General features: G+C 43.4%; 3 protein-coding genes and 1 long non-coding RNA gene across 5 annotated transcripts in view; 2 read left to right on the forward strand and 2 right to left on the reverse strand.

Moving 5' to 3' along the window:
* Window positions 1-4,470: 4,470 nt before the first annotated feature.
* On the reverse strand, window positions 4,471-62,276 carry FBLN1 (fibulin 1). Of its 2 annotated transcripts, XM_075855940.1 has the most exons (17): window positions 62,173-62,276; window positions 40,196-40,304; window positions 36,328-36,466; window positions 30,279-30,432; window positions 30,120-30,185; window positions 29,731-29,832; window positions 26,648-26,785; window positions 26,117-26,254; window positions 25,167-25,310; window positions 24,798-24,926; window positions 24,176-24,301; window positions 21,940-22,059; window positions 20,652-20,783; window positions 20,380-20,503; window positions 13,071-13,207; window positions 11,267-11,401; window positions 4,471-4,854 (listed from the first exon to the last, which is right to left on the reverse strand). In XM_075855940.1, the coding sequence occupies exons 1-17, from the start codon at window positions 62,228-62,230 to the stop codon at window positions 4,715-4,717; spliced, it is 2,091 nt and encodes a 696-aa protein (XP_075712055.1). In that variant the 5' UTR covers window positions 62,231-62,276; the 3' UTR covers window positions 4,471-4,714. The 2 variants fall into 2 exon arrangements, with proteins under 2 accessions (XP_075712055.1, XP_075712056.1); XM_075855941.1 differs by lacking the exons at window positions 4,471-4,854; window positions 11,267-11,401; window positions 13,071-13,207 and adding an exon at window positions 17,153-17,580.
* Window positions 62,277-68,364: 6,088 nt separating this feature from the next.
* Window positions 68,365-68,985, forward strand: LOC142750842 (uncharacterized). Its single transcript, XR_012882611.1, has 2 exons — window positions 68,365-68,451; window positions 68,723-68,985. It is a non-coding gene; the product is annotated as an uncharacterized LOC142750842 (long non-coding RNA).
* Window positions 68,986-90,954: 21,969 nt separating this feature from the next.
* Window positions 90,955-110,290, reverse strand: RIBC2 (RIB43A domain with coiled-coils 2). The gene is made up of 7 exons (XM_075855949.1): window positions 110,096-110,290; window positions 107,986-108,067; window positions 107,005-107,349; window positions 105,714-105,832; window positions 97,148-97,375; window positions 96,910-97,076; window positions 90,955-91,517 (listed from the first exon to the last, which is right to left on the reverse strand). Exons 1-7 carry the CDS (start codon window positions 110,243-110,245, stop codon window positions 91,436-91,438), a joined length of 1,173 nt encoding a protein of 390 aa, XP_075712064.1. The 5' UTR covers window positions 110,246-110,290; the 3' UTR covers window positions 90,955-91,435.
* A 32-nt stretch (window positions 110,291-110,322) lies between these two features.
* SMC1B (structural maintenance of chromosomes 1B) overlaps window positions 110,323-144,179 on the forward strand; it is a 44,092-nt gene continuing 10,235 nt past the window's right edge. The window contains exons 1-19 of the mRNA XM_075855942.1: window positions 110,323-110,530; window positions 122,319-122,507; window positions 123,658-123,770; window positions 127,797-128,000; window positions 128,937-129,175; window positions 131,213-131,471; window positions 131,924-132,064; window positions 132,152-132,234; window positions 132,482-132,689; window positions 133,921-134,106; window positions 134,191-134,370; window positions 136,660-136,806; window positions 136,889-137,026; window positions 137,777-137,893; window positions 139,472-139,578; window positions 139,818-139,959; window positions 140,849-140,994; window positions 141,177-141,330; window positions 142,765-142,863. Of these exons, the coding sequence (XP_075712057.1) occupies window positions 110,422-110,530; window positions 122,319-122,507; window positions 123,658-123,770; window positions 127,797-128,000; window positions 128,937-129,175; window positions 131,213-131,471; window positions 131,924-132,064; window positions 132,152-132,234; window positions 132,482-132,689; window positions 133,921-134,106; window positions 134,191-134,370; window positions 136,660-136,806; window positions 136,889-137,026; window positions 137,777-137,893; window positions 139,472-139,578; window positions 139,818-139,959; window positions 140,849-140,994; window positions 141,177-141,330; window positions 142,765-142,863 (2,961 nt within the window). The 5' untranslated portion in view covers window positions 110,323-110,421. The remainder of the gene's footprint in view (window positions 110,531-122,318; window positions 122,508-123,657; window positions 123,771-127,796; window positions 128,001-128,936; window positions 129,176-131,212; window positions 131,472-131,923; window positions 132,065-132,151; window positions 132,235-132,481; window positions 132,690-133,920; window positions 134,107-134,190; window positions 134,371-136,659; window positions 136,807-136,888; window positions 137,027-137,776; window positions 137,894-139,471; window positions 139,579-139,817; window positions 139,960-140,848; window positions 140,995-141,176; window positions 141,331-142,764; window positions 142,864-144,179) is intronic.

Below are 144,179 nucleotides of genomic sequence, written 5' to 3' on the forward strand. Positions count from 1 at the left end.
GGCACCTCAACCGCAGGAGGGTCACTTTAAAGGGAATGTTTAGCTTTTAACACCATGTATCGTTGTAGTTGTCAGAGCTCGGTTTTTATGATACAGAGTTCCGAATCCCCTAGATAAATATATAGTTAATGGGTAACTAAACTTTTAAAAAACTTTTGACATGTCATGGTGAAGTGTCAGAAGTTTTGATCAGTGGGGTCCGAGCACTGAGACCCCCAACGATCGCTAAAACAAAGCAGCAGAAGCGCTCGGGTGAGCGCTGTGCCGCTTCGTTTCTGATCGTCTTTCATCGGAAAGCAAAGCGAGTGGTATGCAGACTCATAGACTTTCTATTGAGCCTCTATACCATTCGGAGGAAAGCCGAAAAAATCGATTATCTGCCACTTCGTTTTAGCGTTTGGTAGTGGTCTCAGTGCTCGGACCCCCACCGATCAAAACTTTTTTCAAAGTTTAGTTACCTTTTAAAGGAAAATTCTAAGCCGCCACTAGGGGGAGGTTATGAGCTCACTGCATACTGTTTTATTACTAAGTTCAATGTATACACAGTATGCAGTAATCTTCTGTGCTCCCCCTAGTGGTGGTTGCAGGCAGGCAGAATTGTATCCTTTAACTCTAGCAATTTAGGGTGGACATTTCCTTTAAGCATTCCTAGCAACCTTTCTTATATAACATAACATGGTTTTCTGTATATTCTGTAAGCAAGGTATAAAAACACAAAGTCTACATTAATACAGCTATTTATTATACCATTAACACAAACCACAACATCAGATTCACAATAATATCATACAACCCTCAAATGAATTGCTATTGAGCTGAACCAGAATATGACCATATATTTGTACATGTCCGTGGTTAAGAACTGGGTATATGTAAAGCAGATGAATCCAGTATTTAGTGCCAAGCGGCAAGCATTTCATGTAGTAATATCTGCAGCTAAGAGTACGACTCCCGACTAAATCTATTTACATTATTAATTCGAAAAAATAAAATTAGAATTTCCAAAATAATGAGACTTAAAGGGGTCGCCCAATTCTATGTCAATAAAGCTTAAAGGGGTATTCCAGCCAAAAGCATGTATAAATTTTAGATGGGGGGGTCTGACTACCCCTCTGTTTCCTTCAGTGCCATAAACTTGCAATGGAGCATCAGGGAGCATGCTTGGCCACTGCTTCATTCAAATTCCTACTAGCCATGGATGTGCGACTGTGGTGAATGGGGGACTGAGGTCCCCTCTACTAGCGATCAGTGGGACCCCAAGTATTTAACATTTATTACCTATCCAGTGGATAGATGATAAATGCTTTTGGCTGTAAGAATTATGCAACTTTCTAATATATTGTGTGATTCATTGCCAGCATTTCAATTCACTGGCAGCAAGCAGAGATTTGAAAAAATGGTAAGGAACTGAAACGCCAATTTTATTGCATATTTTTTTATTTATTGACATAAAACTAGACAACCGCTTTAATATACTGACACCTACAGTGGCAGGGGGCATTTTATCGGGAAGTATAGAAATGAAGCACATTTATATATCGTTTTCTTCTCTTAGGGCCCCTGAATTATATTTTCTGAGAATAGTCTATCTGCCGTTAGATACAAGCATATTCTTTACTCTCCAGACACAGCGCCACTCTTGTCCATGGGCTGTGTCTGGTATTGCATCTGATCCCTATTTATTTTAATAAGACAGAGCTGCAATTCCAGACACAAACACAAGAGTGGCGCTGTTCCTGGAAGAAAACTGCAGACCCTTTTTCTAATCTTAGATAACCTCTTTAACATTATGTATCCAGCCTTTTTAGGGATGCCCTATTAAAGAGCATACAGAAAGGGCAATTATGTGAGGCCTCTCACAAATTCAGATTGGAACTTAATACCCTCATTTACACTTCTGGGCATGTAATAGTGAAAGAGTCTATGGAGTGAGACGGAACCATCACTTTAATCCCCTAAGGACTTCAGATTGACTGAGAGGAAACAGGAAGCCCAATTTACATAGAGTGCTTCTTCATTTACATAAGGGGTGTATACATTTTCAGTCCCCCTGTCTGGAGGATCAAGGGGCATTTTAGCGAGTGCAGATCCACCCACTAACATCTCTTCCATAGGGCATGTTATAGATGACCTAAAATTAAGAGGTGCTCTCTAATAATAGTGGCCATTAACTGTCTAAGTGGGTAAGGTACCATGCACACCGTAGATTATGTACATAATTGCGGACCTTATTACAGTCTGCAATTACGGGCCCATTCATTTCTATTGACCACGGACACCTTTCCGTATATTTGCGGGAAGGTGTCCGGGCCGTAGAAAGCCTCCGTAAAAGATAGGACATGTCCTATCTATTGCTTTTTATGGCCCGGACTCCCACACTTTATATGGGAGCATGGGCCGAAAATGCGGATGGCTGTCGTGGACTGTGATTACGGGCACAGCTGTGTGCATGAGGCCTAAGAGCGCTTTCCCTAGAGTGCCATTTTCTTAAAATAATGCACAGGACAAGATACATTACACAAGTGTAATGATGTTTACCCAAAAAATCGAAAGTTACCTGGTTAGGAGAAACTTGGGTTGTTCTCTTGGCTGCAACTTTTTAAGATTCTACTTGTACTCAGCCATTTCTTAAAGGGGTGGTCCCATGAAGATAACCCCTGTCCTTACGCCCTATTGGACCTTATAGAAGTGGGTTCCATGTTCGGGACCCCTGTCTATAGGCCAAAAATTTTGGAGGACATGAACCATCCATGTATTACATGGACATCCATTCATCTTTGAAAATAATGGCCGCGGCCATGTGCATGGCCCGCGGGCGGCTTGCGGCTGACAGTCCACTGCCGGCCGACCCGAAAATCACGGGCGTGCACATGACTACGGTCGTGTGCATGAGGCCTAAGGGTATGTTCACACGCACTGTTTTCAGACGTAATTCGGGCATTTTACGCCTTAAATACGGCACCATTACGCCTACAAACATCTGCCCATTGCTTTCAATGGGTTTTACGATGTACTGTTCCCACGAGGTGTAATTTTACGTGTCGCTGTCAAAAGACGGCGCGTAAAAAGACGCCCGCGTCAAAGAAGTGCATGTCACTTCTTGGGACGTTTTTGGAGCCGTTTTTCATTGACTCCATTGAAAAACAGCTCCAATAACGTCCGTAAAATACGCCGCGATTTGTTAAAAAACATCTGAAAATCAGGAGCTGTTTTCAGGTGAAAACAGCTCCGTAATTTCAGACGTATTTTGCTACTGCGTGTGAACATACCCTAAGGCTGGATTCACACGAGCACATTACATCCGTAATGGACGGAACGTATTTCGGCCGCAAGTCACGGGCTGAACACACTGCAGGGAGCCGGGCTCCTAGCATCATAGTTATGTACGACGCTAGGAGTCCCTGCCTCGCTGCGGGACAACTGTCCCGTACTGAAAACATGATTACAGTAAGGGACAGTTGTCCGGCAGCGAGGCAGGGACTCCTAGCCGGGACTATGGTGCTAGGAGCCCGGCTCCCTGCACTGTGTTCAGTCCGGGACTTCCGGCCGAAATACGTTCCGTCCATTACGGACGTAACATGGTCGTGTGAACCCAGCCTTACTGTGATCAGCTGATCACCACAACGGTTTCAGTATGGAAGTGGTTGTCTCTGATGAGACTGCTGTTTTAATTTTCAAGGTCCACCATAGTGCTCTCCATTATATGTCTCTCCATTTGGTGTGAAACTGCGACTCCCACCATGCTAGGAGTTGTAGTTTTGCAACAGTTGGAGAGCCACAAGTTGGAGACCACTTTTCTAACACATGGTAGATTTCCAAAAACCTTTTCGGTATCTTCATATATTGGTGAAAGCAGAATTTTACTTCACGTCATTTTTGGGCCAGTGGGGAAGGATTATGTGAGCTAATTTCCCAAAAATTCATATTCAAATAATTATGCTATTTTTCAAAAATTCTCCCAAAATTTTTGTTTTCTTCATTTTTGTAAAATACTTAGTTTATCAAATAACAAAGTTCCATCAGTAGGGGAGATTTATAGAAGATAGTGCAAATGGTAATGTCCCCACGGCAGCCAATCAGATTTCAGCTCTCGTTCTTCTAAGGCGCGCTCGTTTTTATTAATATCCTCCAAGGGTTTGAGCCAAAAGGTGTTTAATTTCATATACTGTATGTACCTTCTGCTATACTAATCCAAATTAACACCTGTTTAGAAGCTACGGGCTGCTTGGTCTGCCCCAATATAATTTCTAATAAACCCATTAAGCCCATGATTTGTCAATATTTCTGATGTCCAATATTTCAGTGCCAAAGGAAAAAAAAATGGAGAAACTGGTCTTTGTAGAGGCATTGTCCAGGATTCGAAAAATATAGCTCATTTCTTCCAGAAACAGTGCCACACTTGTTCACAGGTTGTGTGCGGTATTGCAGCTCAGCTACATTCACTTCAATGGAGCAGAGCTGCAATACCAAACACAACCCCTGAACAGATGTGGCGCTGTTTCTGGAAGAGAGCAGCCATGTTTTTCTAATTCTAAACAACCACTTTAAGGAGTTACTCTGAGTTTGGGTGGAGAGGTCAAAAACCCTTTTATGGCCATATCCGGCCCCTGGGTTTACAGGCCAGAAGGTGAACTTATTTAACATTACACTGTTAGGCGTTTATTTGACAGATCAAGATATGATTACTGATGGAAATAGAAGACTGTGATATCACTTAGAACCAGAATTCTGATACAAATATGTGGACATTGACGATGTTCTTGTGGGATACAACTCCACCAATGACGTAGCTCATCTCCAGCTTCAGGATGGCATGGAATGGACCCACGATGGGCTTTACTTGACGCACAACACCTGAGTAAAGAGAGAGAAGAGCTACTAATTAAAGAAGTTTTGGTATTAAAAAAATTTCCCCATTAAATTCAATTGGGATGCAAAACCCACAACAGAAAGCCAAGTGTTGCGACTTTTTCAGTGTATTCGCAGCGTTTATGCTGCAAAAATCTGAACTACGGAAAAAAAAAAAAAAAAACATACTTACCCAGAACACCCTCTTTCTTCCTGCAGTCTGGCCTCCTGGGATGACGTTACATCCCATGTGACTGCTGCAGCCAATCACAGCCTGGATGACGTCAGAGGGCCGACCTCCTGGGATGACATTAGATCTCATGTGACCGCTAAAGCCTGGGATTGGCTGCAGCGGTCACATGGGTTGCAGCGTCATCCAGGGAGGCCGGACTGCGCAGGAGGGGCGCGTCGCCATAACAACGGCATACATATTCAGACTGAATGTACTGCGGGTTCCAGGTCAGATACACTGTGTGGTTTCTACGCAGCGTATCCGTCCCATGGGAACCCCGGCCAAAGAGGCTACTCGGCCGACCAGAAGTCACCACACTCTGATGCTTATCGTCTTAAGGCGCTATTTGACCAGGCCATCGGGGTCAGTGGTACTTCTCTAAATAAGAACCAGTGAAGCGCCTTGTGCAACTGCACCGGTTGTACACCCCTACGTCTGGCCGTTCTGCCCACCCTATGCACTACCCCTTTGACTATGATTAATAAGTAGATTTTGTGGTCTGGGTTTCTAGGAAACCTCTCCTTCCGTTCCATAAATGTCCACACATCCCTTCTGAAAAAAAAGTAAATGGCGACATTGAGATGGCATATGCATGAATGATCCCTCAACCAGGTGACCCCCAAGGACACACACTGGAGCCTAATCTACCCATTCAGCATAACCTACAAGGGGTGTAATATAATTGGTGGAAAATGTGACGTGAATAAGGCGATTCCTAGTTTAGATTAAGAAATTAAGGGGCTAGGAAACAGAAAGTGATGGGATCGGGAATGGGAGGTATTGCACACTGATATAAAAATTGATGCTCCAAAGATTTAAAGGAAAACTCCACTTCTGTACAACAATTCACATTTTTGGCTAATAAGGCGGAATAATTGGATAATAAAATAAATGCTGTGCCATTCTGCGTTAATCCAGCTCAAATGTATTACAATTAAAGTGGTTGTTAGGGGGCTCATAATCCTTATCACTCAGAGGCCTTGACCTCTCCGTCCAACGATGCAAACATAGTGGCAACCCTGTTAAAGTGAATGTCCACCTTTTAAAACATGCCATTTTTAGAGCCAACATTATGCTAATTTATTTCAAGATATATCTCTACGTGAGTCAACGTTCTGTTTTATTCTGATACAGAGCTCCGAATCCTTTGCTTAGACACATATGTAAAAGATTAAATTCTGACTACCTTAAGTCACCACCAGGGGGAGCTTATGATCTCAGTGCATACTGTTTTATTATTGAGATCAATGTATAAACAGTATGCAGTAAGCTCCTACACTCCGCCTAGTGGTGACTACAGGTAGACACAATTTTATCTTTTAACTGTTTGACTATGCAGGGGTATTTGGAGCTCTGTATCAGAAAAACGGAGCTCAGACCGCTATAAAGATATATTAAGAAATTAGTCAGCACATAATTTGGACCTACTTAAATTAAAAAAACAAGGGTGGAGAATGGTGGATGCCATGAGGAATAGAATTCCAGAGAAGAGATGAGACATCAGTGAGAGTCAATTAATTCATGCATATTTACATGCTGCTTTACGGTTGGGTATTTTTCTTGTATACATGACACAATTTATAGAAGACCTCAGCTAATTTCAAGCTGGAGGCCAAAAACCATACAGACATCGTTAAGTTCATCGGCAACACATTGTAGATACAGAAGTTAGGTTAAAAAAAAGGCGAAATGGGAGTGAGGTTTGGGCCCGTTACAAGCATCATGATCACAATGAGGAGTAGTACTAACCTCAGAGGCGTACACGTATCTTTGGGGTTTGGCGTGTGTAAAATGGCTTCGGAATTTGTCTGCTTTTGGCCCCCGGGCAAACCCAAAGTTCTTTAAACTGACAAAAACGCAGCGATCTGGAATCACTCAAACTTAAATAGGTTTAACAACGTCTGGCATTAATGCTTCTGGGATCAAACATCTGGCTCGGCTTCCATCGGAGGCTCAGCTCTGTGGCCAGAGACTCCTCTGCAGCTTTCCAGGGACTGCGCGATAAATGTGTAAGCGGCTATTGACTTTACAGGTCGCTAGTAAGTCTAAATTAAACGGGGAGCTCTATAAAAAAAATCGGAATATTTCAAATGATCATAATTAATCGTCGTCAAAAACTTTCCTATGTTTTTTTCTGACAATATCGAGCGGCCCATAGATGTGAACCGCGTCCAAAGTCCCTTGAAGTTTGGTTCTTCCTGTTTCTCACTAGACTGCAGGATAGATTGTCATGTGACCTCTTTTGGATCTTCTGAATGGCTGAGAGGGGTCATTGAGGGGCGTGGCATATACCTTTCATTATAGACATGAGAGGGGAGCCCCTCACTCAGGACTCCCTCTACTACAGGAACCAGAGCAGAGAAAGTATCAGTGGCTCCCGCTATGGTAGACCCAGTCTGTCATTTGAATACCATACAATGGGCGCTAAATGTGTGGATGGCCGAAACGACTAACTGGCAGGAGTTTCAGAAGCCGGAACCGCAGTGATCAGATGATCGCCGGGATGGTGTCACCTCAAAAAGGGGTTGTCATGATATACAACCCCTTTAACCCCTTCCCAACATTTGATGTATATGACGTATACTCTGCTCTAACGGTCGCCATCAGAGATAACGACCGCGGCACCTAAGCAGTTAGATAGAGGTGAGACACCCTCTGTTACCACATCACCCACCTGCAATGGGTTGTCATGACAGCCAGGGGCCTGATGAAAGCCCCCAGGTCTGCCATCTTAGTACTCCTATTAGGAGACAGGGCTTAATAGGCGAACGCTAAAGGAACGATCAAAACGATCGCATGTTTATGTCCCCTTGTGGGACAAAAAATGTTTTTTAAAAGATGTTTAATAAATGATATAAGAATTTATAGAAAAACAAACATTAAAAGTAAAAAAAGCCTTTTTACATTTTTTATTTACAATAATGTAAACAATTCAAAAAATAAACATAATTGGTATCGCCATGTCGGTTACGATCCAAACTATTAGGGCATGACCACACATGGCGGAATTCCTCCGCAACTGTCCGCATCAATGCCGCACAGAATCTGCGTTGCAGATTCTGCAGCGGATCTGCACAAAATGTGCAGAAAATTGATGCGGACTGGCCGCTGCGGACTGCAGGAAAAGTGCTTCTCTTCTCCCTATTCAGTGCAGGATAGAGAGAAGGGACAGCACTTTCCCTAGTGAAAGTCAAAGAAATTCATACTTACCGCCCGTTGTCTTGGTGACGCGTCCCTCTTTCGGCATCCGGCCCGACCTCCCTGGATGACGCTCCAGTCCATGTGACCGCTGCAGCCTGTGCTTGGCCTGTGATTGGCTGCAGCCGTCACTTACACTGAAACGTCATCCTGGGAGGCCGGACTGTAGACAGACGCAGGGAGTTCTCGGTAAGTATGAACTTATATTTTTTTTTACAGATACATGTATATTGAGATCGGTAGTCACTGTCCCGGGTGCAGAAACAGTTACTGCCGATCGCGTAACTCTTTCAGCACCCTGGACAGTGACTATTTACAGACGTCTCCTAGCAACGCTCCCGTCATTACGGGAGCCCCATTGACTTCCTCAGTCTGGCTGTAGACCTAGAAATACATAGGTCCAGCCAGAATGAAGAAATGTCATGGTAGTAAAAACAATACGCTCCGCAGCACACATAAGATCTGCGGACTTCATTGCGGAATTTTGACTCTCCATTGAAGTCAATGGAGAAATTCCGCCATGAGTCCGCAACCAGTCCGCCACTGCTCCGCAACAGACAGAGCATGCTGCGGACACCAAATTCCGCTCCGCAGCCTATGCTCCGCAGCGGAATTGTACGCATCGTGTAAACGAACACTGCTAAATTAAAGTGAAAGTCAATGGAGAAACGGCTCCGCTGCGGATTAACGCTGCGGAGTGTCCGCAGCGGAATTTAAGTGAAATTCCGCTATGTGTGAACCCGCCCTTAAAATAAAACATTATTTATCGTGCACGGCGAACACTGTAAAAAAAAAAATTAAAATATAATAAAAAATGATAGATTTGCTGTTTTTAGTGACTGGCCCCCCCCTCCAGAAAAAATGGAATAAAGGGTCATCAAAAAGTCATATGCACCCCGAAATTGTACCAATCAAAACTACAGCTTGTTCTTATTTAATAAAAGTAGTAAAACATAAGAAACAGATGCATTTGGTGTCACCGTTATCGAACTGACCGGCGGAATAAAGTTAATACGACATTTTAACCGCACAGTGAACGCCGTAAAATCAAATCCCCAAAAACAATCGCTGTTTTTTTTTTTCATTTCACGGCACAATTTTTTTTGCACATTTTTCAATACATTACAAGTGATACGTTAAATGTTGCCATTAAAAAATACAACTCGTCCCGCAAAAACCAAGGCCAAAAACGATGTCAACGGGAAAATAAAAAAAGTTATGTTCCCGGTAGGCGGGGATGAAAGAACAAATATAAAAAACAAAAACTGCCAGTGGCAGGAAGTGGTCAAAATTAGGATTCCACGGGGACTATTGGTTGCGCAATGGTCGTGGTAAAATTGTGTGGCTTTTGAAAGAATTTCGACATGATTGGAAATCTGGCGATCGTAGCAGGTATGATAATTACTAGCTTAGTCACATGACTGGTTATAGTTAATCTGCAGCAGAGGATTCTGGGTGAATTATAGTCTAATGAATTCTTACAGAAATCTTGATTCCTCCATTACCTTTGAGCTCCGGCGATCATAAGGATCTAAGACGTCTGTCAGCGCTTGCTCTACTTAAAAGGCAGAGACGTTACTTCTGCTGAGAGGAAAGGACATTTCTCCGTCCTCTAGGAAGCCAAAACATGAACGTTACCCCGGAGGTCATTTGGTATTTATGAAAGTTCCCAGTGAAAACAGATGCTTCCCCCAGTTTGGGGTGCCCCCAGTTTAATGACAGTTAGGCCTTGTTTACACAGCGTGTAATAGATGAATTTTTAAAGCTTTTTACGCGCCAAAAAACACGTCAAAAACGCATGCTTTAAGCTTCTCGTTAACATCAATGGGAAATTGCATTGTAGTGCATATGACGCATTTTTTTTACGCACGTAAAACGCGCTGAAAACGCTCTTAATTCCCATAGTTAATGGAAGTCCTAATTACGCACACAAAACGCGTAAAAAAACGCTCCACAAACGGTTAAAAAACGCCTGTATTTTAAAAAGCGCTTGTTACACATCGGGTTTTTTTGAGCGCCATGTGAACAAGGCCTTATAATGGAAGAGTCACTTTGGGCAAATGTTAAGATGTTGTCATAACATATGAGATAATGTAGTGCCTACTTTAAATTATAAGGATATTACAAGACACTGACAAGTCCTAGAACTACAGTAAATTAAGTTACGGTATGTGTTACTGCCCATCACTGTCGCACTGCCCCTAGCTCTTTGCCATGTCAACTGGCATTAGCAATCACTGCCAGTTTCTCTGCCATTTGCCATGATAACCGATAAGCCCCGGGGGCTGTTTGTGGTGGTTAGTGGGCAAAAGGGGAAATTACTCTCGGCCTCCCTGGACACTACAGAGCTCTTCTATTTTAGCATTGTTATGCGTTCACCGTATGGCACTATTTGGCAGCGTTATGTGAGCACTTTATGTTGCTGCTATTTGGCACAGTGTGGTAGTATTTATGCACTTCTTCCATTATAAATAATGTGCCGAGACTCAACTTCTGCCACCTCAATAATAAATACTAATATCGATGTTTCATATCTAGAGCCATTGGTGCACCCAGCATGGGCACAGAATACGTCTACCATAAGGCCCAGCAATTGGGAAGCTAGAAGCATATCTCACAGGCAAATCTACCTAGTTAAGCTGCAGTATGGAAATGGGGAATGTATCACTGCATAACTATGCGGAGATGCCATTGTGGCTCTTTCTAGGAACGCTGGGTGACAGCCTATACTGCAGCATTACATATGCCGCTTTCCTAGAGTCCTGAAAAGCAAAGAGTTTGGGAAAGTCAAGAGTCAACATCTGTGAGAGCCTAATGGATGCAATATTGGTTGTCACCCAGCTAAAATAGACATAACTAGGAAACGGCTGAATGGAATTTTTAACAGCTTGACAGGAAGAAACAACTTCTACGGTAACTGAGAATTTTAGATTTTTTTGGGGGGAAAATACCCTCTAACTGAGATGGTGAAAGGTAAAAACGACTTACCGACTATGGTTCCATCAATATAACGCTTCTGGATGTCGAAGGAGTCTCTTATATTTCCCTCAGTGATATGAAATATAATGTCTGGCTGAGGGCCGGGTGAATATCCAGGAGTGATGGCACGGAGGAAGATAATATCTGCGGAGAGACAATAAGGTGATGTGAAAGAGAACTCCACACAGGGCCGGTTTAGGTTGGTTGGTGCCCTGTGCAGTACCTTCTGTTGAAACCCCTTTTATGTTGTAACATACAGTGCCCAAATAATACAATCATACAGTGCCCAAATAATACAATCATACAGTGTCCAAATAATACAATCATACAGTGTCCAAATAATACAATCATACAGTGTCCAAATAATACAATCATACGGTGCCCAAATAATACAATCATACAGTGCCCAAATAATACAATCATACAGTGCCCAAATAATATAATCATACAGTGCCTAAATAATACCACCATACAGTGCTCAAATAATACAATCATACAGTAATCAATAAATCATACAGTGCCCAAATAATACAATCATACAGTGCCTAAATAATACAATCACACTGTCCCCAAATAATACAATCATACGGTGCCCAAATAATACAATCATACAGTGCCCAAATAATACAATCATACAGAGCCTAAATAATACCACCATGCAGTGCCCAAATAATACAATCATACGGTGCCCAAATAATACAATCATACAGTGCCCAAATAATACAATCATACAGTGTCCAAATAATACAATCATACAGTGCCCAAATAATACAATCATACAGAGCCTAAATAATACCACCATGCAGTGCCCAAATAATACAATCATACGGTGCCCAAATAATACAATCATACAGTGCCCAAATAATACAATCATACAGAGCCTAAATAATACCACCATGCAGTGCCCAAATAATACAATCATACAGTGCCTAAATAATACCACTATGCAGTGCCCAAATAATCCAATCATACAGTGCCCAAATAATACAATCATACAGTGCCTAAATAATACGATCATACAGTGATCAATAAATCATACAGTGCCCAAATAATACAATCATACAGTGCCTAAATAATACGATCATACATTGCTGAAATAATACCAACATACAGTGCTCAAGTAATACAATCACAAAGTGCTGAAATAATACAATCATACCGTGCACAAATAATACCACCATACAGTGCCCAAATAATACAATGATACAGTGCTCAAATAATACAATGATACATTACTGAAATAATACCACCATACAGTGCTCAAAAAGTACAATCATACAGTGCTCAATTATTATAATCATGCAGTGCCCAAGTAACACTGACAAATCAATATTGGAAGTTCCTGGTGCCCAGTGGTGCCCCCTTTAATAGTGACAGATGGTACACCCTGTAGGATGGCTCAGGTGGCAGCACACGCCTAAGGCCAGCAGTCTTGACTCCACCCATGGTGAATAATCAGCTGGAATCTGATTGGCTGCTATCGGCAAAACCTCCAAATTTTGTCTGCTGTAGTTTCCATTAATCATGGGGATTGTATCTATCAGGTGACTTTTGTGTTTTAGGAGTTTATCTAAAGTCACAGTCCGATGAACCTATTGATATTTTTGAACATCACCATCCACATCAATACCCACATGGTATTTGACTTGATTAGTGTCAGTTAATGTGTTTATATGTGTTGACATTAATGTGTATGGTTATTTTGATCCACACAAAAAAAGAAAACTGACCAAAGCACAAGCAAGAAGTGTTGTCATGGGGACACAGGAGCAGAGTGGCTTCCTTCTTCTGGGCAGTAAATTTAAGTGCTCACCTTCTGGATGATTAAATTCCCGGGAAGTTGGCAGAGAGAGGACAGTGTTGGATATGGAGTGGACAGGATCTGTCATGCAGCTGAAGTCGTTCGGTCGGCAGGATTTAATACAGCGACTATTGTCTGTTCTTTCATATCTAAAATGTGGAGAAGAAGGGAATGTCAAACATGACTTATAATAATATATACTTGACAAGTCTTATCTTGCTGAACAAACAAGAATATGTCACTTCTAAAGGATACTATATGTACTTCCATAACATTGTGGCCCATAATCAGTGTCCCATAATATTAATATTGTCAACCATAGTCAGTGCCCCATAACATTGTCCACCAGTCAGTGCCCCATAACATTGTCCACCAGTCAGTGCCCCATAACATTGTCAACCATATTCAGTGCTCCCATAATATTGTCAGCCAAAATTACTGCCCCATAACATTTCCAGCCAGTCAGTGCCCCATAACATTGCCAGCCAGCCAGTGCCCCTATTTGTAGTAACAGCCACTGTCCCTGTAAAATGACTAGCCACACTCAGTGGCCCCATACCATGTTCAGCTACAGTCCGTGCCCCCATAACATTGCCAGCCAGTCAGTGCCCCCATTTCTAGTAAGAGCCACTGTCCCTTTAAAATGGCTAGCCACCCTCAGTGGCCCTATACTATATTTAGCCACAGTCCGTGCCCCCATAACAGTGATAGCCACCACAGTCAGTGCCCCGTAACCTTATCGGCCATAGTCTGTACCATTATTGCATTGCTAGCCATAGTCAGTTCCTCCATAAAATTTTCAGCCGTAGTCCGTGCCCCATTAACATTTTCAGCCACAGTAAGTGCCCTCATAACATTGCTTGTCTCAGTCAGTGCCCCATAACATTATCAGCCATAGTCGCTACCATCTTAAAATTGTCAGCCATAGTCAGTGCCCCCCACATTCATGAGATACTAAGTTAAAGCTCATATGTTGCCATAAGCACAGCGCCATTAATCAATGGGGAGGGGGCAGGAGGAGCGGATCACTAAACCATTTACCACCCTAAGCAAAAATATGTATTGTGGTTCATGTTGGTAACGTCAGCATAATAGGTAGGGGGCATTTTGTGGTCTCTATCATTTGTGGGGTGGGAAATTGGCCGAAGGGCCATGGAAAGGGCCACCAAACTCTAGGCCCTTCTGTGCTGGGTGACAAAACCTGGCCCCATAATGGTGATCTTTGCCGTAGGGCCCCCTCGCTTCTATGTACGCCACTGCTGGCTGCACTCCGAGAACTGAATATACAAGGTTTATATTGTGTCACACTGACGGGAATCCATGAACTTGTCGGTGGCGTTCTTATTGTTAGGGAGATTGCCAGAGATTATCGAAACTAGTGCGAGGTAAAAGTAAAGCAGTTGCCCATAGCAACCAATCAGATTCCAGCTCTCATTTTTCAGAGGCGCTTTGGAAAATGAAAGCAGCAATTTGATTGGTTGCTATTAGCAACTGCTCCACATTTCCCCTGTACTTGTCTCCTCTATTATATATTAATGCATGTAAAATATATGAGAGAACAACTCAAAAACAATGATTTATGGCTTAATTACACAGATTTCTCATTTCTCTTCAATCTTGTTTATTCAATGAATCTTCAAATAAGGCGGCCATGCTAGAAAAATCTCACATGTCCTCCACATTCGCGTGACATGTAATAATTATTACAGACATATTCATAGGGACCGCTGGTTACCTTACAGCAATGCTCGTAAAAATGTATAGTAATAATATAGTTACAGGATATGTTGGATAAGTGGGGGTTCCACCTACGAGAAACCAAACCTATTGAGAGAACGGGGGACCCCTGACCTTCTTGGCTGCTTTTATAATTCCAATAGACCCATAGATCTCTATTCTCCCGATAGGTGGCGGTCCCAGAGTTGGTTTCCCCTACTTATCAGACATATTTGGCATATCCTGTCTGACGGGAGAAACCCCCTTTAATGCGTATTTCCACCCTGATTATTAGTCCTGGAATAGTCCCTTTCTAGTTATTCGAATTGTTAAAAAATTCCCTTTAGTCATCCCTGTTTCTGAGAAAGTTGCGTCAAAATGGCCGCCTTTTCATTCAAATATACAGACTCCTGAAGGGCAAATCTTCCAAGATATGAAGTAATACGTTCAATACTCCCGAAAAACTGCACAACTCTCTTGATCTGCTGTATAAGGATAAAGGAAAGGGGGTGACAACACTGTGGGCCTAAAAGCTGATACTGTAAAATTCTTTAGGCCTTATTCACACGGCAGGGATAATCGTCCGTGCGACGACCGTTTTTTTAATGGCCGTCACGTAGCTGCATTAAAATCAATGCACATCTATGGGGCTATTCGCACGACATGTCCTATTTTTGCCGGTTTTCCTGGATCCTTCAATGGACTCAAGTCTATGAGGGATCCATGAAAACAGGTCCCACACGAATGCAAATCGGTTGTGAAAAACGGAAAATTTTTTCACTCCAAAGTTGACACCTGTTAGTGTGAATATGGCCTTAATCCATTATTCAATACTTCAGAAAGTCTGATAATCCAGAATTGCAGGGCAGTGTAGTGCATAACTGGTATATAATGAGAAATGTCACATGACCAAAAGCAGAAAACTGATCATAAAGAACCAATTATCAAATACTCCGATTAAAAATAAAATGTTATTAACAGATTTTGTGTTATGATTTATTTGGCGGATTTCTCCCTGGCGGTTCTGCAATTTTCCAAGTGAATCTTACATACATTTGTATGACCGTTTGATAATCCAGAATATTTTGATAGTCCAGCACCTATCAGGTCCCATTGATGCCGAATTGAAGGAATTTTACTGTGTAACTAATACATTTTCAAAATCAAATTTGTGACAAAGGATTGTTCAAGAACTTTTATTTAAATGGGTACATGGACGTCATAGAGCGGGGTCCCCTGCTTGTACCCCTGTCTGTGTGTCAGAGCTCTCTTTGCTCCTGTTCTGTGGGCTCGAGCTGCCCATGGATGTATTACATGGACGAATAGTCATCTGAATGGCCTCCATGTAATACTACATTTCCCCTGCAGTGGTCACTGCAGGGGAAATGCCTAGCTCTGGACCTGTGGCGATCAGCTCATCGCCATGGCGGATCCAAACTGAAAAAAGTTGTCTACGATGAGACGGGCCGATTAAGGGTGATTTACTTTTCTATTTTAGGTAGAAATGTTTTTTAAAGGGTTGCCCTAGGACTTATATTATTGGATTATGGCACAGATGTTTGATCAGTAGGGGTCAGACCGCTGGGAGCCCACCAACTGATAAAGCAAAGGGCGTGTAGCCATCTTCTAAGAGCTGGGCCCCTTTTGGATTCCATTAGTCGGTTCAGCTTTACTTGGGCGACACCACGTTGGTCCACAGATTATAATAGCCGAAGGGCCACAGAGATCCTAAAGTAGCAGCTGCTTGTTTGTTTTAGCACTTCGTGAGGGTCTTAGCGGTTGGACCCCTACGGGTCATACATTTATGGTACATCCTATCAATATGCCTTGAATGGTGGGAAGCCCACTTTAATACCACGGTAAATGTTTTTCATCCCTATTATCACAGTAATTAAAGAGTATCAGTCACCTCTCCTTGTAAATGCTTGTATTCTCCATGAAAAAACGATTCTAGAGCATCTTTTCATAGAACTCTGCATTGTGTAGTTCCTCTGTTATCCCCCCTGGAAATATATGAATAAATTAACAACTGGGCGTTACCATTCCCTTGTCAATAGGGTGTGTCCCTACACAGTCTCACACTGTCAGCTCTGATTGGATGGTGTCATAGTGAGCAGGGACACACCTGATTGACAAGAGGAATGGTAACACCCGGTTGCTAATGTTTTCATACATTTCCAGGAAGAATAGCAGAGGAACGGCATGATGCAGCATTTGAAGAAAAAATACTGTAGAATTGTTATTTCATAAGAAAACAGACATCTCAGGAGAGGTGAAGGGTCCTATTTAAACCCAAGGTATTATGACATTAAAAGCTGCTTTTCGTATTCCCAAACCACACCAACAACAGCATGCAACAAAGTCAACTTTATTGAATCTAAGAAAAAGCAAAATAAAAAAATGTCAAAAATAAAAGAAACAGTAATGAGGATGAGCCCCAGAGTGCTCATTGCTTCAAAGCTCGGAAGTGACAAAGACATGTAATTTGGCTATAAACGTGTTCAAGGTCCCATGTCGAATGAGATTCATCTGGATAGTTAAGAGGAAGTCCTGGGGCTCTGTGATTGGTTGCTGGACGGCCACAAGGCCGCTGTGGGAGTTCACATTTTTGGTGACGAAATAACCCTTCTCGTTCCCGCTGGTAATGGACAGTTGAATGTTATCGCCAGGGAGAGCATGGGATGGGCCCATACGGAAAATGTCGGTGGGGACTGGGATGTTGGTGGGGAATGATAGGTGGTGATAGGTAATTCTCAGGGGCTGGCTCTGGCACTCATTGTCAAAACAAGGCAAGCGCTCGCAGCGGCTGCAAGAAAAGTGAGAGACAAGACAAGAGAAGAATTAGTGCGCGTGAAGCGAGTGCGTCAGCAGAGCAGAAGAGACTACAGATCAAGGGCGCAGTGCACCCGTTTTTTTTATGGGTCTGTAACCGTCCGTTATAGGGAAGCTCAAGCCATTGGAATACTTTTTAAACTCAAGCTCCATTTTGATGAGTGTCAATTTAATCCTTTGTAACTTTTAAAATACCTTGCTTTACATATCTTGTACAAATTCTCCAGTCGCAACCAGAGCTGCAGTCACAATTCTACTGTACTTGGAGACCACGAGTATTGTGCTAACGGACACAGACACCACAGAAGAGCATGCTCTAGACAAACAATGAGCCAGCAGGGGGCAGCAGTGAAATTTTTGAGGTCAACTGGAAGTCAGCGAAATTCTGGCGAAGCTTTTGATGTGAATGGAGTAGAAGTTGTTATATAACTCAAATTCAATAGTTCACTGCAGTACCTCCCACATCAATGTCCAAACTCATGTGGCTGTGTCTGGTATTGCAGCTCAGCCCCATACACCAGACACAGACAGGCACATATGGACGTCCCCTTTCCCTTTGTTCGGCTGATATGTGGGTACACAGGGTTGGACCCCCAGCGATCACATATTGATCGTGTATCCTAAAGGATAGACCTTTGATTTAAAATCCTGGCAAACTCCTTTAAGACCTGAGTAATCTGAGACAGACTGGTTGCTATGGAGACTCTCTCTCACAACCCCATATAAAAAACTTTAGTAGTTAGGCAGTTTGTTCTTAGCAACCATTTTGTCCAAAATGACTCAGTTCACACATACGTAACGTGCAGACATAGAATAGGGGGGAAACAACTTGGCACCCGTCATGCCACGACATTCCCATCTCAGCTGGCTTTATCAATAAGATTTTTCTAAAAAAATAATGACCATGGGATAATTCTGAGAGCCAGTGGACTTGGGTGTTAAAAAATATTCCAGAAAGATGGCTTGGCATGTCAGCTGGCCTTGAAACCTGAAAGTAAAGCATCTATAGAATATATACGCAGGTGCAGCCCCATCAACACAAAAACAGCAAACCACATAAAACCTAATAAAACCTTGGACATGAAGTCTAAAGTTTAAGCCATCTATACAACCTTACAGCCACTTACAGGACATGGACATTAGTTTTATGATGACCTACCAAATATCTATTGTCTATAGACACCATGAAATCCATGTCAGACATTCGCGAGTGGGGGAGGGAGAGGCCATGTGCCTGGGCCTTTGTATAGCAACAATTCAAGAATGCTATAAGTGACAATGAAAAATCTGCCCCTGTGTATTCTGGCTATTGTCACTGAATCCCTTCTGTTGATGATGTAAGGCTGTTGCCAACCAATTATCTCTGCCCCTCCCTGCAATGGGCTGGAGTTTGCACATTGCCTGTGACATGCATGCTGCTGCACATACGTCTGTATCCTCTCGTGTGCCTTAGACCTGTGACTCTCCAGCATACTGCTCACAATTTGGAATGATCTATATAACTTTAGCTTCTGCTAGATGTGATCTGGCCTCACTTCCCTATGTAATGCCTGGGAAAGTCCTCATGGGACATGTAGTTACCAGAGCTCCTGCCTGCGGACAGCGATTTCTACTATTAAGATGGTTGACAGAAGCTGGATTCTTCTCTACTAAAAAGCAAGCTAGAGATAGCATGGGGGAAATAGAAGAACGCTATATGTGAGCAAGATTAGGCGGTGGTGGAACAATGTCATATTAGCACTCAAAAAGGTTTGAGCAGTTGCCTAGTAACGGGTATCACTGACATTGGGTGACAACTCCAGATATCCATTCTGCTATAGATATCTAGCAGTGTCAATCAGTATAGAACAGGTAGGCTGGGGGTTTGCGTTGACATGTGCCATTATAATTTCTATGGTGGCCTATCCTCACTAACATAACCGCATGAGTGGACCTGCCATAACATCAGACTGCTCCTCCTCTAAAATACTCTGTGCTGCTGTGTATCCTCCTCTAGCTCTCGGTCTGCGACCTCCTATGACACTGCCCCATCACATACAGCCCTGCCCTGATTAGCATAAGGACAGAGGTGGACAGGTCACTTCCCACCTCAAGATCAGCACACTCCTCTCCTGCAGTCATCATTCTCATGATTTCATTGGATACCGGATTTTCTTGCTCCACCCTCTCCAGAGTAGAAGTATACTCATACAAACCCTAAATGCCCTATAACTCTCAGTAATTGGCCAGGAAACCCATTAAGTGCATGGGCATGGAGCTATTGCCTGTCAACCTGCTGTTGCCTCAGTTTTTTTTAAACCTTTCCTAATTTTCAAACTTTATTTTTTCATTTTTTTAAATTTTCTATAATTTTATGCCGAGATGAGCGGCATCAGATTCTGGTAGACGCTTATCATCTGACGTGACTGTATTCAGTGTCGGACCTTTGCACTTAAAGGGGCTGTGTGAGATTAGAAAAAAAATTCTGGAAACAGCACCCCTCCAGTCCATGGGCTCAGTCTGGTATTGCAGCTCAGCCCCAATTAAGTAAATAGGCCTGAGCTGCAATACCAGATACGGCCCATGTCCAAGTGTGGCACTGTTTCTGGAAAAAGCAGGCCCCCGACCCCTTTAACTTAAGTTGCACCCAAGACAATGCCCCCTGTGCCCAACACTTGGCACTTCCCTGCCATCTCTCAGTGCAAACGATCATTGCCTTTCCTGTAAGTTTCCAAATCAGTAAGAAACATCTTTAACCACGTCAATTAATTTTGACACAATGGACTTTACTTACGTCTCAATAGCTTTGCGGTAATTGTTGGGACATTCGAATAAAAGACACTTGAATCCTCCTTGGACATTGAAGCAAGTCTCGGAACCAGTACAGTTATGTGTTCCCGTCACACATTCATCCACATCTGAGAAAGATATTATATCATATAAATGTATGTAGACTCCCGCTCCACAACAGTATACAGTATATACAGTACGTGTAAGTGTTACTGCTTTCAGTGGTTTCTTGGCTTTTAGTGAATTCTTGCTTGACTATAGAAATGTCGTACATACCTTGACAGTTTCGGCCATTAGGAGCCAGTGTATATCCGGTGGAGGGACAGGAGCACCGGAAGCTGCCGGGGACATTGTTGCAACGGTAGGAACAAATATGTCCACCGGTTGGTAGAGCGCATTCATCAATATCTATAGTTATAAACAAAATAATAATAATTACTTTATGATAGATGATAGATAGATAGATAGATAGATAGATAGATAGATAGATAGATAGATAGATAGATAGATAGATAGATAGATAGATAGATAGATAGATAGATGGATAGATATGAGATAGATAGATAGATATGAGATAGATAGATAGATAGATAGATAGATAGATAGATAGATAGATAGATAGATAGATAGATAGATAGATAGATAGATAGATAGACAGACAGATAGATGATAGATAGATAGATAGATAGATTAGATGATAGATAGATAGATAGATAGATAGATAGATAGATAGATAGATAGATATGAGATAGATAGATAGATATGAGATAGATAGATAGATAGATAGATAGATAGATAGATAGATAGATAGATAGATAGATAGATAGATAGATAGATAGATAGATGATAGATAGATAGATAGATAGATGATAGATAGATGATAGATAGATAGATAGATAGATAGATAGATAGATAGATAGATAGATAGATAGATAGATAGATAGATAGATAGATAGATAGATAGATATGAGATAGATAGATAGATAGATAGATAGATGATAGATAGATGATAGATAGATAGATAGATAGATAGATAGATAGATAGATAGATAGATAGATAGATATGAGATAGATAGATAGATAGATAGATGATAGATAGATGATAGATAGATAGATAGATAGATAGATAGATAGATAGATAGATAGATAGATAGATAGATAGATATGAGATAGATAGATAGATAGATAGATAGATAGATAGATAGATAGAGATGAGATTATTATATATAATAATAATTATTATTATAATAATAATATAAATGACAAGTAATTGTAAGCTCTGATGGCACGACTCTCACTCAAAGTCTAAATCCAGTGCAGTAACCACAAGACATACTGTAGGTGAATTAGTACGACATTGCTCTGTAAAATGTATGATTATTAGTCCTCCTTAGAGTATTCTGCTGGTTACGTAAATTTCTGTCTGGGTGACCACCATTTGTGTACAGGTACAAGCTAAGTGATAAAAATAAGTTTTTTCTGCTATACAGTAGACTGCCCCTCCATGTTGCATGGGCTTGTTTTAGGTTTCTCCAGTCACACAACATGGGAACATAGTTTTTACCTTCACATGTGATTCCATCCACATCACTTAGCTGGTACCCTCGGCGACAGTAACACTGGTACGAGCCGTAGACGTTGGCACACTCCTGGCTGCAGGGATTGCTACTACATTCATCCACATCTGAACAATGAAGAGGCAAAAAGAGGCTGTAATCCCAACAACGGCGACTATATATCAGCAATGGACGGACCCAAAGGAGCTATTAAAAACTTATCGCAATATGCTGTAATACCATTACCCTCCTGTAGAGGGCGTCTTTTACGGTGCACTCTAATTATGTGTAAATAGGCAGTAACCATATTACATTGCCAGGCCACTATTCCTACTATTTGCTCATACCAACTGTAGGATGACTGGACCAGTTAAAGGGCTTGTACAGGAAAAGAAAACCATGGCTGCTTTCGTCCAAGAACAGTGCCACGCCTGTCCACAGTTTGTGTGTGGTATTGCAGCTCAGTCACATTCACTTCAATGGAGCTAAGCTGCAATGCCAGACACTACCCATGGACAGGTGTGGCGCTGTTATACAACCCATATAATTGTGATTACGGGGCCCAGTTAACCTGAAGTCAAGGGTGTACATACCATAGAGGCAGCCCATGTGGCTGTTATGGGGCCCTGGAGTAAAGAGGCCGTTTCCAGGTTTAGTCCGCATTTTATTGGGTGGTGAGAACCTGCACAGGGTTGTGGTCTCCACATGCAATGTTATCACACAGTGAAGTAGAAAGTCTACTTGAGTAAGAAAAATGGGATGAGGGACCACGACCTCGTGTCATAGATGATTCGGAGTGTGCTGGTGTGAAGTAGCACCTAAAATGGGTCTAAATTTTATCTTTACAATTGGGTGCCCCGTCCTCTATGTACATTACAGCCCAGAGTCTATAAGTGGGACCCTTATATGTATGGAAATTCTCATATATTTCTGGCAATTTTTTAGCCAGATTATACCTGTTTTGGATACCAAAAATTGAAATCAAGTAATAAAAATCAGAACTTGTGAGAAATATATAAAGGAGTCTCCTATATGTGTTACAGGAGATCAACAATCCCCCCTCTCCATCTAACACACCTTCGAACAGACTTGTCTCCAGCTGTAAGGCAACTGGCTGCAGCAAGAGCTCTGTCTGTTATAGGAAACCAGGCATACTATGTCCTATGCCGTAGTTAAATCCCACCCCTTGACCTTCTGCCAGCTGAAAGTGAGAGGGATCAGGAGGAAATTAATACAAAATTCTATATGGCTTTGGGCAAGTTTTCCTCTGGTCTGAGTATTTCAATTTTTTTTGTTCCGACATTAAAGACGTTAAACAAAAACTTCACAAAAATGTGAAAATTAAATAACTGGCAATTCCCCCAATTGTCAAACTATCTTCCTCAACAAGAAGGAGCAATCTTACAAAAAATGTAAAAAAAAAAATTTTTAAAAACAATAAAATTTCAAATTCCTCTCCATTGCGCAAAAGGACCCATTGGCAAAATACAGAGGCCGACTTATGCAATGTCCTAATCTAGGCTTTATAGTAGTATCAAAGATTGAATTACTACACTTATCTACAATTATGTTAGCATTCCCTACGGAATTGTGTTTTTGTATATGTCCCCTTGTTTTTATCGGTTCTGTTTGTGCATCAGGAACGTTCTGTTCCAGTTTAGGATTTAGGGACTCGCAAGTCTGGGGATCCTTGTCGTGGATTGCGAGCTTGCGTCCTTTTGGCCAAAATGATTACCAATACCTCAGGTATTTTTCATTATTATGTATATTCGCTTCTCTTGGACACAGCCGGGTCTTTGATGCTGGGAGAGCATGGTGTGTTGTTGTTTGGCATAGCAAGCAGGGTAGCCCGCTCTATGAATTATCAAGGCGTCACAAATAGGCTTCTACCTGGCTATACATGTTGTGCCTCATGACGTACACACTATCCCTCCATGTTTCACACACTTGCACCCCATTATCCATTTATTTCTATTGAGGCACTTCACTCATTACTGCCCCCTATATTTCACTTATAGTATTACACTTGCACACACACTATTCATTTATTATTTCTTACTACACATCCCATGCACCACACACCACTCCGCTCAAGACTAGTGGGAGTGGCTATTATTATTTAAAGCACCTGCTCGCCCTTTCATCAGCGTTTCTGACCTGGCTGTGTCCATTTGTAAGTATGGCCTTTTTCTGTGTTTTTGGGAACTGTTGTATGTAGGTTCTCTAAGAAAGCGGCCACATTACCTTCACATGTCCGCCCATCCAATGCCAACTTGAATCCGGTGGAACAACTGCAGTAGAAGGAGCCGGCAGTGTTTTCACACTTGTGGGCACAGATACGACCTGAGTATCCTCTGCACTCATTAACATCTAGAATAGAAAGGTTAAGGCCCATTGATCGATAGAACAATAATGATTGTGAGAAAATCCTTAGGGGTCATCACCCAAATTTTCCAGAGTGCTGAATGGAAAAATGTTGTGTGTAATCTCCAAATTTTGGTTCTTTCTCTTCCCTCTACTGAATTCTATAATATAGGAAGATGATCTGTGAGCTCTTAGATGTCTCCCCCTGCTGCTCCCTCTCCCCTCTCACAGCATGAGTCTCACACACACAGAATGAGGCAGAAAGACTGCAGCTGCATCCCCCTCCTCCTTCCTTTTCACTGTCTTCTACTTACTGCATTACACTAGATTGATGTTTTTGGTGACAGAGATTATGCAGGCCGGGACAGAGGAACTACAGACTGCTGGAAGATGAGGGAGATGCCACTTTCCCCCTAATAAGTTATAACGATAGGTAAATATAATAGTATGATAATCTTATATGTTTTATAGTCCTCGTGGACTATGTGACTTTAATACTCACCAGCACATGATTTGCTGAGGGAGTCAAACTGATATCCAGCTCGGCAGTCGCATCGATAGGACCCGGCCACGTTTAGACAAGTGTGTCCCTCCCCACATGGGTTCTGGATGCTTAAGCACTCGTTTACATCTAAAATGAAAAGCTTTTTTAAAATACATAAAATACATAAAAACAGAAAACACCATGAAGGCAGTCCTGTACGAAGATGGAGATGTCCCTTCTCTGCACCCACAGACTTTAGATGGCCTTGATAAAAGGGTAGCTGTTGTGTGTGCCAGTGACATACCAGTGACTACTACTTCATAGTAATCAACAGAAGCTAAAAAATTAGATAATGGACATAAATGGCACAACGGGCACGCGGCCTACCTTCGCATTTTGTTCCGTCAGCATTTAGGTGATATCCACGTCCGCAGTTGACCACGTGCTGCAGACAAGTGTAGGAACCTTGATTGTTGAGACAGGTCTGACCCTGAGGACACGGCGCATTGAGGCTGAGACATTCATTGATATCTGGATTAAAAGAAAAAACAAAAATTAACACAAGGCTGCAGAGGATTAAAGGGGAATTCCCACCATAAAGTCTTATCAATAGGACAACTTTTAAAACATTGGCCAGTGGAGGCCCAACCTCTGGGACTGGTAGGGTCTAACCTTTGGGAAGCACACCACTCCTGAGATTACGTTTTAGCCCTTTAGACTGGGGGAGAGTAGTCCACACGTGTGCGGTTTCTTGCCATCAAAATGATTAGGAATTATGGAAATTTATGAGTATCTGGTCAGAGGATGACAACGCCGTTCTATCCGGCCAGGAATGGGCAAGGAGGGGCAATCCCGCACCAGGCCTTTAGGGAGCTGGTGTGGAGCCATGACATAGGACCAGGAGGGGGCATCATAATAGTCCTAGTATAAGGGAATGTAAACGCGTTGTCCAGTTTACAAAATCCATTTTCATCCCCTGTTGAGGATCCTCATTTCTTGGCCAGAGTGGAGAGCGATTACGAAGAGCGTCTCTCGCTCTGGAGGACCTGTCCTGTCCTGCATTACACAGACAACTGTAGATATGAATAGACAATGTGTAATACTTAATTTCCCCTGTGGTGGCACTGCAGGGAAATTGAACACTTACTGCCAGGTTTCGACACAGATTACAGGGTGTCCCATCCGGGGATCAGTTTATTGTCAAGGGACCCTTCTTACAAGTAGGAATTGTATGAAGCGGAGAACTTATGCAGGACTGCCCTTATAATGTGGTCCCAACAAAGAGAACCATAGTAGTAGTTGGCAGCCAGCCAACGTGAAAACCCCATTAATCTTACCAATACATTTGCCCAGGGCATCCTGAATATACCCAGTGCCGCACTGCCTCTTAGGGACACATCGGAAAGATCCTATAATGTTCTGGCAGTTGAAGCTTGGGAGACAATTGTGAGTCATTGTGGCGCACTCATCAATATCTGCAAATCACAAAATAATACAAAAGTAAGGTTCTTAGTTCTCAGAGTCAGTTCTGACTTTCAGCCACTAGGGGCATCAATGTGTAGTAGAATAGAGATCATTACAATTATGACTCTGAAAACAACATGAATCTCGCCACCAGGGGGCAGTATCCTAAAGGCTTTACTACAGTACATATCAAATATTGTCATCAGAGGCTCCAGCACAAATAAAGTTAATATGATTTCTAGCAAAAACATAAAAATGGTCATATAATAGTAAGTCATCATACTAAGGAGGGGGATTGCCCACAGGTAAAGATCAGGTCAAGGTCTGCGCGATGCCATGGGGGTATACCAGAGTCTGAAGCGTCATAGTGACCCCTGTGAGACAGGTGTATACAGCGTCCATACCTTTACAGCTGTTGTCCTCCATGAGTTCATAGCCAGTGCCGCAGTTGATCTCCCTCTGACAACGAAAGGAACCGATCTGATTGATGCAGATCTGCCCCACCTTACAATTGTGCGTTCCCACAATACATTCATTTATATCTGCACAAACAGGAAGAAATGTTGTTGTATCGAAGAGATTAATGGAGCGGACACCGCCAACGTATATGGAGAGCTTTATACAAGTTCATGGGGGAAATGGTTGAGCGAGCGTATTCTCATGCACTAAGACCCCCGCCGATGCTATCCTATAGAATAGCAATAAAGGAACGGAGGTAAGAGGATCGAGGATCAATGATCCCCCCTTGCCAAAGCTTAGGGAGACCCAACAACACTCCAAGGCTTCTACCTGGGCTGCCACCCCAGTGTCCACCTTGGTTTCTGCATCTGGTTGCACCTTCCGAAGAAGAAGGGAGGCTGGGTTGCAGGGGCAAAACAGAACTAGATGGCCACACATTTTCCCCCTAGACCTCAGGAGGGTCCCAAAAGGGCACCGCATCCCAAAATCCTTGTGACAAACACACAGTGAAAAAACAAAATGAAATAAGTGGATGTGCGCTGTGATACAGCCTGGACATCCGCCAGGTATAAAAATTCCTCATCTCCCAGCTAGAAGCCCGGGAGAATAAAGGTGTGTGCTCAGAAGTGTGAAAGACAAGTGCGTGCAAATGTGCCTTTACTCAGTGGGATCCCACCCCCAGTGAGTTAGGGCACCCCAGGGTCACCAGCCCTGGGGCACATAGCAACTCGGGCTTCCAAACTACCTGACCTCCTGACCTCGATCCGGCGGTCGCCTGGTCACCTACAAATGGTACCTTTGAACCAAGTGTGTAGACCAGAGCGATGACCGTTGTGGTTCCCTGCCCTCACCTCAGCGTTCTGTCATCCCCCTACGATGGCCGCTGTACCACCGGCGGGAATGATTACTAACCTCAGCTTGGGCAGGTACTACACTTAAAGGGAAGGTGTCACGAAAAAACATTTTTTTATATGTTATTGCTTTTAGTATGTTGTTAAAATAAATGTTATTTATTTGTGTTTCTGTGTTTAACTTTTTTCTTTCTTTTACTTCTCTATGGGGGCTGCCATTTTTTTTTCATCTCTGTATGTGTCGATTAACGACACATACAGAGATGGAATACGGCACATACATCCCCATAGTGAATGCGAACGGGAGCCGTTCCATTCACTTTAGCGTACGCAGTCTGTGTGGGAACGGTGCATGCACCATTTTCATGTGGACGGGAAGCCGCGGCAAGACAGTAAGATGACGACTTCCGGTCGCGGCTTCCGTCCATATGTTCAGAAGCGGCGGCAGGAGCAGGTAAGTTATGTTTGTGTATGTGATGTGTGTATTATGTTCGTGTTATACTGTCTGATTACCACTGTATCTAATCATCCTACACTGTGCATTCGCTCAGAAAATGGCGGCACACAGTGTAGGAGGTTTCAAGATTCAACCGCCTCCTTCTCCTGGCACTAGCCAGGATAAGGGAGGGGGGATTGTGTGAGGACACTAGAGCGAGTGTGTCTACCCCAAATTTGCAGCATAAAGCAATGAGGTATCTTTACCACATTGCAATGCTGCAATTTTGGGAATTGCTCCCTCTAGAGACCAGCACATGGAAATGTTATAAATTAGGATCTAATTTATAATATTTCCTGGCTTGTGAAAAAAATTAAAAAAATTAAAACAATGTGTAATCACTTATATACTAACTGTTTAACTGAAAAAAAAAAATTATTCTAGCGACACATTCCCTTTAAAGCAATCCTGTCTCTCTAGTGACACCTACAGGGGACTACCCTGTGAGTCAATGTCCGGCCCTTTACAGAGCCTTGAAAAAAGTCACCTATAGGTGGCACTAGCGAGACAGTTTTCTCCATTCTGGAGAAGAGTTAGTTTGGATGCCAGGGAGGCACTAACAATCCTCTTGCATAGAATTTAAAAGCTTTTACTGTAAAGAATCCTTTCCTATATTTATGATGGAACCGCCCGTCCTCCACAATACATGATGTAATGATGACTCTGCCTTGGCTCGGGTACCGGACAAGGACAGAATAACATACGGAAAACATTTGTCCCTTGCCTCACCACAAAGGGGTTGTCCCATACAACCCCTTTTTTTACTTTTATGACCTATAAATCAGATGAGTTTGGAGGGGGTTCGACTTCTGTGACCCCACAGTTGGTGATTCTGATGCTCCTAATCATGGGGATTTGGGGCCGGCAATGGTAGGGATCACAGAGGTAAGACCCCCACCTAATTTACTTTTAAGACTTATCTGATTGGCAGGTCATGAAGGTGAAGATTGGCTATTGTGGGACAACCCCAATAAGTTTTGGGTGGGGGGGGGGTGGGTTTCATTGAACTGAATCTTTGCCCCAAGGCGAAGGAATACCAATATTAGACATACATATTACATCCCAGCAAACCTGTAAGATATTGGCTTCAGCCATAGCCATAGATACTGAATCAGAACCTACCTATGGACAGTAGCCACCATCTGATGTCTATGTGCCCACCAGCTCGGCAGTATTACTAGTGATTCACAAAGCTCAAGAAAGGAAAAGGTTAATCTGCTAAGACCACACATGCAAGCAAACTAAAAAGCAGATGTAAAAAATATTTAAATAGCGCCTCCGGGAAATGAATCAGAAGATACCTGGACCCCGTCCAAAATGTATTCAGCACCCCCCACCCCCTTCTATGACCCCAGGTTAAAAGCCTGAGCTGCCAATTGGAATCAAACCATTCAGCCGGGAGGTTTTATACTACGGGGGCATGAAATTAGAAGTGACGCTCACTCTATAGACATACATGGCACTATTTCATTTTCCAGACTGTTGGACGCTCCCATGGAATTCCAATAGTCTGGAAAAATAAGGCGAGATCTTGGATAATAAAAAATTCCTGGATTGGATGAGATGATCCAATCACCTTAAAACAATGAACTATTGGGTGCTGGATGATAGGAGTTGTAATACATCCCTGCTGGGTGCTTTGGATTATACTGTAGCACATTAATATTCATAAAACTGATACCATCACAGGTGACGCCGTCAGGTTGGAGCTGGTAACCGGCATAACAGGAACAGACCACGCTGCTTCCGGTATCGCTGCACTGCTGGGTACACGGTCCGCCGCCTGCAGATAGAAGAACCTGTTATGTCTGGTGTTCTGCTGCATTGTATTGTGGGAGATGTAGTGTTTTTCTACATAACACTTGTTTTCCATTATCCACTACAGAAGAAAATGTTTTATATAGAGACTGAACTGGGAGATGTTAGACAATGTCGTCTGAAAGTCAACAGAAAAGATGCTAAATTCTGGATGCAGCTTTGGATGTGAATGGAGTATAAGATATAATCTAACTGAATATCAATGCAAGATATTGATAAGTCCATGTTCCGATCGCAAGGTAGCGTTCTCACCTCTACATCTGTCAGTTAGGTAGGCGTCTTCCTTATCGGATTTGGAGACCCCTAAAAAGCGGTTGGCTTTGGGAACAAAAATAAAGGGTTACGTGACTCTATTATGACACATCGCTGTCCGCATGTTATATGGTATTTCATTGATGATATATATTGCACCTTCATCCTGGTTGGGGGTATATTTCTCCTCCTGGCCTTTCATACAGCAGGCCCTGAACACGAGGCTGCACTGGTAGCCCAGGAACATGCTCTCCACACAGGTCTCCTCCCGGGCCTGGGCCTCCTTACCCAGCAAGCAGCAGTTGCAGCATCTCTGTAATAGAAAGATCCTTAGAGGCCTCTAATACTCGTATAATATACACATACAGTAAGGTCCAGAGTTATTTGGACAGTGACACAATCTTCGTGATTCGGGCTCCGCTGCCACCACATTGGATTTGAAATGAAACAACTGAGATACAATTGACGTTTAGACTTTCAGGTTTAATTCAAGGGGTTGCACAAAAATATCCTGTGAGACGTTTAGGAATTGCCGCTATTTTTCTACACAGCCGCCTCATTCCAGGGGCTCAGAAGTAATTGGACAAATTCACATTACCATAAATATATATATATATTTTTTAATAATTTGTAGAGAATCCTTTGCAGCAATGACGGCCTGAAGTCTGGAACTCATGGACATCACCACACGCTGGGTTTCCTCCTTTGTGACGCTTTGCCCGGCCTTTACTGCAGCGTCTTCACTTGTTGCTTGTTTGTGGGTCTTTCTGCCTTAAATGCAGCTCGATCGGGTTGAGATCTGGTGATGACTCGGCCATAGCTGAATATTCCACTTCTTTGCCATATAAACTCCTGGGTTGCTTTCGCAGTATGTTTTGGGTCATTGTCCATCTGTACTGTGAAGCGACGTCCAATCAACCTTGCTGCATTTAGTTGAATCTGAGCAGAAAGTAAATCCCTGAACACTTCAGAATTCATCCGGCTGCTTCTGTCTTCAGTCACATCATCAATAAACACTAGTGACCCAGTGCCTTTGGTAGCCATGCATGCCCATGCCATCACACTGCCCCCTCCATGCCATCACACTGCCCCCCACCATGCCATCACACTACCTCCACCATGCCATCCCACTGCCCCCACCATGCCACCACACTGCCCCCATCATGCCATCACACTGCCTCCACCATGCCATCACACTGCCCCCATCATGCCATCACACTGCCCCCACTATGCCATCACACTGCCCCCACCATGCCACCACACTGCCCCCACCATGCCATCACACTGCCTCCACCATGCCATCCCACTGCCCCCACCATGCCATCACACTGCCTCCACCATGCCATCACACTGCCCCCACCATGCCACCACACTGCCCCCATCATGCCATCACACTGCCTCCACCATGCCATCACACTGCCCCCATCATGCCATCACACTGCCCCCACTATGCCATCACACTGCCCCCACCATGCCACCACACTGCCCCCACCATGCCATCACACTGCCTCCACCATGCCATCACACTGCCCCCATCATGCCATCACACTGCCCCCACCATGCCACCACACTGCCTCCACATGCCATCACACTGCCCCCAGCATGCCATCACACTGCCTCCACAATGCCATCACACTGCCTCCACCATGCCATCACACTGCCCCCACCATGCCATCACACTGCCCCCTCCATGCCATCACACTGCCTCCACCATGTCATCACACTGCCTCCACAATGCCATCACACTTCCTCCACCATGCCATCACACTGCCCCCACCATGCCATCACACTGCCCCCTCCATGCCATCACACTGCCTCCACCATGTCATCACACTGCCTCCACCATGCCATCACACTTCCTCCACCATGCCATCACACTGCCTCCATCATGCCATCACACTGCCTCCATGCCATAACACTGCCTCCACCATGCCATCACACTGCCTCCACCATGCCATCGCACTGCCTCCACCATGCCATCACACTGCCTCCACCATGCCATCACACTGCCTCCACCATGCCATCACACTGTCTCCACCATGCCATCACACTGCCCCCACCATGCCACCACACTGCCCCCAGCATGCCATCACACTGCCTCCACCATGCCATCACACTGCCTCCACCATGCCATCACACTGCCCCCACCATGCCATCACACTGCCCCCTCCATGCCATCACACTGCCTCCTCCATGTCATCACACTGCCTCCACCATGCCATCACACTGTCTCCACCATGCCATCACACTGCCCCCACCATGCCACCACACTGCCCCCAGCATGCTATCACACTGCCTCCACCATGCCATCACACTGCCTCCACCATGCCATCACACTGCCCCCACCATGCCATCACACTGCCCCCTCCATGCCATCACACTGCCTCCACCATGTCATCACACTGCCTCCACCATGCCATCACACTTCCTCCACCATGCCATCACACTGCCCCCACCATGCCATCACACTGCCCCCTCCATGCCATCACACTGCCTCCACCATGTCATCACACTGCCTCCACCATGCCATCACACTTCTTCCACCATGCCATCACACTGCCTCCATCATGCCATCACACTGCCTCCATGCCATAACACTGCCTCCACCATGCCATCACACTGCCTCCACCATGCCATCACACTGCCCCCACCATGCCATCACACTGCCCCCTCCATGCCATCACACTGCCCCCACCATGCCATCACACTGCCCCCACCATGCCATCACACTGCCTCCACCATGCCATCACACTGCCCCATCATGCCATCACACTGCCCCCACCATGCCATCACACTGCCCCCTCCATGCCATCACACTGCCCCCACCATGCCATCGCACTGCCCCACCATGCCATCACACTGCCTCCACCATGCCATCACACTGCCCCCTCCATGCCATCACACTGCCCCCACCATGCCATCACACTGCCCCACCATGCCATCACACTGCCTCCACCATGCCATCACACTGCCCCACCATGCCATCACACTGCCCCCACCATGCCATCACACTGCCCCCTCCATGCCATCACACTGCCCCCACCATGCCATCGCACTGCCCCACCATGCCATCACACTGCCTCCACCATGCCATCACACTGCCTCCACCATGCCATCACACTGCCTCCACCATGCCATCACACTGCCTCCACCATGCCATCACACTGTCTCCACCATGCCATCACACTGCCCCCACCATGCCATCACACTGCCTCCTCCATGCCATCACACTGCCCCCACCATGCCATCACACTGCCTCCACCATGCCATCACACTGCCCCCACCATGCCATCACACTGCCCCCACCATGCCACCACACTGCCTCCGCCATGTGTTACAGAGGATGTGGTGTGCTTTGGATCATGAGTCGTTCCGAGCCTTCTCCATACTTTTTCCTCCCATCATTCTGGTACAGGTTGATCTTAGTTTCATGCTGTTCCAGAACTGGGCGGCTTCTTTACATGTAGTTTGGCAAAGTCTAATCTGGCCTTTCTATTTTTGAGGCTGATTAATGGTTTGCACCTTGTGATGACCCCTCTGTATTTGCTCTCATGAAGTCTTCTCTTTATTGTAGACTTAGATACTGATACACCTACTTCCAGGAGAGTGTTCTTCACTTGGGTAGATGTTGTGAAGGGGTTTTTCTTCACAATGGAAGGGATTCTGCCATCATCCACCACTGTTGTCTTCCGTGGACGTCCAGGCCTTTTGGAGTTCACGAGATCACCAGTGCGCTGTTTTTTTTCCAAGAATGCACAAAACTGTTGATTTGGCCACTCCTAACATTTGTGCTCTCTCTCTCTCTGATTTCTTCATTTTTTTCAGCCTAACGATGGTCTGTTTCACTTGCATTGAGAGCTCCTTTGACCTCACGTTGTGGGTTCACAGCAACAGCTTCCAAATGCAAATGCACACCTGGAGTCAACTCCAGACCTTTTACCTGGTTAATTGATGATGAATTAACGAGGGAATAGCTCATGCAGCCCATTAAATAGCTTTTGAGATTATAGAAGAGGCTGGACGCAGCCTGCAGGGCTTAAGGGGAAGCCTCCATGACCTCCCTGGTAGGGAAAGGGTTAATAGTTAAGGGAGTTGGAGGGAGAGTTAGGAGGAGGTGGAGGAGGGACAAGGAGGAGTCAGGGGGCCGTTGCTGAGCTTCCCGCTGTTTTCGGCATTGAGCCGGAAGCAGCGGGAGAAGTAACACAGGGAGAGACAAGCTCCCACCCTCCCGCCCTTGGTTTGTTACCCCTGTGGGTCTTTATGTACGTCTGTATATGAGTGTTGTGTTTGATTTGTGTGCTTATTTAACACGTTTTTTCCTTTTTTCCGGAGTAGGTTCTGTTGTCATGGCAGCTGGCGGGGGGAGTCCTTGAGGCCAGTCAGTACAAAATGGTGGGGGGGTCGCATCGGGGGTATGCGTCCCCCAAAAAAGGTACATGGTTGAAGACTTCATCGGGTGTTATCCCTTTGAAGTGGTCTTCTGGTAGAAGGTATATCACTTGAAGGCTTCATCGGGTGTTATCCCTTTGAAGTGGACTTCTAGTGGTCGGTATATCACTTGAGGGCTTCATCGGGTGTTATCCCTTTGAAGTGGACTTCTAGTGGTTGGAGCCATCTGCAGAGGTGAACGGTGCTTCCGAGCTGGTTGACGGCTGGAGGTAATTGGTGGTTTGCAGATGGCTAACTCGGTGTGTTCTTAAAAAAGGAATATCTGAGAGGGCTTCAAGGACTTCCTCTGCTCGGGTTAATGTTAACGTTAAAATTGTTATTTACGATTCTGACCCATGTTGGGTCATGTGAATTATTAGGAGGAATTCTCTGGTGGATTCCTAACTAGTTATCCGAATGTTTCGGATTTAAATTGTTTTTATAAAACTGTGAAATTAATAAACGGCTGCTGTGGCCATTTCACATCCAACCTCGGTGTCACGTGTCTTTTCTAAAGGTAGGGGTGGAGGGATAGGATGGGTAAGGGAAGGTTCGTTAACACACGACTCTACTTAGGCAGGTCTTCTCCAATTACCTTTGGTCCCTTGAAAAAGAGGCAGCTACATATTAAAGAGCTGTAATTCCTAAACCCTTCCTCAAATTAGGATGTGAATACCCTAAAATTAAAGCTGAGACTCTGCACCTTAAGCCCATATTGATTATATAACTGTATATTCAACATGTTTTGGTAAACAGCTAAAATGCCAAAACTTGTGTCACTGTCCAAATAATTCTGGACCTAACGGTAATCATTTAAAAAAAACAAAAAAAAACAATTTTGATTTTTTTTTATTGAATGCCTGAGTCGTGCTTTTTATCACTCAAAGAGCAAAAATAGTGCAGAGGCGCTACGCAAAAAAGTGCACAAAATATGCGGTCTATCGCAGCCCTACTCCTAAAGTGGAGGAGCCACATCATAACAATTCCCCGACCCCAAGTCCCTATGGATCGAGGATCAATGGTCCCCCCTCGACGAAGCTCATGGGGACCCTGGGCTGCCACCCAAGTGTCCACCTAGGAGCCTGTATCTGGTTTGCACCACCCCTCCTCAGAAGAAGGGAGGCCGGGGTTGCAGGGAAAGTCGGAACCTATATGGCCACACGTCTTCCCCCTAGACCTCGGGAGGGTGCCAAAAGGGCACCACATCCTAGAAATCCATAGTGACAAACGTGACTAACCCCACAGTGAAAAACAATATTAAATAAGTGAATGTGCGCTGTGATACCACCTGGACATTCGCCAGATATAATAATTCCTCATCCCCAGCCAGAAGGCCGGGAGAATAAAGGTGTGTGCTCAAATAGCCTGAAAGACAAGTGCGGGCAAATGTGCCATCACCCAGTGGGAACCCACCCCCAGTGAGTTTGGGCACCCTAGGGTCACCACTCTTGGGGCACTTAGCAATTCGGGATTTCAAATTACCCGACCCATGGCATCGATCCGGTGGCTGCCTGGTAACCTACAAATAATACCTTTAAACCAAATGCGTACACCAGAGCAGTGACCGTGTGGTTCTCTGTCCCTCTCATCGGCGTTCTGTCATCCCCCAACGATGGCGGCTCTACCACCGGCAGGGATGATTATTAACTGCTAAAATTCAAGCGCCGCTAAATCCACTAGGGGGCACTATTAATCTAGCAATGATACTGCACTCTGTCATTGGATTATAATGCTTGTAGGACTATCCTATGTGTAGTAGGATCAGTAAATCTCTGCTCACCTTCACAAACCTGGCTTCACAGCTGGATGATTTTTCCTGGTCACTCGTATCACAAGAATTCTTCTCGTTGGCGATGGTGATGCCCGTTGTGCAATGAAATTCCTCCAGCTGGTTAGTGCAACATTGTTCTTGGATCTCTCTATGAAAGAAGTCAAGTAATTCCAGTGTTATCTTCTCTTAGTCGTGGATTATTACATATACAATCCCAACATTACTCATCCTAAAGACAGTTGTTGGGTAACTCCCAGTCCGGTGCCATTTTCAGGCAGGTTGCCCAACATGATGAGACCAGATGTGGGGGACTCAATGCCGTTACAAGTTCTACCATGCCAACTATAGCAATAGAACAAGTTCTGTGTACAGAAAGAAATAATCGGGGGGGGGGGGGGGGGGAGGGGGTCCAGCCATTTTTTGTTTTATTTTTGTTTCGCTGTACAGTATAAATAACGATTTAACTTTATTTGATGGGTCGTTACGGTTACGTCATTACCCTATATGTACAGTTTTTTTTTTATATCTTTCCAAAAGCCACAATTTTTTTTTATTTTCCTGTTGACGTGGATTCAGGGCATGTTTTTGTTTTTTTTTTGCAGGACAAGTTACATTATTCAATAGTATCATTTTTGGTGTACCTATTACTTATTGTTTAACTTTTGTAAATTCCTTGAGGGGGTTAATAGGTAAACACAGCTTTTCCGCCCCCCTGCCTCTGTCTAACGACTTAGATGTTGGGGGTCGATATCGACGTCTAAGGGGTTAAACGGCCAGGATCGGAGTTAGCCGCCGTTGCAGCAGGATATTAGGTGTATGTTACCATCCCTGTGTCTTACATTTGTGGCGCTGGGCATTATGTCCCTTCCGTAAATGTACAGCACAGGGTGGAAAGAGGTAAAGGTCCTCTTACACGGCCCGACATAGGCCAAGTAAACGAGCGTCGATCAATGAGACAGCTCGTTGATCGGCGCTCGTTTGCTCCTCTCACAAGGAGCTATGTATGGGTGACGGTAGTGGGGGTTGCTCTGCTCGCTCATCCTCATACGTTTCTATCATGACGGCAGCGCGTCTCCATGTTTACCCACCAAGATGTGCTGCCGACAGCGATAATATTTTCGGCTGCAAAAACGGTACAATCAGCCGATGAACGAGCGTTTGCCCCATAATTGGCCCGTGTAAAAGAGCCTTTATTCTGTCTTCTGACAAGGCATTGAGAGATGTGATATGGTAGGATCAGAGGGGTACCATGAGCTGAGACCCCCTCCGATAACTAGAACAAAGGGATGGTAGGACGTTACCCACCACTCTATCCCAGAGTCGTGGCTATAGGGGCACCCGGGCCTCATTGTCTAAGCGGGCTAAAAGCCCCTTTGCCATATACTAAGGGAGAAGAAAAAGAGATACACGGCGCCACATAGTGCAATAAAGCAAGGGAGTACAAGGAGCAATCTAAGAAAATTGCTCACCTTTGTTAGTGGATACCGTTAAGTATCTCAAAAGCCTTAGGTATTGGCCTGATGAAGACGCCGGTTCGGCGTCGAAACGCGTAGCCTCTTTCATTAAAACATTAATCATCATCTCTTGCCTCGACAACGTCTATAGCAGCGCCGGTGGTCCCCTTTTTTTCCACTACTATTGATCCTTTGCCATATAAGAAGACACCAGCATTATAATGGCACATGGTAGGTGGGGGTCCCGTTACAGATTTTGCATTGGGGCCCAGGGGCTTCAAGTTACGCCTCTGCTTCAATGGAAACGTAATGTGTAGAGAGGAATAGACTGGATGTATCTGGATATCAGATTCTCGCCCGCTCCAGCTACTGAATAGCGTTTATTTTTTATTCCTCTTCCAGATTCCTTTCAAGTCTCTGACGTCGTCTCCCAGGAGTGAACTTTCAAAGAATAGAGGATTTCCTCCTTGCGGAGAAGTCTCCCCACCTCCTTGTGTCTACAATAAAAACTTGTTGTTTAGCTAAAGGCTTAGAAAGATTCCTTTTATTAAGCGCCAGGGGGCCCTGAGCCAACTCTGATATCTCCGACTAATAGAATTTAGAGAATTGCGTTATAACCCTTCATCCGCACCCCCGAAACCATAGGAGACTCTCATCACAAGGATTTATGAGGATCAGGAAGGGAAGGAGATGCCTGTGAGCAGATACATTCATCATTCAAGCCGCAAAGCAGATATTCCACCCTGTCATTATAATCCCAACACATTACGCTATCATTTTGCCTTTGGCATTGCAGTACAAGTTTCCTACAAAATTATTATGTTTATTAAAACATTTTTTTTTCAGAAACAGCGCCTCTGTTGTCCATAGGTTGTGTCTAGTATTGCAGCACATCCCAATTCAAGTAAATAAGCGGCAATACCAAACACAGCCACCGGATAAGAGTGGCGCTGTTTCTGGGGGAAAGAAAGAAGACCATATTTTTTTTATAATCCAAGCTCTTTAAGGGGTTGTCCAGTAAAGATAATACCTTCTACTTTGCCTTATTAGAGTATGCTAAGTTTATAGATGGGGTATTCCTCTATGGACTCCCATTCTTCAGAATGGAGAGCTATAAAAATCAGTGAACCCCATTAACGTCAATGTTACGTTATTCATACAAGTTCCTTGGCAGTTACGCAGAAATGTCAGGTGGTCCCATGAGTGTTGGCGGTATCTCCGGGAGGTTTGCTCACTATCTTTAAAGGCACCTGACAACCCCTTTAAAAAAATCTATTTCTGAACTGGTGGGGTGCAGCCAACTTACATACATGTGAAAAAATAAGTGCCAGGCATCCCTTTGACGAACACTACAGTCAGCCTCTCCCCAGTCTAAAATACCTGATAACAGAGGACAATAGATTACATTCAACTGCATAGACTTTTGAGAATTACTAGGTTTGTAAACACAATAATTGTACCTCCCGGAGAATAAAAAAAAAAATCACCTCTGCATATTCTCTGTGTCTGAACACTGAGGGAAGCAACTCTCTCTACTTCTCTCAGAGAAGGAAATCCCAGCATACAGGGGTGCAGCTAAAGCCTGTACTGCCTGTTCAGCTGCACAGGGGCCCAGAGGAGGACATGGAGTTAACCCATTCACTACACTACCCTAGCCCACCAGGGATGTTACCATTTAACCCCTTCATTGCTCTAGACCACCAGGGATGTTACCATTTAACCCCTTCATTGCCCTAGGCCACCAGGGATGTAACCATTAACCCCTTCATTGCCCTAGACGACCAGGGATGTTACCGTTAACCCCTTCATTGCCCTAGGCCACTAGGAAAGTTATCATTAACCCCTTCATTGTCCGAAACCAGGGATGTTATCATTAACCCCCTCATTGTCTGAGACCAACAGGGATGTTACCATTCACCCCTTCGCTGCCCTTGATCACCAGGAATGTTACCATTAACCCATTCACTGCCCTAGACACCCGGGGATGATACCCATTACTGCAGGTGAAATTAAGACAATCTAGCTGTTTTCCGGAGAAAAAAAATATTCTATTACATCCTTGTTCATTTTAAATATGAGAAGATGTAAGTTGTGGGTCGGCTGGTGGAAGGGGCTCACGCGCTGTTTTTGCACAGAGACCCTCAGTTGTCTGTGTCCGCCCCTGCCAACATAACAACCTTGTCTCTCTGTTAGAGATGAGCCAATGTTTTCTCCCAATTCGAGTTTTGCAAATTTGCACATCAGTCTGTAAATTTGCCAGTTCTGGGAACCACTTTTGGCAAATTTAAAGGGCACAAACACTTAATATAATTTTGCTGGATGGGAAAAAAGACGGTTTTATGCAGCTGCAGTTTGTTATTAGTTTGTTGTGTAATACCCCTTTAAAGGTTGTAGGTCGACGATTCCATTTTGACTTTACTCACCTGCACTGTTTGGAATCCGAGATATTTGGAAGATTGGCACAGTCCTGGTTCTGTGATGCCCACTCATACCCACTGCTACAGCAGGCATCTACATTCACCTCCGCAGCAGCTGCAACACAAAACACAATATTCACCTTTACATATTTGCAGCAATTAGAAAAAGTATAACTAAAATGATATGAATATATAATATGTATACAAGAGAAAGTCATTGTGGCTGAAGGATAACAGTCAAAAGGGGGCACATAGATCAGAGGGAACAAATAACCACGGATAAGCCCCCCTCTCCCCTCCCCCTTTTGATTGTGCAACAAATCTCCGAGATTGGACTTGGGTTTTATAACCTTAATGTTGTCTGCGCTCCAATGACTGATTCGGACACTGGGAATCATTGCCCCGTGTAAAAGGGCTTTTACATTGGATGAGGCGTTACCTCCTGTTCAGGCAATAGAGGTGTATAGTGAAGGTATATCCAGCACTCAGAATAAAAGTTATAAGGTTTATTAGGTCATGTTTAAAACAAAAAGGTTAAAACAAAAAATCCCGGGACCACGCTTACGCGTTTCAGACCAGTGAGGTCCTTAATCATAGCTTACCTCCTGTTGGTGCCGCCCTATAATGTGTACTGCCATACAATGTAAATATAATATAATACAAATAATCGGCCTCAGAATTCCTTCAGAAATTTTGAGGCAGATTTTGAACTGCCTGCACGTATTTTTCCATGGTTATTTTTTCTGCGTTTTTTGCCCACAGCCATTAAAACTAATGCAAGGACCGTGAGCGAAAAACGCTCAAGTGTGTTTTTCTGCCTGCCAATGATTCAACGGGAGGTCAGAGGTGGAAACCGTGGCAAGAAAGGACATTCCGCTTTTTTTTCCCGTGGGCGGATGAATGCCGCCCGGGAAAAAACGGCAGTTTTTTTTACACTGATTCCGACGCGATTTCCTTGTCAAAATCAGCGCCAAAAACTCAGTGTGAACTAACCCTAACTGTACCACATAGTGATTAATTACCAGAATCGTACAAGATGTTATACAGTTGCCTAAATAACAATGTAATATGGTGCCGCCACTACCATACGCTGCAAAAATAATATAATTTACACTGTCTAAATAGCGGTGCCACACAATGCCCAAGTAAATACCACCATACAGCGCTCAAATAGCAGCCCCGTACATCAAGTAATCTAATAACAGTGCTATACAGTGTCTACATAATACTGCTATACAATTTATATTAATAATACTGCTATACAATCTCTGTGTCAGGCCATCAGTGGCGCCCCCTTCAGCAGGGACAGTTGTAAGTCCTGAATACTGAGAACCCAATTAGTTATTATCTCAAAGCAATCACTCTGCATAAATAGAAGTCACCATCCGGGCCCCAAAGCAACGATGGGCCCTGCAAAAGGTTATGCCACAAATATATGGCCCAATGGGAAGGAGTGTTTTGTCCTGGGGTCTGGTCTGGGGGTCTGTATTTATTAAGAAAGTCTGGCGTCTGTAATTGTTTAGGGCGTCTAATCTGAGTTCTTTATTATTTTAGGGGTCTGGGATCTGTATTTGTTAAGGGGGTCTGGGGTCTCTATGTGTTTAGAGGGTCTGGTCTTGGGTCTTTATGTGTTTAGAGGGTCTGGTCTGGGGTCTGTATGTGTTTAGAGGGTCTGGTCTAAGGTCTTTATGTGTTTAGAGGGTCTGGTCTGGGGTCTGTATTTATTTAGGGGGCCTGATCTGGGGTCTGTATTATGTTAGGGGTCTGGGATCTGTATTTGTTAAGGGGGTCTGTATGTGTTTAGGGGGTCTGGTCTGGGGTCTGTATTTGTTAAAGGCTTTTTGGGTTTGTGTTTATTTGGTGTCTGGTCTGGGGACTGTATTTGTTAAGGGGGTCTGGGGTCTGTATTTATTTAGGGTGTCCTAAGGTCTGTATTTATTTAGGGGTCTGGGTTTTGTAATTGTTGAAGGAATCTGGGGTCTGTATTTAGTTAGGGCATCTAGTCTTAGGTCTGTATTTATTTAGGGGTCTGGGGTCTGTATTTATTTTGTGGCATGCACTATTTGTGATTGAAATGCTGTAGGTTGGGGGCGTGTCCTATATAAATGGGTGGGGCGTATGGAAGTGCGACTTCTAATCTGCCTGATGTTCTGTCTACAAAGCTGGCAAGTATGGGATAACCCTCTAGGACCTGTGGCTCTTCGGCTGTTGTGAAACCATATCTTCCATGCTGAGAGTTGTTGTTTTGTAACAGCTGAAGAACCATAGTTTCGAGGTCACTTACCTAGGAGAAATAGTGGCGGCCATGATTTTTTGTCACACAGGTTTTCCAGAAACATAATTTTTCATCCCTCTTTCCTTCCTTCTCTCTATCAACCAGGGTATATATATATATATATATATATATATATATATATATATATATATATATATATACGCCATAGATCCAGCTCTACAACTTCAAAAAGGGTCTGCCTAGTTGACGTTGGCTTATGCCCTTCCGATAAGTGGTGTGAACGTACAAATGCCTTCCCCTTTCCAAACAAGATGCAAAAGTCAACCTTAGGGTCACAGGTGGGATGGGTGGTAAATTGTTTTGAAAATGGGAGTAGTGATGGCTGGAACTTGTACCAAGTGAAGGCTCCATTTGTTTTGCATGGAGCTTCTTCTTCTCTTTTATTTATGTTCTTATGTTCTTGTCTTTCTTGGAAGCATTGCCTTAAAAAGGACTTACTAAAGGTCACCAGACAGTTTACAAGGGGGGCAAATGCCCTTTGGGGCACTCCTTGATTTTGCAAATGAATGCACCACGAGAGGTTGTTGGGTGCTCGTTCAGCTAAAAAGTGCCCACATCACGGTCTAATTTTACCACCCACATGGTCCTATCTATGCTTCAGTAGAGTCTGCACGCAAAACCCTACAACTGATAAAACCCTCCAGAAATAAACAAAGGGCGCTCCTCCACCCAGACAAATAAATACATATGTAGTCGTTCATGTGGCTGTTTTAACTCAAGGCATCAATCAGACACAGTGAATAACAATATTGTATAATCATGGACAGTCCCGGAGCCAAGTACACATTGACAGCCGCACAAATGTGTTACACGTATCTTGTTCGGGCCAAATTTCCACATTTTGCTAAATGAACTCATCTAAAACCAGATTTCAGATACAAATCAAGTCATCATCAGGATAAACAATGGTACGGGCGAAACCAAAGTGTCAGCCAACTGGTTAATGAAGGATAAACATGAACATTTCTACTTTATGGACTGGACGCATTACATCTGGATATCTTGATTAGATAATATATGGCACCGGAAGCGCTATTATATGTAGAGATATAGGGCCAACTGACAGGCGCCTTACAAGATTGATGTAAGATGTCCGTCTATGGTATATCATGCAGTAAAAGGTCTGAGGGTCCAATTTTCCAGGCAAGCGGGAGCTCCTCTGTTACGGCAGGTGGACCTGCATATGTTCCTGGAGGTTCATGAAACTGAAGATACATGAGATAAAGTAGTGATGATGATGATGATGGTGGGCTTTTTGTTGAGTTCTTGTCAAGCACCCCAAGAATGAACTCAACTGCACCGCAACTGGAGATGATTTAGACGTTAGATTTAGAGTTCCTTTAAGGCGGAACTCCTTAAGGGAATGTGTCGCTAGAAATTTTTTTTTTGTTAGTTAAACAATTTATTATTTGAGTGATTACACATTGTTTTCATTTTTTTTCTTTTTTCCCAAGTCAGGAAATATTATAAATTAGTTTCTAATTTATAACATTTCCATGTGCTGGGCACTAGAGGGAGCACTTCCCAAAATTGCAGCATGGTCAATGTGGTAAAGCAACCTCATTGCTTTATGCTGCAAATTTGGGGTAGACACACTCTTTAGTGTCCTCACACAATCCCCCCTCCCTTATCTTGGCTAGTGCCAAGAGAAGGAGGGGGTTTGAATTGTCAAACCTCCTACACTGTGTGCCGCCATTTTCTGAGCGACTGCACAGTGTAGGAGGATTAGATACAGGGCTCAGCAGACAGTATAACACGAACATACACGAACATAATGCACACATCACATACGCGAACATAAATTACCTGCTCCTGCCGCCTCCGCTCTTCTGCCTTGCGCCTTCGCTTCCTTGAACATATGGCCGGAAGCCGCGGCCTGAAGTCGTCATCTGACTGTCCGGCCGCGGCTTCCGGTCCACATGAAAATGGTACCGGATTTCGTTCTGCCAAAGACCTTCCTTTTGGTCTGTGTGTACGCTGCAGTGAATGGAACGGCTCCCGTTCGCATTCTCTATGGGGATCTATGTGCCCTATTCCATCTCTGTATGTGTCGTTAATCGACACATACAGAGATGAAAAAAAAATGGCAGCCCCCATAGAGAAGTAAAAGTAAGAAAAAAGTAAAGAGTACAACACAAGAACACAAATAAATAACATTTATTTTAATATCATACTAAAAGCAATATTATAAATAAAAAAAATTAATGACACCTTCCCTTTAGTTTCCCATTGTAATAATTTATGAGGACAACTTTTTGACTTCCTGATGAGAATTTTTTTCTGCACTCTTTTGGCAGTCAACGAGTGACCACACTTAAGCCCCTTTATATTATGGAGAACAGTGTAGGCATCTGCCAGTCTATAAAACCATCAGTGTGTATGAATGAAGTTCTACCAGCATTTCTGCACTGAGTATTTCTTCTGGTATGAAGTCCCTAGATCCTCAGGGCTAGAGGGAAGAGTGTGGTAAGGAGCGTCTAGAGTGGAGGTGTCTAATTTTCAATATCACATCATTTTTTTTCTAGTATTGTCAGTTGACGAGGTACTTCGCTTTGGACAATCTCTACTTTTTAGAAGGGTTCATTGACAGTATTCCTATCACATAGTGCCCCTCTGCTGGAACCCCCACGATCAGCTGTAATCAATGGGAAAATCTGCTGGTAAGTGCTCAATTTGCCTGCAGCGCCACTGCAGGAGAAATTAAGCATTACAAGGTACTCATTCAAATCAATTCGTTGTCTGTGTAATGTAGGACAGGACAGGTTCTCCAGATTGTCTTTGTAACCCGCTCTCCACTCTGGCCAAGAGATGGGGATCCTAAACAGAGGACCCCCCTATTAACTAACCCAGAATTTCCTAATAATAAGGTATAGGAAAATAAGTTTTCTCAACTGGACAACCACTTGGAATTTTGATACTACATCAGGGCATGTTCTCTGCACAGCTCACCATTGTCACTCGATCTCCTCTGGAATATGTTCCTCAACCAATGATGTCAATGTCATAACTGGCATGGTACAACATCTCTAGGAGGATCCAGCATTGAGTGACTTGGCGGATGTAGACATCATTGGCAGCTATTTGTACAGCATTTAATAATGAGCCTTCAGAGGTTGGCCAGACATAGGTTGGTCATGACGGAGTGAAGATTGGGTTGGATGACCACCAGATCTGATCTTAAATGACTAATTATTGACAGTTTCAAATTTGGCTCCAAAATCCTATGTCGCACGTCTCACAACCTCCCACTACAAAAGACGTAGCCCGGGACCTCATGACCTCATAATAAATAAAACAAGCTATAGATGGAGTGCCAACAGACTGTGGCATATCTACAATAGAGGCAGGGTACACCACCACTATACAGCTATGTTCACACGGAGTATTTTGGGGGAGGAATATCTGCCTCAAAATTCCGTTTGGAAGTTTGAGGCAGATTTTCCTCTCCCTGCACGCCGATTTTCGCGGCGATTTTCGCGCCGTTTTTCGCCCGCGGCCATTGAGCGCCGCGGGCATAAAACACCACGAAATACGCTTTCTCTGCCTCCCATTGAAGTCAATGGGAGGTCAGAGGCGTAAACGCCCGAAGATCGGGCATGTCGCTTCTTTTGACGCCGACGCCTCCCATTGAAATCAATGGGAGGCATTTTAGGGCCGTTTTTGCCGAGTTTTGCGACGCGGTTTCCGCGTCAAAAAACTCGGCAAAATACTCCGTGTGAACTTAGCCCACAACCTGAGGGAAGCTGTGGCTTGGGACCCCTTGGCACTGGGTGTTATCCCTATTCTGTGTGGGGCTGTGTAACACATAATATCCAGTAGAACTGCCAATCTCAGGCTGGGGGATGGGGAGACAAGCTGCACTGGGTTGATATATGTTATTTGAGCTGTTCATGATTGCTAAAGGATCGGTTATCATAAAAACGTATGACAAATGCGGCTATTACATGCACAGCCAGCATCAGCACCAGGCATAACTTGGCACATGTCAGGGTCCACTAAGTTTGGGGTGCCCATGGCTCCTTATAAAATTTTGAGTCACTTTTTAAAACATTATATTACTTATCTTGTACTAACAGGCTATAAATCAGGATCACTACAAGATAAGTAACTCCACCAGCAGAATAGTGAGTGCAGCTCTGGAGTATAATACAGGATGTAACTCAGGATCAGTACAGGATAACTAATGTAATGTATGTATACAGTGACCCCACCAGCAGAATAGTGAGTGCAGCTCTGGAGTATAATACAGGATGTAACGCAGAATCAGTACAGGATAAGTAATGTATGCACACAGTGACTCCACCAGCAGAATAGTGAGTGCAGCTCTGGAGTATAATACAGGATGTAACTCAGGATCAGTACAGGATAAGTCATGTAATGTACGTACACAGTGACTCCACCAGCAGAATAGTGAGTGCAGCTCTGGAGTATAATACAGGATGTAACTCAGGATCAGTAAAGGATAAGTAATGTAATGTATGAACACAGTGACTCCACCAGCAGAATAGTGAGTGCAGCTCTGGAGTATAATACAGGATGTAACTCAGGATCAGTACAGGATAAGTAATGTATATACACAGTGACTCCACCAGCAGAATAGTGAGTGCAGCTCTGGAGTATAATACAGGATGTAACTCAGGATCAGTACAGGATAAGTAATGTATATACACAGTGACTCCACCAGCAGAATAGTGAGTGCAGCTCTGGAGTATAATGCAGGCTGTAACTCAGGACCAGTATAAGATAATTAATGTCAGGCATGTACACAGTGACTCATCTTCTTATGTAGATTAATTCAATATATAAACTGTACAATTGCATATATAGATGGAGCTTTAAAGTTGTTGTCCCCTCTTTCCATATGCCCTCTTATGGGATATGGACATTATACAGTAGTTCCCTGCTGTCAACCCTCTTCTACGTAATAGTGGCTCCCACTTTGGCAGACTTGGCTGGGCCATTCATTTGAGTTGGCACCATGTAATACTACTAGAAATGTACGTACTTGCCGCCACAACTTCCAGAATCTCTGGTCTCAACTGATTGCCAGGATGGATGTTTTTAGAGAAGGGATTATCTTGATGGGACAACCCATTTAATGACAAATCGTTATAGAGATTTTGGGTTGGCATCAACGAGGACAAGATGAATTCCAGACTCCCGGATATAGTTGGCCACTTGGACAACCTTGAGTTTGCAGATACATGGACACTTGAGATTGTCATCCACATAGTTTATCTCTTACTTTTTTTTTTCCCGAATTCTTAAAGGAACAGTGTCACCAAAAATTTTTTTTTTATATCAGTTTGATGTTAGTGTTTTATTAAAAACTTTTGTATTTATTTGTGTGTTTGTGTGTTATTTTTTTTTATTTTTTTACTTTTTCTTCCCTATGGGGGCTGCCATTTTTTTTTCCATTTCTGTATGTGTCGATTAACGACACATACAGACATGGAATACGGCAGCTACAGTCCCATAGTGAATGCGAACGGGGCCCGTTCCATCCACTATGGTGTACGCCGTCTGTGTGGGAACGGCGCATGCGCCGCCCCACACAGTCCAAGTTGAACTGAGCGCCGTCCGGCGCCATTTTCCTGTAGACCGGAAGTCGCGGCTGGACAGTAAGATTACTACTTCCGGTCGCGGCTTCCGGACTTGTGCACTTGGAGCAGCGGCAGCAGACGGAGCGGACGGACCGGAGGGAGCGGCGGCGGCAGGAGCAGGTAAGTGATTTCTATGTATGTTCGTGTTTCAGTGTGTGTTTACTACTGTATGTTAACCTTCTACACTGTGTGTTAGCTCAAAAAATGGCGACACACAGTGTAGGAGGTTTGACCGTTCAATCCCCTTGTTTCTCCCGACACTAGCCAGGATAAAGGAGGGGGAGGATTCTGAGAGCTCACTAGAGCGAGGGATTTTTTTCCAATTTTGCAGCATAAAGCAATGTGGTTGCTTTACCACATGCAATGCTGCAATTTTGGGAATTGCTCCATCTAGTGACCAGTGCTGGGAAATATTATAAATTAGAATCTAATTTATAATATTTCCTGACTCGTGAAAAAAAAAAAAAAATTAGAACAATGTTTAATCACCTACACACTAATTGTTTAACTAAAAAAAAAAAATACATTTTTTGCTAGCAACACATTCCCTTTAAGGATTTTAGACAACCTTCAAACTATCATTGAAACTTCTTCTGAAGGACATGTTCCGAGTCCATAAACTTCAGTCATCACTTATGACGTCTTTGAAGATCGTCTACTCTGGGTCAGCTCTGAATTGACTTTGATAGGAGAAGGTGTTCAAAGAACTTTTGAGTGCTTGTTATTTACTTTGCTTCAAAGGAACCATGTTATTGAATCTGAAATAATGGTGGATGTTTTAGGGCAAGTGGTTGTTTTGAAATTTGTGATCAAAGAAAAAGATTTTGTTTACAAAGTGAAAGAAAACGTTTCCAATGACGAGACCTTCAAAACAAAGCTGTAAACAGATGGAATTAATACTGTAAATTTAGTAAATCTGAATTGTGGGATAGTTCTTGAAGTTGTGTCTAGTTCGCAAAACCTATTTTCAAAAACGTAGAGATTTATGAGTTAATAAAGGAAGGGCCCCCATTAGGACCATCATCTTAGACATAGCAAGGTGTGTCTTCAAAAAGTGTCTCTCTCTCTGGAGGACCCGACATGTCTATTTGAAACACAGACAACACATTGATTTCAGTAGAAATAGTGTAATGCTTCATTTTCCCTGTGGTGGCGCTGCAGGGGAATTGAACACTTGTTCCTTCACAGATTACAGCTGATTACTGGCGGTCCCAGCAATGGGGCATTCTGTGATCTTCTTATCATCAGGAGACCCTTCTAACAAAAAGAAGTTGCCCCATAAAGACAACCCCTGTCCATATTAAAGTCATGAAGGGGGTGTTCCCTGTTTGGCACCCCCTCTTTGAGTAAGAGCAGCTCCCACTTCATAATGGGCACCATACACACTAAAGGGGGTTTTACACTGGGCGATTATCAGGCAGACAAGTATTTATAGAACGCTCGTTGCCGATAATTGCCGTGTGTAAACAGGTCAACGATCAGCAGATGAACGAGCAAACACTCGATCATCTGCTGACCTTATCGTTTTCAAAAAGTGAAATATTATCGTTGTCGGCAGCACATCTTAGTGGGCAAACGGAGATGCGCCGCCGACATGATAATAACGTATGGAGACGAGTGATCGGAGTAACGACCGCTTGGCCCCATCCATTGCTCCGTGGGACAGGAGCAAACGAGCGCCAATCAGCGAGCTATCTCATTGATCGCCGCTCGCTGCACCGGCCAAAATCAGCCGGTGTAATGGGGGCTTTAGAACACTCAGAAATGAGCGGCCATATGCAGCTCCCCCCGATGATAACAACAGATTGCCTTGTTTTTGGCTTCTCTGACCCATGGCAAATAGCAAGTATTATTTGGGGAGGCTTCATTCTAAGAAGAGGTTGTCCAGTTGGGTAAACCCCTCCAAACGAGCACAAAGAGCCAATCTCCTGTGCAACATATCACTTTTTGTGACCTTCCAGTATATATAGCATGTGGTTCAAATAGTGGAAGTGGGACCTAGAAAAAACAAATCCTGCAAAGTACAGACATAATGCGGTGGGTTTGCAAGAAGGAAGACAATCTCATAGGCTACCTTCAGACGAGCCTGTACGTTTTTCCTACATTTCATGTCCATGTGCGTTGCGTATTGGTATCAGTGTGCTTTGCGTGTGGCACGCGTTTTTCAAGACCGTGCAAGCACTTCTTTTTTTATTTTTTATTTCTCTGCTTTTCTATGTAACTGATGCCTGAAACACGGACAGCACATGGATGTCGTCCGTGTGCTGTGCGTGGTTTTCACGCACTTCAATGGACGACTAGGTGCGCGAAAACGCAGCAATATAGGACGTGCAGTGAGTTTCACGCAACAGACACCCACTACGTGAAAACTCACGCATGTATGAACGGCCCCATTGAAATGAATGGGTCTGTGTGCTGTGCGTTGTTTCAACGCGCAGCACGCGGATGAGTATTACGATTGTCTGATTGAGCCCTCAGATTCAGCATACTATGTGTCTGCAGTTTATACAGTGAAATTAGACTTTAAGGCTACATTCACACGAGCGTATCAGAATCACACGCGTAAAAAACGCGCGTGAATCTGGTCCGTGTGTGTCGCATTATGCATCAGTGTGCTCTGCGAGCGGCATGCGTTATTCACGCACTCGTAAAGCACATGAAAACTCGCGCATGTGTGAACGGCCCCATTGAAATCAATGGGTCCGTGTACTGCGTGAGATTTTCATGCGCAGCACACGGACGTTGTTCACGTTCGTGTGGATGGGTCCTAAAGGCTATGTACAGCTTCGAAAGCTATGTTTTTTTTTTTTATATAAAAATGTCTATCAGTGTGTTTGGTGCAACTTTGTAATTACATTTTATTAAAAATTATTTTTACTTTTTGAAATACAGCTGCTTTGTATCCTGTGTACAGAGAAGCTGTATCTAGCACTGAGACCTGAATACGTCAGATTTGCGGCAATGACGGGTTCAGTGACAGCGGGTCCTGCGTTATGAACTTAGATGTGATCTGTAAAAGCTTGATCCTGGATGTCAAAGACACGCAGGACCCGCTTGACACTGAACCCTTCAGTTCTGCTGACACTGAACCCGTCAGTCTTGCTGCCCTGACGGATTCAGGTTTCAGTGCTAGATACAGCTGCTCTGGATACAGGATACAAAGCAGCTGTATCTCAAAAAGTAAAAATCATTTTTTATAAAATGTAATTACAGAGTTGCACCATACACACTGATAGACATTTTTATTATTAAAAAATAATTTAAAAAAAAAATACGCTTTCGAAGGTGTACATAGCCTTTAAGAAACATTTCAAAAGCATGATCAAAACTAAAAGAAGAGAAGGCAAATAATCATATTTGACTTATTCAAGGTTTTGTATTAGGCAGGGGTGTAACTAGGAAAGACTGGGCCCCATAGCAAACTATTAACAGTGCCCTCCCTCCCCTGGGTGCCACACAACCCCCCCTTGTAGATAGTGCCTCCCTGTAGATTCTGCCACACAGCGCCCCCTGTTGATAGCACCACACAGCCCCCCTGTAGATAGCGCCACACAGACCCCTCCTTGTAGATAGTGTCATGAAGCCCCCCTGTAAATAGCGGCATACAGCCCCCCGTAGATAGCGCCACACACTGCCCCCTGCAGATAGCTCCACACAGCCCCCTGTAGATAGTGCCATACAGCCCCCTTGTAGATAGCGCCATACAGCCCGTCCGTAGATAGCGCTATACAGCCCCCCTGTAGATAGCGCCATACAGCACCCCGTAGATCGCGCCACACAGACCCCTCCCTGTAGATTGTGCCATACAGCCCCCCCCGTAGATAGCGCCATACAGCCCCCTGTAGAGAGCGCCATACAGCCCCCCTGTAGATAGCTCCATACAGCCCCCCTGTAGATAGCGCCATACAGCACCCCGTAGATCGCGCCGCAGAGACCCCTCCCTGTAGATTGTGCCATACAGCCCCCCCGTAGATAGCGCCATACAGCCCCCTGTAGAGAGCGCCATACAGCCCCCCTGTAGATAGCTCCATACAGCCCCCCTGTAGATAGCGCCATACAGCCCCCCGTAGATAGCGCCATACAGCCCCCCATAGATAGCGCCACACAGACTCCTTCCTGTAGATAGCGCCATACAGCCCGCCCGTAGATAGCACCATACAGCCCCCCCTGTAGATAGAGCTATACAGCCCCCCTGTAGATATCGCCATACAGCCCCCCTGTAGATAGCGCCATACAGCCCGCCCGTAGATAGCACCATACAGCCCCCCCTGTAGATATCGCCATACAGCCCCCCCTGTAGATAGCGCCATACAGCTCGCCCGTAGATAGCACCATACAGCCCACCTGTAGATAGCGCTATACAGCCCCCTGTAGATATTGCCATACAGCCCCTCTGTAGATAGCGCCATACAGCCCCCCTGTAGATAGCGCCATACAGCCCGCCCGTAGATAGCACCATACAGCCCCCCTGTAGATAGCGCTATACAGCCCCCCCTGTAGATAGCGCCATACAGCCCCCCCTGTAGATAGCGCCATACAGCTCGCCCGTAGATAGCAACATACAGCCCCCCTGTAGATATCGCCATACAGCCCCCTGTAGATAGCGCCATACAGCCCCCCTGTAGATAGCGCCATACAGCCCCCATGTAGATTGTGCCATACAGCCCCCCTGTAGATAGCGCTATACAGCCCCCCTGTAGATAACGCCATACAGTCCCCCTGTAGATAACGTCATACAGCCCCCCTGTACATAACGCCATACAGTCCCCCTGTACATAACGCTATACAGCCCCTCCCCTGTAGATAACGCCATACAGCCCCCCTGTACATAACGCCATACAGACCCCCCTGTACATAACGCCATACAGACCCCCCTGTACATAACGCTATACAGCCCCTCCCCTGTAGATAACGCCATACAGCCCCCCTGTAGATAACGTCATACAGCCCCCCTGTACATAACGCCATTCAGCCCCCCTGTAGATAACGTCACACAGCCCCCCCTGTACATAACGCCATACAGCCCCCCTGTATATAACACCATATAGCCCCTCCCCTGTAGATAACGTCATACAGCCCCCCTGTACATAACGCCATTCAGCCCCCCTGTAGATAACGTCACACAGCCCCCCTGTACATAACGCCATACAGCCCCCCTGTATATAACACCATATAGCCCCTCCCCTGTAGATAACGTCATACAGCCCCCCTGTACATAACGCCATACAGCTCCCCTGTATATAACACCATATAGCCCCTCCCCTGTAGATAACGTCATACAGCCCCCCTGTACATAACGCCATACAGCTCCCCTGTATATAACACCATATAGCCCCTCCCCTGTAGATAGCGCCATACAGCCCCCCCTGTACATAACGCCATACAGCCCCCCCGTACATAACGCCATACAGCCCCCCTGTATATAACACCATATAGCCCCTCCCCTGTAGATAACGTCATACAGCCCCCCCTGTACATAACGCTATACAGCCCCTCCCCTGTAGATAACGTCATACAGCCCCCCTGTACATAACGCTATACAGCCCCTCCCCTGTAGATAACGTCATACAGCCCCCCCTGTAGATAACGCCATACAGCCCTCCCCCTGTATATAACACCATATAGCCCCTCCCCTGTAGATAATGCCATACAGATCCAACCCCACAAAAAAAAAAACACAGCGGGCGGCACGGCCCCCCTCATGCCGCGGGTCCTGTAGCAGCCGCTATGGCTTCTACAGCGGTAGTTACGCCACTGGTATTAGGATTCGATGAATCGGTATCGGTATAATCAGATGAATAAATGATCTTTATAGCTGCATATTCATGAACCGTGTGGATAACGCAACGTGGACTCAATCCGATCCTGAACTTTGGAAGTCACCTACATAGTGAGAGCTGATGTCAGCCATTGTACTGATATTATCTCATCATGTCGAGCTCTTGGAAGTCGTATGTGAAGATCTGGGATAACAATCTCACGTCTGGCTGAATTACAACTTGTCCCGGATCCAGAAACCCTCCTGAGCTATTTCACATGATATCCCAGTCTTCCCGTATACTAGTAGAGTAGTGGGAGGCAAATAAACTCATAGTCATTTAGTTACAGGGTCTCCTAGAAACATTGTGGGGAGGGGGTTTTGAGTGGGTGCCAATATTTTATATATAGTTTATGTAAATAAGGCTTACAAGTTAAGAAAAAAACAGATGCAACTTACTTTCAATGTCTCATCATTTTCAAGATCTCTATTGGCTGTCAGTGAATAGAACCACTCGTTTATAGCCAGAGGGTTTTCTACAACTGTATCCACTTTAGACAATCCTCTGTGATATACATAAGCAATACAAATCTGTCTTCTGATAGTTTGTTACAATGTATCAGTCTGGAGTCAAGGCCATTGAGGATTGTTAAGGGCCAGTTCACACTGAGTTTTTTTGCCGTGTTTTTTGCATTGTTTTTCAGCCACGGCTACTGAGGTAAAAAAATGCCGCAAAAAACGCCATCTCTGACTCCAATTGATGTCAATGGGAGGTCAGAGATGGAAATGCAGGAAGAAAGAGCATTTTCGCTTTTTTTGCCGCAAGCGTTTTTTTCTGAAATCAATGGAAGGCGAATTCGGACGTTTTTGGAGCGGTATCCGACGCGGTTTCCGACGTGGTTTCCGCGTCAAAAACGGCATCAGAAAACTCTGTGTGAACTAGGCCTTGGACCGGATATAAGTGTAGGAAACGATCAACTGTGAGAAGTATTAGGTCTATGCTGGTTTTCAGCCTGGATGTAAAGAAGAATGTTGCCGTTCACTGACAGCAAGCAGAGGTCTTGAAAATGATAAGGCATTAAAGCACAAAGTATATAAGAAATTTGCAAAACATTTTATTAAACAATGACTAAAATGTATTTACATAAACCTATTTTATGAAGAAGTCATTTGAAATTCCTTAAAAAGTTTTGAAAAGTTACACCCATCCTTCAGTGGACGGCAATGGAAAATACTTTCTAAAACCAAACCAGAAATATTTGAGCATGTCCATAATATTATTCCAATCGGATCCTGCAGATATTACTATTTGCTTTCTTTTTGCCACCAGAGTCCGTTCAATCATAAAGTACTTATTAAATGTGAAGTTACATTGAATTGTTTATTATGAATCCAAAATTCTAGGAATTTTACCAGTGTCCCAGTCGTCTATTTTAAAGGCACTTTAACTTAAAGGGGTGAGATGAGATAAGAAAAAGAGAATCTGCATTTTCCCCCCCAAAACAGCACCCCCCTTGCCCATGGGCTGTGTCTGGTATTGCATGTCTGCCACATTCACTTGGGGGAAGCTCAATTTGTGCTCCAGATATCTCCTACCTTCAGTTTATGGGATGCTGTCAGCTAACATTGTCAGCCACGAAGCTTTTTGTAGGTGACCTGGTAATACAGAGTGTCCTCCCTCTCTAAGTTCTCCCTGGAAGTCAATCAAAATAAGAGACCCCTCCCTTAATCCTTGGGCAGAAACATAACTAATTGAATCTAGGTCTGTAGTGTGTTTACAGTAGTGTACATATAAAAGAGGGGACCCCATAGCAATGATCAAACGTTTGGCCACCCAGGACAGAAGGGTCTGTTTTTTTGTTTGCCCCTCAGTGCCCCTTTGATAACCCTTGGGTCTATTCCCTGCCCTCTTGTTTTCTAATAGTCCCTCTAAAGTCCTGCACAAGTTCTAACCACCCAATAGAAAATCTGATGGGACCAGTCAGGACTATGGGATAGCTGGCACTCCTAGGTGGCACTCTTACTGGCCATTGTAGTGGCACCGTGGCTGTTGACCTACTGGTGCTGTTTTGGATCTCCTTGGCTTGGTGGCACTAAAGTTTGTTGATCCTACGCAACGTAACTACATCTTATCCATCAGAGCGTGGTCATTGACTGGTGATGTACCGAGGCTGGACTGGGGCCCGGGGGTTTCAGTTGCCCCTCTGTATATAGACGATATTCACCAACAGGGTGAGAATCTAACAAATTTATACTTCGAAACCTGTTGTCACCGAACTGTGGCGGCTGCTACCAACACCGAGGAACTTCTCTGTACTTAGCTTTTCCATGACTCTACTGAGACTGAATGTTTCCAAGACTCCGGTCACCGGCCCCGTGTCACCCTGCTGCAAACTTTACAACAGTGACAGAAATCATGACACTAAATCTAAAGTGTGACTCAGGCCACTTCACCCGGCAATATTTATTAATATTATATCAGTATTGTTAGCCAAAACCAGGAGTGGAAGCTACACAGAGAAGAAGTGAATAGAAAGGTGTGCACCTATTCTGTGTAGGGTCAACTCCTTGTTATCTATCTATCTATCTATCTATCTATCTATCTATCTATCTATCTATCTATCTATCTATCTATCTATCTATCTATCTATCTATCTATCTATCTATCTATCTATCTATCTATCTCATATCTATCTATCTATCTATCTATCTATCTATCTATCTATCTATCTATCTATCTATCTATCTATCTATCTATCTATCTATCTATCTATCTCATATCTATCTATCTATCTATCTATCTATCTATCTATCTATCTATCTATCTATTCTATTGTTCTCTGTTATCAGTGATTTCTGACTATAAGCATCTTCATTAATGACAGAAAATCTAGTAAAATATCTGCCCAAAAATATCCCATACTGTATGGGAGACTGATATTAGTAGCTGTTCCATAAGCCGTCGACTTTAGATTAACTACTATTCCACATACTTGCGTACTTTAGAGAGATATGCCTCTCCCCGAAAAATATAAGGGGCGCCCAAAATGCCCCAACCTAATGCTATTGAACACATAATAGTGCCAGCCACCGTGCCCCATAATAGTGCCAGACAGTGTTTCTATAATATTGATAGTCACAGTTTTCTCTTAACAGTGCCTGCCACAGTGCCCCTATAACAGTGCCTGCCACAGTGCCCCTATAACAGTGCCTGCCACAGTGCCCCTATAACAGTGCCATCCCCAGTGCCCCCAAAATACTGCCCCAAAATAGCAACATCAACAGTGCCCCCAGTGAAGTGTCAACTTCATTGCCTCCTTAATATCAGGGGTAAGAGCTCATAGGTTACAGAAGAGAATACTCATTATTAAATTAAGTCCTCTGCGGTGTAAAGAAGAAGAAATAGTTCATTGGCAATATTAGCTCTGCTGCATCTTGTATGTTTGCAGTAACAAAATCATCTTAGTATCTGTTTCATGAGATATAAAAAAAACATCCCCGGGGTCTTCCTGGATATAATCAGTGATGACAGCCGACTGCTTGAAGCCTAAGGTAGGAATGTAATAAAATGCTTTAGGAAACCAGTGTATAATCACTACCTGAAGGCCTCGGTCCTCCCTACATCTGACTTTCTTTGAAGATAAGTCAAGTTTCACTGTAACTTTTTGATGAAGTCTTTTGGTGCCAGAGGGACTTGAGAAATGTGACCCACTGAGCCGTGTCTTCCTCACTTTTTACAGGGTCTTTGAAGTGAGAACAGGATGTAAACAGACACTTAAACCTGCCTTTAATTTTCCCCTTAGATAAACACCCTATTTCGACATTGATGGCCCTACAGTAGTCAGCAGGAGACACTCATCACACGTTCCTCTGAATACCCAGTGACTAATTGTAATTAAATGGGAAGGTGGACAGAAGAATATGATCAAGGAGAAGAAAATACTCAAGATTAACCTTAATTATATCCTATCATACTTCCAGAAGTGTTGGTTTGGATGTCTACACATAGTTGACCAGATCTTAGTAGAGGCCTACAGAAATTGCATATAGGCGGCGGCAAAAAGTGGTGGACAGAATTGTTGGGAGTTCTTGGAACTTTATTGCTCAGGTTAAACAAATAATGTAGTCTTTAATTAGCTATGAGGACATGTGTTTCTTTAATTAGGCGTCTACTGTTTAGGGTTGGCATGCTGGTGGTAAAAATTGATTGTGGGGCAGGTTGTAGGTCCATCAAAGTCAACTTAGTCTTCAGATGGCAATATACATTAGACTAACGTCGGTCAAACCTGCGGATTTCGGCAGGACCAGCCGACTATCTAATGTGATTTGGATGTTTGGTCGACGTTCGTTCGGTAGGTGTCTACTGTAGCCTACTGTTTAGGGTTGTCAGGCTGGTGGCAAAAAATGGTTGTGGGGCAAGCTGTAGGTCCATCTAAGTCAACTTAGTCTTCAGATGGCCATGTACATTAGACTAACGTCGGTCAAACCTGCGGATTTCGGTGGGACCAGCCAATAATCTTATGTGAATTGGATGTTCGGTCGACATTCGTTCGGTAGGTGTCGGGAAAAAAAAGGTTCGGCATGTTGAATTTCAACATGCCTTATGCTTTGTTCTCAAGAGAGATACGTTTCCACCAGAGGGGTCTGGCAGCGGCTTATTCCCCTTTCCCCATTGGGACGGTGGACTGGGGGAGGTCGGGAGCAATAGCTGTTGGCCGAACGAGTGATCGTCCAACATCTATTGATGGTGTATGGCATCTTTTACTTCTGTTATCGGTGGGGAACCACTACGTGAATGCCTTACAGTGTGCCCAGTGAATTGCCCCAGAGCTGTGGGTTAGCTACACCTAGAAACACAATTAATTTTTATCTCAAGATGGTCGTACGGCCATACGGCCCAATTTTTCGGTCTGATACAACGATTGCGAATAATTATGCCACACATGGTGGAGACCAAGCCTGATATTGAACACAGATGATCTCTGATAGGAAGGGAAGAGCCTTCTATGGTTGACTTTAAAGACCACCCATATAGATGTATAGAATTAGGCTTGGCAAGGAACAAATGTGGAGTCCAGGATATGGGGTCGGGAGAGCATAAGCCCACCTTTGCCACCTGACCTTTTAACAGCCTTTGGCAATCCCAGCCAAAGGCCACAAGTATCTTTAGAATGATCTAAACATGGCCATAGACAAAAGGTATCTACCCTCCAAACATACAGATTATTTTTATGAAGGCCAGACACCCCTGGTACCCCCAAGGTATCAGACAATGAAAATCTAACATGGCAGATCTACTTTTCCTTCATGAACCAATGAATACAGACTATTGCCTACAGGAAGTTTTCGGTTATTGCGAGTTGTCCCCATTCCAGTCTGAACCTATGATTATCTAGAAAAAACTTGAAGACATAGATGTAAATGATTAAATTTTTGAAGCCATGGATGACCACTATATACCACTTGCCCTATCGGTGTTACTTTGACTTTTCTAGTCCTACGTACAGAGTTTACATTCACCTTTGTTTAAGATTTCAGGTTCCAAAAAGCTTCATTTGAACACAATTTCATGATTGTACAATTGAAGCTCATAGTTCTTCTGTGTTATGAGGCTGGGTGGACTATAGGCTCACAAACTGTTGAGGACCAGTTGTGATTGATACATATACCATTGGTTAGGAGTCTCACTAAAGATGGCCATACACATGAGATCATTTTTGGTCGAAGACTTTGGTGGAATCGGCCGATTATCTAATGTGTATCCCAACTCTTCTTCAAGAGCGGGTTTCGGGAAAGAAAGAAGGATCGGGCATGTTGGATTTCAAGATCCCCGATCCTTTATTCCTGCAGAATATGAGCCACTGCCAGAGAAGTCTAGCAGCAGCTTATTCCCCTCTCCCCATTGGAAACAAATGCATGCTTGGCCAAAGTCGGTGGCGGAGTCGGGTGGAATTGCTTTCAACTATACCCAACAGCTATCTTAAGTCTATGGCCACTGCCAAGGTCTACGAGGAATAGGTAGGCCTCCCCCACTTCTGACAACAATTTTTCTACAGCTAGAACAATTTTTCTTACAATTTTCAAAATTGACGAATCCCAGTTTGCATGGTATGATTTCCCAGTGGAAAAAAAAATTCCAATTCCAGTAGAGATTCCTGACGGACAAAACGGTGTACCATGGATCAAAAAGGATCAATTATTTTCTCATAGTTATTGGTTGCATGGTCTCAAGTTTAGACGTGTCCTTGAATTACAATGGTCGAATGGGGTAGGTCTGTAATCTACGACCCCAATAATGCCCCAAAAAAAGAGATCCTACTACTTGACAAAGGCATAATGTGAAGCTCCTGGTCATCCATGTAAAATCTGTAACAGGGTCATTTATGGTACTGGTCTTTTCACATGGGGCAGAGAAACTTTTTGGGCTCCCTCACGATCAAGGACCGTACCCTCTGCAACCCCTATAGCTAAACCCCTGCTATTTAATAAATGGCTGGACAACTTCAGGTATGATCTGGTTTTTCAATCTGGTCTATTTCTGTAGACGGGAACAGTTTATAACACGAACCTACTCATTTAATGCCTGGCACTCGCTCTATGGAAGCCAAAGGGTTTCCATGTTTGGTCAGTACCAAATCCACAAGTCAAAGGCGTCTGACCATTTGCCCTGTACCAGGACCCAATCATTTAGGGCAAGGGTCCCAGATCCACAACAAAAAGACACTAGGGAGGTCCTATTTAAAGGGAACGACTCTTTATCAGATTGGTTATTGCCATACTGTATGCCCATATTCCTAGGTGAATGGAGGGTGCTACCCCCTGAAAACCCCCAATGTCTAAAATCAAGAGATAATACAGATATTCAGAATCCCAAGGAGGAGTGGAAGGAGTATATAGGACATGGTTTTCTTATCATGAGCTGATACCCATTTATGCATCAGAGGACAGTACAGTTCCATAGTTTGACTTAGAGTTAGTCGTCTTAGTGTTTTCAATGTTCTGTAACACACAAAAGCAACATATACCCATACCTTGTATCTGGACTACGATATGTATATTTATCTCCACCCATTATTTTTATAGTGCCAACGTATTCTGTAGCACAGTATACAGAATGGTCTCACATCTCACTGTCTAATTTCCGTATGTCATGTATAAATATAGGGCCAATGTAGGGCCAATCTTAAAGAAACACATATAACTTTGGCATTTTTTTGGGGAAATGCATACAAACATAGAATGAACGTGCAAACTGTGGTTTTACATAGGGCTTCACAAAAACAAACTCAGCTCTGCTACATCTGTGTATATTAACATTATAATGTGGGATATATCATAGAACAGAGAGTTTCTGCACAGAAAATCTACATCCCCCCCAGATGTTTAAGCAAAGACTTATTGGAAAAAGTGACACTGGGTATAACACATGGGACAGAGTATACGCAACCGTATCCAACAGTGCAGGACAGGGACATAGGATTCCATGAATTTCCTGTATACAATAATGATGGTGACATCTCAGAGCTGCGCACTACTGTGCTCTGGGGGACATGAGTTTAGTAATTCATTACAGTTAAAAGAAGTATCATACAGATGTAGCAGTGCTGAATTTGTTTTTCCCTTAGGATTGCTCCATTTTTATGTTGTGATGGGTTTTTGTTCAGTCCTATGTAGAAAGACAGACAATGGATTGCAATAACACAATAAGTTGTGCCAAATGACCCTATCAGCTCTGCTACATCTCTAAAATTAATAGTGAGATTAGATGGAGACAAGTGGAATACCTAAGAAAGAAAAGATTACGTTTTCATAAAAGATTCAGATACCAGGGATTATTCTACTAAGGAAGCCTGCATAACCTGTTACTAGTGATACTATTTAGATTGCAAGCTCTTGGGGATAGCCGTTTCCAGAAACACCTCTCAGCATATCTCACCACTTGGCAACCAGTAGAGGATTTTGGTGAGAGTCCCAGGTCATGTAGCTGGGTTGCACGGAGTATTGTTTAGATTGTAAGCTCTTGGGGACAGCTATTTTACTACCGTTATCAGCCTCCATAAATTTCCTGAATGGATTAAACTTTCTATTGGCCGAGACAAAAATCTCATAGAAGAAAATGCTAAGAATACAAGAAAAGTTTTGAATTCCTCCGAGGAATGACATCTTAATGCAGATCGCAGCCGGACAATGAAGAAGTCACGCTGCTGTTTACTTATTAACTCGAAGGATTTCTCCCAATTCCACAATCAAAAAATTGCCCAATGAAGATGTCTCCAGGGGCAATTGCCGGATCCTCCCTGCCCCTTTTGCCCTTCTCTGGACTCACCTCTATTAAGTAGAAAGGGGAGAAGACTCAGTAGCAGCATCGTTTCTGGAAGACTCATTCTGAAATACAGGGAATGAGACCTGGAATTGGGATCAGTCTGAGCTCAGCTATGGGAGTGTAGGAGGAGCGGGAGGAAAAAGTCTACACGAGGAGGCAGGGACATTCAAAAACAGCAGGAGAGAGGGCTGCCCTCCTCTCCAAAATCCTCTTCCCTGCAAGCACATAGGAGGGGTCTGAGGAGGGGGGACAGATCCGAATGATACACAATCCAAAAATCAGTGCAAAATCAACACCTAGAACATCAATATGTGTGTCGTGTGTTCTAGAACCTTTGGCGTGCTGGTGTCACTTTCCAAAAAGTTTCTGTAGGACTAATCCTATGATCTGGTTAGGCTGGTGCACACTTTTTTGCTCTTTAACAAATCAAGTGACTGAAAACCAGATGACATCAGTTTTTGAACCCATTACCCAGGGGCACTGCCAAACTTTTACAACACCCGGAGCATCATTGTGTGGTATATAGCGCCCCATGCTGCTTGTCAAATTCTGTTTAGGTATGAACCAGGCCTTTGTCCAACCTCCAAATTATTTCCCACAATCGTAAATACATCTATAAATGGATGTTTAGTCGTTTATTATACCTTGAAATAATAACATCATACGGTGACCATATAATATCACCATTCAGTGTCCGACCAATAGCGCCATACAGTATTGAATAATACCACCATACAGTGTCCAAATCATACTGCTATACAGTATCGAAAAATAATATTACCATGCAGTGTCCAACTAATCCTAAATAATACTGCCATACATTGTTAAAATAATCCCAAATAATACAGTACTGAATAATAATGCCTCCATACAGTGACTGAACAATAGCGCAATACAGTATTGAATAATAATACCAACAAGACAGTGCCCAAATAATACTGCCATACAGTATCGAACAATAGCGCCATACAGTGATCAAATAATATTGCCCTATAGTGACAGATAAAATGGCCATCAAATTCCAACTGATAACAGACATTGTAGAAACTACAGCAACGTTGTCTAACTATATCTATCTATCTATCTATCTATCTATCTATCTCATATCTATCTATCTATCTATCTATCTATCTATCTATCTATCTATCTATCTATCTATCTATCTATCTATCTATCTATCTATCTATCTATCTATCTATCTATCTATCTATCTATCTATCTATCTATCTCATATCTATCTATCTCTCTCATATCTATCTATCTATCTATCTCATATCTATCTATCTATCTATCTATCTATCTATCTATCTATCTATCTATCTATCTATCTATCTATCTATCTATCTATCTATCTCATATCTATCTATCTATCTATCTATCTATCTATCTATCTATCTATCTATCTATCTATCTATCTATCTATGTATCTATCTATCTATCTATCTATCTATCTATCTATCTATCTATCTATCTATCTATCTATCTATCTATCTATCTATCTATCTATCTATATATCTCATATCTATCTATCTATCTCATATCTATCTATCTATCTATCTATCTATCTATCTATCTATCTATCTATCTATCTATCTATCTATCTATCTATCTCTCTCTCTCATATCTATCTATCTATCTATCTATCTATCTATCTATCTATCTATCTATCTATCTATCTATCTATCTCCTATCTATCTATCTATCTATCTATCTATCTATCTATCTATCTATCTATCTATCTATCTATCTATCTATCTATCTATCTATCTATCTATCATCTATCTATCTATCTATCTATCTATCTATCTATCTATCTATCTATCTATCTATCTATCTATCTATCTATCTATCTATCTATCTATCTATATATCTCATATCTATCTATCTCATATCTATCTATCTATCTATCTATCTATCTATCTATCTATCTATCTATCTATCTATCTATCTATCTATCTATCTATCTATCTATCTATCTATCTATCTATCTATCTATCTATCTATCTATCTATCTATATATCTCATATCTATCTATCTATCTCATATCTATCTATCTATCTATCTATCTATCTATCTATCTATCTATCTATCTATCTATCTATCTATCTATCTATCTATCTATCTATCTATCTATCTATCTATCTAAATCTGTTATATAATCTGTTGACTTTAGTTTTACTACTATTCCACGTACTTTCCTACTTCAGGCAGATGAGAACATATTCAGACGCCTGCATCACCCCATAAAATATCAGTAATGCCTAAAATGCCCCAACCTATTGCCCTTGAACACATAACAGTGCCAGACACAGTACTCCATTAACAGTGCCAGTCAGTGCCCTCATAATAGTGACAGTCAAGGTGCCATCCACAGTGATCCCATAACAGTGCCAGCCATAATGCCCCTATAATAGTGCTAGGCTCAGTGCCCTCATAATAGTGCTAGCCACAGTGCCCCATAACAGTGCAAGCCACAATATCCCCATGACAGCACCAGACACAATGCCTCCAACAGTGACATCCACAGTAACCCCATGACAGCGCCAGACAAAGTACCCCCTAACAGTAACAGCCACAGAGCCTCTAAAACAGTAACAGCCAGAGTGCCCCTTAAATCAGTGCCCCCCAACTAGTGACGTCAACAGTGCCCCCCCCCCTACACTAGCCTTGGTAGAAATATCCTTTCTCACAAAGCCAAGTTATTCCTCATACAGCGGCCTCTTCTTCTTGATCTACAGTATGGCCCAATGAGGGGTTTACAAAAAGTTCAGACATCATGGACCAATCATGAGAAGTTTTGCAGAAGATCAGAATACTATTGGCTGGCAGCTTACTAGAGATATACCAATCAGTTCTTTCGTTTTTCAGATAATCGTCTTCCTTTGGGAATTGTTCTTCAGATTCGCATTTGGGGGGTAAAGGTGATAACATGGACTGCAAATATGGCTGTGAGAATTACGACCCCAATGGAAATATTCATAGAACAGGAGCCCCTCCATGAATGACTATAGTCTACTTTTTCTACTTTTCCAAACAAAACCGTATGTACCATAGGGGCATCCCATGCGGCTGCTATGTGGCCCCCGAAGAGAGGGGGCCCAGCCCAGGTTGTCGGCCACCCTTATTTAAATGGGTGGTGAGAACCTGTACAAGGACCCCACTCAACAGGGTGTTGTCGAAGGAGGTCGGGGCAAACAGGCACCAAGTCCTCCTGTGTCATGTGGTTAAGGGCGTGGGAATGCTACCCATCTCCAGAAGGGGGCCCTATTGTAATCTTTACTATGGGGACCCTTACTTCTTTGTATAGCCCGGCTCTCAAGTGACAAAGAAAAGAAATCGACTTGTGATTCCAAATCCCCCATAAGACTCAGATCCGCTGTTTGTGTCTCCATAGGCGGCAGCTACCTCTTTATACTCGGTGAACCTGAAAGAAAGAACACGCACGGCTTCTGTATTAGGACTGAATGTGCAAATAGTCTCCTGGCTCACGAGCAACATTTAATTCACTCAAGCTGTTTCCGTGTGGTGTGTGTGACTTCAGCTTTGCCCTCAGTTGAAAGGCAGCCTGGAATTTACTACCCATTGCCCTGAACTGAATCATATGTATGAGCTGGAGATCTTTTTTCCCCTCATTTTTTAGTGCTAATACTGAAGCGCGCCATAGACGTAACAATAACGATAATCGGACTATTTATTCAGCCAATTACGTCCCAATATGGAAACCCATTAAAACTTTAGATCTATTGGGGGAAAACTTCCCTTCCCTATGGCAAGCATAAAATCAATGGATACCCATATTCTAACCTCTTGATTGCCCCCTGATGGCAGATGGGTTAGAAGTTTATGGAACTGGCTTGACTTACTCTCTACCAATTGAAATAATCATGCACATGAAGGGGTGTAGCTATAGCAGATGGGCCCTGGAGCCTAAGGGGGCCCAAATGTCCCTCGGCCACATAAGAAGACACCAGTATTATAAATGGCACATGGTAGGTGGGGTCCTTGTTACAGATTTTGCCTTGGGGCCCAAGTTACACCTCTGGTGAACGCACATGTTTATGGGGAGGTTGGAGGAAATGACCTATAGACCAGCTATTTTAGGCTCTGTTCACACTGTTTATAATGGAAGACATGATGTTGTGTCAGATCCGTTGTACGATGGATCCAAAAGTGTCTCTGTTGACTCATAATGGGGTGTTGTGGTCCAGTTTATGTTTCTATTGTGTTTAGGCCAAGAATACATGGTGCGCTTTTCTTGCAGTCAAAAGTGATGAAACTCCCCAATGGAAAAAGCCCCAATGCAAGTGTGAACATAGCCTTAAGTGTATGGTCAGCCTTATTTTTGAACGTTACAAGATCAGGGTCTTTATTTCCTACTAGATGCTATAGTACCTCCATGTTATTCTATCATAACCTATAATTATTGTTCTGATTGGCCCATGTCCATGCCCAAGCTACAGTGCCCACTGGTAAATCGCGTTCTTCCCCTTGCCTGACTTCAGCGATGAGTCCCAGGGGTGTCCACGGCTGTGTCTGGTTGTGAGGCAATTTTACGCCTCCTCCACTGGGGTGCAGGGGAAACCACTTCCACTGATGGCGTCATGCGACCTATTTAAAGGGGAATAAGCCTACCACGTCTTGCCTACAGATGAACATACCGTGGTTTCCCATTGTCCCTATTGCTATTTTGACTCCTGAACCAGATCTCGGCCTTGGTTCTGGATTACGCTCCTGTCTTGCTCTTTGGATTTGTTGCCTGATTCTTATGATTCTCCTGGTCTGACTTCTGACTACGATTCCGTCTCATCTTCCGGCTTGTTGCATCCTTACTGCTTATCTGTTGACGACCCCTGGCTAGGTTCCTGACTTCACTACAAGTTCTACACTACAACGCACCTGCCACCAATTGGTGACAACTCAGGGGACCTGGTAATCCGACCAGGAAAGTCTTTAGACTCTGCACAGATTCCTTAGACTCTTCACCCTAGTCTTGCCAGTGCCAAACCGATTGCGGCTTAGTGGATCCACTTCTTCAGTGAGAAATGTAACAGAACGTCTTTGACTACTCTTGCCATGCTCTTCTAACAATTTGGTGACCCACATTGGTAGGATATTCATCAAGATAGTGTAGACAGATGGCAAGGTTCACCCACCAGTTGGCCCAGTAGCTCGGGCCGATACATGGAGCAATCACAGCAAGAATAATGGGTCTAACAATTTGGTGACACACATTGGTAGGATCTTCAGCAAGATAGTGTAAGACAGATGGCAAGGTCCACCCACTAGTTTGCCCAGTAGCTTGGGCCGATACATGGAGCAATCACAGCAAGAATCATGGGTCTAACAATTTGGTGACACAATACATGTAGGATGTTCAGCAAGATAGTGTAGACAGATGGCAAGGTCCACCCACCAGTTGGCCCAGTAGCTCGGGCCGAGACATGGACCAATCACAACAAGAATCATGGGTCCCGATAAATTGCTCATTCCCTCTGAAGCTCTAACCCTTTTTGCTTTCCCCATTCACAGAATACAGAAATTTGGGGATTCTCCAATAATCCGGCACCACAGTGTTTCCAAGCATGCCCGACCAAGGGAATGTAATTCTATATTGTATGGGTTGCAGTATGTTGCCCCACATGTCGCTGCTCAGACAAAGCCCGGCTGGAGGGAGTTTTTGGCTCAGTCCCAGAATGAATGAACAGAGCTCATAGGTACGAGGGGAGATGGAGTCATCTGCAAGGGATTAACCAACAGAGCCACTCAGACTAATGCAGAAACAATGTTAACTCTTTGCAAACTCTGTAGTACTGACATTACATACCGTGACATGGTAAATCCAGACAGTGAAAATTGAAAAGGTTCATTTATTTATAATGTACTTTTTACCAATCTCTTTATTTCTTATCACACCCATTCTCATTAAAGGGGTTCTCCACAAGTATAAAATATACAAAAAGGTTGATACATGATACCATAATAAAAAAAAGTACGACTGTGCCTTTGAAGTAAAAAAAATCAAAAAAAAATCTGCCCCTAATGTTTACAATGCTGAGCAGCTCACTGTGGGCGGGACCACAGTGTGATTGACAGCTATCAGTATTCTATCTCCTTTGCATAGCAGGCCATGTCATTGTGAGGAGTTCTGGAACACAATGTACACTAGTAATGTTTCTGATGGTCACTGTCAATGTTAGTCACGTATAGAAATTCTCCTTCCCGTTCGCATCCATATTCCTGTCTTCATGGCTATAGGGGGCAGTATTATAGCAGTTGGTACTGGTAATGATATTCAACAACTTGTAATATAGTACAGTAATAATAGCTGCTATATATGTGCAATAGGAGGAGACATCTCCTCGAATGGTACATACCCGATCCTTAGGTATTAGTGTTCCTAAGCTGGCACGGAGGCATCATATGGCGGCACATAGAGTGCCCACGGTAATATTGACTCTTAAAGGCTCCGTGTCGTGGCGTATAGGGCCGCGACCCTTAGAATATTTCACCTTTCTCCTCATTTTGACTTTTACTTGTATGACCTTCTTCACAGACGTGAGACCTCGAGCCTCCGCATGAAGTCTCGTAAGGCCTTGTGGCCGAAAAAGTCACACTTCTATTTAACATTTCTGTGAAACGTGACACTGCCTGTAAAATATGAAGAAAACGCTTGGCTGGTGCAGTAAACATTGCTGTCGGACCCTCTCTGTTCATTTTATGACCCTTCAAATTCCCTTGGAGGTGTACAATGGAAGACGCCAAGGTCTGGTCAACACCTTCTGACCCATAAGATGAATAAATTCTCCTTGCTACTCCTCTAATTGTTCAGACCCATATTCTTGTCCACATTCCGAGAGTTAACATTGATGGGACCCTCACCCATCACGAGAACAAAGGGGGTCGGTATGTGGTTTTACCAGATACAGCGCCACTCTCATCCATAGGCCTTGTTTGGTATTGCATCTCAGCCCCATTCAAGTGAACGGGGCTGAGCTACAATATTAGATAAGACTGATGGGGCTCCTTCGTTCTTCTGATTGGTCGTGGTTGGACCCCCACCGTTTACATAGTGAGGACATAATATTCTAGAAATACGCCATTAATGATAAATCTCAAAAACAGATATTCTACTTGGTTTGTGAATCCAATGGCCGAATTGTCTTGAAAAGTGACAACCACGTTTGTAAATCAGAAATTTTTTCACGGCAGTTGTCACTTCCCTTCCCCCACTTGTCTTAGCAGTCCAGACAAAGAGCATTACCCAGCAGGGGGCAACCAGGAGCAAATGAGAAAAGACCAATTTTATTATTACCATAATGAGAGAAACATCATAGGGGGTGCAGAGGCAGCAATTGTACATGGGCCCTGGTGCCTGAGGTGGCCCAAAGGCCCCTCTACCCTATAAGAAGACACAAGTATTATAAATGCCACATGTTAGGTGGGGGTCCCTGTTACAGATTTTGCATTGGGGCCCCGGAGCTTTAAAGTGTAGCTAAACGTTTGACAAACTTCTGACATGTCATAGTGACATGTCAGAAGTTTGGATTGGTTGGGGTCTGAGCACTGAGACCCCCACCAATCGCTAGAACGAAGCAGCTGAAGTGCTCGTGTGAGCGCTCAGCCGCTTCGTGTCTGTTCTGCTTTTTCCGGAAAGCCGATGTATCGGAGTACGGGCTCAAAAACTTTCTTTTGAGCCCGTCCTCCGATACATTTATTTCCGGAAAAAGCCGAACAGGCACAAAGCGGCTGAGCGCTCACACGAGCACTTCAGCTGCTTCGTTCTAGCGATTGGTGGGGGTCTCAGTGCTCGGACCCCCACCAATCAAAACTTCTGACATGTCGCTATGACATGTCAGAAGTTTGTCAAACGTTTAGCTACACTTTAAGCTACTATAATTGTATTATTGTCTATTTGACAACTTTTGCCTGGAGTCGTCCTTTAGCCTGGATTCACACACTTCATTTTGCTGCGTTTTTTGTGGCGTTTTCGTTGGCATTTTTCCTGGTGTTTTTTTGCGGTTAAAAAAAATACTGTAGCTAAATGCTACTTTAAAGTCTATACTAAATTATTTTCAAAAAGACTACATACAAAGCATTTTTGTTTGGCGATAACTTGTGGTGGGGCTGGGGACGGTGGCTCAGTGGTTAGCACAATATCTGCGTGGAGTTTGTATGTTCTCCCCGTGTTTGCGTGGGTTTCCTCCAGCTACTCCGGTTTCCTCCCACATCCCAAAAACATACCAATAGGGAATTCAGATTGTGAGCCCCAAAGGGGACAGTGAGTAAGGACCTCTGCAGAATATGTTGGCGCTAGATAAGTAACTGAAATAAATAAATGGGAATATCACTGTAACAGTTTGCCCCGCGCCACCCAAAAATATAGATTTATTCAATAACCGCAGAAACTCCACAAATAGTAAATATGACGAAGAGAAAAAAGGAGGATGAAACTACCAAAAAATCAAAGATTTGAAATGACAAAATATAAAACACACAGAGGTCATTTAAAGAGAAAAATTCTAAAAAAGAGCAGGTGCAGGAGTGAAAAAGCATTTTTGTTTGTAGCGTCTTTGGGATGTTTTTGGGGTCAGTGTCATTTTTATATAAACGCAGTGTGCTCTGGGTATGATATAGATGATATTTTTGTGGTGTTTTTTCCATAGGCTTCTCTATAGGACTTGAAAATTGCATGTTATAAATGTGACAAAATAAAAAAATACCACCAAAAACGCTTGTAAAAAACACTTAGGCCCTACGCACCATGGCAAAAAAACGGGCGAAATTGTTTCCCATTGATTTTAATGGGAGATGGAGGCGTTTTTTTCCTCGCAGGAAAAAGAAGTCACATGCCCTATCTTGAGGCGTTTTCTGCCTCAAAAACCCTGAAAGCAATGGGAGACTGAAAAAATGGTGCGAGTTTTTCGCGTTTTATTCCTTTGCCTGTTGAAGAAAAAGGTAAATGAACGCGGCAAAAAACACAGCAAAAACCGCCTGTGGTACAAAGCTACTTAAAAAAAATCGGAGCTGATTTTTCCAGGCAGAATTTTCTGCCTGCAAAAAAAACTCTGTGTGAACAGGGCCTTAGTGCGGTTTTTTTTCAAACGTTTTAAAATGCTGAAAAAATAGTCTGTAATGAGATCTTAATCTATAGCATAGATGCCGAAAAAGAGCCGGTAAAGCAGCGCTAGGATTATTTTTATGGCATATCCCCAGCATGACATCACACCAGACCCGGTCCCCTCTGCCTTAGGTGACATGACATAGTTTGCCAGTGATGGTTTGGCTGCCAAGTCTTTAAGTCACACGCACCGGCACTTCATAAAACCCCAAACTCTGTTGGACTTTCTACCAGGACATTATTTATCTTGGAGCTGAAGATGCTGTTTTTGAGCAAAATTTCAAAAAAAATTAAAATGGGGGTCCCCAAGTGCCCTATGTGAATGGAACTTTACTACGCATGATTGGCCACCGCTCCATTCACTTTCTTTAGGGCTGTCGGTCATAGAGAAGTCAGAAAGCCCCGTTCTCAAGATTGGTGAGGGTCCCAGCGGTCGGACCCCCACCGATCAGACAGTTATCACCTATCTTGTGTATAGGTGATAAATTATCATTATGACAAAGTAGTATTACATGTTTGTCCTCTAAATGAATGGACCACCATGTAATATAAGAACGGACCGCCGGAGCGAGAGCTACTCTTTCGAAGCAGCTCTTTGCTCTGGCCAGTAGATGGATGTCCTGGTTAGGGACCCCCCACCCTCTAAGACATCCAGGAAAGGGTCTACATTTTTTAGTCCTCAACCACAGTTTTTGCCCGTCAACCCTTTCATATCTAGGTCCAAAGTTTTCAAATTCAAAAAATTGCAATTTTTATTTTTGTATCTTAATTCTGCAAAATTCTTATTCCGTCTAGTCAATGAAATAAAGACAGACATGAAAGGGATTACAATTATAGGTAATAGAAAGGTCTGTGATAGCCATCACTGCTCTCTTCACATTGCACAATCTGGCAGCAGTTTAATCCACAGATACGAGCCGGCCGTCTGGTAACACTTAAATGAAGAAAACAGACTGTGAGGCCACTTATTGTCAGACATTTACTGCCTTTCCTCAGCCCCGTACACTTCTTTGAATGCAGTAAAGAATTTTAGGAGATTTCATGGCTCGAATCTGCAAGGAATTATGACATATAAACGTCAGATGTGTAATAAATTTCCCAGTTGCAAACCATCGACTCCAGTAATGAAGCCTTTTTCTGTTTGCCTGGAACCATAAGGCTGGGTTCACACGTGGCGGAATTTCACTTGAATTCCGCTGCGGTCACTCCGCAGCGTTAATCCGCAGCGGAGCCGTTTCTCCATTGACTTCCACTTCTATTTAGAAGTGTTCGTTTAGACGATGCGTAAAATTCCGCTGCGGAGCATAGGCTGCGGAGTGGAATTAGGTGTCCGCAGCATGCACTGGATGTTGCGGAGTTGTGGCGGACTGGTTGCGGACTCATGGCGTAATTTCTCCATTGACTTCAATGGAGATTCTAAGTTCCGCAATGAAGTCCGCAGCTGTCATGCACATGTTATGTGTGCTGCGGATGCGTCTTGCTTTTTTGACATGACATTTCTTCATTCTGGCTGGACCTATGTATTTCTAGGTCTACAGCCAGACTGAGGAAGTCAATGGGGCTCCCGTAATGACGGGAGCGTTGCTAGGAGACGTCAGTAAATAGTCACTGTCCAGGGTGCTGAAAGAGTTAAGCGATCAGGAGTAACTGTTTCTGCACCCTGGACAGTGACTACCGATCCCAATATACAGCAACCTGTCAAAAAAATAGAAGTTCATACTTACCGAGAACTCCCTGCTTCTTCCTCCAGTCCGGCTTCCCAGGATGACGTTTCAGTCTAAGTGACGGCTGCAGCCAATCACAGGCTGCAGCGGTCACATGGACTGCCGCATCATCCAGGGAGGTCGGGCTGGATGCCGAAAGAGGGACGCGTCACCAAAACAACGGCCGGTAAGTATGAAATTAGTTTACTTTCACTAGGGAAAGTGCTGTCCCTTCTCTCTATCCGGCACTGATAGAGAGAAGGGAAGCACTTTTCCCGCAGTCCGCAGCAGCTAGTCCGCATCAATTTACTGCACATTTTGGGCAGATCCGCTGCAGAATCTGCAACGCAGATTCTGTGCGGCATTGATGCGGACAGTTGCGGAGGAAATCCGCCACGTGTGGCCATGCCCTAAGAGGACCCAGGCTCTAACATGATCATTGTGCTGGGGCTCAATGAGGTTCAGCAGAGGACAACCCCTTCTGAAAAGAAAGGGGATCACACATTTTTACAAAAAATTTTACAAAATTTGTACAAAAATTTACCAGTTCATATTGTTGATATAGCCTTCTGCCACCATCTGTACCCGTTTTTTTTGCTTCATAGGGAGCCTCAATATATTTAACCTATTGTGGACCAAGCCAATGAAGGGCTTTAGGACCTGTATAATTTTCTTATTTTTTGCATTCATAACCTTTTTGTTTTTGTTCGATGTACATTGGCTCTATAAGGCATTGCTTTTTGAAGAACACGTTATAATTTACATAGGTGCCATTTTTTGGTACATATACATTAGTGTTACATTTATATTGGTTTTTATTTTGGCAAAAATGCAAAAAAATAAATATTCCACTACAATTTTAATAATTTTTTTATGCCATAGACCAACTATCATGAATGATGGTATAAATGTATTGTGCAGATTGTAACGGTCATAACAATACCAAACACGTGTATATTATTTTACGTTTTGGAACTTAGATTTAACAAAGTTTATTTATTGTCAATTTTTTGCATTTGTTTGTTTGTTTGTTTGTTTGTTTGTTTTTGTTTTTTACCGATTTTTGTCTTATTCATTTTACTTTTTTTTTAATCCATATACTATATCATGTAATTTATATCTTTATGCCTGCACATTACCCTGTGTACTAATAGAGTATGTCCTTACAACAGGAAATATCGTCATACAGACCTGGAGCCCTTCAATGGACCCTGGGTATGGGCCTCCATTGCGTTACATGGATTCCCTGTCACATGATCAAAGGGAGCCCTACGCCTCAGTCTCTCCCTTTGAATGCCGCGATAAGCGTTGATTGTGACATTTAAAGTGTTAAATGGTAGAGATCAGAGGTTTCTCTGATCTCCGCCTTTAGAGCGGAGCTGCGTCCCTGATCGCACCGGCAAACTGGTTGAGCGTCGTCAAGAGGTTAAAGGGGTCAGGTTAACAAAACTTAGCTGCTTTCTTCCATAAATGGTGCCACCTTTGGGATGCACCTGGTATTGCGGCTCAGCACTATTCAAGTAAACGCAATACCACACACAGCCCTTTGACAGGAGTGGCGCTGTTTTTGGAACAAAGCAACCATGTTTTTGGGACAGATGGTAGAATATCTTGCAGTCACCCTACACACACTGGCACTGTTGCATATGATTTTTCCAAGAGACAATGAGCTCGAAATCCGCTATAATCGAAGAGATTTATGAATCAACCACTAGTTAACTGTGGGCTCAAGATGAGGCCCCTGTAGGATAGCAGAGCTCCTACCGTGTCTTGTGACATGCCACATTAAGTGTCTGGTGAGATTTCGGGGTTACATTCGGTTCACTCTGCTCCACCTCAATGATGAAGATGATTCCCATCAGCAGATGTTTGCCAAACCGTGTCCCCGATACTCAAATAGTGGTGTCAAAAGGAAACAAAGGGGTTAAATCTGCAATTCATTTGTATCTGCTGGTAATAGCCTGTGAAAAACTTTTTTTTCTTCAAGAACTTTCCTTGGCTCAGAACAATCCCGTCTAGCCTCTGTTTACATCTCACACAAGCCAAAAGCTAATCAGCTCAAAGAGTCACTTCCAAAAATTGTGTAATCCGTAATCCCAGCATGAAATACTCAATGAAATTATACAACCAGAAATTGTTGTGTGCTAGAAAAAGATAAGATATTGAAACACTAAAAAATATAGTAAGTGGTGTTGACGAGAAACTTAGACTTGGATACATGTCGGGTATTAATCGGTACTGATTTATTTTATAATATATCTTTATAGCGGTCGGAGCTCAGTTTTTCTGTTAAAGAGCTCCAAATACCCTGCATAGTCATAGAGTTAAATGACAAAACTCTGACGAGTACAGCCACCACTAGAGGGAGCCGAGGAGTACTGCATACTGTTTACACATTGAACTCAATAATAACACAGTATGCAGTAAACTCCTGCGTTCCCCCTAGTGGTGACTGCAGACAGCCAGAGTTTTATCATTTAACTCTATGACTATGCAGGCAATTTGGAGCTCTGTATCAAGAAAACAGGGCTCTGACCGCTATAAAGATATATTATAAAATGAATCAGTACCGATTAATACCTGACATGTATCCAAGTCTGAGTTTCTCATCAACACCACTCACTATAAGTACAGAATGTTGGACCTGGTCTCTTAAAAAATAATAAAACATATGCCCTTCTTTGTAGACCATTTATAGCTGCATTCATAATTTTGCTGGTTGTCATTGGAAACTGTCAATAAGCTTGTTGTCAGACACGCCCCTAACAGCTTAACTAACCTCCAACAATGATATGGAAAACGTTTTTTCTGCATCAGATGGCTGTACAGTGCCTGGTGTAAAATCGACACTTCAAGAGTGCAAATCACCAGAGCAAGCTCTGTGCAGATAGGGAGCCAGCAAGGAATGCTGGGAGATTGAAGCTCTGAAGACTGCAAAATTGTAAATGCAGCTCTGGTATATGATACAGTCTGGAGCTCGGGATCAGGACAAGTTAAGTAATGCAATATATTTACACTGTGACTCAGCTTATTATGAAGATTATTTTTTTATGTAAATTGTAAGATGAACCAGGAGGATGAACAGAACTATAACCAACCAACCACACATAAAATAATGATAAGAAGAATATTAGTACATATAATTATGATCAGTAAGCAATGCTGCATCTGTTACTACAATCTATGGGACCTCCTGGAATGCACGGTATGGCACATTATATGCACGGTATGGCACATTATATACACGGTATGGTACATTATATACACAGTATCGCACATTATATACACTGTATGGCACATTATATGCACGGTATGGCACATTATATACACGGTATGGCACATTATATACACAGTATCGCACATTATATACAATGTATGGCACATTATATGCACGATATTGTACATTATATTCACGGTATGGCACATGATATACACTGTATGGCACATTATATGCACTGTATGGCACATTCTATACACTGTGTCCCGTTGGGTTTGTGGACCCACTAGGCCTTACCGCATTGGCGGTATGGCAGCTGGCCAACAGGGCGGAGGTAATAGTCTATAGTTCGTATAGGGTACCTGTGGCGGCTCCGACAGTAGAAAGACAGGCAAGGCATGGATTAGGCAGCAGGCATACGTCAGGCGTGGAGTAGCAGGACAGGTGTGGAATACAGCACAGCACGACTACAGTACAGCACGACTACATCACAGCACGGCACTTGACCAGGATAGCACGGGATACAGGAACAGGGAACACTGGGAACTGGAAGATACTAGGAGACCATTTGCTTAGACAAACTAGGATACGACAAACAACGCTCAGGAATGGAAGCAAGGGGCTGGGCCCTTCTTATAGCCCAGGGCACTCATGGGCTGATTATACATTAAAGTCCGGTGTGTGCGCTGCCCCTTTAAGAGCGGGCACGAACGTGCGCGCACATCCTACACGACCCGGCTGAGGTGAGTGGAAGTGAGCGCTGGCGTTTCCTAAGGAGAAGACTGGGGCCAGCGCTTGCAGACCCATAGCTGCGGCCGTCAGGAGGTGAGTGACCCTGATGGCCCGCGGCCATGAACATGACACACTGTATGGCACATTATATGCACAGTATGGCACATTATATGCACGGTATGGCACATTATATGAACGATATTGTAATGATGGGGGTAGGGAAACGGACAAGTGAGCCCTAATCTACCCGCCACTCTGTCCCTGCCTACTTGCAACGACCCGCCCTAGGCGACGGGGTACAACTGGGCGGCGGTCCCTACGCTCAGTAAGTGCACGAGACAAACAGACAAGGGTACACAAAGCTAAGGGAAATGGGGCAGTTGCCCACGGCAACACCGTGAGCAACAGAGTGGTGAACGAGCCGAGTCAAACCAGGAGTGAACGAGGTACCAAACGCAGAGCAGGAGAGTAGTCAGAAAGCCAGGGTCAGTATGGAGCAGGATCAAATAGTCAGAAGCTGTAGCTGGGCCAGGAAACCACACGAGAAGAATCACAAGCAAAGGAGGAACAGGAAAGGCAGGTATAAATAGACAGAGGGCGGGAGCTAGCTCCTTCTGGCCAGGCTGCGATAGGCTCTCCCACTCCTAAGCCTGCCATCCTGAGTTGTGGAAGATGGAGTCAGTCTCAGAGACATAGACTCAGGTGCAGACTGATTACCTATGGGCGTATACACAGAAGTTGTGCCTGGCAGATCCTTTACAGTACCCCCCCCCCTTTTATGAGGGGCCACCGGACCCTTTCTAAGTGGACCTGGTTTATTGGGGAAACGAAGGTGGAACTTCCTGACCAATACCCCAGCGTGAACATCCCGGGCGGGTACCCAAGTCCTCTCCTCAGGCCCGTATCCTCTCCAATGGACCAGGTACTGAAGCGAGCCTTGGACCATCTTGCTGTCCACAATCTTGGCCACCTCGAATTCCACCCCCTCAGGGGTGAGAACGGGAACAGGAGGTTTCCTCGAGGGAGCCAAGGACGGGGAGCAGCGTTTAAGGAGGGAGGCATGAAACACGTCGTGTATTCGAAAAGATGGGGGCAACTCCAGTCAGAAGGAGACAGGATTGAGGACTTCAATGACCTTATACGGCCCAATAAACCGGGGAGCAAACTTCTTGGACGGGACCTTAAGGCGCAAGTTCCTAGACGATAACCACACCAGATCCCCGACCATAAACAAGGGGTTAGCAGAACGTCTTCTATCAGCCTGAGTTTTTTGTACGCTCTGGGATGCCTCTAGGTTCTTCTGAACCTGGGCCCAGACTGTGCACAGTTCCCGATGAACGACCTCTACCTCGGGATTGTTGGAACTACCAGGTGAAACGGAGGAGAACCGTGGATTAAACCCAAAATTACAGAAAAAGGGGGAGACCCCTGATGAGTTACTGACCCGGTTATTAAGGGAAAATTCGGCGAGGGGAATGAATGAGACCCAATCATATTGACAGTCAGAGACAAAACACCTTAAATATTGTTCTAGAGATTGATTAGTCCTCTCAGTTTGGCCATTAGTTTCAGGATGGAAGGCAGAGGAGAAGGACAGATCAATCTCCAACTTTTTACAGAAGGCTCTCCAAAACAATGAAACAAATTGTACCCCTCTGTCCGAAACAATATTGACAGGGGCCCCATGGAGACGCAGGATGTGTTTGACAAACAAGGTAGCTAACGTCTTAGCATTGAGTAGTTTCTTGAGGGGCACAAAGTGGCACATCTTACTGAAGCGGTCTACTACAACCCACACCACCGACTTGCCTTGAGATGGAGGCAAATCGGTGATAAAATCCATGGAGATATGGGTCCAAGGTCTCTGGGGAATGGGCAAAGAACGTAGTAAGCCCGCTGGTCGGGACCTGGGAGTCTTGGACCTAGCACAAACCTCACAAGCGGCGACGTAAGCTTTAACGTCTTTAGGCAACCCAGGCCACCAATAGTTTCTGGCAATGAGGTGTTTGGTACCCAGGATGCCTGGATGACCAGATAGTGCGGAGTCATGATTCTCCCTAAGTACCCTTAGCCGGAATTGCAGGGGAACAAACAGCTTGTCCTCAGGAAGGTTCCCGGGAGCTGAACCTTGATCGGCCGCAATTTCAGAGACTAAATCAGAATCAATAGAAGAAATGATTATACCAGGAGGCAAAATACAAGCAGGATCTTCCTCCGAAGGAGGGCTGGCCATGAAGCTACGCGACAGAGCATCGGCCTTAATATTTTTAGACCCAGCCCTATAGGTAACCAAAAAGTTGAATCTGGTAAAAAATAGCACCCATCGAGCTTGTCTCGCGTTTAGCCTCCGGGCAGATTCTAGGAAAACCAGATTCTTGTGGTCGGTAAGGACCGTTACCTGGTGCCTAGCCCCCTCCGGGAAGTGGCGCCACTCTTCAAATGCCCATTTAATGGCTAAGAGTTCGCGGCTGCCAATATCATAGTTACTCTCAGTGGGCGAAAACTTCCTGGAGAAGTAGGCACAGGGACGGAGATGGGTGAGAGACCTGGTACCCTGGGACAAGACAGCCCCCACTCCCACCTCGGATGCGTCAACTTCCACAATAAATGGCTCCATTTGGTTGGGCTGAACCAGCACCGGGGCCGAGATAAAGCACTTCTTAAGGACCTCAAAAGCCTGAACAGCCTCAGGAGGCCAGTGGAGATCAGCACCTTTGCGAGTGAGGTCCGTAAGAGGCTTAGCGATGACCGAGAAGTTAGCAATAAATCTCCTGTAATAATTAGCGAACCCCAAAAAACACTGGAACGCCTTCAGGGAGGAAGGTTGGACCCATTCCGCCACAGCTTGGACCTTGGCGGGGCCCATGCGGCATTCATGAGGAGTGAGGATTTGACCCAAAAATGGTATCTCCTGTACCCCAAACACACATTTTTCGGTTTTCGCAAACAGTTTGTTTTCCCGAAGGACCTGGAGCACCTTCCTGACATGCTCAATGTGGGAGGACAAGTCCTTGGAAAACACCAGTATGTCATCAAGGTACACTACAAGAAATACCCCCAGGTAATCTCTTAAAATCTAATTTATGAAATTCTGCAAGACCGCAGGAGCATTACACAACCCAAAGGGCATGACGAGGTATTCGAAATGACCTTCGGGCGTGTTAAACGCAGTCTTCCACTCATCCCCCTCTTTGATGCAGATAAGGTTATACGCCCCCCGTAGATCAAACTTAGAGAACCTGATTAAAGAGATCAGGAATCAAAGGAAGGGGATACTGGTTCCTTACAGTGACCTTATTCAAGTTACGGTAGTCAATGCATGGCCTAAGACCACCATCCTTCTTCCCTACGAAGAAGAAGCCTGCACCTACCGGAGAAGTAGAGGGGCGAATGTAACCCTTGGCCAGGCATTCCTGGATATACTCTCTCATGGCTTCACTTTCGGGACAAGAAAGATTAAATATCCTACCCTTAGGGAGCTTAGCTCCTGGTACCAATTCGATAGCGCAATCGTATTCTCTATGAGGAGGTAACACTTCAGAGAACTCCTTAGAGAAAACATCAGCGAAGTCCTGAACAAACTCAGGTAGCGTGTTCACCTCCTCAGGGGGAGAAATAGAATTAACAGAAAAACATGACGTCAAGCATTCATTACCCCATTTGGTAAGCTCCCCAGTATTCCAGTCAAACGTGGGATTATGCAACTGCAACCAGGGAAGGCCTAAAACCAAATCGGACGATAATCCCTGCATCACCAGTACAGAGCACTGCTCCAAATGCATGGAGCCAACAAGGAGTTCAAAAACAGGGGTATGCTGTGTAAAATAACCATTAGCAAGAGGAGTGGAGTCGATACCCACTACAGGAACAGGTTTAGGCAAATCAATCAAAGGCATAGCTAGAGACATAGCAAATTCCACAGACATGATATTAGCAGAAGACCCTGAATCCACGAAGGCACTGCCGGTAGCAGACCTACCACCAAAAGAGACCTGGAAGGGAAGCAAGATTTTATTACGTTTCATATTTACGGGAAATATCTGTGCGCCCAAGTGACCTCCCCGATGATCACTTAGACGCGGAAGTTTTCCGGCTGCTTATTCTTACGCCTAGGACAAGTGTTCACTTGATGCTTGTCATCCCCACAATAGAAGCAGAGACCATTCTTCTTGCGGAACTCTCTACGTTGTCGGGGGGACACAGAGGCCCCGAGTTGCATAGGTACCTCCGAGTCTTCCGTGGAAGAGCGAAGCAACGGGACCTCGGGAGGCATCATGGGGGAGTCAGAGGGGAAAACACAAAAACGTTCAAGTTGTCGTTCCCTGAGACGTCGGTCAAGTCGTACCACTAAAGCCATAACCTGGTCAAGGGAGTCAGAAGAGGGATAGCTAACTAGCAGGTCTTTCAGGACTTTCCACAGGCCCAACCTAAACTGGCACCTTAAGGCAGGGTCATTCCACCGAGAAGCTACGCACCACTTCCTAAAGTCAGCACAATACTCCTCAACAGGTCTCTTACCCTGACGTAAGGTCACCAGCTGACTCTCGGCAAAGGCAGTCCTGTCAGTCTCGTCATATATGAGTCCGAGAGCAGAAAAGAAACGATCAACGGAGGAAAGTTCAGGGGCGTCAGGAGCCAAGGAGAAGGCCCACTCTTGGGGCCCTTCCTGGAGCCGGGACATAATTATACCCACCCGCTGTCTCTCAGAACCTGAGGAGTGAGGCTTTAAGCAAAAGTAGAGCCTACTACTCTCCCGAAAGGAGAGAAAAGTCCTCCGGTCCCCTGAGAACCGGTCAGGCAACTTGAGGTGGGGTTCAAGAGGTGAGGTGAGGGGCACTACCATGGTAGCATCAGGCTGGTTGACCCTCTGAGCCAGGGCCTGGACCTGTAGGGAGAGATCCTGCATTTGCTGGGCCAGGGTCTCAAGGGGGTCCATAGTAGTGTCAGGGACCAGGGTAGACTAGGTATAGGGCTTGTGATTATGTAATGATGGGGGTAGGGAAACGGACAAGTGAGCCCTAATCTACCCGCCACTCTGTCCCTGCCTACTTGCAACGACCCGCCCTAGGCGACGGGGTACAACTGGGCGGCGGTCCCTACGCTCAGTAAGTGCGAGACAAACAGACAAGGGTACACAAAGCTAAGAGAAATGGGGCAACACCGTGAGCAACAGAGTGGTGAACGAGCTGAGTCAAACCAGGAGTGAACGAGGTACCAAACGCAGAGCAGGAGAGTAGTCAGAAAGCCAGGGTCAGTATGGAGCAGGATCAAATAGTCAGAAGCTGTAGCTGGTCCAGGAAACCACACGAGAAGAATCACAAGCAAAGGAGGAACAGGAAAGGCAGGTATAAATAGACAGAGGGCGGGACTTAGCTCCGTCTGGCCAGGCTGCGATAGGCTCTCCCACTCCTAAGCCTGCCATCCTGAGTGGTGGAAGATGGAGTCAGTCTCAGAGACATAGACTCAGGTGCAGACTGATTACATATGGGAGTATACACAGAAGTTGTGCCTGGCAGATCCTTTACAGGTATGGCACATTATATACACTGTATGGCACATTATATGCACGGTATGGCACATTATATACACTGTATGGCGCATTATATGCACGGTATGGCACATTATATATGTCAATCAAGTTTTAGTTCTGAGAAGTGATAAAATACTGAGTATAGCCTTGTCCCCTTCTGGCACCAGCATATTCTACGAAAAAGGGATGTAATAAATAATAGGAGACCTTCTGACCCTCGGTTCTAGTGAGCATCTCCTTACACTGCGGGCGAGTCTCACCCCATGCTGTATATTTTTCTTGAGCCAGTGTTGAGTGTAACGACTCTTCTCTGGGGATACAGTTTCATGGTTATTTTGTCTTTCTGTAAACTAAATCAGCAATGAATTTCACGTCTGTGCGGAATCCAGTAATCTGAGATGGGTTAAGCCAATTCTTAAATCCCAGCAAAAGATTATTATTTCTTAAGTATTTTATTAATGATCTGTGGTTACGTAATAAAATAACTTGTGCAACCAAGTTGTTGGCGAGAAAAAAAAAAAGGTTGTAAGGTGAGGATGTGGAGACACGACTGACTTTGGTGCCAGATTATAATGACCCACAATTGGCAAATTGCAGATTGAGGCAGGAAATCAGTAGACAACAAGGTCCAAATTGCAGCAATGTAAAGTGGTTGAGTGCGAAAAAAAATAACCCTGCGTGGCACAGAGAGGACGTTGATACTATAACTTTATAGCGGTCAGAGCTTCATTTTTACAGAGCACCAAATCACTTATATCGCCTTAGAGGTAAATTATTAAATTCTGTCTGTCTAGAGTCACCACTAGGGGGAGCTTACTCTATATGACTTTACCTCCACTTTCCAAAGAAGGTTTTCTAGTTATACAGGAGTCTCTACAATCCACCCTGGCCAATGGGAACCACTATCCCTCTGTACAACAAGGGATGGAAAATGACGACTATTCAGCTCAGTTCAAGAAAGGGAATATTTGCTTCTGGTGGAGAAAATAAGCACAAGGGTTTATTTATACCTGCCTTTCCTGTTCCTCCTTTGCTTGTGATTCTTCTTGTTTGGTTTCCTGGCCCTGCTGCAGCTTCTTGTACCATTGTCCTTGCTTCTAATTGACCCCGGCTTACTGACTACTCTCCTGCTCTGCGTTTGGTACCTCGTACACTCCTGGTTTGACTCGGCTTGTTTACTACTCTTCTGCTCTGCGTTTGGCACTTCGTACTCTCCTGGTTTGACTCGGCTTGTTCACTTCTCTTGTTGCTCACGGTGTTGCCGTGGGCAACTGCCCTTTCTCCCCCTAGCTCTGTGTACCCTTGTCTGTTTGTCTGTCGTGCACTTATTGAGCGTAGGAACCGTCGCCCAGTTGTACCCCGTCGCCTAGGGCGGGTCGTTGCAAGTAGGCAGGGACTGAGTGGTGGGTAGATTAGGGCTCACTTGTCTGTCTCCCCACCCCCGTCATTACAGCCACCTTTCTCCCGTATATATATATATATATATATATGTATATATATATATATATATATATATATATATATATATATATACAGGAGAAAGGTGGCTGTAATATACATATACCACATGTATATACGTATACATATATACGTCTGACCTTGCTACCACGGTCACACTTAATGAGTTTATCCAGGTCAGAAAACCCATTTTTATACACCCTATTAGAGAATTCTGGGTAATAGAGGGGGGTCCTCTGTTCAGGATTCTCACTTCTTGGCCAGAGGAAAAGTGGTTACAAAGAGCGTCTCTCGTTCCGGAAGACCTGTCCTGCACTACACAGACACCCCATTAATATGAATGGACATTGTGTCATGCTTAACTTCCCCTATGGTGGCGCTGCAGGGAAATGTAACACTTACTTCCAGGTTTCCCCACAGATTAAATCTGATCGTTGGGGGTCCCAGCAGGGTGACACTTTCTGTTCTCTTTAATATCGAGGGGCCCTTCTAACAAGTAGGGAGTGTCTAAAGCGGAGAACCCCTTTAAATGCTTTTATATTTACATATATTTATCTTCCCACAATAAAATGACAGAATAGGAAAGAATTTGTGCAGCAAAAATGAAGGGATCGAGACTAATAACTGCCAGCTAAATCAGGGGGTGGGGGCCGGGTCAGCAGTCATCTCATTATCATCACAGGGCAAGATTACAATGAAAGGTAACACCTCTATAAAGCTGGAGGCAGATCCCACCAATACCAATAGGCGATGGACACAGCTCAGTCCCTCCTCTCTCCTCCCCCTTTCCTGCACAGAGCATGCTCACTACACTCTCCAATACAAGTCAATAGGTCATTTTCTCATGGAAAGGAAATAGAATAAAAAATATACAATAAGAAAAGAAGAAAATGAGTATGTAACAATATATATTTTTAATTAGTAAAAAAAATATTAAAGGGGTTGTCCGCTTTCAGCATATTAGTGTTACTTTTTGTATAATTAAAAGCTATACAATTTTCCAATAATTTATCTGTATTAATTCCTCATGGTTTTCAAGATCTCTGCTTGTTGCCATTGACTAAAACGATTCATTCTTTACTTCCAGAGGCTAAAATTCTGTCCAAGGTCATGTGATGGACATTCAATTGTATCACTTTTAATTATACAAAAAAATAAAATTAATTTGCATAAAGTGGACAATCCCCTTAAGGTAATCAGCTCTCCTTTAGGGCTAAAGTAAATTGGGATTGTACCTCGATAGTTACCAATAAGCATCTTAGCTGTTACTTTCAATAGGTTTGCCAATTTGAAATCCCCGACCAAATGTTTCTGGAGCCATAGGGGTGTTCTGCTTCTTTTCACACACACTGTTCCTGCACATTGTAAAGCCGATTGATGGATGAGTTTTTGTATCTGGCGGTTCATGAACGTCTGTTGTGACGTTCAGAAACTTGTAATCTTTACACCTTGCCAAAAATGAGAACACTTTTCTGGGCTGAAGAAGGATTGACGTCATGGTCCGCAGTTATGGCTTCTCCATTTATAGTAGTAAAAATCAGCACTAAAAAATACAATTTGGAAAAAGCTATTTTTTGATAGAGCATTTTATAGGTTTCGATGCTTCATTTCTATCTTGTGATTTCCCGGAATATTGTAACTTTTTTCTCCTGTTGTTTAGGTATTTTAAGAGTTGCCAGTTTTATTACGGAATATGTAAATTAAAGGCAGATGTCAGTGCAGCTTTAATAGCATTTGAAGTAATAGTAGACAAGACAATCCTTATATTCAGGCGGCGCATTAGTGGTGCAGCTTTTTACCCTACTACAAAAAAATACAGTAATACATTTGTTTTAGCAGTGCTTTTGTTGTGTTTTTCCTGCAAATGCACCTTTTCAATCAATTGCTTCAATGCATCTAAAATAAAAAGGAAGCAACTTTGCAAATAGTCTTGATTAAAAATCCCCTACCGTTTTGTGTATACAGCTCCTATGCAGACCTACAGTATGTGTCTCCATGGTTACAGACTACAGACAAACCCTGTGTGTAGTCTGATCCGGCAGTCATGTGTGAGTCCACTCCCTCTGCCCCTCTTCTACTATCTGTAGGTTCTCAATCTGTCTAAGGCTACATTCACACGAGCGTGATAGATTTACGTGCGTAAATCTTTTCGTGTGCGTTGCGTTTTCATCCGATTGCTTTCCGCGTGGCATGTGTTTCTCACGCACTTGCAAGCACTTTTTTTTTCTCAATGTAATTGATGCGTGAAACACGGACAGCACAATGGATGTGCGTCCGTGGTTTTCACGCACCCATTGACTTCAATGGGCGACTAGGTGCGTGAAAACGCACCAATATAGCACATGCAGTGAGTTTCACGCAACGGACACTCGCTGCATGAAAACTCACGCGTGTGAATAGCCCCATTGAAATCAATGGGTCCGTGTGCTGTGCGTTGTTTCAATCACGCTCGTCTGAATGAGCCGTTAAGCTGGTAAAACATTTATGTTCACATGAAAGGGCGACTGTAGTTAAACGTTATATACAAGTCACTAGACTTTCGGTGGCGTTTTCCTGCTGAATATTTTCTCCAGTCTTGACTGCTTTTCGCTCTGCTACATTAGAGCAATGTCATGGACTATGACTCCAGTTTATCAGCATTGCCTGTTGGAGTCTAGGGAAGTCAAAAATCAACCTCCTCCTCATTTTTGATGATGTCACGAGCTCAGGCTTCTGCTGTTTCTTTTCTCCATGCTTTGCACTGCAGTTTTCCCACCCAAAAAGTCAGTGTACAACTTGCTGCTGGAGTTTTTTTTTCATCATTCTATCATTGGCTATGAGATGAGACCTCTCCCACTTCACACTTGCCTAAATGGGATTATAGGAATTGAATGAATTGTTAATTCTTCAAGGGATACTCAAACCAAAACTAAAGTATGCCATGTGCCATGAACGAGGTCATTTCATGAATCATTTTTATATGGAAAGTCCTGAAATACTGTCAATAGCTGTTTCATAGTAATTTGCAGTGTTTCAAGCATAAAAAAACAATAATCATATTTGTTTTGCTTCCCTGTGTCCCCCTTGGTGCTGCTCCTAGTATGTGCTGCTGGGGGAAGGGCTCTGAGCAGAATCAGTCTCCCCCTGTCAGCTAATGATATAGTCCCTTCTTACTTCTTCTGCAGAAAGAATCTCCTCGGCTATATTGCCATGCTACTGTAGAGGCTCTGCTCCTTTCCTGACAAGCTGAAACGAAGGAGTCTCCTCAGATATACTGCCATACTGCTGCAGAGGCTCTGCTCCTTCCCTGACAAGCTAAAAAGGAGTGTCCTCAGCTATATTGCCATGCTACTGTAGACTCTCTGCTCCTTCCCTGACAAGCAGGGTAGAAAGCTATTTCTATTGGCTGCTCTGTAGTGAACAGAGAATCACTCACTATGCAGAGACCTATCTGTGGGGAGAGTGACTGAGCATGTGCGTCCACCAGCACTTAGCTCATTAGGTGGGAACGTGCACATTGTTACAGCAAATTAGCATAAAGGGAGCCAACCCAACAGTGGGCAATATCTCTAAAACCAGGGGGTCCAGAAAACCCCCCAAAACACTTGAATCAGGAAGACAGAGCTATTCAGTTCAGTTAACCAATTCAACTTATATGACCAAGTGACAGGTCCTCTTTAAATTCTTGTGTCATGCCCCGCCTCCTTAGGCCCTGTACTAATCCTAACCCAGAGTATCAGTTATATCTGGAGTGTCCCTTTTAATTAATCCTGGTAGAAAGAGTTAAAAGAAATCTGTTTTCGTCTGAAGAGGATAAAGATATTTACTTACAAGCTTAGTGGCCTAGTTTCAATCAGAAAAATATTTTTGTAATCCCATTGAGCATGTAATTTTTTACAAAGGATCAAAGCTTTCCTAGTTGTCATCCGTCATCCTCCTGATTAGACCCCGCTGATAGCTGGCCAGATACCTGGTGATGACTTACAAGAAGTCAGTAGGAGCCTTATGAGAAACCACAATATGAAGACGCAAAAACAACCAGACTGTAAGTACAATTATATTCTACCACCCATAGAACTTCACAAAATCTAAGTGGGGTGTCAGACGAGGGCTCATCTTAAAGCCTATAATTTTGATCCACATAAACAGGGGGGTTTTCTGCTTTGTATCCTGATCAAAGGGTGTCTTGCTGATTGGACCCCCAGCATCACATGTGCAGGAACCTGACACAAAGTGTTTCACAGGGGAAATTAAGTATTACATGGTGCCCATTGAAATAATTGGATTTTACTTGAAATGCATGGACATGCCGGGTTCTCCAGAGCAAGAGACGCCCTTTGTAGCTGCTCTCCTATCTGACTAATAGATGAGGATCCTGAATAGGAAATCCACCCCTTTGAATGCATAATTCCTAATAGGGTATTTGCAGAGGTGTTTCCTAAATCATAAAACCCCTTTATTGTGCAAACCCACTTGCCATTCTCAAGACAACTTCCCAGACTGTCATGATTGTGGGACTACCCATCTTTAGGCAGCCATTGTATTGCTAGCAACATCTCGTAGATCTCACTTGTGGACACTTCGATAAAAGGAAAGTATTGTGTTTTTTGTGTCTGGTTGACCCATGTTTCAATCAATGGGGTTTTCCCATGAAGGACATTTATAACACTCACACACCACAGCGTGATCTCGCGAGATCACGCTGTGGTGTGAGTAAGTCCCACAGAAACTTTACCGAAGTGTCAGGAGTGTGAATAGACATCGCATCCTGGCTGGAAGTAATGTCTATTCACTCTCAAGACACTTCGGTAAAGTTCACGCTGAGATCATGCTGTGCTGTGAATACAGATGGACATGAATGAAGAGAAGTGTATGATGCCGATTGGTCACTGATTGGTCAGCGTCATACACTTCTCTTTACAACGCCCACTTGGTCAAAAGTTAAAAAACGCCCAGTTGGGCATTAAGAAATGAATTAGCATAAATCTAAAATTGTTCATAACTTGGTCAAAATGTATCGTTTTTCAAAATAAAAAACACTGTTGTTATCTACATTACAGCGCCGATCAGATTACACTTATAATCTGGTGAGAGCCTCTTTAAGCCGGCCATACACGTGGAAGAACTATTGAGTTGCTATATGGTTATGAATCCACATATTCCCTATTAGCATGTATAGTCCGTAAAGGTGTTCTCTCATCTTGACAACCCCTTTCCATATGCCCTACTTGAATGGCCCACATGTAATACTACATTTCTCCTGTAGTGGCCGCTGCAGAGGAAATGAACAGCAGACAGCAACTTCCCCAGACCTTCATATTAAAGGGCTTGTATGTGAAGCGTCAGCCCCTTTAAATATAACAATTTAAAGAAGTAACCCAGAAAACTTTTTTTTTTTTTAGGGTTTGGGAATACAATTGCCATGGCTGTGCTCGGGACCAGATTCAACAAGGACCTGGCATCGCTGACTTGTGTTTACATCTTTCTTTTCGTTCTGCTGTTGATCTTTGCATGCTTTGTATGTCTGTTTATGTACATCTATACATTTCACCTGCTCTTCAGCTGCTGAGGGGGTACTGTCAACTGGTATTACTGAACCAATCACAGGCCGTCTAGTGTCTATGTGCTAGTATTGTATCTATGACATAAAACCTGGAGTCTCGGATCATGTTTGCCCTAATGAATCAGATCCTAAAAGCGGCCAGCGATGCACGTAAGCACTAACCAACTATTGCTCTGGAGGACAGCTGGGATATGTGCATTATATATACATGCTGCAAGGAAAACCATTTCTCACCTGTCATCATAATGTCTGATGTCACTGCCGTCTCTTGTAGGTTGCTCTGGGTGACAACTACAAACCTTTAAAGCACTATGTATTCTGCTGTTTTCTGTCCCCTGTAGATGATGTAAAGCTATTGCCAACCAATCATCTCTGCAGTGGGCTGGAGTTTGCAGACTGCTTGTGACACGCATGCTGCTGTATTGAGCACGGTGTGCCGTCTCTCCTGTGCCTTAGACCTGCACATTTGAATCTCCAGCAATTTTGTATGATCTATATAACTATAGTTTCTTAGATGTGATCTATAGCTATACTTCATATATGTGATGCCTGATAAAGGCATCATGAGACAAGAGTTACTGCCTGCAGACTGTCATTTCTACAATTAAGATGGTGGACAAAAGTTGGATTATTCTCTTCTAATAAGCAAGGTAGAGGTGGTATGGGGGAAAAAGAAGAACACTAATATAATGTGGGGTAGGTTAGTGGAATGCTACTTTTCTCCCTCAAATCTGCAGAGGCTGCCGATGGAAGTCACGAACGGAGCCTCTGGCTGCAGAATGAACGTAGTCTTACACAACAAATATCTTTTTACTTCTGAAACTCTCTCCCATCATTCTTCAGAATGGAGGACAGATTTAATATTAATTTTATCCTGGGAGGAGCTTATTCTTGTGCTCACTGTCGCCCCCTGCTAATATAGATTGTGTGAACTGGTAAGAGGAGCGGGCGGAAGAAAAGTGTCAGCTGCCTTGAACACATTTATGGCTGGTTGTCACTTCAAGCCCATTCATCTATTGGCCTCACAAACTAACTAGTATATCTTACATCTCCATGGTAACAGACTACAAACTAACCCTGTGTAGTCTGATTCTTCAGTCATATTGTCCTTTATTTGTCCCCTACTTCTTGCTTATCTACTGAATGTGTGTTTGTAAGGCTTTGTTCACATCTGCGTCAGGATCCCGTTCTGACGTCCCCGTCAGAACGGGACCCTGACTGAAACAAACAGAAACCATAGGTTTCCTTTTGCATCACCCTTGATTTCAATGGTGATGGAACCGGTGCAAATGGTTTCCACTTGTCTCAGTTGTGCAAGGGTTCCGTCGTTTTGACGGAATAAATACAGTAGTCGATATTCATTCCGTCAAAACGACGGAACCCTTGCACAACTGAGACAAATGGAAACCATTTGCACCGGATCTGTCACCATTGAAATCAAGGGTGATGCAAAAGGAAACCTATGGTTTCCATTTGTTTCAGTCAGGGTCCCGTTCTGCCGGAAAGCTCAGACGGAACGTCAGAACTGGACCCTGACACAGATGTGAACGAAGCCTAAGAAGTAAGGGACAGAAGGAAAGTAGTATGATTGCAGAATCAGATTACACAGGGTTTGTTTGTAGTCTGTAACCATGGAGACACATAGGTCTGTATAGCAGCTGTATACAACAGTGTGTGAATAGGATTTTTATAAATCACGTTCACTACAATATAACACAAAAGAAACATCAAAACTAAATGTCAGATTTCAACTTCACAGAAGAGTTGATGGAATAATATGACAGACACATGGTAGGTACATTCACAGAAATTGGTCTACCTTTGTAATAGAAAAACCAATAAAACATATGTTTGCAGGAGAACTGCAGTATACGGTCCCTCGCAAGGACAACGTTTCTTCCCAAAGAGGCTTCAGTTCCTCGTACAGACGCCACAATGTCTGTGACGTATCGTTTAACGTCCATCTTCAACGGCTGGTTGTGTTGAATTGTTGAAAATATTCACCTGTAGGAGTATTGGAAAATACTTCTTGATCAAGGTAGTTCTTCCTGTCAATTAGAGAGATAAAGTTCATAAGCAACCATATTCCAAATATAATTATGAAAGAGAATGTATGAGATAAGAAAAATATGGTTGCCTTCAACCAGAAACAGCGCCACTCTTGTCCGTGGACTATGTCTAGTATTGCAGCTCATCTCCATTCAAGTCAATAGAGCTAAGCTGCAATCCCAGACGTGGCTTTTTCTGGTAGAATGCAACTATGTTTTTCTAACTATGGGTGCTGTATGGGTGGTATATTGGTTGTCACCAATCAAATTTTAGGGCATATGAATGTCATGGGGGAGGGGGGTCACTAGTTGGAACCCCTCTCTAGCAGCCAGAGTGGAGAGGAGCTAACACAGAGTGACTCTCCTTCTCTCCCTTTTTTGCAGACATAACCAATCTATGAATTACATGGTTGGCCGTTCATTGGAATACTACCTTACTCCAGCAGTGGCCGCTGCAGGCAATGGCGGATCATCATATGGGCATTTCGGGCGGCCGCCCGGGGCCCGAGCCACTCAGGGGGCCCATTGCTGCGCGAACTGCACATAATCATAAAAACTATGCAGCGCACTTGCGCTGCTAACTGTCACTGCAGAGAGAAGGTGCAGGCAGAACAATTCGGGGCGGGCTTAGCCGGGATAGTGAAAGTTACCTCTCTACATAAATGTGCTCCGAATTGAAGGCTAAAGGACCTTTGATGACGTCATGCCCATGTGACCCCCGCCCACCAATCAGGTCCGTCTATCACAGTGAAGGAGCAGAATATCTACAGGGAAGAAGGCCCGCCCACCAGTCAAGTTTTTCCACAGCGCTACAGGCTGGTAAGTGCTTTTCCAAACCCCCAGCCCTTCATCACTCACTCCCTCCATCTGTTCATCCCTCCCTTCATCTGTTCATCCCTCCCTTCATTTCTCCATAACTCACTCCCTCCCTTCATCACTGCTGCGTGTGATGCTATATACAGGGGGATGTGTGTGACGCTATATACAGGGGGATGTGTGTGACGCTATATACAGGGGGATGTGTGTGACGCTATATACAGGGGGATGTGTGTGTGACGCTATATACAGGGGCTGTGTGTGTGTGTAACGCTATATACAGGGGGATGTGTGTGTGTGTAATGCTATATACAGGGGGCTGTGTGTGTGACGCTATATACAGGGGGCTGTGTGTGTGACGCTATCTGCAGGGGAATGTGTGTGTGACGCTATATACAGGGGGCTGTGTGTGACGCTATATACAGGGGGATGTGTGTGTGTATAACGCTATATACAGGGGGATGTGTGTGTGTGTAATGCTATATACAGGGGGATGTGTGTGTGTGTAATGCTATATACAGGGGGCTGTGTGTGTGACGCTATATACAGGGGGCTGTGTGTGTGATGCTATCTGCAGGGGAATGTGTGTGTGACGCTATATACAGGGGGCTGTGTGTGACGCTATATACAGGGGGATGTGTGTGTGTATAACGCTATATACAGGGGGATGTGTGTGTGTGTAACGCTATATACAGGGGCTGTGTGTGTGTGTAACGCTATATACAGGGGGATGTGTGTGTGTGTAATGCTATATACAGGGGAATGTGTGTGTGACGCTATATACAGGGGGATGTGTGTGTGTGTAATGCTATATACAGGGGGCTGTGTGTGTGACGATATATACAGTGGTCTGTGTGTGTAACGCAATCTGCAGGGGAATGTGTGTGTGACGCTATATACAGGGGGATGTGTGTGACGCTATATACAGGGGGCTGTGTGTGTAACGCTATCTGCAGGGGAATGTGTGTGTGACGCTATATACAGGGGGCTGTGTGTGACGCTATATACAGGGGGATGTGTGTGTGTGCGATGCTATATACAGGGGCTGTGTGTGTGTGTAACGCTATATACAGGGGCTGTGTGTGTGTGTAACGCTATATACAGGGGGATGTGTGTGTGACGCTATATACAGGGGCTCTGTGTGTGTGTAACGCTATATACAGGGGCTGTGTGTGTGTGTAACGCTATATACAGGGGGATGTGTGTGTGTAACGCTATATATAGGGGCATGTGTGTGTGTGACGCTATATACAGGGGGATGTGTGTGTGTAACGCTATATACAGGGGGATGTGTGTGTAACGCTATATACAGGGGGCTGTGTGTGTGATGCTATACACAGGGGGATGTGTGTGACGCTATATACAGGGGGCTGCGTGTGTGACGCTATATACAGGGGGCTGTGTGTGTGACGCTATATACAGGGGGCTGTGTGTGTAACGCTATCTGCAGGGGGATGTGTGTGTGACGCTATATACGGGGCTGTGTGTGACGCTATCTACGGGGGGATGTGTGTGTGACGCTATATACAGGCGGATGTGTGTGACGATATATACAGGGGGCTGTGTGTGTAACGCCATCTGCAGGGGGATGTGTGTGTGACGCTATATACAGGGGCCTTTGTGCACGTGGTGCTTTACTATACAGTGTTTGACACAATTATATTCAGGGGTGCAGTGTTAGGTGCTATTATATTTAGGGGCACAGTGTGTGGCACCATGATCATTTTGTTTTCGTTTATAGGTGTAGAAATGTTGGAAAAGTGAGCAACAGAAGACATCTAAGTGGCAAATTCTGCAGAAATGGGTCATGGCCGGGAGAAGTCGTCATGAAGTCTGGACCGGATGGAGAAGAAAAGAGGAAAAAAGTTACCAGAATCTGAGGAGTTGTCACATGTGAGTCACTAGATTTATAGAGAATCTGTCACCTCTCCTGACATGTTTATTATAGGAAATCCTTGTGTTTCACTAAAAGTCTTTGTGCAGTCTAGGACTGATAGACAAATGGGTGTTACCATGCCCCTTGTCAGGAGGATGTGTCCCTGCACAGTGTGATACTGTCAGCGATGGTTGGAGACTGTCAGTATGTAGGGACACAGCCCTTTGACAAGGGGAATCGTAACACCCATTTGTTAATGCTTGCACAAAAAGGCAGTGTTACGGCTCGGCGGGGGAGAAGGGGGGCCCAAGTTTGGGTAACAGCCCAGGGCCCATAGTCTACTTAATCCGCCACTGGCTGCAGGGGAATCGTATATGGCTTTCCTGGCAATTACAGCCGATCACTGGGATCTGTGACGATCACATAATTGCCAGAGAAGATTAGATCTGAATAGGGGATGACTTTATGTTTTTGTCTTTAAGTTGACCAGTCCCTCCATCCCTTCATCTCTACTTATAAAGATCTTTGAAATGCGGAAATCAGGGACTCTCCCTGCCAATGTCCTAATAGTGTGTCACCATCATCAAGTTATGTAGGGATCTCATCAATCATCCTATCTTCTATATAGAGGGACACTCCATCTTGGGTCCTGTAACATCTAGTTGAAGGATTATTAAAGTTGTTTTCCTATCAAAGACATTTATGACATGTCCACAGGATATGTCATAAATGTCAGATAGATGCGGGTCCCACCTCTGGGACCCGCACCTATCTCTAGAACGGGGCCCTCTAAACCCCATTCTACCCTTTTCTGCCTCCCGGCCACTTCCTGACTCTATAGTCGGGAGTTACGAAAACAGCGTAGCTTGCTGAGCTACGCTGTTTCCGTAAGACCCATAGCAGTAAATGGAATTTACGGAAGCAGCGTAGCATGCGAGCTACGCGGTTTCCATAACTACCATTCAGTTCAAGACCAGAGAAATTGGGTTGAATCCAGCACGGACAGTTAGTTAAAATGGAAGAAATAATTCCAAGTTTAATTGGCCAGTATGTTTGGCAGGTTAAAATCAGGAATAAGGAGCACGGTGTGACATCCTGATGTTGTGGGGAAAAAAATGTGGTAGTGGTAGATAGAAAGCCTACGCGTTTCAGACGCTCCAAGCGTCCTTAATCATGGCTGAAGCTAACTGACTATGTTAGATGGCTGCCTTATATGCCTTCTATCTACCACTACCACATTTTTTTCCCCACAACATCAGGATGTCACACCGTGCTCCTTATTCCTGATTTTAACCTGCCAAACATACTGGCCAATTAAACTTGGAATTATTTCTTCCATTTTAACTAACTGTCCGTGCTGGATTCAACCCAATTTCTCTGGTCTTGTCCAATGTGTGCCGACACAAGGATCCGTGCATGAACTTCCCTAGAACTACATCTGCATATCAAGGTGAGCTGGAGGTGCTTCTCTTTTTCTATCTGTGTATACCATTCAGTTCAATGGTTCTTACGGAAACAGCGTAGCTCAGCTGTTACCTGATTCATTGTCGGACGTGGTTTAGGGGGCCGCATTCTAGAGATGAGTGTGGGTCCCAGAGGTGGGACCGGCATCTATCTGACATTTATGACATATCCTGTGGATATGTCATAAATGTCTCTCATGGGAAAACCCCTTTAATTCATTCTTGGGACAAGGTGGACTCCTGATAGCTCTGCTTTGTATGTTACTATACAATGAAATTCCGTTAAAGGGTAACTAAACGTTCAAGAAACTTCTAACATATCATAGTGACATGTTAGAAGTTTTGATTGGTGAGGATCTCAGTGCTTGGACCCCCACCAATCGCTAAAACGAAGCGGGAGAAGTGCTCGTGTGAGCCGCTTCGTGTCTGTTTGGCTTTTTCCGGAAATCAATGTATCGGAGTACGGGCTCAATGACTTATGAAAGTCTATGAGCCCGTACTCCGATACATCGGCTTTCCGGAAAAAGCCGAATAGAAATGAAGCGGCCCAGCGCTCACACGAGTATCTAAAATAAAAAATGAAAGTGCTTTGCAAATAATCTTGATTAAATTCGTTCTACCATTTTGTGTATACAGCTCCCATGCAGACCTGTGTGTCCCCTTTGTTACAGACTACAAACAAATCCTGTGTAGTCTGATCCTCCAGTGATTCTCCCTTGCTTCTTGTTAACATTCGGTAGGTTGACCAGAACCAAGGATTTGTTTGTGGTCTGTATCCATAGGTCTACATAGGAGCTGTATACTCAAAATAGATGATTTTTATTCAATACTATTTGCAAAATTGCTTATTTCTTTTTTTATTTCCAATACATTGGATCAATAAAAAAAATTGGGTGCAAAAGTGTACACATACCACTGATTTGGACAATTTCTGGTTATAGGACCAGGCTGGGTGTGGGTTATAGGACCATTTCTGGTTATAGGACCAGGCTGGACAACCCTGTTTCAATTTATAGGGGTCGTCCAAGATTAGAAAAAAATGGATCTGCTTTTTGAATAGCGCCACTCTTGTCCATGGGCTGTCTGATATTGCAGCTCATCCTCATCCAAGGAAATAGGTCTGAACTGCAATACCAGACACGGCCCATTGACAGATGTGGCGCTGTTTCTGATGGTAAGAAAGCATAAGCTTTTTTCTAATCTGTTAACGCCTTTAATGTAGTTTAATGCTACTCACTGGGCTTTGTGTGCCTGTGCGAGCTGCAGGTTGAGGTGGTCCTGTACTTTGCGCAGCTCCCGTTCCTGGCGTTTTTGCTGCCTCTCAAGAAGAACCATGGCCCGGGCCTCTTGCACTCTCTTCCTATCCCACTCTGCTTGTCTCTGTCGTTCAGCCTCCTTTAGTCTCTGTGAAAGAAACAGATTATTGAGATATGAAGCTTAGACCTCCTGGTGGGCCCCAGACAACGCCATAGTACCATCTTCTCCTGTATCTGGTGCTGCTGGACATCATTGACTTCCTTCTGCTGCTCCGGGGTCATTCCCTTCCAGCGGTCAGGAACCACGCGGTGAGGGCCAAAGGCGCTGGTTGCTTGAGCGGGGTTTTCCGAGAGGAGGTCTCCTTCAGTATTGTTGATGATCTCTGCACAATTGTCTTCTTCTTGATGTTGTTTTTCTAACTTCTTTCTTTGTAAAGACTCTTCGGCCTGTCCATAAATAAAAATGGCTGCCATTAATTTTAATGTATGTATTGTAATACTGTATATAATATGATATTGTATGTATTGTATCTATGGTGTATACGGTTTATAATTTGATATTGTCTATAGCGTATATATTGTATACTGTTTACAATGTGATCTATATATTATATAATGTTTATGTATCTCTATTGTATACTGTCTGTAATATGATATTGTATATGTATATAGGGTGTATACTGTATATATTGTATATGTATATAGGGTGTATGCTGTTTATATTGTATATGTATATAGGGTGTATGCTGTTTATATTGTATATGTACATAGGGTGTATATTGTATATGTATATAGGGTGTATGCTGTTATATTGTATATGTATATATGGTGTATGCTGTATATATTGTATATGTATATAGGGTGTATGCTGTTTATATTGTATATGTATATAGGGTGTATGCTGTTTATATTGTATATGTATATAGGGTGTATGCTGTTTATATTGTATATGTATATAGGGTGTATACTGTATATATTGTATATGTATATAGGGTGTATGCTGTTTATATTGTATATGTATATAGGGTGTATGCTGTTTATATTGTATATGTATATAGGGTGTATGCTGTTTATATTGTATATGTATATAGGGTGTATACTGTATATATTGTATATGTATATAGGGTGTATGCTGTTTATATTGTATATGTATATATGGTGTATGCTGTATATATTGTATATGTATATAGGGTGTATGCTGTATATATTGTATATGTATATAGGGTGTATACTGTATATATTGTATATGTATATAGGGTGTATGCTGTTTATATTGTATATGTATATAGGGTGTATGCTGTTTATATTGTATATGTATATAGGGTGTATGCTGTTTATATTGTATATGTATATAGGGTGTATGCTGTATATATTGTATATGTATATAGGGTGTATACTGTATATATTGTATATGTATATAGGGTGTATGCTGTTTATATTGTATATGTATATAGGGTGTATGCTGTTTATATTGTATATGTATATAGGGTGTATGCTGTTTATATTGTATATGTATATAGGGTGTATGCTGTTTATATTGTATATGTATATAGGGTGTATGCTGTTTATATTGTATATGTATATAGGGTGTATGCTGTTTATATTGTATATGTATATAGGGTGTATGCTGTTTATATTGTATATGTATATAGGGTATATGCTGTTTATATTGTATATGTATATAGGGTGTATGCTGTATATATTGTATATGTATATAGGGTGTATACTGTTTATATTGTATATGTATATAGGGTGTATGCTGTTTATATTGTATATGTATATAGGGTGTATGCTGTTTATATTGTATATGTATATAGGGTGTATGCTGTATATATTGTATATGTATATAGGGTGTATGCTGTTTATATTGTATATGTATATAGAGTGTATGCTGTATATGTATATAGGGTGTATACTGTATATATTGTATATGTATATAGGGTGTATGCTGTTTATATTGTATATGTATATATGGTGTATGCTGTTTATATTGTATATGTATATAGGGTGTATACTGTATATATTGTATATGTATATAGGGTGTATGCTGTTTATATTGTATATGTATATAGGGTGTATGCTGTTTATATTGTATATGTATATATGGTGTATGCTGTTTATATTGTATATGTATATAGGGTGTATGCTGTTTATATTGTATATGTATATAGAGTGTATGCTGTATATATTGTATATGTATATAGGGTGTATACTGTATATATTGTATATGTATATAGGGTGTATGCTGTTTATATTGTATATGTATATATGGTGTATGCTGTTTATATTGTATATGTATATAGGGTGTATACTGTTTATATTGTATATGTATATAGAGTGTATGCTGTATATATTGTATATGTATATAGGGTGTATACTGTATATATTGTATATGTATATAGGGTGTATACTGTTTATATTGTATATGTATATATGGTGTATGCTGTTTATATTGTATATGTATATAGGGTGTATGCTGTTTATATTGTATATGTATATAGGGTGTATGCTGTTTATATTGTATATGTATATAGGGTGTATGCTGTTTATATTGTATATGTATATAGGGTGTATGCTGTTTATATTGTATATGTATATAGTGTATGCTGTTTATATTGTATATGTATATAGGGTGTATGCTGTTTATATTGTATATGTATATATGGTGTATACTGTTTATATTGTATATGTATATAGGGTGTATGCTGTTTATATTGTATATGTATATAGGGTGTATGCTGTTTATATTGTATATGTATATAGGGTGTATACGGTATATATTGTATATGTATATAGGGTGTATGCTGTTTATATTGTATATGTATATAGGGTGTATGCTGTTTATATTGTATATGTATATAGGGTGTATGCTGTTTATATTGTATATAGGGTGTATACTGTTTATATTGTATATGTATATAGGGTGTATGCTGTTTATATTGTATATGTATATAGGGTGTATACTGTTTATATTGTATATGTATATAGGGTGTATGCTGTTTATATTGTATATAGGGTGTATACTGTTTATATTGTATATGTATATAGGGTGTATGCTGTTTATATTGTATATGTATATAGGGTGTATACTGTTTATATTGTATATGTATATAGGGTGTATGCTGTTTATATTGTATATGTATATAGGGTGTATGCTGTTTATATTGTATATAGGGTGTATACTGTTTATATTGTATATGTATATAGGGTGTATGCTGTTTATATTGTATATGTATATAGGGTGTATACGGTATATATTGTATATGTATATAGGGTGTATGCTGTTTATATTGTATATGTATATAGGGTGTATGCTGTTTATATTGTATATGTATATAGGGTGTATGCTGTTTATATTGTATATGTATATAGGGTGTATGCTGTTTATATTGTATATGTATATAGGGTGTATGCTGTTTATATTGTATATTTATATAGGGTGTATGCTGTTTATATTGTATATGTATATAGGGTGTATACTGTTTATATTGTATATGTATATAGGGTGTATACTGTTTATATTGTATATGTATATAGGGTGTATGCTGTTTATATTGTATATGTATATAGGGTGTATGCTGTTTATATTGTATATGTATATAGGGTGTATACGGTATATATTGTATATGTATATAGGGTGTATGCTGTTTATATTGTATATGTATATAGGGTGTATACTGTTTATATTGTATATGTATATAGAGTGTATGCTGTTTATATTGTATATGTATATAGAGTGTATGCTGTATATATTGTATATGTATATAGGGTGTATACTGTATATATTGTATATGTATATAGGGTGTATGCTGTTTATATTGTATATGTATATAGGGTATATGCTGTTTATATTGTATATGTATATAGGGTGTATGCTGTTTATATTGTATATGTATATAGGGTGTATGCTGTATATATTGTATATGTATATAGGGTGTATGCTGTTTATATTGTATATGTATATAGGGTGTATGCTGTTTATATTGTATATGTATATATGGTGTATACTGTTCATGATGCGATTTTGTATATGTACTGTATATATGGTGTATGCTGTTTATATTGTATATGTATATAGGGTGTATGCTGTTTATATTGTATATGTATATAGGGTGTATGCTGTTTATATTGTATATGTATATATGGTGTATGCTGTTTATATTGTATATGTATATAGGGTGTATGCTGTTTATATTGTATATGTATATAGGGTGTATACTGTTTATATTGTATATGTATATATGGTGTATGCTGTTTATATTGTATATGTATATATGGTGTATGCTGTTTATATTGTATATGTATATAGGGTGTATACTATTTATAATGTGATCTTGTATATGTCATAATATTGCATACGCATACATTGTATACATGGTAATATTGTATATCTGATTTCAAAATAGATTGGGTGAGGTTTAGGGCCCAATGTCCAGACACAGGGTAACTATTCATCACAATGTTTTACTAATATTTTTCTAAAACATTTTTTTTGCTATTACTATGAAGCCAGATTATGCCAGCAGACCTCAGTTCACTAAAAAGGGATTAGTTTATACCAGCTATGAATACCAGAGGGCGCCCAGGATCCAGCACAACCTATAAAGTTATGGTTATGGTTGTGATTGGTCCAGGGCCTCAGTGAGGTTGTCTTATGTATCTCAGTCTCTTTACGGTCTGTAGATCAGAAAGAAAAGGGAGCAAAGAGAGTGAAGTTACGCATAACTACAGGGTCAGACTACACAGGGTTTGTTTGTAGACAGTAAGCATAGAAACACATAGGTCTTCACAGGAGCTGTATACACAAAACGGTAGGAGATTTTGAATTGAATGTCTGCTAACAAGAAGCAGGGGAGAGTTGGAAAGGAATAGGACCGCAGAATCGGACTACACAGGGATTGTTTGTTGTCTGTAACCATAGGTCTGCATAGGAGCTGTATACACAAAACGGTATGCTATATAATCTATTTGCAAAGTTGCATTTTTCATTTTAGATGCATTGAAGCAATAAAAATGTATGCCAAAATCATACATACCCTTTAACACAAAGGTATTTACTTGAAATCAAGGATTGTCCCGATCATTAAAAGATGAATAACATGCTATATATTTCTATGGGGTGGAGTTCTCCTTTAAATATTAACAATTTTGTCCTATTATCCTATGAGCGCTAATCCTAAATCTACAAAGGTTACCCTGGACAAATAAATAGAGCTCGGAGTAAGATAGGAGACGATTATTCCACTGGAAATGGCGACATCAAAGTCATCACACGATTTATTTGTGTCGATAAGAAGTTGAGCAGTAAATCCTCCGTCGCTGCCATAAGTGGAGAGATCTCAGGATCATGAGCCGGGAGGATGAATAGCCGACAATCAACTGGGAATGTTTCCATGGAAAGCGAGTTCTCCGGGCCGGTAATGAGCACGCGGAAACAGTTATGAGAGATGATGAGCTGGAGACTGACAAAGAGCCTGATTATAGAGCGCCACAGACTGCTGCATGCTGGGAAACGTATACAATGTGGACCCCTGAGGAAATACTTCCCCCCCTAAAATCTAAATATCGCCAGTAAACAGACCTTTTAAGAGGCCAAAGAGTGCCATCTATGGTGCCCATATATGAGTACACTTAGTACCACCCACAGTGCTCCTGTAAGAGTACTCGGTGCCACCCACAGAGCCCCTATAACAGTACACTCAGTGCTACCCACAGTGCCCCTATAACAGTACACTCAGTGCCACCCACAGTGCCCCTATTACAGTACACCCAGTGCCACCCACAGTGCACCTATAAGAGTACACTCAGTACCACCCACAGTGCCCCTATAAGAGTACTCGGTGCCACCCACAGTGCCCCTATAACAGTACACTCAGTGCTACCCACAGTGTCCCTATAAGAGTACACCCAGTGCCACCCACAGTGTCGCTATAAGAGTACACTCAGTACCACCCACAGTGCCCCTATAAGAGTACACCCAGTGCCACCCACAGTGCCCCTATAAGAGTACACTCAATGCCATCCACAGTGCCCCTATAAGAGTACACTCAATGCCACCCACAGTGCCCCTATAAGAGTACACCCAGTGCCACCCACAGTGCCCCTATAAGAGTACACTCAATGCCATCCACAGTGCCCCTATAAGAGTACACTCAATGCCACCCACAGTGCCCCTATAAGAGTACACCCAGTGCCACCCACGGTGCCCCTATAAGAGTACACTCAATGCCATCCACAGTGCCCCTATAAGAGTACACTCAGTGCTACCCACAGTGCCCCTATAAGAGTACACCCAGTGCCACCCACAGTGCCCCTATAAGAGTACACCCAGTGCCACCCACGGTGCCCCTATAAGAGTACACTCAATGCCATCCACAGTGCCCCTATAAGAGTACACTCAGTGCTACCCACAGTGCCCCTATAAGAGTACACTCAATGCCATCCACAGTGCCCCTATAAGAGTACACTTAGTACCATCCATGTTGCACTTATAGGAGTACACTCAGTGCCATCTATGGTGCGCCCCTATAAAAGTTTGCTCAGTGCCATCCACAGTGCCTCTATAACATTGACAGCCACAATACCCCTATAGTCAGTCACAGTGATTTCACCATCATCCACAGGTCCAGCCATAGTACCCCCATAGTTAGCATAACTGTCCCCATTTCCAGCCACAGTAGACTGCTAGCTGCCGTGCACCCGGTGCCAGCAACAGTACACCCATAGTTAGCCTAACTTTTCCCAGTGCCAGCCATAGTTAGCTTCACTGTCTCCACTTGCAGCCACCCGATAGATGCAGTGCACCCAGTGCCAACCACAGTGCCGCCATAGATAGCCCAATTGTCCTCAGTAAAAGCCACAGTACCCCAATAGTTAGCCTAACTGTACCCATTGCCAGGCACAGTACACCGATAGCTGCAGTGCACCCTGTGCCAGTCACAGTACCCCCATAGTTAGCCCAACTGTCCTCATTGCCAGCCACTGTACACAACGATTGTTATCTGCAGTGCACCCTGTGCCAAGTACAGTGCCCAGGGTGACAGTACAAGTATTAGTCTCAGTCGCCCCAGTGCCAGCCATAGTGTACCCAGCATCAGCCACAATTCCCCCAATGTAAGCCACAATGCTATTTGTGCCAACTACAGTGCCAACTCCCAGAGTTAGCCACGGTGAACTTAGTTTCAGCCAGTGCACACATCATCAGCCACAATTCCCCCCAGTGCCAGCCACAATATACCTACCATTATCCACAGTGCCCAATTGCCAGCCATAGTGTCCCTCGTGCCAGGCACAATGCACCCAGCTTGAGCCAGTCTTACCTGCTCCACGTGTCCTTCCACGGCACACAGTTTTGCACTTGTGACTGGTCTGATCAGTGTCTCAGGACAGTCCTGTAATCTGTATCTAAGACAGATTAAATTGTAATATTATATATTAAATATAACTCCTGAGAGGCGAATTTCATGTTTTAGAGGGAAAGTTCTCAGCAGAAAAGCTCATTTCAGAGCATTTTGCTTTTGAACATTATATATGTATCGTGTGGCGCAACAGATGACGATCAGGAGCCGTAAAACCCTGAAGTGTCGCAACATAAAGTGTGGCAGGGAAAACGGTGACGTACCTGGAAACCAGATGGAGCCGTCTCTCAGGTGTAAAGAGCAACTCCACTGTACAAATATTCATTCCAAGAGTTAATCACCACCAGGGTGTATTGGGGGAACTCACCGGATCACCACCAGGGTGTATTGGGGGAACTCACCGGACTACCACCAGGGTGTATTGGGGCACTCATCGGATCACCACCAGGGTGTATTGGGGCACTCATCGGATCACCACCAGGGTGTATTGGGGCACTCACCGGATCACCACCAGGGTGTATTGGGGCACTCACCGGATCACCACCAGGGTGTATTGGGGGCACTCACCGGATCACCACCAGGGTGTATTGGGGCACTCACCGGATCACCACCAGGGTGTATTGGGGCACTCACCGGATCACCACCAGGGTGTATTGGGGCACTCACCGGATCACCACCAGGGTGTATTGGGGCACTCACCGGATCACCACCAGGGTGTATTGGGGCACTCACCGGATCACCACCAGGGTGTATTGGGGCACTCACAGGATCACCACCAGGGTGTATTGGGGCACTCACCGGATCACCACCAGGGTGTATTGGGGCACTCACCGGATCACCACCAGGGTGTATTGGGGCACTCACCGGATGGCCGCAGCCCCTTTAATCAGCTGAACAATGGGGATACGAGCAGTCGGACCTCCACCGATCTGATATTGATGACCTGTTCTAAGGATAGGTAATTACTATCAATGGCCCCTGAAAACCCCTTTATTGGGTTACGTGTATAATGCAGATAAGCCAATCCTCCAGAGTAAGGCCCCATGCACACGAGCGTGACAGATTTTATGCAAGTAAAAAGAGCGTGTAAATCTGTCAGTTTGCGTTGCATTATGCATCAGTGTGCTTTGCGTGTGACATGGGTTTTTCACGCACTCGCCATCACTTCTTTTTCACCAATATTGGACATGCAGCGAGTTTCACGCAACGTACTCTCGCTGTGTGGAAACTCCTGCGTGTGTGAACGGCCCCATTGACATCAATGGGTCCACGTGCTGTGCGTTGTTTCAACACACGAACGAGAATCACGCTCATCTGAATGAGCCCTGAGGGTTGCTCTTGTTAGTAGTCAGGGTCCTGAGCGGGGCAGCCCCCCATTATCCTCTTATCCCCAAAAGCAGTCGACCCCTTTAACCTGCTGGTATTACCTGAGCTTTGTTGAATTCTTTGGTGAATATACAGATCTCCCGTCGTGCTTGTTCTTCCATCTTTTGTAATTCTATTGCCTCCTTGTCTAGTTCGATTCTCATTTTGTCGTAGAGACTTTCTATAGAAGAAATGACGGCGTCAATAATGTATAGTGTGACGACTTTAACTGTTCCCTATCACAACATTTCCATCACCATTGGCAACTATTTCTACTATCGGGAAAAATTAAAGACGAATTCAGATCGTGACTTTACCACGATTTTCGTGTGACTGAAAGTCGCCATGTCTCCCAGCGATCAGCTGTAATCTGTGGCAGGAACTGGAAGCAAGTGTTCAATTCCCCAGTAGCGCCACCACAGGCTAAATTTAGCATTACACTGTGCCTATTGAAATCAGGTCCTCCAGAGTCCTCTTCTCTGGGTAACAGATGAGGGTCCTGAGCAGGGGACTCCCCTCTATTAGGCCCTGTTCACATCCTGTTTTTTCTCTACAGCACATCTAGTGTATACGCCGGGAAAACTCGATGTACATGCTAAATATGTCCATAGTGCTCCATTAGCCCGACAGTATCCAAAAGTGTGTCCTTTTGGCCCCCGTCGGGCTGGTATGTGTCAGTATACCTTTTTTTGAAGGATGGAATAACGTAGACTTTTAAAGGGGTTGTCCAGACTGTGGGCTGTTTTTTATACTGATAGGTTATCCGAAACCCAGACCTTGCACTGATCAGCTGTTCCGGGCACCAGAAGCTATGCAGGGTCGGTGTTGGAAGCAGATGGCTCAGTAACCCAGCACGGCTGCTATACAGTGGTCGGAGCCATCTGCTTCCCGGCACGGACATCCGATGCCGGAGGCAGCCGGAAAAAAATCTGATCGATGCAGGGTGCGTGTGTCGGACCCCCACGATCATATACTGATGACTTATCTTATGGATAGGTCATCGGTATAAAAACAGCCCCCGGCCTGGACAACCCCTTTAAGCATTTATTACAGACCTCCGTTATAGGTATTCATCGGAAAGCTCCAGTTCTGTAACGGTCCATATTATCGCTGGAGCTTCCCGCCCTACCCGCAGACTATGGCCGCCCTGTCTCCCCATGTCATCTCTCTGGGGTCCACACAGAGAACCTCCACCAGCACCAGAGGTCCTCAGCTGCTATGTCGGCCCCGGGAAACTACGTCAGTGAAGCTTCCCTAGGATCGCACCAGTGACGGAGCTCCCCGCGGCATCCTGCGACCACAACTCCATCCCCTCAATGGCAGCATCTTGTTGGCAAATAAGGCCCCGATTACCTGCAAACTCCTTGTCCTCTAAGGCTTTGGCCCATTCCCGCTGCTGCTGTAGGGACCATTCCCTCAGCTGCTCTTGTTGTTCTATTTTTCGGTTTCTCTCCGCTATATCCTCTCCCATCAGCCTCTGGACCCCAGATACACTGCAGCGGGGGTCGTCATCCGACACTCGCGGCGGGAGGTCTTTCTTTAAGACCAGTGGATCGTACAGATCAAATTCTCGGCGGTCTTCTCTCTTCTGGAACTGAAGTCTGAACTCATTGATGGTTTTGTTCAGGTTTCGGATGTCGTCCTTTTGTCGCTCGTCCAGTAAGCAGAGAACTTTGTCATTTTGCACTGTTTGAGCAGCTGGAAATGAAGCGGAAAGAAAATGTCAGCAGAAAATAAAATCACAGAAACAGCGCCACTCTTGTCCATGGCCAGTATCTGGTATTGCATTCACCAGCACTTTTTCATCCTGTCCCTATGGCTCTATGGCCGCTGCCGCCTCACTGCTCCCCCCTTTCTCATGGGCCTGGAGAAGAAGCATGGGTACGCAGTGCAGGTCCCATGACAAACTCATGGCAGGTCCCATGACAAACTCATCTTAAGCTCCTTCCAATCTACTATGCTAATGGAGTTTTGTCTATTGAATTGAGCAATAATTTGGAGAGTTTTCAAGTAAATGGGGATGAGCTGCAATACCAGATACAGCCCATTGAAAGAGTGGCGCTGTTTCTTAAAAAAAAAAAAAATGCAAATCTCATTTACATCTATGTAAAATCTGGACGCTGAGGTTTTTCCAGCACAAACTGCAGAGAAATGCAAAGTGCGGACGTGGTCTTACCACTCGTGGCTGTGGCTGTGACAACCTTTCATTCATTTTCAAGAACAAGTGGGTGGTTGTCATCGGTACTAGCGCCCATAGTTGTCATGGCAGTACTAGTGGTGTCTAATCTGTATGTATGAGTGAAGCCAGAAAATTTAGATTTTTTTTTTACGTACCGAAAGCTTCTTGACATTTATTTTCAATTTCTTTCTGAACTTTTTTGTCATGCACTTGAACATCCAAGGCCTCCTTATCCACCTAGGAAAATAAAACAAGAAGTATTTTTAATGAATACGAGTCCATGTCAGAATAAATGCGACTTTCTATCTCATAAATCAAATTGCGACAGTGACTGGTGCAGCTCCAGCCTAATAACACATTATACAGCAAACATATAGACCTCTGGCGCCCTCTACTGTTCGTGACCCAGTAAAGCTGCACGTCATCTAATGTAACGGTGACTTTTGCTGCGTATTTTCCGTCTAGATTTTTGGGCAGAAAATCCGCAGCATATTCCAGTAGCAGCAAAGTGGATGAGATTTAACAAATATCATCCACTCGCTCCGTGAAGAAATTGACCTGTGGTGCGGATTTTTTTGATCGGCGGCATGTCAGATTATGGTGCCGCATTTTGTTGCAGATTTTTTCCATTGAGGAAGGGAAAATCTGCAGCAAATATTGCAACTGGAAAAAAAATACTTTTTACGCATATTCACCTCCCTGCTCTCTCGGGATGATAATTTTTTTCCCCATGTGACTGCTGTAGCCAATCACAGGCTGCAGCTTCACAAGGGACGAGACGTCATCCCAGGAGACGGCTCAACAGGGACCAGCCAATGGGAGAAGGGACGCGTCGCTACTGGAGCGTCAACTTTTTTTTTTTTAATTCCCTTTTTCTCCGAGGCAGCAAATCAAACACGATCTGACGGAATTCCCTGCCGGATCTAGGTTGGATTTTTTGTGAAGTTTCCATCCCACGTAACCTTAACTTTAGGATAAGGCCACACGGAGCGGCAATGACCCAACCGCGATGCGGCCACTCTATGCAAAGTCTACGGGGCTGACGGAAATAGCCGTGTACGGCGCTCAGCTTTTTCAGTCGTTACCGTAGACTTTGAACGGAGCGGCAGAGCAAATACACGAATGCCGCTCCGTTACAAAATCCTCCTCGCTGCAGGTTGGGACTCCCGTTCTAGAGATCGGTGGGGATCCCAGTGATCATACATTTATTACCTATCTTGTGGATAAATGTTAATTGTGGGTAAACCCCTTTAAGGCTCCGTTCACACCTGCATCAGAGCCTCCGTCGACCATTCCATCAAATTTGACAGCAAAAATAACGCCGTATGCAGTGCGGTTTTTTCCATCCAAACTACGGACACCCCAATGTACCCCATTGTAAATTCTAGTGAGGGGGAGGGGAGTTGGTGAGTTCAGACCCCCCCGCTGATCAGAAAGCGGCAGCCCACCCTATCATCCCCATATAAATATTTGTCTTTGAGTCGTCGCCTTCTGTCCAGACGTTCCATTCAATTTCTAGGACCGGCAGATTTCTGTGTAATGAGCGGCGATGGACGATATTGCAAGTCGATGGGCGCACATTTAGCTGCCCGGCGTCTGGACCTTGTATGCGGACCTCCGCCGGACCCTTTATCCTCTGGGCCCGGTCACAGTTTCACCCCCTGCGACCGCGATGGTTACGCCATTGGTACCATATGTGACCAAACGGTCGTTAGTGCGATGGTTCGGGCACGTATAGTTTAATTATTGTTGGCAGCAAATCCCTGTTCACGTGGGAGAAGCGCTGACGACAAACCGCGCGATAAAAAAATGCGATCGGCCGACAAACAAGCGTTTACTCGTTTGTCGGGTCATCGCCGGGCATGTAAAAACGGGGCCGATTATCCGGACAGACTGTTCTCGCTCACCCGATCACGTTGAAGGGTCTTTAGTCTCTGATCAAATCCGTAAAAGACGCCGTCGGCGGTCGCGTCACATTTGACGGTAAGAAGAGCGCCGCATTAAGTGCTAGTCATGAAGTCAAAATGAAGGACACCGCGGCGGGAGCGCCAACAGACCTCATTGTAAGTGAATTGGCTACGACGGGCGCCGTTGGTATCGTACGATAGATCCGGGACCGCGTTTTGGCTTCTCTTATGTGATCATCGCTCTCTAGTAATTTCTCTTCTAGGGATAACAACTAACATTGCAGCATCCAGAAGTGTTGTCACTCAGCTTTTCCAGAATCCTGAAAGGTAAACCTGCCTAGTTGTGCAGCAGTCTCACCCCAATCGTCCGGACTCTGCTGTCAAACACCCGGCTCTGCCTCTGCTGCTCGGCATTCCTCCTCCTCTGCCTCACGGCGGCCTCGTCCAGATCCACGGGCAGGTCCAGCTTATACATGGCGTCTCCACTACACCGGATTCTGAGCCGCATCGCGTTACCTAGGAAACTAGGACTCGGTTGCTAGGAAACTGGAACATCCGGGAGATCTGCTCACGCATGCGCACTGCGTATTTGGAACGTGTGACGTACCCAGTGCAGGTTGGCGGGAAAAGCTGGAAGTTTCCAGATCTCACCGTCCGTTCATAACGCCGAGGAACAGCCTGGTCATGGGTTTCCTCCATCTCCTCATATTGGAGGACTTTAAGTCATGGCGGGGGCGGCAAATCATAGGGCCCTTCAAAAGGTTCAATTGTGTAATCGGCCCTAATGGTTCAGGTAAATGTCGCCCGCCCAGCGCCATAGCGGCCACCCCTCCCCCCTCAGTATTGAAAATGTTGGGGTATTGTATTTTCTCTGCCCTGTTCACACCAATATAATTTTTAACGTGGTTTTGCAGGAGAGGATTCTGGTTTCATATTGTTGCCTAGGCAACCTGACCGCTAGCGCGCCTGGCTGCGTCTCCTTTAAATGTTTTGCGCGCTACACGTCCGCAATAATGTTTGCTGCGGTTGGGAATGTACCGGCGACCATATTAAAGCTCCGTTCACCTCACGATTTTCGTCTCCGTCAGGAAAGTTCTTGGCGTACGCCGTAAATGTGTACGTAGGGGCTTCGTTAGCCTGATCGAGGCCAAAAGAGTGTCCGGTATACATTAATACACCGCCAAAAATTCGATTCCATCAAGGCGGCGGTCTATGGGGGATGGAGGCCACTAGGAGTCTAGTAAACGTATCCGTGATGGGCTTGTCGCGACGTATATGGTAAACGGAAGCGATAACACTGGCGTCCATCACCCATAGGTAATGTGGCATCCGTTTTAACGTATACGTCGAGAAAAGGGTCAGCGTTTATGGTGTATCGGTTTAACGGATACCGTTATAGTCGCAGCCGACGTTTATCGTTTACGTCAGGAGCTTTTTCAGACTTTTGATGAGCGTCCTACGTGACCGCCCATTCACCGTGATGTACGTCTTCCTCGCATTACGGGTATGTCCAGACATAGCGGAAACACGGCAAAGTTTCCGCAACGTATTTCAACGCAGAAAATCCGCCGCATAATACGGTAGCGGCAGAGTGCATGAGATTTGAACAAATCTCATCTTCACACTGCGGAAAAAAGCCGAGAAACCGTTCATAAATTGACCTGCCGTGCAGCGTGTCAATTTATGCTGCAGTAACTTTTTCTGTTGCGAATTTTGCGTCGGAAAAGCTGCGATTCTGCTTCAAGAATTGCAAAATGAAAAAAAAAAACACCTTTTTTGGTTTAAGGCTTCATGCACACGAACGTATTTTTTTCCTCCCGTAAATACGGGTCCAGTGTCACACGTATTCCTCCCGTATTTACGGACCCGTTTTCTCTGCACTAATCGGCAGCCCCTTCTCTCTATCATTGCTGGAAAGAAGGGGCAGCCCTTTCGGGCAGAGTTTCCGCAGCGATTGAAAGTAAAAGAAGTTCATACGTACCGTGGTCTTGGTGACGCGTCCCTCTTTTGACATCCAGCCCGACCTCCCTGGATGACGTGGCAGTCCATGTGACCGCTGCAGCCTGTGATTGGCTGCAGCAGTCACATGGGATGAAACGTCATCCCGGGAGGCCGGACTGGAGGAAGAAGAAGGTAAGTTAACTTTTAATACTATTAATTCCAGCGGTAGTCACTGTCCCGGGTGCTGAAAGAGTTACTGCCAATCAGTTAACTCAGCACCCTGGACAGTGACTATCCCCTGACGTTGCCTAGCAACGCTCCCGTAATTACGGGAGCCCCATAGACTTCTATGGGCTGCCCGTGCCATAATTACGGCCTGACATAGGACATGTTCTATATTTTTCAACGGCACGGGCACCTTCCTGTAAGCAAACGGGAAGGTACCCGTGGCCAATAGAAGTCTATGGGCCCGTAATTATGGCAGTTTTTACGTTCGTGTGCATGGGGCCTAAAATTAATAAAAATCCAATACTTACCCCCGGGTGTTGCTATAACGACGCATCCCTCTGTCCCCTGTGCAGTCCGGCCTCCCGGGATGACGTTTCATCCCATATGACTGCTGGAGCCAATCACAGGCTGTAGCGGTCACATGGGCTGCCACGTCATCACAGGAGTCCGGGTTGCACGGAAGACCGAGGGATGCGTCGCTATGGTAACGCCCCGAAGGTAAGTATTGTTGTTTTTTTCCAGCACTATTTCCGCAGTGGAGATTCCGGCCGAAAATCTGCTCCACAATTTGGTGCGTTTTTTTCGGCCGCAATTTCCTGCGGGTTCTGGGTTGGATAAGCTGCGTTCTTTTATCCGCCCTGTGTGAACATACCCTATAAGTGGTTTTTGTGACAGCCGAGCGGCGCTTATTAAATGTAAGGCAGAGAGTCACAAACACGGTCTTCTTTGCGCATGCTCAGCCTGTACGCCGAAGATGGGAAACCGCGCGTGTGCATTTCTTTGAATAGGGAACAAGCGGTGCAGGTTCGTCTGCTGATCAAGTGAGGAATATTACATCCTGAAAAATAAGTATCTGCAAAGAATTATAATTTGCGGTTTAGACCACACTGAGCCACCAATGTAATGCTGGGAACACCCATTTATAGGGTTTTTCCTGTCTTAGATGTTTCTGGCATATCTATAGGATATGCCATATATGTCAGATAGATGTTCGTCCCAGCTCTAAGCCGCACCTATCTCAAGAACGGGGGACGACTACATACTATCCATTACAGAGGTAGCCGGGTTTACGGAAATAGCGTTGTTCACTGTGCTACGCTGTAGAAGTGGATAGGAGTCATGAAATGGAGTTGCGCAGTAAGTGTAAGCTCGGCCACCTCTCCACATAGTCTCCTCCTGGATGCGACGGTCGGTTCACTGGTGGGGACGAGGTTGGAGGACTTCCGTTCTCGAGATGGGTCTTATGCACCATGCACACGACCCTAAAAACGCCCATAATTACGGGCCCATAGGCTTCTATTGGCCACGGGTACCTTCCCGTTTGCGTACGGGAAGGTGCCCGGGCTGTTGAAAAATATAGAACGTCCTATTTCAGGCCGTAGTTACGGCACGGGCAGGCCCATAGAAATCTATGGGGCTTCTGTAATTCCGGGTGGCTACGTGTGTGCACCCGTAATTACGGGAGTGTTGGTAGGCGACTTCAGGGGATTTCAATTTTTGAATAAAGAGAAGCAGAGAAAATGGCGTCTGAGCGATCATGTGACCCTTTTAAGGGGTTTGGACATGATTGTGACATTTCCAGCCCCCCTTTTTTTTACAGGTCCTGGTGGAATACGGATGACAACGGACCCGTATTTACGGCACGGGTCCCTAAATACGGGTTAAAAACATGTGACAAAGGACCCGTATTTACGGCCAGTATTTACGGGAGGGGAAAAAAATACGGTCGTGTGCATGGGGCCTTAGAGCTGGGATCCGCAACTACTAAACATTTTTTGGCATAAATGTCTAAGATGGGAATACTCCATTACATGATGGAGCTGCTTGGCGCCCCCTAGGGTTGTGACCATTGCAAAAATTCCGACCATGATGTATTTTCGGCTATAAACTTCTGGTCACTCGCAGCTTCTTTTGTTCTGTGGCAATGCTGCAGGTTTGCAGTGACCTGTGTTGACACCGTGGAGCCCCAGCCTAAAACGTTATGAAGGTTTACACATGCACACTGGTATATCCATTACAGGAGTATTTCGTCCACAGGTTAAGGCATATCACTGGGATTTGCCACACTTTCTGATCTGTGATGGTCTGACTGCTGGGACCCCTACTGATTGCTAGAAAGAAGAGGCCTCATCTCCTACATTTTTCTGCACAGTGCCATGGCTGTCCAGGCATTGTGCAGGTACTGCAACTAAGCCCCATTTACTTTAACCAGTTCAGGTCCGGGCTATTTTGCGCCTTCAGGACCAGACACCGTTTAGCCCTTTTTAGCACGTGTGAGTTAAATGGCTATAACTTTTTTATTTGTTGGGCTAACGACATGATTTTTACGACGTTTTTTCCGTAGACAATGCAGGTTTCTTTTTTTATCGTTTTTATACACGCCCAGAGGCGTAGCTAAAGGCTCATGGGCCCGGGTGCAAGAATTCAGCTTGGGCCCCCTACCTCTCCCCAACACCACCATCATCATCATACCCCTGCGCGCGCCTATGCCCAGACGCCTTGCCCAACAGCCCCCATAGTATAATGCCCCCACACAGTATAATGCCCCCCATAACAGCCCCGTACCGTATAATGCTCCCCATATCAGCCCCCCATACAGTATGATTCCCCCATATCAGCTCCCATGCAGTATAATGCCCCCAATCTTATCAGCCCCCATGCAGTATAATGCCCCCCCCATAACAGCCCTATACCGTATAATGCCCCATATCTTATCAGCCCCGATGCAGTATAATGCCCCCCCCCCGCAATATCAGCCCCCATACAGTATAATGCCCCCCCATAACAGCCCCATACCGTATAATGCTCCCCATACAGTATAATGCCCCCATATGTGTATAATAGAAAAATAACATAATTTCTTACCTATCCCCGTTCCCACGTCGGGTGGAGGATCCTTCGCCTCCTCCGGTTTGTGCTATGAGTGACTCAGCGCAGGCAGGCGCGATTATGTCGCTACATCCCGCCAGCCTGCGTCGAGCCGCTCCGGGCACAGTGAATGCTGGAGCAAGGAGACGTCAGCTCCTTGCTCCAGCATTGAATGGAACCGGGACCTCGGTGAGTGACTCGCGACCCCCCGGAGGTCTTCACACGAACCCCCAAGGGGGACGCGACCCACAGTGTAGGGATGTCACGATACCAAAATTTGCACTGCGATACCGATACTTCGTTTACTTTGCCTTTGTAATAAAAAAAAAAGTTCTTTCGTTTTCTGATGTGAGGCGCGAGGTGTGATGATGAATTTTGAATGTGCCTCACATTAATAGTAATTAACCCCATCCTGTTTCTGAGTCATAATGGGTTAATGTGTAAGGTACATCATGGGGTTAATTACTGTTAGGGCTCGTTTACACGAGCGTGATATACGTGCGTGTGACGCGCGTGCTTTACACGCGTGTCGTACGCACCTATATTAGTCTATGGGGCCGTGCAGACAGTCAGTGAGTTTTGCTCAGCGCGAGTCCGCTGAAAAAAACTCACGACATGTCCTATCTTTGTGCTCTGTTCGCGCATCACGCACCCATTGAAGTCAATGGCTGCATGAAAATCACGCATGTCACACGGAAGCACTTCCGTGGGATGCGCGTGATTCGCGCAACAGCAGTCAAAAGTATGTTTGCAAACAGAAAAGCACCGCGTGCTTTTCTGTTGACAAAAATTCAAACGGAGTGTCATAATGATGGAGGCTGCGCGAAAAGCACGCAGCCGCGCATCATATGGTGATGACACACGGAGCTGTTAAGTGCCTTTTGCGCACGCAAAACGCCCCGGTTTTTGTAAATGAGCCCTTAATGTGAGGCACATGGAGGTTAAATTCATCATCGCACCTCGTGCCCCACAATAAGTGATAGAAAGCAGTTTTTATTTTATTTTTTACAGCGCACACATCATAAATGATGCAAACAAATTCTTGTGCAGGTTATTACGGCCGCGCCAATACCGAATATGTGAATATTTTATGTATTGAGACTTATTTTAATGCTTATTGTAAAAAAGGCGCATGTGTATTTTTTAAAATTTAACATTACTTTATTTTTACTTTATTTTTTAAACTTTAATGTACTGGCATATGTCTATATACTGATAGCACACAGGCATATATCTATATACTGATAGCACACAGGCATATATCTATATACTGATAGTACACAGGCATATATCTATATACTGATAGCACACAGGCATATATCTATATACTGATAGTACACAGGCATATATCTATATACTGATAGCACACAGGCATATATCTATATACTGATAGTACACAGGCATATATCTATATACTGATAGTACACAGGCATATATCTATATACTGATAGCACACAGGCATATATCTATATACTGATAGTACACAGGCATATATCTATATACTGATAGCACACAGGCATATATCTATATACTGATAGTACACAGGCATATATCTATATACTGATAGCACACAGGCATATATCTATATACTGATAGTACACAGGCATATATCTATATACTGATAGTACACAGGCATATATCTATATACTGATAGTACACAGGCATATATCTATATACTGATAGTACACAGGCATATATCTATATACTGATAGTACACAGGCATATATCTATATACTGATAGTACACAGGCATATATCTATATACTGATAGTACACAGGCATATATCTATATACTGATAGCACACAGGCATATATCTATATACTGATAGTACACAGGCATATATCTATATACTGATAGCACACAGGCATATATCTATATACTGATAGTACACAGGCATATATCTATATACTGATAGTACACAGGCATATATCTATATACTGATAGTACACAGGCATATATCTATATACTGATAGTACACAGGCATATATCTATATACTGATAGTACACAGGCATATATCTATATACTGATAGTACACAGGCATATATCTATATACTGATAGTACACAGGCATACATCTATATACTGATAGCACACAGGCATATATCTATATACTGATAGTACACAGGCATACATCTATATACTGATAGCACACAGGCATATATCTATATACTGATAGCACACAGGCATATATCTATATACTGATAGCACACAGGCATATATCTATATACTGATAGTACACAGGCATATATCTATATACTGATAATACACAGGCATATATCTATATACTGATAGCACACAGACATATATCTATATACTGATAGCACACAGACATATATCTATATACTGATAGCACACAGGCATATATCTATATACTGATAGTACACAGGCATATATCTATATACTGATAGTACACAGGCATATATCTATATACTGATAGCACACAGGCATATATCTATATACTGATAGTACACTGGCATATTTCTATATACTGATAGTACACAGACATATCTATATACTGATAGCACACAGGCATATATCTATATACTGATAGTACACAGACATATATCTATATACTGATAGTACACAGGCATACATCTATATACTGATAGTACACAGGCATATATCTATATACTGATAGCACACGGGCATATATCTATATACTGATAGTACACAGGCATATTTCTATATACTGATAGTACACAGACATATATCTATATACTGATAGCACACAGGCATATATCTATATACTGATAGCACACAGGCATATATCTATATACTGATAGTACACAGGCATATATCTATATACTGATAGTACACAGGCATATATCTATATACTGATAGTACACAGGCATATATCTATATACTGATAGTACACAGGCATATATCTATATACTGATAGTACACAGGCATATATCTATACACTGATAGCACACAGGCATATATCTATATACTGATAGTACACAGACATATATCTATATACTGATAGTACACAGGCATATATCTATACACTGATAGCACACAGGCATATATCTATATACTGATAGTACACAGGCATATATCTATATACTGATAGTACACAGGCATATATCTATATACTGATAGTACACAGGCATATATCTATATACTGATAGTACACAGGTATATATCTATATCCCAGTACATTAGCCTGTGTACAGATAGTACACAGGCAGTTGTTAGGACATACCTAAGTATGCCCTAACAACAGGAAATATGCTAAGACAGCACTGGGGTCCTTCAATGGACCCTGGGCTGTCTGCCCATATATGGTATGTCCCTCAATCGCGTCACAGGAATTCCCTGTGACGCAATCCAAGGGGCATCCCCTCCTTCTCATTTTCCCCTGAATGCTGCAGTCCGTTGTGATCATAGCATTCAGGAGAATAGCGGCGGAGAGGAGAGGTTTCTCTGATCTCCGCGGTTATAGAGCGGGGCTGCGGCTGTGTAATACAGCCATTGCCCCGCTCCTGACATTAAGTGCGTGCGCGCGGTCAGCATGAGGAGATGCGGCCGGCGCTGCACTAGTGAGCGGCGGTTCAGGCATTGAGGACAGAACATGGTGTTTTGCAGTGCGCCCGCCATGTTCTGTCTTCAGTGCCGCCGCTCATTAGTGCAGCGCCGGCCGCATCTCCTCATGCTGACGGGCGCGCACATGTCAGGACTCAGGAGCGGGGCAGTGACAGTCATGTGTACTATACTGTATTGTGTTAGATTGTGCAGTTTGCGGTGGAGAGAGGAGGGGGGGCTGTGATTTAAGGCCCCCCCCTCTCCACCGAAAACAGCACAATACAACACAATACATTACAAGGCATCACAACACATTACATTACAACACATTACATTACAATACATTACAACACCACACAATACATTACATTACAGACTGCAGCTTACCTGGAGTCCTCCGAACCGACTCTTCCACTCCACTGACTGGAAGCCGTGTCACGTGACAACACGGTCACATGGTACACTAAGTGTACCATGTGACCGTAGTAACCAGGAAGTGCCGGCTTCACGGCACAGAAGATTTATTTTGGAAGCTTGCTGTATGGCAACGGGACCCCTATAGCTACGCCACTGTACACACCTTTTTTTGCTATTTTAGAATTTTTATTCATAAAGTTTGAAAATAATAGTAAAAAAATAAGCTTTTTTACGTTTTAGCTATTTTTTTTTGGTAATAACATAGTTTTACCCTAAAATAGACCTTTTATTTGCGATCGTCATTGTCTACCGTAAATTTTAATATATTACATGTCTATATTAGGGTAATTGGGTCAGCGCTAGCGTTACAACAATGATTGGCGGGGGGGAACGTTTTTTTTTGGGATGGGTATTTTATGTGTATTTATTATTAAAAAATGTTTTCACTTGACTTTACTATTTATTTATTCTATTTTTTTATTACTATGGTCTGTCCCTCAAAGGTCAAAGAAGACCTTTGGGGAACTTTATATATATTTTTTTCTTTCTTTTACACCATGTTTTTCCACTGTAACTGGAGCTGCACAGCAGGGAAATCAGCCCTCTCATAGTGACGATTGTCACTAATAGGGCTGTGCTGGGTCTAGTAAGACCCAGCAGCAGTCTGTCAGTCACGGCACCCGGCGATCATGTGATGATCACCGGGAGGAATAGAGACAGCGCCGCTGCTGCTGTCTCTATTCCTATACACAGCGTTCATTGAGCGCTGTGTACAAGTCATCAGAGAAGACAGAAGCAGTGAAAGCTGCTTCTATCCTCTCCTCAGGGTCCCCGGCAGTCACTGAGAGCCGGAGACCAGATATTCAGCTGCCCGATCGCGCGGGCAGCAAGTTAAAACCCGAGCCGTAAAAAGTCTATGGCTCGGGTTTTAAGGACCCTGGCCGTAAAAACACAGCCAGCGGTCGGGAACCAGTTAAAGGGATGTTCCCATATAGAGACATTTATGACTTATCCACAGGAGCATGTGAGCTACGCTGTTTCCTAATTCATGGTCGGAATTCACCTTCTGCCGTAACACAGAGCAGCAGAACAGGGTTTAGGTGGCCCCATTCTAAAAATAGGTGCGGGTCCCAGAGGTGGGACCCACATTCATCCGGTAGATACGTCATAAATGTCTCAGCGGAAAACCCCTTTAAAGGGCCACGTTATGGTGGCCGCATGCAGATGAAACCACGCCCACATGCGGTGGCCAATGGCTGCACAATTTCGCCGGTAATATTGTGCAGCCATTGGCCACCTCATGTGGCATGGTTTTGTCTGTGTGCGGTTGCCACAACATGGTAGTGTACCCTAAGGGTATGTTCACACAGAAATTTCTGTAATTTTGAGGCAAATTTTGCCCTGACTGCACTTTCTTTGCGGATTTTAGTTTTTTCGGCCGCGGCCATTGAACACCGCTTGCAAAAATCGGAGCGAAAAACGCTTTCTCTGCCTCTTATTCATGTCAATGGGTGGTCAGAGACGGAATCGCGGAAAGAAAGAGTATGTCGCTTTTTTTTCCGTTCGCGGGACGAAAACGCCTTCGCCTCCCATTGAAATCAATGGGAGGCGGTTGTAGTTCTTTGCACAGTACCTGGAGTAGAACTGCTGCTGCTGTCCTTGTACTGCCTGTGACGTGGAGGAAACCGACAATAAATAAGAAATTCTCCTAATGGTTTTAACTCCATGACCATGACTCACGATGATTTCTATGTGAGACTTTCCATTCTTATAGTCATATGGATGGACATGACTGCTGAGTTGAGGGTTTATCGTTTTGTATTTTGTGATTTTGTATTTTCATGTAAAAAGCTGTCTAAGGGTCTGTTCACATCTGCGTTGGAGCCTCTGTTGCTATTCTTCCCGTCAAAACATCGTAACCTGACACCCTTTTATAAGTCAATCTGGTCTGTCGGGTGGCAGTGTTAATCTTTGTATGACGGATTCGGCACTGCGTGTAATGGTAACCACAACGCAGATGTGAACAGATCCTTACTGCTGCCAGTACTCCTAGAGAAAGCCTGTGAGTCCTGTTGCCCCCGCCCACACACAGTGATTGGCAGCTTTTCCTGTATGACTTTGTATATACATAGAGTTGTCAATCACTGTGGGCGTAGAGAATCTCTCTATGATCAAATCATGAAAAATTATATACCTCCGAGCTCAGCTTCTTCTCTATCCTATGCTGCCTGACAGATTTTGAAATACCATGAGCACCTGTGGCACCCACTCTGTAATATCCACCATATTGAAATTTAGCCACAGAGAAACGCTTTCCGTCTCTGCTCCCTTACCACATTCACAAAGAATGGCTAAATTTTAGCATGGCGTATCGCGCATTACTTACACCTCGTGGTTCAATGGCCCTTATTGGGACTATTTTACAATTACCTGAGGTAGTGATCTGGAATCACCAGGCTTGGTTGAACCTGCAAGGTTGTACTGTGAAGCAAATTCAAATCATGTTTACCTTTACAAGCTGCGCAGGCGAAAATGGGCAATTCGTGGCAAAACCATGTGCTGTTTGTGCCGCATGGTTCTTGACCACACGGCATAGTACTGCCGCACGGCCGCTGTATGTACGGCACCCTAAGGGCTTGTCCACACGTAACGGAATTACTGCAGAAACGAGCAGAAATTCCGCTGTGGAAAAACTGCACCCTTTCCTGCGTTTTTTACTGCAGAAAATTGTGCAGATCTTGCTGCATTTTTTTCATAGTTGGGAGATGGTGACATCTCCTCAGAAAAACACAGCAATTCAGTCCACTTTCTGCAGCAGGAATTGACATAAGTGCCTGTTCACATCAGCATTGCCCTTCCGTTGAGGGGTTCCGTCAGAGGTTTCCATCAGGTAAGCCCCTCAATGGAAAGGCAAAAGGAAACCTTAGCTTCCGTTTCCCTCACCTTTGATCTCAGGGTGACGGAAACGTTCTTAATGGTTTCCGTTGGTCACCGTTGTGACAGGGTTCAGTTGTTTTGACAAAATGAATAGCGCAGTCGACTTCAGGCCCTAATACTAATGGATGTTCTGTAATTATGAAATTAATCCGCATAGAAGGTGCACTATTAATGGGGTCGTACACTACCGGACGACTGATGACCTATCTATCAGATAGCTCATCAGTATATCATTGGTGCTCGTCCGACACCCGGACCCCGCTCCGATCAGCTGTTCCGGCTGCCTGCAGGCCCTGGATGTCATTGCACAGTATGCAATGTATGGAGCCAGAAGCAGTTTGCTCCGTAGATTGCATAGCGGCCGAGCTGCAGCTCTGCTCCTATTCACTTGAACAGTACTGCAGCTCGGCCGCTATTCCGTGACCGGAGCCAACTGTTTCGGCATGGACGTCCAATGTCCGGAGGCAGCCGGAGCAGCTGATCGGTGCAGGATCCGGGTGTTCGGACCCCCACAGATCAAATACTGATGACCTATCCGGTGTATAGGTCATCAGTTGTCTGGTAATGGACAACCCTTTTAAAGAAAAAGCATTTATGTGTAAAACTTTTCGAGTGTCGGTTTCAGCTGAAATACTTATTAACATAACTATATTTGATCCATTAAGGAAAGTCCAATTTAATGGATGCGGTTAGTTTTGTAATTGGAGAAAGAACGGCTAACCTGAGAGTGAGGAGCGTTCGAGAACTCCTTCATGGAGCAAACATAGGGAGACCGGTCTCCACAACTGGCGGCGTGCACCTGGTATATCATGAGGAGAACGGGGAAGAGAAGACTTTCTCCAGGATTATTGCAGGTATGAAGGAAATAAATAATTTGATGTTACAGGTTATGCATGTATTGTGGAAGCTAAACATTTCTCCAGTGGTCCCCCATACCGGCACCCGACTGCAGGGTGATGCCAGTATGTACGGCATGTGACCGCTGAGGCCAGCAATTGGCTGTTAGTGACGTGTGCCACGACGGCACATCGTCGCTGCTGGAATGTAAACAAAGACCAGCGGGGGATTTAACAAGTAAGATTTTTTTTTTACTATTTTATTACGGTTTCTGCTTACAATTTTTATTTGTACTCTTAGGGTATCTGCGCACACAAACTCAAAAACGTCTGAAAATACGGAGCTGTTTTCAAGGGAAAACAGCTCCTGATTTTCAGCCGTTTTTTAATCATATTCGCGTTTTTTACGGCCGTTTTTTGGTGCTGTTTTTCTATAGAGTGTATGAAAACGGCTTCTTTTTCGCGGCCGTTTTTTTACGCGGCCGTTTTGAAAAATGGCCCATCGGAACAGGACACCGGTTTGCCCATTGAAATCAATGGGCAGATGTTTGGAGGCATTCTGCTATGTGTGCACATACCCTTAGACAACCCCTGTATGACTAAAACACGATTGTGTGCAAAAAAAAAACCCGCATATTGACGTAAATACAGCCTAACAATAATTTTGAAACCGTGCTAATTTGCGGAAAAACCACATGACCGCTCTGTGTTCAGTGTGCCCATCATGGCCGCTACTTGTGCCCTTACTCTAGGGCCCTGTTTTCACGTTGGAATTGTTGTGTTTTCTCCGACGCAGTTTTCTCCGTCAGAATCCGTGTGAAAAATGCTTGTAAAAAGCATCCCATTGCTTTCAATTAGGAACCTTTCCGTTTTTTTAGATGGAGCGGAAATTACAGTGAGCAGAATTGCAAACTGCCTCGCTGAAAATAAATAGCATCACGTCACTTTGAAAACGTAGTAGAGTAACCTAAAGAAAATTAACCTCATTGTATGGGGCTAATCTGTGTGCAGAAACGCGTCAGTTTTTATTGCAAAACCGCAGCTGAATTCAGAGGGTCAGCCTCTATTGTACTGTATTGTACTCTTGATTTAGATTTGCTCAGCTATGTTAGTGAGGTTACTGTTAAATCTATATGTTTCATATAATAATAGTAAAGTTTGTTTCCAGGAAACTCTTCAGAATATCGACTGAATAATAAGCAAGTGGGTCGTGCAGCGTATGTTTTGGAGCTAGAAACAATTGGAATAATTGTAAAGGCCAGAAACTGTCTAGTGTTTCAGGTAAGGGTATAGTAAGCTACAGCAACTTACAGGGGACTTTGATATGTTACACATTTTCGTTGCCTTTTAGTCAGGGGCGCAGTTGGGCGTGCTGGTATGCCATATGCTGGTGGGTGCCGGGTGGAAGGGGTCAGTTCTGCCTTGACCTGGTTATTTAGAAATAGGTCAGCAAACTGAATCTTTGCCACGAGTGAAGGTAAGCCTATCTACGTGTCTGCCTTCAGTGGCATATTTCACATAAATGCCTGCTATTGCTAGAGTTGGGCCCCTAAAGTCACCATTTACAAGCTGCAGTTGTAGCAGTAAGGGCTTATTCACACGGTGTGGTCATATTGCAGTTTATTACCGCAAAATAGAGGCAAAACAGCACAATATACGCTAAAGCACGGCCAAACTGGTATTTTGTCACTAGCTTATGTAATCACTGCAATAAAGCACAATTTGATCGCACCTTGTGAATAGACCCTACGGCTGGATTTCCACGAGTCGGATGCACTGCGTAAAAATATGCAGCGTATCCGACCTAAAACCCGCAGCTAATTCTGCCAGAAAAAGTGCGCGAAATTGTGCTGCAGTTTTTCGGGCGCAATCTCCGCTGCGGAGACCTGCTTTTGTTAAAAGAAAAGGCCTATACTATACCCCTGGCCGAAGCCATGGTGACGCATCCCTCTGTTACAGCCTGGGATTGGCTTCATCAATCACATGGGATGAAACGTCATCCTAGGAGTCCGGGCTGCACTCAGTACAGTGGAAGGCGTTGCTATGACAATGGCCAGGGGTAAGTAAAAGCTTTGTTATTAATTTTAAATTAAAAAAACGTGGTTTTTTTCCTATTTGCAGTCTTTTTTTGCGGCGGAATCGCAGCGTTTCCGCCACAAAAGTCGCAATACTTGACTATTTGTTGCAGGTTTTACATCTCCATTGAATTTAATGGGGAAAACCCGCAACAGAAGAGCAACGAATACGCAGCATAAATTAACATGTTGCGGAATTAAAAGAAAACACGCCACAGGTCAATTTACAAAAGTTTTTGCTGCAGATTTTTTTCTGCAGCACGTGCACGTACTCATTTACTTTGCTGCTACTGTAAATGCTGCGGAATTTCCGCACACAATTCCGTTTACAGAAATTCTGCAGCGTTTACGTGTGATCTGGCCAGACAAAATTGAAGCAGCTTTCGCAGTCAATGAAACATAACCATGGAATGAAAAAAATAGTTTTCTTCATCTTCACACACCGTTTAATAAGGCAAATTTATCTTTAGCCCCTTAACGCCGAAGGACAGATATATCCGTCCTCGGCAGCTGCTAGTTCGCGCAGGAGGACGGATATATCCGTCCTGTGATGGCGCGGGTACTGACACTGTACCCACGCGATCAGCGGCAGAAGCGCGCTCCGATTCCGGCAGTTTAACCCATTAAATGCCGCTGTCAATAGTGACAGCGGCATTTAATGTGTTTGACAGAGGGGAGGGAGCACCCTCTGTCACCCCATCGGCGCCTCCGCAAAGAAATCGCGGGTCGCCGTCGGGTTTCCATGGCAGCGGGGGCCTAACAAAGACCCCCAGGTCTGTCTTCAGCATCTGCCTGTTAGGCGATGCCTCCGGCATGGACTAATAGATTGCCTGTGAGTTTTACACTGACAGGCAATAATGCTTTGGTATACTAAGTATACTAAAGCATTATATATGCGATCAGCAGATCGCACAGTGAAGTCCCCGGGTGGGACTAAAAAAAAAAATGTAAATCAGTTAAATAAAGTTCGTGAAAAAAAAAAAAATTACAGTGAAAATCAAATAAAACTACTTTTTTTGCCCAAAAAGTGATTTTATTTAGTAAAAGTGTCAAAACAAATAACACATACACATATATGGTATCCCCGCGATCGTAACAACTTGAACAATAAAATGAACACCGCCGGATGAACGGGGTCCAAAAAAACAGCAAAAACCAACGGCAAAATTCTCTCTTTTCTCCCATTCCCCCCATAAAAAATTAAATAAAAATTAATCTATAAGTCCTATGTACCCCAAAATAGTACTAATGAAAACTACACATTGTCCCGCAAAAATCAAGCCCACATACGGCCACATTGACGGAAAAATAAAAAAATGACGGCTCTTGGAACGCGGCGATGCAAAAACAAGTAATTTTTTTCTAAAAGGGTTTTTATTGTGCAAACGTAGGAAAAACATATAAAACCTTTACACATTTGGTATCCCCGTAATCGTGCCGACCCATAGAATAAAGTTAACATGTTATTTATGCTGCATAGTGAACGGCGTCAATTTATAACGTGAAAAGCAATGCTGGAATAGCTGCTTAGTTTCAATTCTCTCCTAAAATAAAGTTAATAAAATTAATCAATATATTATAAGCATCTAAAAATGGTACAATTACAAAATACAACTCGTCCCGCAAATAACAAGCCCTTATACGGCGATGTCGACGGAATAAAAAAAAAGTTACGACTCTTGGAATGCGACCGTGAAAAAACAAAAAATAATCCTTGGTCATTAACGTGCAAAATGGCCCGGTCATTAAGGGGTTAAAGGAGTTGTCACGATTAGTGAAAAGGGTCTTAAATGCTTCCATTATAGTTATTTCTCTGTTTAGGTTCCACTCCTGGTTTTGTCTTAAACATACAGATACAAAATACTGACCAAATCGGCATGGTGAGCATGTTCTTTTGTTGCCATGTGGCTGATAAGGGGGTTTCACAAAATCATCTTCACAGTAAGCGCTTGTCAACACGTAACGGAATTGCTGACAGAAAATACGCAGCGGAATATGGTAGCAGCATAGTGGGTGAGATTTAACAAATCTCATCCACATGCTGCGTAAAATTTCCGTCCTGAAATTCACCTGCGGTGTGTTTTTTTTTTTTCATTTTTCATTCCTGCTGCGGAAAGTGGACCGAATTGCTTCGTTTTTCAGAGGAGATATCACCATCTCACAGAATTGAAAAAAACACAGCAAAATCCACACCGTTTTCTGCAGTAAAAAACAAAGGAATTGTGGTATTTTTAGCGGAAATGCTGCAGAAATTTTCTGCAGCAATTCCATTACATGTGGACAAGCCCTTAAAGGGAATGTTCAAAAAATAGCCTGAGTGTGTCGCTGTTTCTGAAGATCCCTTTAATTACGATAGAATGTGACTACGCATGTGCAGCCAATTTTGAGGCTGGGAACAGGGACTTTGTATTCTTGACAAAAATCATTGTCCCAAAGGTTGATCCTCAATAACTAGAGCTGCGGCCCCTTGTACAGTACAGAGGGGGGTATCGGCATTCGGACCCCCACAATCAGTAAGTGATGGCATATCCTAGTGATATCACATAACTTTATTGGGTAAACCCTTTTAACACATATTGCCTTAAATGGAGACCGGTCCGCTCTACTATTAGCCCAAGCGGCACAAAAAAATATTGTCATTTGGATAATAGGGGCAAATAAATAACACAGTGAACACATAGTTATAAGTCCGCTATATTCATAGGTGGAACGCTAACCCCCCCCCCCACCCCTCTCAGCAGTAATTTGGGGACTGTTTGTATACATGCAGATACGCAGCAGCCAATCACGGTGCAGAGAGCAGGGGAGGGAGGCGAGTGTTTCCCTCATGAGTCAGCTCTATTTTTTATTAGGTTTTAATATTTTTGTATGCCGTTTTGGCTAATAGTAGAGCGGACATGTGCCTATAATATGCTAAACTTAATAGGGCAGCTTAGTATGATCACAGATCAGCATGTTATAATGACAGGTTTGATGACCTATTATGCCAAACAGCACCAAAAAATATAGCTGAGAAGAAAGAAGACAGAAAACTTCTAGTTATGAGTCCACTTTATTCATGATCCTGAATTCCTGCCTTCTCCTTCCACCCCTTTCATCAGTGATTAACCGTTCACAATATGTACAGGCAGATATATCGGGGGCCAAAAATCGTTGAAGGGGTGCCTTTGGTATGATGATGTCCTGTCTTAGTTTTTCTTTATAATTTTTCTTTACGTTTACATAATGCCAGGGAGAGGTGGAATCTATTGCAATGAAGAAGCCTAAAGAAAGGACTCGACTTTTTGAACAAATAAGCAACTCCTTAGAATTTTCTGAACAGTATGAGGAAAAGAAAAAACTGATGCTACAGTCTGAAGAGGATGCACAGTTCAGCTACAACAAGAAGAAAAACGCAGCAGTGGAGCGAAAGCAGGCCAAGCTAGAAAAGGAAGAGGTGGGTTTCTTAAGACTAGACAGCTGTTGTTCTATTCTAAGGGACAGTTCACACAGTTTTTTAGCGCTGATATTGACGCGGAAACTGCGGCAGAATCAGCACCTAGAAACGCCCCAAAATTCCCTACATTGATTTCAATAGGAGGCTTTTGGGCTCTTGTGGAAATAATGGCTTAGGGTACATGGGAGACAGACCCAAGTTTAGATCAAAAATAACAAGAATATTACAGGCAAATTAAAGCATCACTGTAAACCAGCTCTGGTGGTCTAGGCTAGAAGAGGGGTTAAAGGGGTTTTCCCATCTTGGACATTGTCCAATAGATGCGGGTCCCACATTCCCTTTTATAGGAGTTATGGAAACCGCGTTGCTGAGCGACCACCTAATCAAGAAGTGACCGGGAAGCAGTGGGAGCCGAGCAAAATAGAACGGGAGCTGCTAGGGGGCCCCGTTCTAGACATAGGTGCATGTCCTAGAGGTGGGACCCGCATCTATCGGACATTTATGACATATCCTGTGGATATGCCATAAATGTCCAAGATGGGAAAACCCCTTTAATATCTGATTCATTGGTAGAAATGTCAGGGTGGTCCGGCACTGCAGGGGCCCCCTGACTCCGGACTATAATACGCAGACACAATGTATAGATATTATATGTACACAAACAAAAATGATATACCAAATTCCTGTCCGGTCTAGTAAGGCATTTCCATGTAATAAATGCAATGTACATATACTACAGCTTTGTAATATTGCATCATTTATAGTTGCATACAGGCAAATTAGTACAAAAAAGAAAAGGTTTTAGGAAAACTGTGATGTCAGACGGCCCTCTGTGTGAACCTACATTAAAGTCTGATTTATAACTTCAGATTTATTGCAGTATATTTTGTCTCTATGTTCTTGAATCTGATACTCAATATTTTGGGATATCTGCAGGCTGACGGCTACAACAAACTACAACAACAAGTAAATGACAGCAAAGTGAAGCTCCAGCTGTTTCAGCTTTTTTACAATGAAAACAAACTGGAATCTTTATTGCGGAGTCTGGAAGAAAAACAGGTTGACACAAACAGCCAAAAAGAGCGGCTTACACATTCTGAGTCTGAACTAAAAGCAGCTAAGAGGGAACTTGGAAGGGTGAACAGAGAACTGCAACATATTGAAAAAGAAATAAAGTAAGTGCATATTAGCAGAAATGTTACCTTGATCATATGAGATGTTGTAGCCAGGGAAAATGTGTAAAAATTCTAGTGATCGCTGCTAGAGGAAACTTACTGAATAAAGGTTCATACAGATCCTTTTGGATTTGTATAAAAATGTTTTTTGTAAGCTCTTAGTCTGGGTTCACACACCCTATTTACGGACGGAATTCGGGCGTTTTAACCTCGAATTACGTCCGAAAATACGGCTCCAAAGAGCCGGCAAACATCTGCCCATTCATTTGAATGGGTTTTACGATGTACTGTGCCGACTCAAAAGACGGCGGGTAAAAAAGACGCCTGCGTCAAAGAAGTGCCTGTCACTTCTTGGGACGTAATTGGAGCCGTTTTCCATTGACTCCATGGAAAAACAGCTCCAATTACGTCCGTAATTGACGCTGCGAAAAACGCCGGCACAATCCATTACGTCTGAAATTCCGGAGCTGTTTTCTCCTGAAAACAGCTACGGAATTTCAGCCGTATCGGACGCTGCCGTGTGAAGATACCCTAAAGGCCGGATTTACACGAGCGTGTGCGTTTTGGCACTTAACAGCTCTGTGTGTCATCACCATATGATGCGCGGCTGCGTGATTTTCACGCAGCCGCCATCATTATGACACTCTGTATGTTTGTAAACAGAAAAGCACGTGGTGCTTTTCTGTTTTCAATCATAGTTTTGACTGCTTTTGCGCGAATCACGCGCGTCACACGGAAGTGCTTCCGTGTGCTGCGCGTGATTTTCACACACCCATTGACTTCAATGGGTGCGTGATGCGCGAACAACGCACAAATATAGGACATGTCGTGCTGCGTGAAAATCACGGACTGTCTGAACGGCCCCATAGGCTAACATAGGTCCGTGCGAGGCGCGTGAAAGTCACGCGCGTTTCGCGTACGTATATCACGTTAGTCTAAATAAGCCCTAAGTTCGTGGGCATGGGCCTCCTGTGCTTTTCATTTTTATTTTTTTTCAAACTCGTTTTATTGAAGTATTGTACAAATGCAATCATTATATGTATATAACGATACACCGGAGATAGCAGAGATTGAATGAATCGTAATTGAACAATATCTCAAGAAATGCACATATGAATTCAGACATTAGCAGTAACAGAAACTATATATTGTATAACGCATGTAGCCTCAACTCATTTACATCAATTGTGTGTTTGTGCTGTTGAGTTTTGAATATAATTTTAAAATAGATATAATATGTGTAGAGCCTCATACGGCTCGTGTGGCTCCTGACTCCCCAATCCCACGATGAAGCCACGCATCTGCCCTTCTGTGGAGGATCAGGATACGCTCTGTGTCCGGAGCTGGTGTATAGATCCTGCAACAATTACTCTGAGTGAACTTCTATGTGATTATTTTAGGGTCATAGCTGTATGACTGCCACATTTTATAGGTAATTCTGTGTGACAAGCAAAATGGTATTGACAATTCTGTGTTAATGGAGTTATCCGGGATTTTAAAATTGCTGGCCTAGCCTTAGGAGAGGCCATCAATATTAGATATGTGGCGGTCCGGCTCTTAGGACCCCTGCCGATCAGCTGTTTGGAGGGGCTGCAGCACTTGGACAAGGCGCTGCAGCCTCTTCGTTGTTAACATCAGTTTAATGTCTGTTCGTAATAGCACACGACGTTGTTTCCATAGCGGCTGTGAGAGGTATTGCAGCACTTTCCTATTAACTTGAAGAGGTCGCAGCGCTCGCGTGAGCTGATCGGCGAGGGAGCCGAGAGTAGGAACCCCACCGATCTAATATTGATGGCCTATTTTAAGGATAGGCCATTCATTTTAAAATCCTAGATCGCCCCTTTAATGTTGCAACTGTACTGGTGCTGCTATTTGGACTACACAGTGGGTACTGCAGTGTGGAATATCTGTAAGGTGGCACCAATGAGTAGCTACTACAATAGTTCTACAATACCAAGTACATAGCAAATAGTGAAGTGAAGCTTTTATACAAGAAGATCCAGATTTATACTGATTTGTCTTCATGTTTTTTTTTAGAATTAAAGAGATATCATTAAATAACTTAAGACCCCAGTACATTAAAGCAAAAGAAAATACTTCCCACCAAATAAAGAAATCCGAGTCCACTAAATCCTCCTTGAAGAATAACGAGAAACGCTGCCAAAAATTGGACCAGGAGATTGTGGAACTGGAGATGGAAATCAAAGCAATTCAGGACACCTGGAAAGAATTCGAGAGGAAGGCGGAAGAGGAACATTCGAAAAGACAGGTTGATGTTGAGTTGGAGCAAAGTCAGGTAATAGAAGACATCAATATCAATTTCTGTTTACAGCAGCTATTTTTTATTTTTTTTGCATGGTTAAAACTAACATTATTTGGCTAGTTGCGTGTCAATTGTTTATTACATCTAGTTGGGTGGTGAAGTCATGTTGTACAGTCTTAGACCCCATGCACATAACCGTAGATTTTATCCGTAATTACGGACCCATAATTTTTTCTATAGCGGTCGGACACCTTCCCATATATTTAAGTAAATATTAAAGTTGTTAGTAACCAGTCTGTCTCAGATTACTCCTCTCATGGCCGACTTTCACTGATCAGAGAATGGCAAGGAACCTTCACTCTATATTTGACTGATACATTGATATTTTTACCTAAAAAAAGTTGGAGATTGGGGGATTTTCACTTTGTATTGTGTAAAGTAAATATCATTGAGCAATTTTAGGAGACAGTGATTTGTCTTTACAGCTAGAACAGTACAGATTGTTGAAGGACGCGGCAAGGAAGAAAAGTGCTGTTTTGCAGCAGCAATTAGAAAAATTGAAGAGGGAGCAGAAAACAAACCAGGAGAAGTTATCAATAGATCTGAGGAGACTGAAAGAAATAGAGGTGAATGCATTGTGTAAATCACACAATCCGATATTTTGATATTTTCTGCTATATTTAACAGAACCACTTTGCTTGTTTTATTTACAGGGGAATAAGAAGTGTGTTGAGGAACAGATGGAAGAATACCACAGACGTATAGGAAAATTAGAAGATTACATTAACACTTGCATGTACGTATTATATTTTCAAGCACCATATTTTACCTGTATCCAAATAATAAAGTGCATTTTTTTAGGTCATACGCGTGGCCACCTCTCTATTAATTTTTTTTAGGCAGGACCGGGGTCGGGGGACATGCAGATATGCCATAAATATCTATGATGGGAATACACCTTTAATACTGTTGTTAATTGTTTGCCTGGAGATACTTTCCTTACAGGATTTTTCCCAGTAAAGTGAATGAAAAATGTTTTACAGAAAAGCTCTGGAAGAGCACAAGAGCCGCGAGGAGCAACTTGTTCATGAAATTGAATCCGGAAAGCATAGGATGACTGAGGTCAATGAGCAGCTGAACAGTACTGTTAGCGAACTCCAGAACGCCCGAATTGATTACCATGAAGGAAGCCGTCAGAAGAGGAGAGTGGAAATCCTAGACAGCATGAAAAGAATGTATCCTGATTCTGTGGTAAAGACCTGGGGGGATAACTTAGAAATTATAGCTGTAATTGATAGAATGGACTGTGCCTGGTAGTCACAGGTAACAAAACCACCAACCAAGCCAAATGTGCTGCACAGCAACAGCTTAAAGGGGTATTCCCATTTTAGACATTTATGGCATATCCACGGGATATGTTATAAATATCCAATAGATGTGGGTCCCACCTCTGGACCCGCACCTATCTTTAGAACGGGGCCGTCTGATCCCCGTCCTACCTTTTCTCACGGTCGCTGGTCCTCGGCCAATGAGTTATAATGGGATCGGCACTATGGAAACAGCCGAGCTTTCTGAGCTAAGCTGTTTCCGTAACTCCCATAGAAGTGAATAGGAGATACGGAAACAGCTTATACAGCGAGCTACGCTGTTTCTGGACCTCAGGAGCTATGAAAACAACTTGCTGTTTTACGCGGTTTCCGGATTTCCAATTCACACTTATGGGAGTTACGGAAACAGCAAAGATCGGCTGTTTTTTCAGTACTCCCGGCCACCATGTGACCCAGTGTTTGGGCATCAGCGACAGCGGAGAAGGTAGGATGGGGATCAAGGGACCCAGTTCTAGAGATAGGTGTAGGACCGGCATCTATTGGATATTTATGGCATATCCTGTGGATATGCTATAAATCTCCGAGATGGGAATACTCCTTTGAATAGGTTCCACAGGAATTTACATTGATTGCCTATACTTAGGACAGGCCATCATTGTGTGATCCTGCTATCCCCGGAACCACACCAATCAGCAGAATAACAGGGCTTGATGGAGCATCGCAACTCTTTAAATGTTGTACCAGACACAGTAGCGCTTCCGTACATGCGGTTGCATCTGGTACTGAAGCTCATCCTGAGCTAAATGGGACTGAGCTGTAGTACCAGGCACGGCCTGGCTGTGTCTGGTACAATAGTAATGGGTTTGTAGTGTTCCAACAAAAACTGTGGCTGCTAATTCTACTCTAAAGACCAGACCCCCACCAATCACACATTGTGAGCCACTGTTTTTGGAAGAAAGCAGCCATGTTTTTCTAACCCTGGACAATTGATTTAATTCCATTCAAAGTCAAGCCAAGTGCCAATCTGTAGAATTTCTTGACTGCTGCTATGTCCGCTATATCATAACACCATGTTTATGTAGCATTTCTATAATGTACTATATTTGTTTTAGCAACATGAATTGTAATTTTCAATTTTTCTCTGATTTGTGAAGTATGGCAGATTATTTGAGTTATGTCATCCAATCCATAAAAAATATCAACTGGCTGTTACCAAAGTATTTGGCAAATATATGAATGCCATTGTTGTGTCTGCTGAGAAAGTAGCAAGAGACTGCATCCGGTTCCTTAAAGAAGAAAGGGCAGAGCCAGAGACGTTCCTTTCCTTGGACTACCTGGAAGTGAGTTTTAGTATCTATAAAATAACATAAAACAGTAATGGGATTACAGCAGCGTTCCAACAAAGGCTCAATTTCTATTTACAGATAAAGCCGATCAATGAAAAACTTCGAGAAATAAAAGGAGCAAAAATGATGATTGACGTGGTGCAATGCTCCAGCGCTTCCTTAAAAAAAGTGGTTCAGTTTGTTTGCGGTAATGGATTGGTATGTGAGACTGTAAAGGAAGCAAAACACATTGCATTTGATGGATCTCAAAGGCTGAAAGTAAGTTGTATCTAGTGTCTAGATTTGGATGCAGAACCCTATAAAAGCTGCTTTTGAGTCTATTCAAACTTTCTCTGACCAGGTGCAGAGTCAAAAGAGTCTAAATAAATAATGTGAACTTTAACACTAAAAAAAATTGGTAGAATCGCATAAGGTTAAAACTTGGACATACGCTTTCCAAATAGATCCTTGATCTATTTTGTTCCGTTATTCGGTACTTGCATCCTTAATAATGAAAAAATATGGCTCTAATCTTGCTGGAGGCGCTTGCGTTTTATTAGGAGCGCATACAAGGGATGTTCAGACTTCCACATGTCTATCTGCAGCTCTCACAATAAAACCACAGAAGATCATATCAAATCCACAATTCACCAGTACCAGAATTATTGCTGTGCACCTATCTCTAGAACGGGGCCCCTAAACTCCGTTCTATGTTGTGGCTGAAGCGTGTGACTCCCGACTATGAAGAAGAAAACAGTTTCCATAAGTCCCATTGAACTGAATGGTAGTTATGGAAACATCTTTCTTCTTCATAGTCAGGAATCACACGCTTCAGCCACAACACAGAGTGGTAGAACGGGTTTAGGGGGCCCAGTTCTAGAGATAGGTGCGGGTCCCAGAAGTGGGACCCGCATTTATCTGACATTTATGACATCTCCTGTGGATATATCATAAATATCCCTAATGGGAAAACCCCTTTAAGCAATGTGCAACACAAATGATGGGGAGGGGGTAACACTTCCAGCAGAGTGCAGTCAGCATCTCCTTCAGGCTAGGTTCACGCCACATCTGTGGATTACATTTGACTGTGTGCCCCAGACAAATACAGCTGTATCCCTATAACAGCACTTTTTCCCAAACTCCCATCAGCTCTTCTAGAAAAAATGGGGTCCTAGGTACTTGGAGGCCCACCTATCAGACATTTGAGGCATATCTGATGAACATGTCATAAATGGTTTGGTCGGAGTACCCCTTTAAGGCCAAATACATGTTTCAGTGCATTTGTTGCAGCGGAACAAACACTGCATTGAAATGTTATGTAAATAGTATTTCTTGTTCATATCATTGGGGAACACAGCACAATTGGTATAGGCCCCTACCACTGAGAGGCTGACACTAGGTAGGAAAAGTCTCGGCTGCATCCAGGCAGGCCATACTCTTTCCACAGACACTGGCTAAATCAGTTTCAGCCTAGTGTCCATAGGGGGCAGACATGATCTGTTATCAGGTCTGCTGCTATTTTTTATTTGTTTTATTTATTTTCTCTATTTTAGCTGTAGGTGGGTTGTCAGCTTGTTCACAGCCTAGTCAACCCCCTGTGGGTACCGGGAAGTCAGGGAGTTCTCTGCACTGACTCTCCCTCAAATGCCGGTCACCTAACCTAATTTTCTGCCTCTGAAGGTAGAGTGCCAATAACCCCGATATCAGTGCGAGGTTACTGAAGAGGTGACCCTGCGCACACCCAAAGAATACCACTGGTAGCCTTATAGGGGACATATGCTTCTTAATAGGGGGCATACTTTGTATGGGAAAGTGAAAACCCTATATCTGGAGGAAATCTTTTGGGGGAATGCGGGCATCTTATAATTCAGAGGACCTTTTCCTTTACTTTGGGGTCATTTTCCACTTTTTTTTCTGAGGTGATGAAACGAGTGCCTTGATACGCCTCTTGCACCGCTCGTTCCGGCACTGCAAGGGGTTGGGTCTTCTACTTTAGTCCCTAGCTTCATCACAGGCTTCTAGAGGGGCAATCTTTTCTCTCCCTGCACATTTCTTCTGCTAGACTCAGGCTGGGACTGCTTTAGGACATCCCATAGTCCTGGATCCCCCAATGATATAAACAAGAATGTAGAATTTTTGGACCCTAATTTTTTTTTATCAATATATTCATTGGGGGACACAGAATCCGCTGTCTAGTTTGGTTGTTGCTTGGTTTTTGTATTCTCCTACTTCTTCTGTACAAAGTGATTTAGCCAGTGTCTACGGGAAGTGTATGGCGGAGCCAAGACTTTTACTACCTAGTGTCAGCCTTCTAGTGACACGGGCCTATAGCCATGGTGCTGAGTACTAAAATCCTATTTTGTAAGGCCACACTTTTTGTTTTAGTTCTTTTTACATTATGACCTATTTTTGATCTTTTTTTTTCAGAAAAGCAAAAAAAACAAAAAGGGAACTTTACATTACTTTTTACCTTCAGAATTTGCACTTGAAATGTTGTACAAATCACTGAGAGAATATTAATTGCAGTATAATATAACTAAACACTATAAATGGCGTTTTTTCTTTCAGTCTGTTTCCCTGGATGGAACTTTGTTCATGAAATCTGGTGTAATATCTGGAGGTTCAAGTGATTTACGATTTAAAGCTAAACGCTGGGATGAGAAAGAGATAAATGAATTAAAAGAAAAGAAAGATTCTTTAATGAGTGAGCTGAAGGTGAGAGATCTAGATTATTACTCATTTTCATATTGTTGCTATGATTATTGATTTTATTGCCATTTTTTTCCTTTTAACTTAGGAACTAATGAAGATAAGGAGGAAGGAAAGTGATTTAAAACAACTTCAGGCACAGTTACAGGGAACACAGACTCGTCTCAAATATTCCCAGAACGAGTTAGAAGTCATTAAGAAGAAACATCTTGGCAGCTGCTTTGCAGTAATAAAACGCTACTATACCTTTCATGTGCTTTGTCTATAACAACAATGTTTAAGCAGAAGGGCTCAACGCCGTTTTCCAAGATTACAAAAAAGGGTTTGTTTTTCCAGAAACAGCGCCACTCTTGTCCATGGGCTGTGTGTGGTATTGCACCTCATCCCTATTCAAGTGGACATGACTGGCGGGATTTTTGGAAGAAAGAAGGCCCTTTTTTCTAATCCTAGAACCTGTCAGCTCCATATAGGGCAACCTGACATATACCATGACAGTTCACATGAACGTTAGGGCTAGGACTCACTCATGGTTTTTGTAAAGAATCACAGCATTATTGATGTGGGAAAAAAGTTGAAAAAGGATCCTTGTGACCATCGCAAAATATCCAAAGTCGCTTCCAACTTTCTTTTCTATAGAGAAACATTGAAGTTGCCGGTAATGTTTACTGAGAACCGTAGGCGATTCAGTGTCGTCATGAAACCCCAAGTACTGTTATATACTCTTGCTCACATTTCCAGGAGAAGAGGGAGGAATAGTTTGGTCAGGTTGGATTTTTCCAACTTGTTCATATTGAACATGCACGCAGAGCCAAAGCGATAACGCTTGAATTATATTTTTTGTCTTTCATGCACGTACTGTATTTCTTAGGAAAGGGACCACACATTTTATTTTTTTCATTTATTAGAAGACTCTCCATAATGTTATGTGTATATATAAAGATTTTTTTTCTGAGAAATCAATTTATTTTTTATGCAGGAAAGATCCAGGCTAGAAAGTGAGGTCTCTAATACTGCCTCCCAGATCACAATGTTAAAGGAGGAACTGGAAAGGAAAAGAGTAGAAATTGAAGAGCTTCAAGAACAATTGAATAAGGTTAATGCATGAGTCCTGCAATGTAATATTCATTATACGCAGGGGCGGACATATCGCCGGTGCATCGGGTTCGGCTGCACATGGGCCCGGAGGGGGTGGGGGACCACTCAGCTTCCCTAAACGCTGTGCGCATAGATCGACCGAATGGCAGATGGTGGGCGGCCCCCTTCCCCCCCTGTACACTTTTGGCAACTCACAGATCGGGCCACCGTCTGTCACGTGGCCGCGCCGATCTATTACTTAGAAAACATCTTAGTAGGGAAGAGGCCTGGTGAGGCTTGCTCTGTCTGGTGGTCTTCGTCACCTAGTAATCAGCGTCACTGTCAGATGCAGTGCAACATCTGACGGTGACGCTCACTAGGTGACCAAGACCACCAGGTAGAGCACGTCGCACCTAGCAAGCAGCGTCGCTATCTTCGGACCAGTTATTGATCCGGGATAGCGGCGCTGCTGAAATTAAGCCTGATACTGGTTAGCTGAGCCTCTCAGCCAATCAGTGTTAGGGTTCTTCTTGCTCCACCCCCTGAGCCTGCCGATACTTTTACTATGTGGTGGGTGTCCTGAGCGTCATGAAGGGGACTGACTCAAAAAAAAAAACTAGGAGGTAGTGGTTGCTGCCCTGTGTAGAAAATGTTTGGAGTGGAGCTCAGTGGGCAGTTGAAGGGGTTTGACCTTCTTTAACATTTATGGAATATCCACAGGATATACTCAGTTGTTAAATATGGAAATTATTTGCATTATTTATGTTTTATACTTGTGTTCTAAACTAGTAATAAAATGTGCAATATAGATTTGTATACTTTTATATGCGTGCGAGCGTGGTTAGGTTATGGGGGCTCAGGCATATTCTTTGCACAGGGGCCCTCTGCAGTCTGTGTCCGCCTCTGATTATACTAGATTAAAAAACTAGTAATATACTGAGGAATGTGTGCACACTAGGCAAGCTTGGTTTTATGTTGTCCACTGCCAGGTATTTTTCCAGTATTGAAGGAGTAAAGTATGTATGGTTATACCTTAAAACTCCCTAAGAAGCTATATAAATGAAGGAGGGAGGAAGGGTGCGCTCCCTTTAAACCCATCCGCCAACAAATAGATACTAAGGTAAAAAATGTGCAGTGATGAGGCAGCAATGAGGGGCATCGCTCTCACAGAACAACTACCAGCGCACTAAACAGCCACCTGTCCTGTTAGTTGCTTGCCCTTAATCCATATGCAAACTCATCCGTGCACAATGAATATGTTGAATTCATGTATTTAAGTATAAGTGGCTGATGGTCCACAAAGAAGTGGTAAAGGAGACCACTCTGAAGACAGAACATAGGGCCTGTGGAAAGGCTTAGGAGGGCTAGCTCTATGGGGGAGGGGGTATCGGAGGGAACAGTTTGGAGCAGCCACCATCAGATTGTGGGTGTACAAGCTAATATTTTGCCCAATAGTTCATTTTTATTGCAATTTAATATTTGCATTTAATGATACTTTCTTATTTCTTATTACAATAATTTTTTAGACAAATTTGTATTCATTTATTGATGGACCTGTATGTTGAACATTCGTGTTAATTTGACCTTTTTTGTTAAGGTGGAGGATAAAGTGTTCAAAAATTTTTGTGAAGAGATTGGTGTGCTAAACATTCGGGATTATGAGGAGGAATATTTGAAGCAACACCAAGAAGCTGACAAGAAAAGGTAAAAAAAAAATCTGAAATGATATTGATTGTTTATTATTGGAGAAGGTACAGTCCAGCATTTTAGCACCTTAGTTTAGAGACTCCAGGACTGTTTAATACTTTTATATTAATTTCTGGCTCAGCACTTACACAAATCTTGGCCTTACTTGTTGATACAAGGCTAACCAAGTGCATCTGGGCATTGTTTATTGAAATGCAGAACATTTATGTAAATTTTGTCATGTTTCCATTTCATAGACTGGAATTTGAAAATCAAAAAACACGATTAGAAATTCAACTGGAATACAGCCAGGGACAACTAAAGAAAGAAACAGAAAAAATGACAAAGATGAAGGAGACATTGCGTAAGGAAGAAGATGAAATATCAAAACTAAAAAAGGTACAATAATTTACTGTGCGATAAAACATTTTAGGCTCTGTTCACACCTGCATCAGTGACTCTATTCGGAGCCCCTGTCTCAGTTCCCGTCAGATTTAACGGTGCTATTCTTCTCGTCAAAACGATGAACACCACAATGGAGCTTGACTAAACCCATTATAGGTCTATGGGGTCTGTTGGGCACCAGTGGTATCCGTCATATGACGGATCCGGCACGGCGAGGTGGTTTTGTTATGGACAGAAACCAAGAAGCAGCTTTAAACAAAGCCTTATAATACATGAGTTATTACATATGTTCCATTTGGATAGATATTTTGTTATTAGAGTGTTTTAATATCAGCATTTGCCTTATTTAAAACATCTGTCTTATTATTCTTGAACGGAATATTGTGTCTACGGCACTAAAACATATCAATTCAAGTTTTCTTCACAGCATGGAAGTAGCACGCACTTTGTCAATTTAAAAAAGACCATTTGAAAGAAGTCTCTGTTCACTGACACATAAGACATCTGCTTGACAGAAATAATATGCAGTGAGTTTAACAAGTGATGTGTTTTTCATCAAGAGTTTACAAGACAGGAAACTTTCTCCAATGTTGGTAGAGTAAAGTATATTCTGGCTGCCATATGCACGCCTTGCCCTGGCAAAATCAGCTGGACCCGGGGGCCGCATTCTGAAAGGAGTTGTTTCTTATGAGACAAACCCTTTAAAGAAATACAGACTATAAACACACATAGTTATTATGGGCCAAATCCAATAATGCCATTTTAATAAAAAAATAAAAAAAACATGTTACATCCTACAGCACAGTTTTCTTTTAGAATACAATTAGACTAAAAAAAAAATGCTAATGTTTCTTACTATATTAAATTTACTCATTTAATTTAGGAGGAACAGAGAATTCGCTTTACAGTGGATGAAGTTTTATCTGAACAACAGCAGCTCAAAAACCATCTGACATTAAAAAAGTCAGAAGTTGGGGATGGTCAAAACCTTGTTGAAGAAGTACGAAAGAAGCTCTTGAGTATAAACAGGTAATGAAACGTACCTACCTGAGATGTCTGATTTTCATTGTTGAGGGTCTATGAGCTGGCGCTAAACACTGATCTCCAGAATGAAAAAGGTTCTGGTGTCCGTCTGACCATCGCTCTTCTTTCGACTTTTATCTCACAAATCACTTTATTATCAATGCTGTATGTGTATATTTTTCCTGTAGGGAAGTGGGCAAGAAACAGAAGGAAACAATGATAATTGAAAGCAAGCTAGAACAGAAAAGATTAGAGAGGCACAATTTGCTTCTGGATTGTAAAGTGCAAGATTTCCAGATTATTCTCCTAGCCGGCTCCCTGGAGGATATTATGGAAGTTGAGGTAAAATGCAGCTGTCTAATATATTGACTGAAAATATACACTTCCCTTTCGGGTTCTTATGCACAGTAGTGTATACTAGAATGTAGATCTTATTCTACCATCTTTGTCATTTTTTTTTTTTTATTAGAAGCTTTGGGATAAGTACAACAATATATCAGTGCACAGTTAACTGTTAAAATGCCAGCGCTGTAGAGCATCATGCTCATTAAACACCATATGTCACTCTTGATTATAAGGCTAGGGCTACTCGGCGACTTTGGCCGTGACACAGGTCGCACAACCATAGATAGCTGTGTCGCCCTGCATGTATCGTAGGTAATAAAAGTCAACATGCCCGCGCTGTGTCCCGCAGGTTGCCGTGACAATACAGTCGCGAAAAGTCCAGCAGATTAGGATTTCTTGCAACTGCCGTGTGGCGGAAACCTGTGGGTCGCCACATTGACTTTTATTATCACAGCGATCTTAGGTTGTCTGGCCTTTGTCGTGGCCAAAGTCGCCGTGTAGCCCTATATTAACACTTAAAGTGATTGTCCACCTTTTGAAACTTTGTTGTTTTTAGGGCCAACATTCTTTGCCAATCCATTTCTTAATATGTCTTTATAGCGGTTGGAGCTCTAGACTTAGCATTAAATGATCACATTCTGGCTCATAAGAATTACTATTCAAGCAATCTGACAATAAACTGACACGATAACACTTTCAAACAAATACCAATGTATTCGTTTGAAAGTGCAGCCTCTATTCTGTCAGCGTGCTGTGGACAGAGGTCGCGGCTTCACAACTGTCTTTTAGCAGTACTGGTAGAATACAGGCTTCTTCTGACCGTGACTGCACTGTTATTATCAGATTTTTCCCCATTCGTGAAGCTAGCCATTCAATGGAAAAGATTTCATAAAGGAATTGTTAATTCTGCAGTACTTTAATATGATCATTACAGAGGCTCCAAAAACAGAGCATCACTTCAGCACTGAGAACCCTGTGCAGTGAAAAGTTTAGTTTATGTTTTTACCATTTCAACTATATTGTGTAACTTCACTTTTATTAAAGGAGTTGTCCAGTTTGCATTACCCATTTTCATACACCCTATTAGGGAATTCTGGGTTAATAGAGGGGGGTCCTCTGTTCAGGATCCTCTCTTGGTCAGAGTGGACCTGTCTCTCTGGAGGACCTGTCCTGTCCTGTATTACACAGACAACACATTAATATGAATGAACACTGTGTAATGCTTAATTTTCCATGTGGTGGCGCTGTAGGGAAATTAAACACTTACTGCCAGGTTCCCCTACAGATTACAGCTGATTTCTGGCGGTTCAATCAGGGGGACACTTTTTGATCAGCTTATTGTCAAGAGACCCGTCTAACAAGTAGGAATTGTCCAAAGCGGAGGACCCCTTTAATTTGCCACAATCAAGTGGACATGTTTGTATTTTTCAGTTGGAGACAGAGAGTGACAGCACTCCAGCCACTGCAGACATCTATGAAAGAGAGAGGAATATTCGCATTGATTACAGTGATCTTTCTGAATGTTTAAAGGTATATGTAATTGTGTGTGTGTGTGTGTGTGTGTGTGTTAATTTAGGCAGAGCTGCTCATCATCTTATGCTGATTTGAGAAAATACCAAGCAAACAAACACAAGCAAGGGGTGATCCTTCGAGGGAAAGTTTAGGGGGGCCTTGTAGACAATCTAATTTGTATGGGGGCAGCCCGACTGTCACTTAAGGCCCTTATACACTGGGCAATTATCGGGCAGACAAGAGCGTTCATTGGCTGATCGTATCGTTTTAAAAAAACGAAATATTATCAGTGTCGGCCGCACATCTCCCTGCGTAAACTGTTAGATGCGGTGCCGAGATGCTAATGATGTATGAGGACGAGCGAGTAACGACTGCTTGTTTCCATACAGAGCTCCTTATGACAAAATTGGCCGGTGTAATAGTTTTAATGTGTGCCATTGGAGAAACATAGATGGAGCATGTTGGAATTAAACAAGCCTGATCCTTTCTTTGTTTGCCCGGCAGTGGCTTAGTCCTATGGCAATAAACTTGCATGCCCAGCTGATGCATGCATGTTTATGCAGAAGTTTTGTTAAGATAGCTGTCAACCCAACGTGCATCCACCCGACGGCTAACATATGTATGACTGGCTTTAGATCTTGCAACGCTTCTTCTTGGACCTGTAAGGATCCCCTAGACATACTCTACATATCTGTGTGCTTGAGCCCTAGTAAGACAAGCCAGCATTGAAATTATAGCTTAGGTTTTCCAATGCATATAGCTAATAGGTGTCTTTGTTATAACAACACTGAGGAGATTTGATAAGCAAAATGCTCCAGAATCCTGGCATAAAACGTGCCAAAAAACTGGTGTACATGCCGTGCACCAAATTTATTGTGTGTTTTAGACGCTTTTTGCACATTTCGAGACAGTTTTGAAAATTCTTTAGAAAAGAGTTATTAAGAGTTATTAATGACGGGCATAATTGTTTTTTGCACAAAATTTTGATGTAAAGTACGCCAGTCAAGAGGAGTAAAGAAGAAAAAAGTGTCTAACATCTCAAGCAAGATGCGGAAAATGTATCATATGGCGTGGCGCACTTTCTACCCTTCTGGTCTTGTTTTTAATGTCTATCTTTAAGACCGTATTAATAAATTGTATTTTGGGTATTACTTCAAAGTGCAAACTAACAGAGTTGTCTTAAAGTTGATCAAACTAGTGTAAACAGTATATAGAATTAATATAAATCGAATATTCACCTTTTGAGTTAATTGAGTTGTCGGTTTTTTCACAGCAGCAAGGTAGGGATATCCTTATAATGAGAATCCTTTATGTTTCTTTCTTTGTGATTTTTA

The sequence above is a fragment of the Rhinoderma darwinii genome, chromosome 3 (genome assembly GCF_050947455.1).
Source record: "Rhinoderma darwinii isolate aRhiDar2 chromosome 3, aRhiDar2.hap1, whole genome shotgun sequence".
NCBI classification, from domain to species: Eukaryota; Metazoa; Chordata; class Amphibia; order Anura; family Rhinodermatidae; genus Rhinoderma; species Rhinoderma darwinii.

Bases quoted from the DNA above. Each gene is read 5' to 3' on its own strand.
- RIBC2 (XM_075855949.1), bottom strand. From the start codon at position 110,245: ATGCGGCTCAGAATCCGGTGTAGTGGAGACGCCATGTATAAGCTGGAC. The intron at 108,068-110,095 runs GTGAGACTGCTG...TTATTTTCCTAG, and splicing joins GCAGAGTCCGGACGATTGGG to GTGGATAAGGAGGCCTTGGA. The intron at 105,833-107,004 runs GTAATCGGGGCC...TTTCTTCTATAG, and splicing joins AGAGGACAAGGAGTTTGCAG to AAAGTCTCTACGACAAAATG.
- FBLN1 (XM_075855940.1), bottom strand. From the start codon at position 62,230: ATGAGTCTTCCAGAAACGATGCTGCTACTGAGTCTTCTCCCCTTTCTA. The intron at 26,786-29,730 runs GTATCAGTTTTA...CTGTTTGTGCAG, and splicing joins TGACGGCGTCACCTGTGATG to ATATAAATGAATGTATTGTG. The intron at 25,311-26,116 runs GTAAGATTAATG...CTTTTAATCCAG, and splicing joins TGCCCTGGGCAAATGTATTG to ATATCAATGAATGTCTCAGC.